The sequence below is a fragment of the Miscanthus floridulus genome, chromosome 19 (genome assembly GCF_019320115.1).
Source record: "Miscanthus floridulus cultivar M001 chromosome 19, ASM1932011v1, whole genome shotgun sequence".
Classification (NCBI taxonomy): Eukaryota; Viridiplantae; Streptophyta; class Magnoliopsida; order Poales; family Poaceae; genus Miscanthus; species Miscanthus floridulus.
The window spans coordinates 79,824,684-79,968,862 of NC_089598.1; the positions used below are offsets into that span (position 1 = coordinate 79,824,684).

Consider the following 144,179-nt stretch of genomic DNA (forward strand, 5'->3'; position numbering starts at 1 on the left):
GGATCCTCGGCCCCAAAATACTCGAAGCCAAGGTGCTCCCGCTCTTTCAAAGGCTGAACTCGGCGACGAAGAAAACTCAAGACAATACCGAAACCGGTTAAACCCTGCTGTTTTAGCATGCTAATCCTATCAAGGAGTGGCTGGATCACTTGAATCTCAGCGGGTGACTCAAGTTTCTTGTCCCATCGGTCATTCACCACAGGACCAGATCCAGAGTGGACAATAAGGGAAGGGATCAAATTGGCAGCATAAAACCAGTCGGCATGCCAATCTTTTATAGAATCGACCAGGTCATAGTCAAAGAACTTGATCTTAAGACCCTGGCAAAACTGAATCCCACAACCACCAAGAACGCTGGTTTCTTCGTGGCGGGGTTGAGGTTTCAGACGAAAGAAGTAGCGAAAAAGAGATAGAGAAGGAGGGATTCTGAGGAAAGCTTCACAGAGATGAACGAAAACGAAAAGATGGAGAACGGCATTAGGGGTTAGATGGTTCAGACTAACCCCGAAATAACCAAGAAACTGATGAAGGAAGGCGAAAGTAGGAAGGCAAAGTCTGGCGCGGACAAAGGAAACGAAGAGGACAATCACACTAGGACCTAGAGCAGGAACCCGATGCTCGCCCGGAACTCTCCATTCAGCGATGACTTTGCTTTGGATCAAGCCGTCGCCGATGAGCTCGCGCAGCTGATCTTCGCTGGTTGTTGGAGCCGGCCAAACCTTCTGAGCAGCCCTCATGGCCACGAACTCTTGGTTCTCGATCAAAGAAAGGGATGACTCCTCGTCCACGAAGGTCGCCTAGGACTTGCTTGCGGTTTTCTTCTTACCCATGAACTAGCGAAAGCAAAAAGGTACAGGGGAAGATGAAGCTAGATGGCGGCGGCAATGGCGATGGCGGATGATTAGGAGCTAGGGTTTGAAGGCAAAAGAAAGGCAGTAAAGAAAAAGAGGACGAAGGGTCTATAAATAAATTTTACAGCGTTAGAAATGGCCCACCAGGCCCGTTAAAACACCGTGTGAGAACGCAACGGTCCATTTACCGACGCAGCTAAAACGACGGAGGGCACAAATCCACACAACGGTACAAACCAACGGGCAGATTTTAGACTTATCCATCCAGCACTACTGCGGAGCCATCAGATAACTGCAAGAACAACCCATCCTCGAAGAAGAAAGGAAGGGTAACTTCTGAACAACAAAAGAACCTAGTTCTTGACAAAAAGAACTCGGAAATTCCATAAGCAATACAGCAGAAAAAAGCATGGCAACTAAGAAGGCAAGAATCTTTTTTATTACAAATGAAATCAAGAAGTACAAGATTACACATCTTACAAGACCCGACGAACTCGGTACTACAACAAGTAAGGTAGCAAAGAGAAACCCAGACATGGCTAGGCTCTGGAATGACTACGTGTTCCAATTTGCTACCAGGTAGAATAAACCGCCCTCGGTTACACTGTTTTCTTCAAAGGACAAACACAGTGCATCCAAGATGAAAATTAGCAGCACAGCAGGAAAGCATGGACCAAAGGAGGCTGGCAGACATCTGTCTACCCAAGCCCAACATGATGCAGGATCAGGTGTTGATCTGCACCGGACAGCCGCAGGGCAGACAAAGAGCGCTAGCCAGGAACTGTCGGATGAAGGAACGAAGCCCACATCACAAGACTTCCTCCAACTACCACCACCAACTTCCTGGTGCAACGCCACTGTGGGATTAGTCTACCTCTAACCCCTATCACAAGACTTCCTCCAGCTACGACGAGATACACAACAACTATAAGATACGCCCGGGGGCTGCTCAACTTCACAAACTACCATATCCATGACTACAAAGACTTTAGGCCACACAACAGAATGCTCAATGATTCAAAAAACAAGCACCACAGGAGGGTATTTATAGACCAAAAGAGCGGTGCACATGAACCGGGAGCACCAAAGGTAGAGACCTGACAAAGGAAACAGTGAAAAGATAGAACTCAATGAAAAAGGACTCAGGCATGAAGGAACAGTGACCAAGGACAAGCATATTTGGAAGGATATACCACCATGGTACAACCCATCAACAAACAGCATTTACACCCAACCAACTCCATACAACTACATCTAACAACAGCAGACTATCAAAGAATACGCCAAGACCTCGCATCCGAGTTCTTCCTGAACAAAACAACACGGATATACGCTCGGAGGCTGCATGCCGCAAAACTACTCAGATGATGGTTTAATCCAAGACTAAAGGGCTGCTTCAGAAAGATGCCGCAAAACTACTCGGATGATGACATAATCCAAGTCTCGAGGACTACTTCAGAACACAAATTTTCAAACAACATAAAGATTCAAGACCCTCCAACTTTTTGTTCCAAATAGCAAGAGGCTCGGGGGCTACACTCAGTGAGTGCACTTTTTCTTCAAAAAAGCACACGTCACCAAAAGACTTCCTCAACGCAGACCACCTCAAGACATTACGACAAAAAGAACCCAGAACGAGCCATATTCGAGTTCTTTTTGATAAAACTTCAACGAACAATCAGAGCAACTTCAAGACAAGATCCTCCAGCTCCTTGTTCCAAATAGCAAGAGGCTCGGGGGCTACAACCAGATGGATGTACTTTTTCTTCAAAAAGCACTCACCACTCGAAGATCCCAAGAAGCGCTACAAGGTTTCACTCTAGAAAGCACTCGGATGACGTTTGTTCCTACTCAACAAGACCTGAAGGAGCAAAACAAGACTTTCAGAGCTCAACCATGAAGTGCTTGGGGGCTTGTCGATGCGGGACCCACAAGATACCCCGCAAGGGAAAGAGAAGATCTAGTCCAACTAGAATTCTTCCCATGTGATCTTAGTAGTAGTACTATTCAGTAATCGTACTAGGATCTCTCATTGTAAACTGACTAGGACTCTGGCCTCCTGACTATATAAAGGAGGGCAGGGCTCTTGGGGAAAAGGGAGAAGAACGATTGTACAACACAACACTTCATAATCAATCCAACACAAAGGCTAAACGCTAACTGGACGTAGGGTTATTACTCGATCCACGATCGAGGGCCTGAACTAGGATAAATCATTTGTCTCTTGCGTTAACCATCGAGTTCTGCATACGCCGAAACCCGAACATACTACCCCGGGTACCCCCATGGCAGGCTATCGGTGGTAAAACATCGACAATCACCATGTGTATGTGTGTTAGCATTTTCACAATCATTTCCCAAAGGCTTAGCCACTCAACTTGCCACGCCACTCGATCCTAGCGATGATGCAAAGTTAGATCACACAAGTGGCACTAGATGACCAATATACAAACAAGTTTGTCACTCTTGATAGTACGGCCTAAAAGGATCAAGATGCCCAAGAGGGGGGGGTGAATTGGGCTAATTCTAAAATTTTTTGCAATAATTAAACCCTACACTTAGCCCACTTCACCCCTTGTGCCTAGAGAGTGATTCTATTGATCTACCGCACAAAAATTTAGCACCCTAAGTTCCAATCCTACTCTAGCATGGCAATTCTAAAAATGTAAAGACAAGAATTGAATTGCTCAAATGTAAATGCTCAAAGTAAAGAGAGGAGAAGAAATGCGGCGATGTTTTGCCGAGGTATCGGAGAGTTGCCACTCCCAACTAGTCCTTGTTGGAGCACCCACGCAAGACTGTAGCTCCCCCTTGATCCGCGCAAGGATCAAGTGCTCTCTATGGGCTGATTCTTTGACACTCCATCATGGTGAATCACCCTTGCTCACAACTTGAGTTGGGTCATCCACAAGCTCTGCCGGATGATCACCAAACTCCCGATCACCACCAAGCCATCTAGGTGATGGCGATCACCAAGAGTAACAAGCATGAACTCTCACTTGACCACAACAAGCCTAATGAGAAGGGTGGATGCACACTTTGCTACTCTCCTTGCACTAATGAGGCCTTAATCTTGGATTCTCAAATCTCAATCACCTCACTAGGCTCTTGCTCTCCAAAGCACTCTCAAGGGTGTTTCTCAGCTAATCAAATGGGCAAGAGAGCTCCCTTGGATGAATAGAGGAAGTTTTTATACCCCCTCATTCAAAACGAACCGTTAGGAGGTTGCATCAGTGTTCTGCGGGGTGACCGGACGCTCCGGTCAAGGTGACCGGATGCTTCGATCAATTCTCCCCACCATAGAGCCGTTAAGTTGTGACCGGACTCTGACCTATGTCTGGTCAGCACTGACCGGACGCGTCCTATCATGAAAACTGCTCTCTAGACCCTTACTGATGTTGATCGGATGTTGGAGCCTAGAGTCCGGTCGCTTCGCTATTCAGCATTCGGTCAGTAACCGAAACCTGACCAGCGTCTGGTTAGCACTGACCGAACGCGTCCAATTAGGATTGTCCCTCTCTAGAACCTTACTGGAGTTGACTGAACTCTAGCATCCAGCGTCCAGTCACTTTTTACTCAGCATCTGGTCGCAACCAGACGACTTCTGCTTGATCAAATGAACTAACCGGACTCTATGCCAGCGTTCGATCACACTGGAACCAGCGTCCGGTCAGCATTTGACCCTCCATTCACTTCCAACTCTCAATCATATGTGAATGAAGTTTGCTCCAATTGATCTAAGGGCTACTCCGGAGCTACCTAGTGCTAGATTTGACAAGTGTACACCACACCTAACCCACTAGACTCACCTAGGTCAAGCTACTAGTCCATACCCCCCTTAATAGCATGGCTAAAGGAAAAACAAAGTCATAAACTACTCTAAGTGTCTGTAGCCCCAAATATAACGCTCCCCCTAGATCTAATCATACTCGATCCCTCTCCCCCTTTAGCGTCAAGCACCAAAACCTAAGGGTCGGTCGGCGAGGCTGGAGCAGACGAGTCAGACGCTGAGGTGCGGTGAGCGATCTAAAACTAGGTAGCAACATCATCTGATCCGAAGCTCTGAGCAATCTAACCCTCTGTCACTGGAAGTGAAGCTAAAGCAGGCTGGGTCGAATCTGGGACTGGTACAGCCTGTGACTCTATAGGTATCACTGAAGCAGGTGGCTCTAATGATGCAACAGATGAAGGGAGCGTCTCTATAGTCCCAGTGACTAGAGCAACGGTGGTAGGTATAGGACATGTAACTCTGGCGGTGTAGGCTACCATGTAAGCTCGCTGAATGTCACACCAAGGCTCCTAGAAATTAGGGTGTCAGTCACAAGCACTAGGAGCTCTAAGCTAGAGTGAAGCCTGTAATGATAGGTGTGAAGTGCGGGGCTATCACTGGTGAAGCAAACCACTAGGACACCTACTCTGTAGGTGAAGCAAACTGTGTAGCTGGCTGTCCCTGACTCTAAAGCCCATTGGGCTATAAAGTTGGAGTCACTAAAGTGGTGACAGGCTGGCCAAGCTGAGGTGTAAGCTGTGGTGGTGTAGACCCAATAGCAGTAACGACATGCTGCATGAACCCGAGTAACTACTACTAGATAAGGAGTTGCTGCTACTGCAAGGCCTGCTGCTACTGCTGTATAGCCTGTTGCTATTGCTAGAACTCGTCCTACCTGGCATGAACCTGTGCAAGGGCAGTTGCGGTCTCCTAGGCCTAGCGAGCCTGACCCTGCCTCATCTGCTCCAACTCAGCTCCACCACAGCCACCACAAACAGACACCACTTTTGGATACCACTTGTAACTTGTATCACTTGTATCTTGTGTAGGGCTTCTTGAGATACCACACATAGGATCTTTGATCTTGATATCAATTTATGGGACACCTCCCCCTATGTGATAGCATGGGTCATCCATTTGATACACTTTAGTGCTTGTAGGTGAGGGATGTATTCTTCATTTGATGATCACTTAAAGTTGAGGATCACTTGTGGAACCATCGTCTTGCATGATTAATACCATGTGTAGATGTGATACCACTTGAAAGAATTTTCGAGTATGGAACCACTTGTTGGATTTATCAATAAAAACCATTTCTTGAACATTTGCTATCTTCATGAGTACCACTTATAGGATATCACTTGTGAGTTGATCTAGACATCACTTGTAGATTCTTGATGAAATACTTGAGTCTAGATACCACTTGTAACAAACAAACTAGATATCTATTTGCATTGTTGTCTTGTGCTTGTACTCTTATCACCATCATGAGCTTCTTGAACGAAAATGATTTGCCTAACCTTCCAAGTCCGGTTTGAACCAATGACAAGCTTCTTCACTCCTCTTGCAAGAGTTATCTTGCCAATGTTGTACTTGTTACTTGTTGGCAACCCAAATTAAATCAAATACTTGGGTTTACTTAGCTCATGAATAAATTCATATACTAACCACTAGATCAATTAATCATTCAAGCAATAGTGGTAGGCTATGAATGTAAACATTTCATTTGTTATGCATGATCTTATGAAGTATGTACTATATGCACTAACCACATACTAGTAAGGGATGAAATGATTATGCACATTACAATGATACCTTTGCTATATTAGAGTAGAGGATAGTCATATAGATTTTAATTCATTACTCCAATAGCAATGTGAAGTTCAATTATAAGCTTGGTGAAGACCAATAGATACCATTTTGAATCACATTCTTCACCCATATAAAATGAATACCACTTATGATCAAGTGCACTTTCTTGTTGTGGTTGGCTTGCTTCATCTTTTGATCAATGCTTGCATGAGAGCATCAATGTGAGAATACCACTTGAAATATTATGATTAGCTCTCTTTTGGGTGTTGCTTGCTTTTCTTGGTCAACCCTTTTGATTGCTTTAACTAAGCATCTCAAATATTTCTTGGATCACCTCTTTCATGTTAGCCTTCCAAGTACCACACTTGGTTTACCTACTCATAGGCAGCAAGCCCCTACAATAGAGAGAAGTGACCTCTCTCCAAGAACCATTCTTGATACTCACTTGAAACAACTTGATTGATTGATCCAAGTGATGGACTTAACTTGATGAGTAACCTTGATTCCTTTAAATAATTTTCTTTTTACTTATTTAAGTCATTTTCTTTCTATCAAATGATTTCCAATAGTCACTAGAACTTAAACTTCATCTTTATCTTGAGTTTGATCTTGATCTTCCAATTTGAGTACCGAATGTGTGCAAAGTACACTCCACAATTAAATGGCCTTATACTATTTACTTGTCATGCTTAAAGATCATCTTAATACCAAACTTAGGTGCCTCAATTTCTTATAAACATGTTTCCAACTTGAGGACCTTTCAATCAAAGTGACTCTAGATCAATCCAACATTTGTCACTTTTCTGACAGATTTTATACTCTTCAAAGAAAAATGCATATCTCCCAAAATACAAATGCCATCAAATTTGGTGAAGATGTGCTTAACTAAGTTATCTAGAAGCTGTAAAAATTTAAGCTTTATTTGACTTCTAGATTTCCACCAGATTTCAATTCTTCCATCACTGCTATATGCTGAAAACTGTTGCACTATAGCTGACAAGATTCACGCCAAAACTGAAGCATCTCTTATCCAATTCTCATGAAATTTGTACAGCATATTATACCATAAGTCTAGAGCATGTACACAAATTTTTATATCAATCAAATAAGTTTTGATCACTCAAACATGGCTAAGATCACAGCTAGCTCAGATTTTGCAATATAGGACAGATTTCAATAATTAAGCTATACTTCATCAAATATGAATCAAACTTGAAACTTACTTGTTGAATACTTTCACAAGACATAAGTCCATTCAATCTATTTACTAAATATCATCTTATGAACTTATCCAACACAAATTAATACAAACTTGACTACTAATTAATTATCCATTCAATCATCTTATAGCAAGCAACATTGCACATTTATCCAATTCAATTAACTCATATGCACCCAAATGAAATGATTAACAAGAGATATACCTTGGTTAGCTTATGATCATCCCACTAGCAAGCTTCAACTCAAATATTTGCAAACCATCTAATATCTCCAATGGATCATCAACAACTTAAATATGACACTTGTATGTTGTAGCACTTTTGGACTTCACTAATTGTTGGCTTGGCATTGGAATAGGAATGCACTAAGCTTCATAACTTGACTCAATATGTGATAATCAATGTGAAATCAATTGAATTAAGTCTCCAATGCCGATGGTATCTATAATCAACCATCCACCTTTTGATGGTACCTAAACAAGTTTGGGTCCTCTCAAGTTAGGAGCAACATACTTAGGCAATGCCTTAGTATGAGTAGCGGGATGTTTTGCAATAGCAATAATAAGGTACAATTATCATCCTTTCTAAGCACATCATTATCAACAATTGAAATAGGCTAAGAAATGTTACCTAGAGGACATGAATGTGCCATGTGTCTCCTTTTCCAGCATGAGTAGCACTTTCTCTTTGATTGAGCCTTCTCTTCCTTGCTCATGTGGTGCTTCTCATTGCCTTGCCTCTTATGGATTACTTGAGCCTTCTTCTCAAGCTTGGTAGGACACTTAGAGGCAAAGTGTCCTGTACTTTCACACTTGAAGCACTTGATATGAGCAAAATCTTTCTTCTTTATTTTCTCTTCTTTGTTCTTGCTCATTGCTTTGCATCTTGATTCATCCTTGGACGCATTGCTCTTTCTCTTGCATTTTCACCCTTCTAGTTTTCTTCTTCTTTGTCACCAAATCACTACCATCATGTTGATCTTGATTTATTTTTGGGTGTCTTTCTTGCTCAACTTGTGGCTTTGGTTGAGGCTCTTCTAGTTGCTTCACCAGTTGCTTGGTTGGGCACATTGAGGAAATATGACGCCAAGTGCGGCACTTGAAGCACTTCACATGCTTGAGCCTCTCTTCTTCTTTTATCTTCTTGAGCTTCTCAATGTTAGGGCAACCATTTGCAAGGTGTCCCGCTTCATGACACTGGTAGCACATGGTATGAGAGAGCTTTTTTTGTTGTAGCTTCTTCATCTTTCTTTCTCTCTTCTTTCACCCTTTGTCATCTCCTTCTTGAAGCCAAGGCCACACTTGTTATAATAGTTTCTTTGAGTCTTAACATGTGCTCTAAGGTGACTTTTGAGTTGTAGCATCTCTCTAACTTATTGCTCAAATTCTTCACTTCATTTTGAGCTCATTGTTCTCCTTCAAAAGGTTAGTCTCATAAGACATAGAAGTAGAACAAGCATCTATATGCGAAGAACATAGCATAGCTAATAAATCATCACAAGAGGTGGATACATGCTTCTTGCCTACATCACAAGGTTAGCAATGATATATGATTGATCAATTGACCCATGTGATGAGCTCTCACTAGTTTTAGATTTTTCATTTAAAAGTTCTTTAGTGAGAAAAGCATGGTCTTGTACCAAGTAATCATGAGTAACACTAAGTTCCTCATGAGCCAATTTTAGCTCCTCATGTGAACAAGTAGTAACATAGAGTAGATGCTTTTGTTGTTCACATGTGTTCTTTAGAAAAGAGTTTTCAATTCTTAATTTCTCGGTTTTAGCCATCTCTTTTTCTAAAGCTTTTATCATGCCACCATATCTATCTAGTAGCTCCTCATATGAATCAAGATCAATCACATTTGCATTAGATACCTTAGTGTCACCTTGTGACATGAAGCAATGTGATGTAGTTGGAGAGCTTGAAGAAACATCACTCTCATAGCTCGACCATGATATATCATTATCACCATCAAGTGTGCATGTAGTAGCATCATCATTGGCATCACTTGAGGCATCACCATCAATCTTGTCATCAGCTCCACGCCTGATCAACTTAGCAAGTGCAAGTTCTTCTTTAGCATGAGTAATTACCTCCTCGGCCTTGTTATGACTTGTATGAACAAGGGTTTGTCATTTCATCAATGCCTCCAAGAGCTTTTTTCCTTCAACTCGGAGAGCTGAACAGACACCAAACAACAAGTCAGCAGGAGGGAAAGGTTTGAATACTAAAAGGAACAAAGAGAACCCGAATACCTTTACATTCTTTCTTCACAGCTTCCAAACTCTTCATGGCCTCCGAGTTCTTTGAAGCCTCCCGGATAACAGCATTCTTCTGTTTCTTCCAACTCCGGGCAACATTGTCTCTCTGTTTCTCTACCTCTACCACCCGGCATGGAGAGCCTTTTCCTCTTTTTGATGCGACTTATGCTTCAGTCTCCAACTTGGCCAGGAGGAGGTCAAGGTCAGTCTTCAGAGAGCTTACCTCGGAGGACAACTTCTTCTCAGTTTCAGATGAAAAGAAGAAGCCGGTATGGTCACGAGAGAAAGTCTAAACAATTAAAGATAGAGAAAAATAAGGCGTAAGGATGAAGGCAAAACAAATAGCCTAAGAAAGAATCTCAGAAAGACTTACTTGAACTTCTCCCCGAAGGAAGTCGCTGAGGAACGCCAAGCTCCCCCAGGCTATGGTCAGCTCCGATAGCCGATGGGTGGCATCGAACTGTTGCACCACATCACCGGTAAAAGAGGGACTGCTGGAAGCAAGAAAAGGGGAAGGAGATGCCACTGGTGCGAGGAAGGAACGACCAAAGCAACCTCCCAGGAAGCCAAAGCCAATCCTCAGAAGGACCCGACGCGACGGCCACAGTCACCTCCGGGGCAGCCAAGTTTCGCAACTTCGCCAGGTAGCTTCGAAGCCCCCGTAGCAACTTCACCAACAGTATGTTGCGAGTCCTGAGGCTCAGAAACTCAATGGCATGGTGGAAGGCTGAGAAGAAGTCGATGAAGAAACAAGAAAAGACGAAAGACTGTAAGATTGATAAAAGAAATCACCGATGAGAACCAGAAGAAGGAAGACAGAAGCAAAAGGATGAAGCCAGAATCTACTCACCCCAGCCAATTTCTTCTTTGTGAAGCCAAAAGAAGGCCTCACAGGGGGACCATGATGGCGAAGACGTCCCCGCCACCCGACGACGGGAGCGGGATAGCAAATACCAGAGCCATGGAAGAAGCCAGGGCTAGAGCCGTGGAAGAACTCTGCACTGGAGGAGCGGTAGAGCTCGGTACCGAGGCTACCAAAGAACTCGACACTAGAGCTTCAAAAGAAGTTGGCGCGGGAGCCTCAGAAGAACTCCTACCCGACGTCCAGTTACTTCAAAAAATTCAAGACTAAAAGTCAAGACAAAGAAGAGAAATTCAATGCAACAGGAATATGAAAACAACTCACCGCCGCATGATGAGGGGTACTTCATCATCCTCCTCTCCCTCAGCCAAGGAAACCAGAGCACCTGCTAAAAAAAGAATAAAAAGTACTCGGTTCAAGAGAGAAATAGGAAAACAAAGGAACAAAGAGTATTAAATGTGCTCACCTAAGAGCATGCTAGCAACAACTGGAGTACCTGAGAGAGTACTTGGTTTGCGAGGCTTCTTGGAGACAGGCAGACTAGATGAAGACCCATCCGTTCGCCCCCTATTCGGGACACTATGAGGACCATGAGGGACTAGACGAGGAACATATTCTTCATATACATCAACAAATCTGGAAGAAACTCCAGGAAGCGCTGTGGAGGTTGGGGACTTACTAGTTGCAGAAGTTCCAGTAAATTTATCCCCAGTCTCCGCCACGGCAGGGAGAACATCAAGAGGGATCGGGTCAATAAAGTTCCACCCAAGCTCCTGCAAAAAAGGATAAAATAGCAAGACAAGGAAAAGCTAAGCAAAAATGGATGCAGCAAGAGTACATAAAGTACCCAAACAAAGAGATAAACAACTCACAGCTTGGGGCGGGTTGTTGGCAGAGAACTCGGAGATAGCAGGAGGAATAATGCTCACTCCTTTCAGCATCTTCTGGAGACACTCGAGTACCTCCTCATCGGTCAGCTCAAGAGCTGGGACCATATGTGAAGGATCCTCGGCCCCAAAATACTCGAAGCCAAGGTGCTCCCGCTCTTTCAAAGGCTGAACTCGGCGACGAAGAAACTCAAGACAATACCGAAACCGGTTAAACCCTGCTGTTTTAGCATGCTAATCCTATCAAGGAGTGGCTGGATCACTTGAATCTCAGCGGGTGACTCAAGTTTCTTGTCCCATCGGTCATTCACCACAGGACCAGATCCAGAGTGGACAATAAGGGAAGGGATCAAATTGGCAGCATAAAACCAGTCGGCATGCCAATCTTTATAGAATCGACCAGGTCATAGTCAAAGAACTTGATCTTAAGACCCTGGCAAACTGAATCCCACAACCACCAAGAACGCTGGTTTCTTCGTGGCGGGGTTGAGGTTTCAGACGAAAGAAGTAGCGAAAAAGAGATAGAGAAGGAGGGATTCTGAGGAAAGCTTCACAGAGATGAACGAAAACGAAAAGATGGAGAACGGCATTAGGGGTTAGATGGTTCAGACTAACCCCGAAATAACCAAGAAACTGATGAAGGAAGGCGAAAGTAGGAAGGCAAAGTCTGGCGCGGACAAAGGAAACGAAGAGGACAATCACACTAGGACCTAGAGCAGGAACCCGATGCTCGCCCGGAACTCTCCATTCAGCGATGACTTTGCTTTGGATCAAGCCGTCGCCGATGAGCTCGCGCAGCTGATCTTCGCTGGTTGTTGGAGCCGGCCAAACCTTCTGAGCAGCCCTCATGGCCACGAACTCTTGGTTCTCGATCAAAGAAAGGGATGACTCCTCGTCCACGAAGGTCGCCTAGGACTTGCTTGCGGTTTTCTTCTTACCCATGAACTAGCGAAAGCAAAAAGGTACAGGGGAAGATGAAGCTAGATGGCGGCGGCAATGGCGATGGCGGATGATTAGGAGCTAGGGTTTGAAGGCAAAAGAAAGGCAGTAAAGAAAAAGAGGACGAAGGGTCTATAATAAATTTTACAGCGTTAGAAATGGCCCACCAGGCCCGTTAAAACACCGTGTGAGAACGCAACGGTCCATTTACCGACGCAGCTAAAACGACGGAGGGCACAAATCCACACAACGGTACAAACCAACGGGCAGATTTTAGACTTATCCATCCAGCACTACTGCGGAGCCATCAGATAACTGCAAGAACAACCCATCCTCGAAGAAGAAAGGAAGGGTAACTTCTGAACAACAAAAGAACCTAGTTCTTGACAAAAGAACTCGGAAATTCCATAAGCAATACAGCAGAAAAAAGCATGGCAACTAAGAAGGCAAGAATCTTTTTTATTACAAATGAAATCAAGAAGTACAAGATTACACATCTTACAAGACCCGACGAACTCGGTACTACAACAAGTAAGGTAGCAAAGAGAAACCCAGACATGGCTAGGCTCTGGAATGACTACGTGTTCCAATTTGCTACCAGGTAGAATAAACCGCCCTCGGTTACACTGTTTTCTTCAAAGGACAAACACAGTGCATCCAAGATGAAAATTAGCAGCACAGCAGGAAAGCATGGACCAAAGGAGGCTGGCAGACATCTGTCTACCCAAGCCCAACATGATGCAGGATCAGGTGTTGATCTGCACCGGACAGCCGCAGGGCAGACAAAGAGCGCTAGCCAGGAACTGTCGGATGAAGGAACGAAGCCCACATCACAAGACTTCCTCCAACTACCACCACCAACTTCCTGGTGCAACGCCACTGTGGGATTAGTCTACCTCTAACCCCTATCACAAGACTTCCTCCAGCTACGACGAGATACACAACAACTATAAGATACGCCCGGGGGCTGCTCAACTTCACAAACTACCATATCCATGACTACAAAGACTTTAGGCCACACAACAGAATGCTCAATGATTCAAAAAACAAGCACCACAGGAGGGTATTTATAGACCAAAAGAGCGGTGCACATGAACCGGGAGCACCAAAGGTAGAGACCTGACAAAGGAAACAGTGAAAAGATAGAACTCAATGAAAAAGGACTCAGGCATGAAGGAACAGTGACCAAGGACAAGCATATTTGGAAGGATATACCACCATGGTACAACCCATCAACAAACAGCATTTACACCCAACCAACTCCATACAACTACATCTAACAACAGCAGACTATCAAAGAATACGCCAAGACCTCGCATCCGAGTTCTTCCTGAACAAAACAACACGGATATACGCTCGGAGGCTGCATGCCGCAAAACTACTCAGATGATGGTTTAATCCAAGACTAAAGGGCTGCTTCAGAAAGATGCCGCAAAACTACTCGGATGATGACATAATCCAAGTCTCGAGGACTACTTCAGAACACAAATTTTCAAACAACATAAAGATTCAAGACCCTCCAACTTTTTGTTCCAAATAGCAAGAGGCTCGGGGGCTACACTCAGTGAGTGCACTTTTTCTTCAAAAAAGCACACGTCACCAAAAGACTTCCTCAACGCAGACCACCTCAAGACATTACGACAAAAAGAACCCAGAACGAGCCATATTCGAGTTCTTTTTGATAAAACTTCAACGAACAATCAGAGCAACTTCAAGACAAGATCCTCCAGCTCCTTGTTCCAAATAGCAAGAGGCTCGGGGGCTACAACCAGATGGATGTACTTTTTCTTCAAAAAGCACTCACCACTCGAAGATCCCAAGAAGCGCTACAAGGTTTCACTCTAGAAAGCACTCGGATGACGTTTGTTCCTACTCAACAAGACCTGAAGGAGCAAAACAAGACTTTCAGAGCTCAACCATGAAGTGCTTGGGGGCTTGTCGATGCGGGACCCACAAGATACCCCGCAAGGGAAAGAGAAGATCTAGTCCAACTAGAATTCTTCCCATGTGATCTTAGTAGTAGTACTATTCAGTAATCGTACTAGGATCTCTCATTGTAAACTGACTAGGACTCTGGCCTCCTGACTATATAAAGGAGGGCAGGGCTCTTGGGGAAAAGGGAGAAGAACGATTGTACAACACAACACTTCATAATCAATCCAACACAAAGGCTAAACGCTAACTGGACGTAGGGTTATTACTCGATCCACGATCGAGGGCCTGAACTAGGATAAATCATTTGTCTCTTGCGTTAACCATCGAGTTCTGCATACGCCGAAACCCGAACATACTACCCCGGGTACCCCCATGGCAGGCTATCGGTGGTAAAACATCGACAATCACCATGTGTATGTGTGTTAGCATTTTCACAATCATTTCCCAAAGGCTTAGCCACTCAACTTGCCACGCCACTCGATCCTAGCGATGATGCAAAGTTAGATCACACAAGTGGCACTAGATGACCAATATACAAACAAGTTTGTCACTCTTGATAGTACGGCCTAAAAGGATCAAGATGCCCAAGAGGGGGGGGTGAATTGGGCTAATTCTAAAATTTTTTGCAATAATTAAACCCTACACTTAGCCCACTTCACCCCTTGTGCCTAGAGAGTGATTCTATTGATCTACCGCACAAAAATTTAGCACCCTAAGTTCCAATCCTACTCTAGCATGGCAATTCTAAAAATGTAAAGACAAGAATTGAATTGCTCAAATGTAAATGCTCAAAGTAAAGAGAGGAGAAGAAATGCGGCGATGTTTTGCCGAGGTATCGGAGAGTTGCCACTCCCAACTAGTCCTTGTTGGAGCACCCACGCAAGACTGTAGCTCCCCCTTGATCCGCGCAAGGATCAAGTGCTCTCTATGGGCTGATTCTTTGACACTCCATCATGGTGAATCACCCTTGCTCACAACTTGAGTTGGGTCATCCACAAGCTCTGCCGGATGATCACCAAACTCCCGATCACCACCAAGCCATCTAGGTGATGGCGATCACCAAGAGTAACAAGCATGAACTCTCACTTGACCACAACAAGCCTAATGAGAAGGGTGGATGCACACTTTGCTACTCTCCTTGCACTAATGAGGCCTTAATCTTGGATTCTCAAATCTCAATCACCTCACTAGGCTCTTGCTCTCCAAAGCACTCTCAAGGGTGTTTCTCAGCTAATCAAATGGGCAAGAGAGCTCCCTTGGATGAATAGAGGAAGTTTTTATACCCCCTCATTCAAAACGAACCGTTAGGAGGTTGCATCAGTGTTCTGCGGGGTGACCGGACGCTCCGGTCAAGGTGACCGGATGCTTCGATCAATTCTCCCCACCATAGAGCCGTTAAGTTGTGACCGGACTCTGACCTATGTCTGGTCAGCACTGACCGGACGCGTCCTATCATGAAAACTGCTCTCTAGACCCTTACTGATGTTGATCGGATGTTGGAGCCTAGAGTCCGGTCGCTTCGCTATTCAGCATTCGGTCAGTAACCGAAACCTGACCAGCGTCTGGTTAGCACTGACCGAACGCGTCCAATTAGGATTGTCCCTCTCTAGAACCTTACTGGAGTTGACTGAACTCTAGCATCCAGCGTCCAGTCACTTTTTACTCAGCATCTGGTCGCAACCAGACGACTTCTGCTTGATCAAATGAACTAACCGGACTCTATGCCAGCGTTCGATCACACTGGAACCAGCGTCCGGTCAGCATTTGACCCTCCATTCACTTCCAACTCTCAATCATATGTGAATGAAGTTTGCTCCAATTGATCTAAGGGCTACTCCGGAGCTACCTAGTGCTAGATTTGACAAGTGTACACCACACCTAACCCACTAGACTCACCTAGGTCAAGCTACTAGTCCATACCCCCCTTAATAGCATGGCTAAAGGAAAAACAAAGTCATAAACTACTCTAAGTGTCTGTAGCCCCAAATATAACGCTCCCCCTAGATCTAATCATACTCGATCCCTCTCCCCCTTTAGCGTCAAGCACCAAAACCTAAGGGTCGGTCGGCGAGGCTGGAGCAGACGAGTCAGACGCTGAGGTGCGGTGAGCGATCTAAAACTAGGTAGCAACATCATCTGATCCGAAGCTCTGAGCAATCTAACCCTCTGTCACTGGAAGTGAAGCTAAAGCAGGCTGGGTCGAATCTGGGACTGGTACAGCCTGTGACTCTATAGGTATCACTGAAGCAGGTGGCTCTAATGATGCAACAGATGAAGGGAGCGTCTCTATAGTCCCAGTGACTAGAGCAACGGTGGTAGGTATAGGGACATGTAACTCTGGCGGTGTAGGCTACCATGTAAGCTCGCTGAATGTCACACCAAGGCTCCTAGAAATTAGGGTGTCAGTCACAAGCACTAGGAGCTCTAAGCTAGAGTGAAGCCTGTAATGATAGGTGTGAAGTGCGGGGCTATCACTGGTGAAGCAAACCACTAGGGACACCTACTCTGTAGGTGAAGCAAACTGTGTAGCTGGCTGTCCCTGACTCTAAAGCCCATTGGGCTATAAAGTTGGAGTCACTAAAGTGGTGACAGGCTGGCCAAGCTGAGGTGTAAGCTGTGGTGGTGTAGACCCAATAGCAGTAACGACATGCTGCATGAACCCGAGTAACTACTACTAGATAAGGAGTTGCTGCTACTGCAAGGCCTGCTGCTACTGCTGTATAGCCTGTTGCTATTGCTAGAACTCGTCCTACCTGGCATGAACCTGTGCAAGGGCAGTTGCGGTCTCCTAGGCCTAGCGAGCCTGACCCTGCCTCATCTGCTCCAACTCAGCTCCACCACAGCCACCACAAACAGACACCACTTTTGGATACCACTTGTAACTTGTATCACTTGTATCTTGTGTAGGGCTTCTTGAGATACCACACATAGGATCTTTGATCTTGATATCAATTTATGGGACACCTCCCCCTATGTGATAGCATGGGTCATCCATTTGATACACTTTAGTGCTTGTAGGTGAGGGATGTATTCTTCATTTGATGATCACTTAAAGTTGAGGATCACTTGTGGAACCATCGTCTTGCATGATTAATACCATGTGTAGATGTGATACCACTTGAAAGAATTTTCGAGTATGGAACCACTTGTTGGATTTATCAATAAAAACCATTTCTTGAACATTTGCTATCTTCATGAGTACCACTTATAGGATATCACTTGTGAGTTGATCTAGACATCACTTGTAGATTCTTGATGAAATACTTGAGTCTAGATACCACTTGTAACAAACAAACTAGATATCTATTTGCATTGTTGTCTTGTGCTTGTACTCTTATCACCATCATGAGCTTCTTGAACGAAATGATTTGCCTAACCTTCCAAGTCCGGTTTGAACCAATGACAAGCTTCTTCACTCCTCTTGCAAGAGTTATCTTGCCAATGTTGTACTTGTTACTTGTTGGCAACCCAAATTAAATCAAATACTTGGGTTTACTTAGCTCATGAATAAATTCATATACTAACCACTAGATCAATTAATCATTCAAGCAATAGTGGTAGGCTATGAATGTAAACATTTCATTTGTTATGCATGATCTTATGAAGTATGTACTATATGCACTAACCACATACTAGTAAGGGATGAAATGATTATGCACATTACAATGATACCTTTGCTATATTAGAGTAGAGGATAGTCATATAGATTTTAATTCATTACTCCAATAGCAATGTGAAGTTCAATTATAAGCTTGGTGAAGACCAATAGATACCATTTTGAATCACATTCTTCACCCATATAAAATGAATACCACTTATGATCAAGTGCACTTTCTTGTTGTGGTTGGCTTGCTTCATCTTTTGATCAATGCTTGCATGAGAGCATCAATGTGAGAATACCACTTGAAATATTATGATTAGCTCTCTTTTGGGTGTTGCTTGCTTTTCTTGGTCAACCCTTTTGATTGCTTTAACTAAGCATCTCAAATATTTCTTGGATCACCTCTTTCTATGTTAGCCTTCCAAGTACCACACTTGGTTTACCTACTCATAGGCAGCAAGCCCCTACAATAGAGAGAAGTGACCTCTCTCCTAAGAACCATTCTTGATACTCACTTGAAACAACTTGATTGATTGATCCAAGTGATGGACTTAACTTGATGAGTAACCTTGATTCCTTTAAATAATTTTCTTTTTACTTATTTAAGTCATTTTCTTTCTATCAAATGATTTCCAATAGTCACTAGAACTTAAACTTCATCTCATCTTATCTTGAGTTTGATCTTGATCTTCCAATTTGAGTACCGAATGTGTGCAAAGTACACTCCACAATTAAATGGCCTTATACTATTTACTTGTCATGCTTAAAGATCATCTTAATACCAAACTTAGGTGCCTCAATTTCTTATAAACATGTTTTCCAACTTGAGGACCTTTCAATCAAAGTGACTCTAGATCAATCCAACATTTGTCACTTTTCTGACAGATTTTATACTCTTCAAAGAAAAATGGCATATCTCCCAAATAAATACAAATGCCATCAAATTTGGTGAAGATGTGCTTAACTAAGTTATCTAGAAGCTGTAAAAATTTAAGCTTATTTGACTTCTAGATTTCCTACCAGATTTCAATTCTTCCATCACTGCTATATGCTGAAAACTGTTGCACTATAGCTGACAAGATTCACGCCAAAACTGAAGCATCTCTTATCCAATTCTCATGAAATTTGTACAGCATATTATACCATAAGTCTAGAGCATGTACACAAATTTTTATATCAATCAAATAAGTTTTGATCACTCAAACATGGCTAAGATCACAGCTAGCTCAGATTTTGCAATATAGGACAGATTTCAATAATTAAGCTATACTTCATCAAATATGAATCAAACTTGAAACTTACTTGTTTGAATACTTTCACAAGACATAAGTCCATTCAATCTATTTACTAAATATCATCTTATGAACTTATCCAACACAAATTAATACAAACTTGACTACTAATTAATTATCCATTCAATCATCTTATAGCAAGCAACATTGCACATTTATCCAATTCAATTAACTCATATGCACCCAAATGAAATGATTAACAAGAGATATACCTTGGTTAGCTTATGATCATCCCACTAGCAAGCTTCAACTCAAATATTTGCAAACCATCTAATATCTCCAATGGATCATCAACAACTTAAATATGACACTTGTATGTTGTAGCACTTTTGGACTTCACTAATTGTTGGCATTGGCATTGGAATAGGAATGCACTAAGCTTCATAACTTGACTCAATATGTGATAATCAATGTGAAATCAATTGAATTAAGTCTCCAATGCCGATGGTATCTATAATCAACCATCCACCTTTTGATGGTACCTAAACAAGTTTGGGTCCTCTCAAGTTAGGAGCAACATACTTAGGCAATGCCTTAGTATGAGTAGCGGGATGTTTTGCAATAGCAATAATAAAGGTACAATTATCATCCTTTCTAAGCACATCATTATCAACAATTGAAATAGGCTAAGAAATGTTACCTAGAGGACATGAATGTGCCATGTGTCTCCTTTTCCAGCATGAGTAGCACTTTCTCTTTGATTGAGCCTTCTCTTCCTTGCTCATGTGGTGCTTCTCATTGCCTTGCCTCTTATGGATTACTTGAGCCTTCTTCTCAAGCTTGGTAGGACACTTAGAGGCAAAGTGTCCCTGTACTTTCACACTTGAAGCACTTGATATGAGCAAAATCTTTCTTCTTTATTTTCTCTTCTTTGTTCTTGCTCATTTGCTTTGCATCTTGATTCATCCTTGGACGCATTGCTCTTTCTCTTGCATTTTTCACCCCTTCTAGTTTTCTTCTTCTTTGTCACCAAATCACTACCATCATAGGTTGATCTTGATTTATTTTTGGGTGTCTTTTCTTGCTCAACTTGTGGCTTTGGTTGAGGCTCTTCTAGTTGCTTCACCAGTTGCTTGGTTGGGCACATTGAGGAAATATGACGCCAAGTGCGGCACTTGAAGCACTTCACATGCTTGAGCCTCTCTTCTTCTTTTATCTTCTTGAGCTTCTCAATGTTAGGGCAACCATTTGCAAGGTGTCCCGCTTCATGACACTGGTAGCACATGGTATGAGAGAGCTTTCTTTGTTGTAGCTTCTTCATCTTTCTTTCTCTCTTTCTTTCACCCTTTGTCATCTCCTTCTTGAAGCCAAGGCCACACTTGTATACATAGTTTCTTTGAGTCTTTAACATGTGCTCTAAGGTGACTTTTGAGTTGTAGCATCCTCTCTAACTTATTGCTCAAATTCTTCACTTCATTTTTGAGCTCATTGTTCTCCTTCAAAAGGATTAGTCTCATAAGACATAGAAGTAGAACAAGCATCTATATGTGAAGAACATAGCATAGCTAATAAATCATCACAAGAGGTGGATACATGCTTCTTGCCTACATCACAAGGGTTAGCAACTGATATATGATTGATCAATTGACCCATGTGATGAGCTCTCACTAGTTTTAGATTTTTCATTTAAAGTTCTTTAGTGAGAAAAGCATGGTCTTGTACCAAGTAATCATGAGTAACACTAAGTTCCTCATGAGCCAATTTTAGCTCCTCATGTGAACAAGTAGTAATATAGAGTAGATGCTTTTGTTGTTCACATGTGTTCTTTAGAAAAGAGTTTTCAATTCTTAATTTCTCGGTTTTAGCCATCTCTTTTTCTAAAGCTTTTATCATGCCACCATATCTATCTAGTAGCTCCTCATATGAATCAAGATCAATCACATTTGCATTAGATACCTTAGTGTCACCTTGTGACATGAAGCAATGTGATGTAGTTGGAGAGCTTGAAGAAACATCACTCTCATAGCTCGACCATGATATATCATTATCACCATCAAGTGTGCATGTAGTAGCATCATCATTGGCATCACTTGAGGCATCACCATCAATCTTGTCAAGTGATTTTGGTAGCATCATCATCATCACTTGACTATGAGGTGGAGCAATCTTCCACAATCACCAAGTTGTGGTCATGTTGAACATCCTCATGTGTCTCCTTCTTGGGCTCATTATCATCATCGGAGACCGTCCCATACTTCTCATTGAGATAACTCCAAATCTCATGGGCGGTCTTCATGTCAATGATCTCTCTAAATATGCTATCATCCAAAGATCTATACATGATGTCAATAGCTTGGGTGTGCAAGATCTAGGCATTTCTCTTGTGCTTGAGTTAGATTATCTTCATCCAACACATGAGAAAAAGCCTACATCTACCATCCACCACATTTGAGGGCAAATAAACTTGAAATTGCATATCATCCTAATTTTTCCATCGTGCAAAGTGTGTGCCATCAAAAAATGTGTGGACACTCAACATCTAGCCCATAAGCCGCCATCCTCTCAGGTTCGGTTAAGACCACAAATGAGAGACCTTGCTCTGATACCACTTAGTAAGGTCAAGATGGCGACTAGAGGGGAGTGAATAGTCATTTCTAAATTTAATCGTATCAGCAAACTGAAACAAATGCAGGAATTAAAACAATTCGGTCTAGCCAAGACTTACACAGCTTCTATCAAAGTTCACAAGCACCTTATAAAGACCCTAGTTAGGCAACAAAGATGTCCGGGCTAGCTAGAGCTCACCTATCTAATTCAATGAGCAAGGTCACACAAACCTATGCCACTAGTATTTTACACACCGGGGAGCTTCCTACACAATTCTAGTAAGCAAAAGCACAAAGCTCCTAAGCTTACTAGCAATGCTCAATAACAAGGCAACTAATGCCAAATTAGAGAGCACAAATACTCAGCTACACAAACTAAGCAATATGACTAACAAGGTTACACAAACCAAATTAGCCACACAAAGGAGCTACTTCTATGCTACACAAGCAAGAAGGTAACTAGTGAGCTACACAAGCTAACTAATTACAAGAGCAACTATACAAGCACAATATAATTAAAGTAACCACAAGCTTGTGTAAGAGGATTGTAAACCAATGGAAAGAACAATGTTGACACGATGATTTTCTCCTGAGGTTCACGTACTTGCCAACACGCTACGTCCCCATTGTGTCGACCACTCACTTGGTGGTTCGGTGGCTAATTGGCATCACCCGCCAAGCCCGCACATCGTGGCACCATAAGAACCTACCCCAAAAGTGAGGGTAGCTCAATGGCACGCTCAACTAGAGTTGCTTTCACGGCTCCTGCGGGGCAAGCATAATGCCCCTCACAAAGCTCTTCTTCAGAGCGCCGCACAAGCTTCTTGTGGGCTTCGACGAAGACCACCACCAAGCCGTCTAGGAGGTGGCAACCTTCAAGAGGAACAAGCACCACCAGCTTGCAAGACAACCACCTAGTGCCACTCGATGCAACCTCACGATACAATCGCACTAGAATCGCTCTCTCACATAATCAGATGATCACTATCAAGCATATGTGAGATAGAGGGCTCCCAAACACTCACAAGCATGGACACAAAGTCCCCTGAGGTGCTCAACACAAGCCATGGCTGAGACTCCCTTCTATTTATAGCCCCATGGGCTAAACTAGCTGTTACCCCTTTATTGGGCAAAACTTGGGGTGACCGGACGCTCCGGTCAGATCGACCGGACGCACCCTGCCAGTGTCCAGTCAATGGATGGCTGCCACATCATCCCTGCCTTCAAATACTGAGTGCCCAATCTCAACGGTTAAGTTGCGACCGGACGCAGCATAGTGTAAAAACCGAACACAGGACCCCAACGTCCGGTCACTTCCAGTAAGGTTCCGCCCGACCAGACTCACCCAGCGTCCGGTCACTCACCTGTCTCCTTTGTGAACCGCCACATTAGCATACGTCAGCACTGACTGGACATAGGCCCTGAGCGTCTGGTCACACTTTGCGCCCGTGTCCGATAAAAAGACCGAGACTGCGTGCTCACTGCTGCTACTGACCAGACATGCTGGTCCTACCGAGGCCAGCGTCCGATCAGTTCTACAAAACCCTATCTTTTCTGTACAAGGCACTCGTGGCACCGTAGGAGTATCCGCACTCTACTTGTCGGTGAAGTTTCAAACCCTTCTCGCATCCGTTTCATCACTGAGTTGATCCACATCAACTCCAACTTCATCTCCTTTGTAAATGTGCCAACACCACCAAGTGTACATCATCATGTGTATGTGTGTTAGCATTTTCACAATCATTTCCCAAAGGATTAGCCACTCAACTTGCCACACCACTCGATCCTAGTGACGATGCAAAGTTAGATCACACAAGTGACACTAGATGACCGATATACAAATAAGTTTGCCCCTCTTGATAGTACGACCATCTATCCTAAATCTAGTCACCAACTTCTCTACACACCTATGACCGATAAAATGAACTACCCTAGGTTATACCTTTGCCTTGCGTATTCCATTCCATCTCCTCCAATGTCGATGCAACACATGCACCAACATGATCAACAATGGTATGATCCACTTCATATCATCACGTGATCATATTGGTTCATCGATCTTGACTTCACTTGTTTTTCACTATTGCCTTCGTCCATCGGCACCAAGTCTTGCTCAAGCTTCACCGCCACGCGGTCCATCGCTCCAAAGCCTCTGACTTGCCCTTCACGCTTGCAACTGGTCCATCAAGCCAAGTCTTATCTTGATCTTCTCCACCTTGATCACATGACTCAATGTCATGTCTCATGTGCAATAAGCTCCTTCATCATCACATGTGTGAGCTTTGCAACATCTCCGAGCCATTTCCACCTCCATAGCATATCTTGCTCACACATATGTACCTGTGGACTAATTACCTGTGTATCTCATATAAACACAATTAGTCCACCTAGGTTGTCACTCAATTACCAAAACCATACAAGGACCTTTCAGTAGTGTCGCCTCAGACCGCTCCCCAATAGCCATAGGCGCCACCCTACACACAATAGGAGGTGGCTATCGCATCTTCCATGCGGCGTGAGGAGATATCCCTAACGACCTACAAGGAGACCATGGCAGCAAGATTTGGTCCTACATCCGCGACGTATCTTGGAGATCCCGCACTGCTACTTCCTTGGACGGATCCCATACCATTTGTATAGCCTACCCCCATATATATAAGGCAGGGACATGGATGCCATTAGGGAAGAATGGAGAACTCGAATAGTGTCTCGAGTGTTACACCATTGAAACCCATGAATTGACATTCTGATTACTAGTCGTAGTAACGAACCCAAGACACATGTATATTTCAATTAACATCATATAATCTTGCTCTTGCATTGCATCTCACCAAGCAGGTATGTACTTTTTGGCATTAGTTATTGCTTGCTTTGGTTATGTTGCATCAATTGCCAAACAAGGAGAAATTGTAAAGGAAAATGGCACCTAGCTAGGGCCATTAAGTGATTTTGGTGATTGAATTGCATTATGATCTTTGAGACTAACATTGTTTGCTAGTATACAAGGTTTAGTCCTATGGATGCAAGGGTGGACTTGAAAGAGGCTATGGTGGTGATCAAGTGATCAACACATCAAGCAAAAGAGGAGACCCTAGAAGACAAGCAAGAAGTATAAGACATCTAATGGAATAAGCTCGAACGAAAAGACATGGAGAAATGGAGCTCAGAGTGCACTGTAATGCACCACCGGAGCTAGACATCGAGTGGAATAAGCTCGAACGAAAACACATGGAGAAATGGAGCTTAGAGTGCACCGTAGTGCACCACTGGAGCTCTCTGATGGTAGCGAAGCTACTTAATGAATGCACCATAGCTTCCCAGTCAAGTTAGAGTCTGAGGGAAAACTATAGGGCGTGCTCCCGAACCCTCCGATGTGGCACTTGAGCTCAGGCAGTATAGAGAGTACTGCACAGAGGGCTTGTAGTCTTGTGATACCCTCTGATGTGTGGACCAGTCGCTTAGGTTGTACTAAGGGAACGACTTGTGGTATTTTGGCTAGAAACTCAATAGTGAAGGCGGTGGGACGCGGTATGGGAGAAGGACACATGGAGATCTATTTGCGTGTGGGGAAGGCTCGTGGGCGATCCGTTGAGTTACCCGACCAGGAGCTTGGCTCTTGTGAAGGCATCTTTGCGAGGCACTCCAATGGGGACTAGAGGAAGCATGAGCTTCTTGATGCCTCTGAAAGATTCGACACAAGAGTTTACATTCTCTAACGCGTTTATATTTCTGCATTTGCTTGCATTACATGGTGCGTGCTTTTATCTTTTCTAGTCTAGCTTGCTAGGTTAGTTGCTAGGGATAAAATCTAGGATGCAAAACTCTTTTACATTACAGATAGCAATACTTAGCAAAACTACATTACACGTCTAGATAGTATCTTGCGTAGATTTTGATAACTATGTTATTTAGATGGGTTCAATACTTTAAAAGTAGAATACCTTATTTTATAGGTGGTGAGCTGAAGTAGACATCCGCCAATCGTTAGAGCATCTTCAAGAGTTTTTCTTAAACTCACTCTCTAAATCATCATCCTAGAGAGTCATTTAAATAAAAATCACTCTATATATATCTTTACCCTCCAATAACTTTTCTAGAGTGCTAGTTCTGTTCTCCACCCTTGGCTTAGCGAGAAATCCGGAAGGAGATGACTAACTCTATTTTTGTCAATTAGAAATGATATATAAACATGTTCTTCGAGTTTCTCTTAGGAGTTAAATAGATTTTTTCCTTATTTGTTTATACCTTATAGGCATCTAACAATAAATTAACATAATAAATGCAAAATATTAAAAATAATGATAAAAAATCATTGCATTTTCCTAATATAATTTATGATATTTTCTATTACTATGTAAAATTAGTGAAGAAATAGAAAATTTAAATTTTATTATAAGGTAAATTGGACTAATTTAAAGATCGGGAGGGGTAAATTGAATAAAAAATTAAGGGTATTTGGATATCTTTTAGGACCTATTTTAGATTAGCTAGGGTGTATTAGTTGAGCCCAAAAAATAACCTAAATTAGCTAGTGTTAGCTCCAGCCGTTCCCAAAACCCACTTCCAAGCTTGATTTTATTTTTGGCAAGATTGAAAAAAACTGCTCTCCAGCAACTCCCTATCTCAACAACCAAACTTTCTGCACTTGGAAAGAGTAATGTGATTGCACGAGAATATATACATGCGCGTATCCATCGGCCAATCCGAAGGTGAAAGAATATGGGAAAGAATAAGGAGGAGGACAATGTTTCTGTTGCAAATGTACGAGAGAGAAAGAAAGCATAAAAGTAGTTTGGGTGATTCAAAAATAGTTTGTGATTCCTAATATAAAATTACCTTCTATCTTTTAAGAGCGAGATTTTAGAAATGATTGGAGAAAGCCAATAAATATGCTTCTAACTTTTTTTAGTCACTTGAAAGACTTATTAATTTGCCAAGTGATTTTTCAGAAACTACTGGAGATGCTCTTAGCTAGCTAGTTGGCTAGTAACAATAACTAGTTGTAAGCTTGGCTAATTAACAAATTAGCCTATCTACTAACCCCCTATTTGAATGGGCTAGAGCTAAATTAGCCTTATGTATTATACATGCCTTTATCATATGCGTGGCAGCGATTTGGACTTTCTCCAATATATATAAGAGCATCTCCAATCATTCCTAAAAATTAGTTCTCATAATCTATAATTTTTCAAGGTGCACAAAAGTTTTTTTTAAACAAAGTTGCAAAAAAGTAGAAGCGCCTTTGTTGGGATTCTTCAACCATTTTCAAAATCTCACTTTAAAAAATAAAATATCCACTAGAACATGTGATGCCAGTTCGTCGCCGTAGCCGCCCTAGCCCTGGGATGAAAGGAACAGAAACGGGCAGCCTGTTTTCATTTCTACATTTTTTTTGCGGAAATGGAATCGAGTTCAGAAACAAAATCAGGATATGTGGGTGTACGGAAACGAACGAATTCAGACAAAAATTCAACGAAAATGGTCAGGATAGGAACTTAAGACAAAATACCACACATCTTTATATTCACAAATCACAATCACACACAAAAACTCAAAAGTTCACAGGTTAAACCTTTTACAATGAAAAATAGGTAAACCATGAATTTAGAGATTCAAATGCGAATGAAAGATGACAAACTGAAGTTCACGGCTCACACTCACGACTCAAAGTAACTATGCGCAATTCAAACTAACTATGGGCAATTCACACTTTGATGGGCCATAGTGGGTCTGGACTGCTTTACAAATCCGGGTACGAGTCTATTCGGAAAAGAAAAAAGTCCACGTTATCTCCTTCAAACTTTGTGAAAGTCTACTTTTCCTCTCTGAACATCAAAACCGGGTAAACCATCTCCCTCAACTTTTAAAACCGTTCATTTTACCTTCCTGACCCGGTTACAGGTAGTTTTCAAAGTTGGCTTTGTCTTTTTCTTTTTTATTTATTTTGGCTGAATATTTGAAAAATCATAGTAAATAACATAAAAATAATAAAATAGAAAATATAATTTTGTTGGACTCCACATGAGTAGATCTACATAGTAAACATATAATATGGTATGTTTTAGTTCAAAGTTTTTGCTGCAGCTTTAGATTTATGTTTTTCTGTAATTAATTCATAGCTGTAGTTTCTATGGTTCAATTGTGGTAAAATTTTTATGTTGGTATAATTATTGTATGTTTTAACTGTAGTAAAAATTTCATACTCATTTCTATTTTTACACACTTTTAACTGTTTTAAAACTATTTAACAAGCATAAAACTAAATAAATCTATAACTCAGTTATACATGATCCACTAATCATAAAATTTTTACTACAATTCAATAATGTAATAATTAGCCCACCATAAAAAATTCACCACAATTAGACTATAGTAACTGCAACTTTGAATTAATTATAGAAAATCATAGATCTAAAGCTGCTGCAAAAACTTTATACTAAAGCATAACATATTATATGTTTATTGTGTAGATCTACTCATGTGGAGTCTAACAAAATTAGATTTTCTATTTTATGATTTTTTTCTGTAATTTACTATGATTTTTCAAATATGTAGCTAAAATAAATAAAAAAGAAAAAGATAAAATCACATTTGAAAACCACCTGTAACCGGGTCAGGAGGTAAAATAAACTATTTTAAAAGTTGAGGGAGGTGATTTACCTGGTTTTAGAGTTTAGGTAGGAAAAATAGACTTTGAAAAAATTCAGGAGGTAAAATAGACTTTTTCCTTTGAAAAAATACGGAATTCTGCAAATACAGGTGAAAAAGCACTCCTTCTGTTTCGTTTTAACAAATATGGAATTCCGTGAACTTTCATTCAGTTTCTAGATTTTTCCGAAAACATAGAAATGGGCAGGTCAAATGTAAAAAAAAATAGACGGGCGCGAGCAAGAGCGCCTATATTTTTGGGTCTCAATCAATTTTCTCAAGTGCGGAAAGACGGAGAGTTGAGAAGGCGTTGGAGAGAGTTTTTTTTTCTTCAATTTTTATTAAAAAAAACAAGAGTTGAGATGCTCTCATAAAGGTTTGACCGTGCTCCCAATTCCTGTGTGACGTCACCCATGTCTTGTCTCTGGCCGGTTCGCGTCGCCGTTGCCATCTTCCCTTTCCCCGACGGCGCCGATTGCCACGGCGCGGAGCAGCGGCGGCGGCTGCGGTAGCGAAAGTGTCTTCCAATGCCGCGGCGCATACCGTGCCACCTCACGGGGGCGCGCACAGATTCGTGCAGCGTTGTCGACCCAGCGCGCTGCGGGGGCTGGGCTCGGCTTCCACAGCTACAGAGGTACGCGCGCTACGCCTGACAGTTTACATTTGGTCGGTGACACTGCGGATTTTGGGGAGGGGACTCCTGTCCTCCGAGTGCACCGCAGCCAAATGTTGTTTTAGAGCCTTTTAGGGCTCCGTACGCTTTCTAGTTAAATGGTTTCTGAAAACATCGGGATCAGTTGTACTCTAAATTTGTACTGGTATGTGATTACTCGGCGAGTTGAGCTGCTACAAATACTCAGGCATTCAAAACAAGCTACATGACGTGAACCTCAAATGCCAACAGTGGTAAATTTACTGCAGACTTGGACAAATTTTGAACAAAACAGACCGTAATAAGTAGCAGAAGAAAAGCATGAGGCTTCTCTTATTACATCAGTACCCAAATGGTCTCCATCATGAGCTGCCATCTTATCAATTCATTTCATTTACCAATCATGTTTGAGATTTTGCTTGACCATAAGGATCTCAATTAAACTTCTTAGCTGATACCTCTTTGTTCATGCCATGTGTTGCTTTATTTAAGATAAAAAAGTTATTACAAGGCTTATAATTCTATAAAGAAAAATGAGAAACAAAATTGACAATTTATAAAGAGTACTCATTTATAAATAAGCAGAGCTTACCTCACCTGGTGTAATGTACCCAATAAATCCTTTGAGGCCATCCAAACTTGCTGTAGAATCTTGATGTGTATTTCTGGTCTATGGGAATCTAAAGTGGCATATGCAGTCTGTCAGGCGCTTGATCACCTCGGCGACTGACGGGATCTGTTGGGGCCGATCAGCAGGCTGGGCGGCCGGTTAGGGCAGCCGTGTGGCTGCCTAGCGGCGGCGGCGGCTGGCTAGGCGGCAGGCTGGCTGGCAGCGGCTGGCCAGGGTGGCGCAGCTAGCGGCTGGAGCTGGCTGTGCGGCAGAGGGGAGCGGCACAGGAGAGCAGGGAGGAGCGGTGGCGGCAGATAGAGAGAGGAGAAGAGGTGGCGGCAGATAGAGAAGAGAGGGAGAGGAGATAGAAGGGATTAACCCTAAACTTGCTTGCCTTCTCATTGTCTCCCTCATATATATAAGGGGGGTTACAATTGCTAATGGGCTTGGCCCAAGAGCCTTGATCTATAACAGCTGGGCCTATTGCCCCTCACAACTTTAACTAGCCTGTTGCCTTGTTCCGTTGCCTTCTCCTAGTATAGGTCTTGCCTACCATGACATCTCTCCCCGCCTAAAGAATCAGCTCGTCCTCGAGCTGAAATTTGGGATAAAGCTTCTGGAAGAGTTCCACGTCTTCCCAGGATGATTCTGCAGCTGGTTGGTTCTTCCACTTGATTAATACCTGCAGCTGTCCCCTATATAGCCGTGATTTAACCATGAGGTCTGGTTCTGGAACTGCAGCGCCCTCGTGCATTGTTGGCATCTGGCCTGGTTCTGAAGGTGGCGTTCCCTTACGCTTCTTAAGCATACTCACATGGAAGGCATTATGAATGCGGGTGTCCGAAGGTAGATTCAGGCGGTAAGCAACTGAGCCGATGCATTCGCTTATCTGGAAGGGACCGAAGTATTTCGGTCTGGAGGTCGGAGATCCCTACTGCCGATCGAGCCATTAGTTTAAGGCAGACCCAATCTCCAATCTGGAATGTTCTATCTGTGTGTTTGCTGTCATAGTATTTGTTGTAGTAATCCTGGGACTGCTGAAGCCGAACCTTTGTTTGTTCCAAAAATTGATCACGTTCTGTGAGTAAGTCATCCACTGATGGAACTGCAGCATCACCTGGGCTGTATGATTTCAATTGTGGGGGTCTCATCCGTAGACTAGTTTGAACGGTGTGGTTCGGATGGATTTGTGATATGCGGTGTTGTAACAGAATTCTGCCCAAGGTAGCCATGTGATCCATTCTTTTGGTCTGTCACCTGTCAAGCATCGTAGATACATTGTGATGATTTTGTTGACGACCTCTGATTATCCATCTGATTGTGGGTGGTAAGCTGATGTCATCTGAAGTTTCACTGCTGATAATCTACATAATTCCTGCCAAAATCTGCTTGTGAAGACGACATCCCTGTCACTGACGATGGATTTAGGCAATGCAGCATGGATACGGATACGTGTATCGGTATCGGAAGGATACGGATACGCGGATACGGCAATTTCCTAGAAAACATGATACGTGGATACGTTTTACAAATTTTTTAATAAATAAGTAATAATGTAAATTAAAATTCTGAAAGTCTATAACTTGAGTAATCACTAATCAATTAATCATTAGTTCAGTACTCTACATGCAATCATACGTGATCTATACATCACCATATTACCTTGTAGGTTTCTTGTTTTCACAGATGATCCAAATCCAACCATACTGGATGAATCCCCAATTACTAAAATTCTAGAACATGAGAAGTCAGGAACAGAGAGCCCCCCTATCGTATGTTGTGGTTGTGGCCGGTGGCCACAGACCCGATGCTAGGACCCAAATTTGGAGAGGTCATCTACTGCATGCAAGCAATCAAGCATGGCCAATACTAATCAGGGAGGGTACAAACAAAACCAAGCAACAAGAACTGCAGCAGAGTAGATCCAGAATGGGGAAGGGGATGTACTCATGGGATGTCACCAGGAGCTTGCTTTGTTGTTGAATCGTCCTCTCCCCTGCATCTCTCCCCTGCATTGCGGGAGCTGGCTGCGGCCATGGCGGACTGGTGGGTGCTCCCCAGTGCGGCAGTTTGGAGGAGGGGAGAAGTCAAATGATGGCTCAGATCTAAATTGGATTGGGGAGGGAGAGGAACTCACCTAAGCAGGGGACTCCTTGTCGCCGGCGAGGGCGAGGGCGGGAGGCTGGTCGCCCGCCCGAACCGTCTTCTCCTGGAACATGCTCGTCGGGGCGTACTCGTCCTGGAGCGCCGGTGAGGCCTTGCGGGTCTACGGTCCCAGGATCGGCGCCCGACGGCCTCTGCCGTGCGTGGCGGAAGGGGACGGCCTCTGCGGGGGCGAGCTGCACGGGCTGGCGGTGAGGGCGGAGGCTGGTCGTTGGCGAGGTCAGGAGGCGGACTGGCGGCCGGCGGGAGGCGGACCTGCGCGAGGCGGAGGCGGAGGCGGCTGCGTGAGGCGGAGGCAAAGGCGGCTGCGCGTGGGAGAGACTGGGAGACGGGAGCAGGGCAAGAGACTGGGAGACGGGGTATTAACCTATTGGGCCGGCTGGGCCGTATCCGATTGGGCCAAAACGTTTCCGATCTTCAGTTTCCGGCCCAACTAAGCTGGGATACGCGGATACGCCGTGGATACGTATCCGGGCCGTATCCTAGGCGTATCCGTATCGGATACGTATCCGATACGGGATACGACCCTTCCCTGCCGTGTCCGTGCTTCTGAGGATTTAGGTAATCCATGTAATCTGACTATCTCTGAAAAGAATTTTTGAGCTACAGTTGTTGCTTAGTACGGATGTGCCAGAGGGATAAAGTGAGCATATTTGGACAGGCGATCCACCACAGTTAGTATAACTGATTTACCTCCCACCTTAGGCAATGCTTCGATAAAGTCCATGGAGATGTCTTCCCAAATTTTTTCTGGAATTGGGAGTGGTTGAAGAAGTCCAGCTGGATGGAGGTTTTATTTCGTTGACAGACTGTGCAGTCACTAACGAACTGCTGAACTGTCTGTTTGGCTTTGGGAGTGTGAAAAGTTTGACGGAATCGATGCAATGTTTTTTCAGATCCCTCATGTGTAGCATTATGGATGGCGTGCAGTACTTCTTGTAAGATAGGTGAAGATGAGGGAATGTGTACCCGTCGTTTGTAGAGGATGAGACCATCTTCAAATGTCCAAGCTGGTGAGAGTTGCCCTGTCCTGATAGACTGTACAAGTTTGCCCGCCTCGTCATTATTTACAATCTCAGCCTTGAGGTGGTCGAAAATTGGGAATGTAATTCCTGAGAGAGCCAGCAATGAGGGTTCTGTAACATCTCGCCGGGATAAGTCCGGCGTCGGCCACTATATTTTGTTTGCCTGGTTTATATTCAACTGTGAAGTCATATCCTAGTAGTTTACTGACCCATTGATGCTTGTGGGATTGTTGAAAGGCGCTGGTCCAGGATGTATTTGAGGCTGTAGTGGTCGGACCAGATTAGAAAGGTGCGCCCCCAGAGATAGGGCCACCAGTGCTTGACTGCCATGACCAGACCAATTAATTCCCTTTCGTAAGCCGCTAGTTTGGCATGTCGTGGAGCAATCATGCGGCTGAAGAAAGCTATTGGGCCTGCTCCCTGATGCAAGACAGCGCCAAAACCTGTAGAAGAAGCATCACATTCCACTAAGAATGGTTTGTTGAAGTCCAGTAACTGTAAAACTGGTGCTGTGGATAGGACCTGCTTCAGTTGCTGAAATGATGCCCGTTCTAGTTCTGTCTAGTGGAAGTTATCCTTTTTTCAGGAGGTCTGTGAGAGGCTTGGCTATGGCACCATAATTTTTTATGAATTTCCTGTAGTAACCAGCAAGGCCGAGAAACCCTTTCAATTGCTTAACTGTCACAGGTTGAGGCCAAGAGGTGATGGCCTTGATTTTTTCTAGGTCCACTGCAACCCTATGTCCCAGATAGCCCACTGTAGTCTGTCCAAAAGAGCATTTCGATTTTTTGAGGAAGACTGAATTAAGTTGTAGGAGAGCTAGTACTTGCCGAATGTGCTGCAGATGTTCTTCCCAGGTTTTGCTGTAGATCAATATGTCGTCGAAGAACACCAAAACAAAGTTCCGAAGGTATCGGCCAAGTATATCATTCATAAGAGCTTGGAAAGTAGAGGGAGCATTGCACAGACCGAATGGCATGACCAAGAATTCAAAATGACCGTGGTGAGTTCGGAATGCCGTTTTTTCAATGTCGTCTGGATGCATGCGTACCTGATGATATCCCTATCGCAAATCCAGTTTGGTGAAGTATTTGGTTCCTTCCAATTCGTCGAGGAGTTCATCAATAACTGGGATGGGGAATTTATCTTTTAGTGTGTTGTCATTGAGAGCTCGGTAGTCAGCACAGAAGCGCTATGACCCATCCTGTTTTTTGACAAGCAATACTGGAGATGAGAATGGGGAAGTGATGTATCTGATGAATCCCTGAGTCAGCATACTGTGGCATTGTTTTTCCAATTCGTCTTTCTGGATCTGTGGGTAGCGATAGGGTCGAACAACTATTGGTTTATTTGGATCCTTGAGATGAATCCGGTGGTCATATCGCCTCTTAGGTGGTAATCCCTGAGGATCCTGGAAGAGAGCTGAAAAGGTTTCCAAGAGGCTGTCCATTGTTTCTGAGGGGCTAAGCGTGTGTAGACACGGTTGCTGCAGGGGCGGTTTGCTCAAGCTGGTCCATATGATGCGGCGCCCGTTGCGCCAGAATTTCATTGTGAGGTTATTGAAGTCCCAGATAATTGGTCCAAGCGAGCTTAACCAATTGACACCGAGTACAAAGTCATATCCGCCGAGTTTAATGCTGTAGCAATCAATTATAAATGATTCTGTATCAATTTGTACTGCCAGGTCATTATATATACCCACATTAGAAATTTGGTCTCCATTTGCAATTGCCACTTTGAGGGAATTTGGGGCAGAGACGCGCTGGAGATTGAGGTCGACTGCTGTGTCTGAGTCTGTCATGTGGGGGAAGACCTACACCAGGAGACGCCGAGCCAGAGACGTGCGCCGGGCAGCAGAACGTGCGGGCGCACGCATGGACGCAGAACACGCGGTGGTCGCGGGCACGGTGCATGCAACCGAGGATGAAGCGATCAGCGCAAGTGGCTGAAGTTGGAAAGCTATTTTTAGTTGTTAAGATATTATTTGCTATCTTTGATTAGTTCCTTGAATTGAGGAGTTTGTTTCCTCCGTTGGTTAGGGCCGATGGCTATATATTCCCTGTAAACCGAAAGATTGAATCAAGCAAGATCAATTACCTGCTCTCCTACCTCTCGCTCTCAAGCCCGATCGGCAGTGAGGGGAATAACCTCCGCATCGGAAGATCACGGCCGGAGATTACGAACTCCGTAGTCGAGGGCCGCCTACCCTAGATCATAAGGCCCTTGACAACCTGGTATCGCGATCCACTCGATCCTCAGCCCCAGCAGCCGCCGCACCTTCATCTTCCACACCAGCCGCTGCCCCTAGCCCACCACCAGCGCCGCCATCCCTAGCCCCATCACCCGCCTCTGCAGCCAACCCAGCCGCCGACATGGCCGAGCCCACCATCACCGACCTCTTGCAGGCGATCAAGCACATGTCCGCCGAACTCACCTCCCTGAAGGCCGATATGGCGACCATGAAGGACAAGGCCTCGACGGCCGACAGCAGCGAGACTCGCCACCCTGATGGGCCGCGCGACCTCGACCTGCCCCCCGGCCCAAGAAGTGGGATTTTCCCCGCTACGACGGCACCACGGATCCGCTGCTCTTCCTCAACAAATTCGAGGCGTACTTCCGTCACCACCGTACCATGGCCGAAGAGCGCGTTGGCATGGCGTCCTACCACCTGGACGACATCGCGCAGATTTGGTACACCCAGCTGCTCGAGGATGAGGGAGCCCCGACGTGGGGGCGCTTCAAGGAACTCGTGAACCTGCGTTTCGGGCCACCCCTGCGTTCGGCCCCGCTCTTCGAACTCTCCGAGTGCCGGCGCACGGGAACAGTGGAGGAATACTCCAACCGCTTCCAGGCGCTCCTGCCGCGCGCGGGTCGGCTCGACGAGTCCCAGCGCGTCCAGCTCTTCACCGGCGGTCTTCTGCCGCCTCTCAGCCACGCCGTCCACATCCACCATCCGGAGACGCTCGCCGCCGCCATGAGCCTGGCACGCCAGGTGGAGTTGATGGAGCACGATCGGCCGGCGCCACCTCCACCACGAGCCCCGCCGCGTGGGCTGCTACCTGCGCCTGCGCCACGGCTCGTGCTACCCACGCCCGCGCAGCAGTTGGCGCTGCCTGCCCCACCAGCGGCCGCCCCACAGGGTCACGACGCGGCCAACCCACGGCGCCTGACGCCGGAAGCGATGGCCGAACGCCGCCGCCAAGGTTTGTGCTTCAATTGCGACGAGAAATTCACCCGTGGCCACAACAGGTTCTGCCGTCGCCTCTTCTTCATCGACGGGGTGGAGATCGACGACATCGCGGTTGAGGGTGACGCGGCGGCCGCCGCCGGGGATACGGAGGCGCCCGTGTTCTCCCTGCATGCCGTCGCCGGCGTGCCCATCGCGAACACGATCCAGCTCCAGGTGACCGTCAGTGACGCCTCCCTCCTCGCCTTGCTGGATGGAGGCTCGACGCACAGCTTCATCAGTGAGGAGGCGGCGAGGCGCGCCGGCCTCCCGATCCAGTCCAGCCCGCGCATGACGGCCATCGTCGCCAACGGCGAACGCGTGGCCTGCCCTGGTGTCATCCGGGACGCGGCGTTCACCATCAACGGCTCCACATTCCACACCGATCTCTTTGTGATGCCCCTCGCAGGTTTCGACGTAGTGCTTGGCACTCGGTGGCTCGGCACGTTGGGTCCCATCGTGTGGGATTTCGCCTCCCGGTCGATGGCGTTCCAGCGAGACGGGCAACGCTTCGCCTGGACGGGAGTGGCCTCAACCGCGACAGCGCAACTGCGCACCCTCGCCGCGGCCAGTGGGACGCTCCTGGATGAGCTCCTGGTCGCATATGAGGACGTCTTCGGTGAACCGACGGGCCTCCCACCTCCACGTGGCCGCGACCACGCCATCGTCCTCAAGCCTAGCTCCGCTCCCGTGGCGGTCCATCCGTACCGCTACCCAGCGGCGCACAAGGACGAGCTGGAACGCTAGTGCGCCGCAATGATCGAGCAGGGCATCGTCCGCTGCAACGACTCGCCCTTCTCCTCGCCGGTCCTGCTCGTTAAGAAGGCCGACGGCTCGTGGCGTTTCTGCATCGATTACCGTGCCCTCAACGCCCTCACCGTCAAGGACGCGTTCCCGATTCCCGTCGTCGATGAGCTCCTCGACGAGCTCCACGGCGCCCGCTTCTTCACCAAACTCGATCTGCGGTCGGGGTATCACCAAGTGCGGATGCGGCCCGAGGACGTCCACAAGACCGCCTTCCGTACACACGACGGCCTCTACGAGTTCCTCGTCATGCCGTTCGGGCTGTGCAACGCCCCGGCAATGTTCCAGGCGCTGATGAACGACGTGCTTCGACCGTTTCTACGACGCTTTGTGCTTGTCTTCTTTGATGACATTTTGATTTACAGTGAGACTTGGACCGACCACCTGCGGCACCTGTGTACCGTCCTCTCCATGCTCCGTCAGCACCGGCTCTTCGTCAAGCGCAGCAAGTGCACCTTCGGCTCCCCCTCGGTGTCCTACCTCGGCCATGTCATATCCGAGGCGGGCGTCGCCATGGATCCGGCCAAGGTTCAGGCTATCCATGAGTGGCCGGTTCCCCGTTCGGCACGGGCGGTGCGCAGCTTCCTCGGCCTCGCCGGTTACTACTGGAAGTTCGTCCATAACTACGGCATCATCGCCACCCCGCTGACGGCCCTCACCAAGAAAGACGGGTTCTCCTGGACAGAGGACACCGCCGCTGCCTTCGACGCCCTTAAGGCAGCAGTGACATCGGCGCCCGTTCTCGCCATGCCGGACTTCGCCAAGCCGTTCACCGTCGAGTGCGACGCGTCCACCCACGGGTTCGGCGCTGTGCTGGTCCAGGACGGCCACCCCGTGGCGTTCTTCAGCCGGCCCGTCGCGCCGCATCATCGTGCCCTCGCTGCCTACGAAAGGGAGCTGATCGGCCTGGTGCACGCCGTCCGTCACTGGCGGCCGTACCTCTGGGGCCGGCGCTTCGTCGTCAAGACCGACCACTACTCCCTCAAGTACCTGCTGGACCAGCGCCTCGCCACCATCCCTCAGCATCATTGGGTGGGCAAGCTGCTGGGGTTCGACTTCGCCGTGGAATACAAGCCGGGCGCGGCGAACGCTGTTGCGGACGCCCTATCACGGCGCGACACGGAGGAGGGCGCCATCTTGGCACTGTCTGCGCCTCGCTTTGACTTCATCGGCAAGCTGCTTACGCGCAGCGCCAGGACCCGACGCTCACTGCCCTCCACGACGAGGTCACCGCCGGCACGCGCACAGGCCCCTGGGCGCTCGTCGACGACCTGCTGCAGTACAACAGCCGACTGTACATTCCCCCGGCATCGCCCTTAGCTCGGGAGATCATCGAGGCTACACATGGGGACAGGCACGAGGGTGTCCAGCGTACCCTGCACCGCCTCCGGCGTGACTTCCACATCCCCAACATGAAGCAGCTCGTCCAGGACTGGGTGCGCTCCTGCGCAGTGTGCCAACGTTACAAGTCCAAGCACTTGAGCCCGGCCGGCCTCCTGCTGCCCCTGCCGGTGCCCCAGGGCGTCTGGACTGACATCGCTCTAGATTTTGTCGAGGCGCTGCCACGAGTGAGCGGCAAGTCAGTCATCCTGACGGTGGTGGACAGGTTCAGCAAATACTGCCACTTCATCCCGCTGGCGCACCCGTACTCCACCGAGTCCGTCGCGCAAGCCTTCTTCGTCGAGATCGTTCATCTCCAAGGCGTTCCGCAGTCCATGGTGTCGGACCGCGACCCCATCTTCACCTCGACGTTTTGGCGCGAACTCATGCGGCTGATGGGCACCAAGCTGCACATGACGACGGCATTCCACCCGCAGTCGGATGGGCAGTCCGAGGCGGCTAACCGGGTGATTATTATGTACTTGCGTTGCTTGACAGGGGACCGTCCACGGCAATGGCTGCGCTGGCTCCCATGGGCGGAGTTCATCTTCAACACGGCGTACCAGTCCTCACTTCGAGACACCCCGTTTCGGGTCGTCTATGGCAGGGATCCACCCTCCATCCGCTCCTACGAACCGGGGGACACGCGGGTCGCCGTCGTCGCCAAGAGCATGGAGGAGCGGGCGGAGTTCCTCTCCGACATCCGCTACCGGCTCGAGCAAGCTCAGGCGGTCCAGAAGCTGCACTATGACAGGCACCACCGCCACGTTGCATACCAGGTGGGCGATTGGGCGCTCCTCCGTCTGAGCCAGCGGCCCGCCGCGTCGCTCCCTCAGTCCGGCACGGGCAAGCTGAAGCCCCGCTTCTATGGGCCGTACCGCGTCACCGAGCTCATCAACGATGTGGCCGTCCGCCTGGAGCTACCGGCCGGCGCTCGTCTCCATGACGTGTTCCACATTGGCCTGCTCAAGATGTTCCACGGGCCGCCACCAGGTGCACCACCGGCGCTGCCTCCTCTCCATCACGGCGCCATCGCCCCGGAACCGGAACGTGCTGTTCGGTTTCGCTTGGCGCGAGGCGTGCGCCAGGCCCTTGTTCAGTGGAAGGGCGAGTCTCCGGCTTCGGCAACTTGGGAGGACATCGACGTTCTCCGTGCCAAGTACCCTGCCCTTCAGCTCGAGGACGAGCTGAGTCTCGAGGGGGGGGGGGGAGATGTCATGTGGGGGAAGACCTACACCAGGAGACGCCGAGCCAGAGACATGCGCCGGGCAGCAGAACGTGCGGGCGCATGCATGGACGCAGAACGCGCGGTGGTCGCGAGCACGGTGCATGCAACCGAGGATGAAGCGATCAGCGCAAGTGGCTGAAGTTGGAAAGCTATTTTTAGTTGTTAAGATATTATTTGCTATCTTTGATTAGTTCCTTGAATTGAGGAGTTTGTTTCCTCCGTTGGTTAGGGCCGATGGCTATATATTCCCTGTAAACCGAAAGATTGAATCAAGCAAGATCAATTACCTGCTCTCCTACCTCTCGCTCTCAAGCCCGATCGGCAGTGAGGGGAATAACCTCCGCATCGGAAGATCACGGCCGGAGATTACGAACTCCGTAGTCGAGGGCCGCCTACCCTAGATCATAAGGCCCTTGACAGAGTCTATGAAATTGTGGGTAGAGCCGGAGTCCAACAGTGCTAGGAAGTCGTGGCCGTTGATGGAAAGTTGTACCTGCATTGTCTGGCTCGTGGTGATTCCCGTAACTGCACTCAGTGAAATTTGGATGTCCAGCTCGTCCTGATGGTGCTGGTCGGACTTCTGTAGGGTGCTGGAAGTCTTAAATTTGCGAGCCAGTGCAATTGCTATTTCCAAGTCGGGGGGTCGTTGAAGTTGGATGTCTATTTCCAATGTTGATGCTAATCCTGCAGTGTATAGCATTCCTTGTTGAGCAATTGAGAGGCCTGTTACCTTGGTTAACGTCAGGAGGAACTGATTTGTATAATTGTCCAGTGCTCCTGTCTGACGGGTGTTGGTGAGGTCCCCTAGATGATTGTGGTGGAGTGGTGGCCTGAAGCGTCTGTCAATTGCTTCAGAAAATTGGGGCCAACTTGGGTGGCCAATTTCCTGCTCCCATCTGATGAACCAGGTGAGGGCGTCCCCATGTAGATGGAATGCCGCTAGGTGCATCTATTCTTCCTCTTTGGTATTTTGGGCGACAAAAAATTTGTTGCATTTGTACAGCCACTGGGACGGCTCCTCTGTTCCATTATATTCAGGGAACGACAATTTGTGGGAATTTAGCGGTCGTCGGATCTGGTGGTGTTCGCCCTTCTACATATCCTTGTTGTTCTGTTGATCGGTCAGTATCTCCAGGGAAACTGGCTGAACCGGCGTGATTGGCTCTGGGGGAGGGAGCTTGATGTGTTCTATGGAGGGGGTTGGGAGTAGTGCTCGTTCGGATGGTGGCACGTACTTCTGTTCTTCCTCCTGGTTGGTGGTAAAATTTTTTTTGAACATCTTTGCCCAACGATCGGTGACGTCGCGAATGTCCTCCATGGAGTTGTTCACAACGTGGCTCCGATACCAGTTGTCAGGCGCTTGATCACCTCGGCGACTGACGGGATCGGCTGGGGCCGATCAGCAGGCTGGGCGGCCAGTTAGGGCAGCCGTGTGGCTGCCTAGCGGCGGCGGCGGCTGGCTAGGCGGCAGGCTGGCCGGCAGCGGCTGGCCAGGGTGGCGCAGCTAGCGGTTGGAGCTGGCTGTGCGGCAGAGGGGAGTGGCGCAGGAGAGCAGGGAGGAGCGGCGGCGGCAGATAGAGAGAGGAGAAGAGGCGGCGGCAGATAGAGAAGAGAGGGAGAGGAGATAGAAGGGATTAACCCTAAACTTGCTTGCCTTCTCATTGTCTCCCTCATATATATAAGGGGGGTTACAATTGCTAATGGGCTTGGCCCAAGAGCCTTGATCTATAACAGCTGGGCCTATTGCCCCTCGTTACTTTAACTAGCCTGTTGCCTTGTTCCGTTGCCTTCTCCTAGTATAGGTCTTGCCGACCATGACACAGTCACGCTCTTGTCCAAAAGAATATTGTTTGGCTTCAAGTCACAGTGTGAGTTATGAAGACAATCCAAAGCAGATGCTACATGCAAAGGCTATATTGATTCTTTGACTTCGTAGTGCCTCTTTGACTACGATAGTGGGCCATTGGATGTAGCCACAAATCCACTTAACCATTTGGCATGTATCGGAATACCAAGGGCCTAGGGCCTTGAAGGTTGCCACTGTATAATCCCTCTAAGAGTATAAAAGGAAGTCTACCACTATCAAATGTGATGGGTTTTGTTAAATAATCCAGATCTACTTGGTTTCTTTCTTGAAAGCGAGATCTATTTGGTTGGGACAGACCGGGAACAATCAAAGGAACAATTTTTTTCCCCTTCAGGTCGGTCCTAATCAACTCACAATTACATCCATCATACACAGAAAAGAAGGATTGTACTTAATTGTAGTAATGAAATGGTAATCTCTAAACTGGAAGCTCACTTTTCACCCCAAAACATTTATGTTTGAAATGGAATTATTGATTGCATGGATTTCATCTGTCACATGCCCCATTCCTAGTCGATCTTTTGGAAATTCCATGGAGCATGAAAGGCCTAGCTTCATCAGAGGAATGATGCAGCTATTCATGATTAGGACTGCTTGATTTTTATTTTCAGCTATCTCGTGCATTATGTTAGGATCCAAGATCTCTTCAATCCTATCCGGAAATGCTGAGTTCACAAAGTTATGAAGGTTCGTGCCATTCCTGAATGCCTCATCAATAGGTTGCTTCCCCGTGAACATTTCCAAGAGAAGCACTCCAAAGCTGTAAACGTCTCCCTCAGTAGAGATCTCACTACCCATGCCATACTCTGCAGATTAATTTAACATTTGAACATGAGTAATTTTCATTTCCATAGTAAGAGTTCACTAGTTCAGTACTATCTTCAAAGATGAATAAAACCATAACAACTTGCATCACCTGGTGCAATATATCCAATTGATCCTTTAAGTCCGGACAAGCTGGTAGAACTATTAGTTGCACAAGAGGGATCATTGCACAAAAATCTTGCGAGCCCAAAGTCACCGACATGAGCAATCATGTCATGGTCCAATAGAACATTCTGTGGCTTCAAGTCACAGTGCACCAATGGACACACACATTGATTATGAAGATAATCAAGAGCAAATGCTACATGCTGGGCAATGCTTATTCTTTGAGCCAAAGTTAAAACTTTGATATTATTGTATCCGTAAGCCTTTGGATGTAGCCACATGTCTAGGCTCCCATTGGGCATATATTGAAATATGAGGGCTTTGAACTCTGCCCCAGAAGGATCTATAGTGGAGCATGAAGTAATGATTTTGACAAGATTTCGATGACGTATGCTTCTCAGAGCTTCACACTCTGCAGAAAAACTTCTTGATGCTCCATGGAAATTGAGGTTGAACACCTTGATTGCAATTGGGTTTGTATCAAATGCCATTGTGCCCTTATACACTGTCCCAAATGATCCTGAGCCAACCAAGTTGGTAGAGGAGAACCAGTTTGTGGCTTTAACAATGTCTTCATATGATACCTTTCCTTGTTCTCTGAAATCCTGTGCAGATGGTTGTGCTCTTCTTCGCTTTAAAAGGACAACGAAGAAACAAGACAGCAATATTGCAGAGACAGCACATAGTGGGATCAGTATCTTCAGTAGTAAGGATTTGGAAGTTATTTTGGAATTATCAGAGCAAAGAGGCAGACCTAGCATAGGTGCCCCAACACATAACCTCTTGTTTCCTTGGACAGACACTTTACTGGCATTTGCAAAGACACCGGTAGATGGTACTCCTCCACTGAAATCATTGAAGGATAAGTTTAAGTACTGTAAAGCATTGAGTGATGTCAGTATCTGTGGTATTTCTCCAGAAAGGTTGTTTCGAGAAAGATCTATCTCTCTAATGCCTTTCAAGTTCTTGAAAGATTGTGGAATGCTTCCTTCAAGAAGATTGTCCTCCAGACGAAGGGACTCCAACACAATACACTGACCAAATGCGGAAGGAATTTGGCCAGAGAGGCGGTTATTGGAGATATTAAGAACACCAAGATTGATTAGCACACCAATTTCTTGTGGTATGACCCCACTAAGTTTGTTGTGTGACAAATCCAGACCTTCAGAAAGTGAATCAATTTTTAATAGCTCGGTTGGTATACTTCCATCCAGTGAGTTGTGGGAAAAGTTTAGCAGCTGTAAATTCTTGCAATTTCCTAAACTTTTAGGTATGCTTCCATTCAGATCGTTCTCTCTCATATACAGCTCGGTCAGCTGTTCAAGATTTCCTAGTGAATCTGGAATGGGACCAGAGAGTCTGTTTCCTGATAAACTTAAGACTGACAAATTACTCATTGTTCCAATAACTGAAGGTATGCTTCCAACAAACTGGTTATCGTGCATCATAAGAACTGTGAGTCCTTTTAGGTACCCTATCTCTTGTGGTATGGTTCCAGATATCCGGTTCAAGCTTAGCCAGAGGGTGTCAAGTTGGGAAGACAGGCTACCTATTGAGCTTGGCAACTTCCCACTGATGTTATTTGACATAAGGCCTAAACTTGTCAACTGGGTGCAATTACTCAAGGAGGATAAGAAGGACCAATCCGGATCTTCAAGGTGGTTAAGGCTGAAATCCAAGTACGTCAAATTCTGCAAAGATCCTAAGGGTGGTATTGCTCTGGAGAACGAGTTGTTAGCAAGATCTAGAACTTGTAGGCTTGTGCAATTAGAAAGTGAAGCTGGAATCTTCCCTTCGAATTTGTTATCTTCCAAAATTAATGTCTGAATGTTTTGAAGCAAGTTGCCAATGTTATCAGGCAATCTTCCAACGAGTAAGTTATGGCGAAGATCAAGATAAATCAGGGCTGAGGTATTATAAAGGGAAAGGGGCACTTGCCCTGACAACCTGTTAGTCGTCAGTGTTAATGCTCTTAGGCCTGGTATATGGCCTAAGCTCTCTGGGATGCCCCCAATCAAGTTGTTCCCTTCAAGGTATAGGTACAGTAGGGAAGAAATGTTTGCTAGAGAGGGTGGTACAGTCCCTGAGAGTCTGTTTGACATGAAATTGAGATACTGCAGAGTCGACATAATCTTTGGAACTGTTGGTATGTGTCCAGTAAAATTGTTTTGTTGAAGATCTATACGGACTAGTGACGAGGAATTGAAAAGAACAGGCGGGATTTCCCCATCAAAGTTGTTTTTCCCAAGTTTAAGCACTTGAAGTGATGAACTTCTAGCCAATGATTCAGGAAGCTGACCTGTGAGACCATTGCTGGATAGATCGATGTACACAATGGAAGGACTACTGCCTAATAGACTGGGTATGTCTCCATTGAGTGAATTGGAGCTGAGATTGAGGTAACGAAGCATTTGTAAATCACCCAGCTCAGGTGGAATTTGTCCAGTGAGATGGTTGTCTGCAAGGTGTATCCTCTCAAGAAAAGTCAGGTTTGCAATGCAAGGAGAAATGATACCTGTGAGCTTCAAGCTCTCCAGGTCCAGCTCAGTGACACGATATGGTTGTCTCGTGTTATTACAGGTAACACCATACCAGCTGCAGATGTCGATGGAGGTGTTGCTGCTCCATGATGCCAAGGCTCCGGTGGTGTCAGAGAGCTGGGACTTGAAGCACAGGAGAGCAAGGCGGTCATCATGGGCCTCAGCATGTAGCCGGATCGTGGTGCCTTCACTGGAAACAGCTTCAGCAGGGTGCCTTGATGTTGCAAGAGCAAGGAGGCATGCGAGGAAGAAGCTAGAATGGAGTAGAGAAGGAACCATGTTGCTGCTTGCCATCTTCTGTGTTTGCCACCTTTGCTTTACTAGGAGTGCAGAAATGCTTCTTATTAGCTCTCTACACTATATGTAATCCTGTGAAGAGCACTATAAGGACATAAGTGTGAACTTGTAGCAGGCCAGGCCGGCAAATATGGAGGATTCACTACGACAAACTAAAGTAACATTAAGTTGTTGCACTAGAGCATGACAAGAAGAAACGCTTGATTATCCTATCTCTTGGCCACTGCTTTGTTCAGACATGCATGATTGAATCTGGATTGTTGGTCTTCTCCTCATTGTAGTCAAAATGTGGAAACTGTCAACACAAAGAAACTCATGGCATAATATATATATGCTCACTCCAGATACTAGAGGACATTGATTTTGTCCAGTCAAACTTTTGAAAGATTGGTTGTTAATAACATTTAAAAATTTTAGTTCGGAAACATAAGGATGATGTGTGTAAATTTGTCTTGTAAAGTACTAATAGTATCTTATAATTTATTAGATTTATAGATATATTCCATATTCTAATAGAAATAGTGTTCAAAGTTATTCTTTGACCATGTCTGGATATTTTTAGCATAGTATAGGTGCCTTCTCCATTAAACTTGTTGAATCTTGACACACAGTGATTTTTTCAAGTCCACGTGTCCACATCTTTGCGAAGTTTCTTTTCATGGACCCATCAGCCGTGCCTGTTCCAGCTACCAACATCTTCCAAGAGCAGTTTAGTCTGATGCCATAATTGCAAGAGTAGACCTGTGACCCATGGATTTGACACGTATTGCTTTTCAGCGTGGACATTTCTCGCTGCTTTACTAGACTCGAAAAGAAACATCAATTCATCAGAATCACCCATACCTTAGGTACACGTTGCTATAATGCTATGACTAGGATATTTTCTATACCATGGGATTAGTTATTCATCAGGCGCCTTTTTTTTTCCCTTTTTTCTCAGGCGACGACGGACATGAGCCATTCGATGATGATCTAACGGCTAAAGATTATGGTGCATTGTTCATCTTCCTTTTCTCGCCACTGCACCAGCCCGACCCACCACCAGCATCCACGGCTCCACTGCCGCCCTGGCCAGCGGCTCCCTAGCCGCCGGCCACGCCGCCCACTAACCACCGCCGATCGCACTGCCCACCAACCATTGCCGCCGCGCCGACCCCCCTCCCCTAATCCCAATCCCACGACCTCGTCGTCGACCCCTCGCCCCTGCCACTAGCACTTGCCATTCGGTTGTCCTACCCTGCCCCCTCGGCGGCTCCCCCTCCGCCTCGCTCGCCGCCGGCCAACCCACCACCACCGCCTGTCCAGCGGCCACCCTCGGGCCCGTCCCTTTCTAAGGATGCCGGATTCCAGTCGCCTGAACGTCACCCAAAATTCAGGGGACTGGATTGTAGGAAGCATGCCCTTTAATATGGTGCCATATAGATTGATATGTCAAAGGCTTATTGGAGCAAAATCCACAATCTCTTGTAGAAAGGTGATCGGAGCAGTTTATTTATAGCCACAAGTAGACATTGCGTATTATCAGTTATACTGTAGTTTGTTTAACGGGTGTCTACATGACATGGTATTGTCATAAAAACTACTAAGAAGTAGACCCGATCAAATATCGGGTTTGGGTCGGGCTGGAAAAAAATGATTGGGTCAAATCTTTCACCCAAGCCTGACCCGACACCCTGGCGGGCCAGTCGGGTTGGGCTATTTCTTGGGTTTGGTTTTTGCACTTTGGGTCTGGCCACGGGTCGAAAATTCTGGCCGGTCAGATGGCCCATGAACATGTCTACTAAGAAGTGTCTGGGTTGGGACTGCCCTGCTTTCACTGTTCAGAGTACATCAATCCTGAAATAGGGCATCACAAATGCTCTCTGTTTCTTCAAGTTAAGCCTATCAGGACTTAGTTGATCATTTGATCGGAAATAGAAATGCTTGCTTGAACTGAGATTCTTCAAATCCGCAACACGATAAATACAGGAAAAAATAGATGTGAACTGCTCAACTGCAAATGCCAAACATTGGGTAAATTAATGCCAAGGATTAAACATCATGATTTCATCTAGTACGTGAGCAATTTCTGCAGCCATCACTATGACTGATATACGCTAATTGCTATGATGAAGAATGCATTTTTGAGAATATATGCTTGACGGTAAGGATCTTGTTACAAACTTCATCCATTCCTGGTCGTTCTTTTGGTGATGCCATGGAGCAGGACAATCCTATTTTAACCAATGGAAGGATGCAGTTCTGCATCACTTTGGCTGCATTGATGCTGTCTTGTACCATGACGGGACTGACAATCTCGTAGATATTATTTGGAAATGATTGACCGACAAAATCTTGCAGGCTTATACCATCCTTTAATTTCTCGTCGGTCGGACGATACCCTGTTATCATTTCTAGCAGAAGCACTCCAAAACTATAAACGTCACCCTTGGTTGATATCTCTTTGCTCATGCCATACTCTGCATGAATGTTTGCAGATATAGTAAAGTTTGAATAATTCACTTTTTTACGATCCTATAAAGAACAAACAGAATAAACTACTTAGAAATAAGCTCATCTTACCTGGTGGGATGTATCCAATGGATCCTTTCAGGCAAGCCAAACTTGTTGAACTATGTTGAAATTCTTCTGATCTGGCATATAATATCCTTGCTAAGCCTCTCTCGCTTGACCAAACCGAACGCGTGGATCGCTACCTGGTTTCAGCCGCTTGGCATAATTAGTGATATAATAATAGTACTAGGATCGTGCGTGCGTTGCTACAGGCAAAACAAACACCGATAATGGCATACACTGTCTAACGCAGAAGTCAAATCATCATCAATAAAAAGAAATTGTTTATATTTCATTTCTAATTAATCCATCCCATCAAATTTTTTATTTGACCTAGATCCATTTGCAAAGGAAAATAAACATAACATATGCAGATAAGATGTCCTCGAAAAAATCTCTTGTATATTAATCAACATGTCAATTGTCTTGCATAGCCATTTTCACGCTTGGCAGGGACATCAGACTCCATGGGGTGTAAGAAGACTATGCATAGCTTGTCTGCACCAGAACATGCACGCTATTCAAATTTTTTACAAAGCCAACTGCGCGCAGACCTCGAGTGAAAGAAACAAAACACATAAAAGTGCTTCTACAAAAAAGGGTGAATCAAGCGCTGCCTATTATTATTTTTTCCAAATGTAGACTTCATGTAAATATGGTGAAACGAAACACAACACATGTAAGTGCTACTGCTACTAAAGTATGATGATCAATAAATTACAATATCTGAAAAACCATTCTAGGTTTCTAGCAGTGTTAGTGTCTACTGCATCAAAAGTCAAAGCTGTCTTCTGCTTCAAGACAATTTTCAGATAAGTTCACCAAGTCATGATAGCACATCGACTTGCCTCAATGCCTCCTCATCGTTGCACACATCCAGCGCATGCCCTGTCCTCGTCACACATCTATATATGCATGCAGTTCAGCATGGCACCCTTGTGGCCTAGCATCCAAAGGCGCCATTGCCTCGCCACTCCCATGCCCATGGCCATCCAGCATACCAAGCAGTACACACCACCGGCTGGTGGTCACTATCCCCATTGCCCATTGCCATCCAGATCCAGCACGCTGAGCAACATGATGGATGCCCATTTGTGGGTATCTTTAGCTTCAGGGCATTCCTTTGACCGGCGTACCTGCAAAGGTCAAGTGCATCAATTCAAGCCCAGGGATACAAGAACGAGACAAAGGAAAATGTCTAGTTATGCTTAAAGCCCAGATTTCCTAAACAGTTACATACACTAAACTGAAGGATCAGTCATTTTCTCAGAGAAATTGTGATTCAGCTTTGATAATAGACTTCATAACTACAATTGTGCAAAATATAGATGTCACCTCATTTGTCGATCAGACATGTACCAAATTCAAAGTCTCTCTAAGAAAGATTAAGTCCACCCAACTCTCTTTCAAACAGACTTTGCCAATAAAGAATAATGTCTGCAACACCGCTGAACCTCAGCAAAAGAGACTTTGCTATCATCTTCGATGCAGTCTACCTACCTACTACCTACTCTAATGGTACTCATTTGTCAATGCTCAATATAAAATGGTTTATTTAACTTGAAGGGGAAGGTGTCCGAGAGTAGCTAAGAAAGTTCAGAGTTCTGAAACTCTGCATCCAAACATTCTGCAGGCACCTAGGATGATTTGAACTCACCCAGGTAAGCATTCTTGATCTCTACTTGTTGTTGACTGTAAACTAAAAATTATAGTTTAGAAGGAAAAAGGCGTGCATGGTATGAGACGTTGTAGCATCATACTGAATATAATCCAAGGCTCAGCATTAATTAAAGGAAATAGCAACCAAAAGAAACTACTTCTGGTTAATAAAAAAGTAGAAAAAAGAAACTTGCCAGTGCTGGTTATATCTCTAAATGCACTGCACCCAATGGGAGCTGCCATCATACTACTGGAGGATTGTTGTTAACCAGAGGCAACCCCTAAAACCAGCATGTCATAGTTCAGGCATATTCCAGTATTGTAGATTTGTGGTCAGACATGTTTTTTCCAGAAAAAGAACATTGCATTACAGTGATTGAATTTTGCGAAGGAGGGTTGTCTTCCAAACATGACTCAGATCCTTCAACATCATATGGGAAGAATTAGGTGAAGGATATGCTAAAAGATAACTACCTCAAATATAGGACTCAGACTATATCTTCAATCACTAACAGATGAAAAATTTTAAGGAAAGTTCCAAATGACCAAATGAGAATTGTATAAACATAAAGGCATGACAAAATAAAAACGCGCTACAAGTATATATCGACTAATGAATGAAAGGATAAATATTTTAGAAGCTAAATACCACTGTAAAAGTTGGTGGCCTACTGATCTGTAATGCTTGCAAGTTACAGATTATGTGCACTGACCTGATACTTGCCTATGAAATAGTTCTATTCTAGATTGAGCTGCCCAATGTTCTATAGAAAAAAAAAAACTTAAATATTCTATTCCAATCAAATTGAACATTCTAGTGATCCATGAATAAACATTTTTATATGTAGGAAAGTAAGTGATAAGCCTAGCCTAAGAAAATGTATAACATTGGGGAACAAAAGCAATCTAGGAGAGGCATGAGTTCAGCGGTACAAATCCTCAGTGTGAATAGAGAAAGCTGTAAGAAAGCAATGGGTACAATTCAGAAAGAAAGCAATGGATCCTTGATGTTTTCAGTCATTGCAGCAAAATGATGTCACTATGAACAGGATAAAGTTAAATCCCATCGGCAACAAAGCTCAGCAATGTATGTCCTAGCCATGTCCTCGTCGAGGCAGCCGAGGTTCCTGAGGAGGGAGTAGAGATCTCCGCCATTGATGTACTCCATGAAGTCGTCTGCAGAAGCGGAGGGGGATCATCACGAGGATGAGATGAGGTTGGTTCGCGATGGCCTTGTCCTCCATCGCAGATCCCAGTCACATCTCTGCCTGGTCCGGGGCAGAGGAGGGAGGCGGCAGCGCGAAGGGAGAGTCGCCGCAGCTTGATCCAATCGGCGGAGAGGGAGGGAGGCCCACGCTGGTGCGGTGGACGCCCTCGAGGCCCACGTCCTCAGGAAATCACTGCGGAGGAGGCGGCGTCATGGCGATGGGCGAGGCGCAGCCGATAGTTGGAGGCGGCGTCGGCGCGTCGCGACGGCGCGGGTGTGACGGGGAGGGAGAGGAGGAGGCGGCACGGCGGCGTGGGCGAGCACAGCGCAGGTGCGACGGGGAGGGACAGGAGGCGGCGGCGTGGCCGAGCGCGGCGCGGGTGCGACCGGAGAAAGAGGAGGCGGCAGCGAGGGCAAGCTCGGGGAGAGGGATCTCGTGAGGGGAGTGGCGCACGCGATGTAGCCAGGCGGGCGGGTGAGCGAGCGAGCGAAGCGCCGGTTAGGCGTGCGAGCGACGTGGGAGCGAGCGGCTTTCGTGTAGCACTTTTCACTTTCGGGAATAGTTACGAATGTTTTAGTCATAAATTAACGAGTACAGTCTTACGGTACTTCGGTAGGAAAGGACTGTATAACAGAGGTGTACTAAAAGACCTCCGCGTTATTATAACATATCTACTCCAGATTTGTCCAGTCAAGCTTTTGAAAGTTTGGTTGCCAATAACTTTTAAAATATTTAGTTCGCAAACATTAAGAATGATGTTTAAAAATTTGTCTCATAGAGTACTTATATTATCTTATAATTTATTAGATTTATAGATATATTCCATATTTTAATAGAAATATTGTTCAAATTTATTCTTTGACCATGTCTAGATATTTTTAGCATAGTGGATTAGTTTATAGGTGTCTTCTCCATTAAACTTTTTTGAGTTGTTTCCATACAGTCATCCTGTTCACGTGTTGGTTTTAGCTAGACTTATTTAATCAGTCAACAGTATTTTTCTCTCATAAAAAACCAGCATCAGCTAGCCCAAACCAGCACCAGCACCGACTAGCGAACAAAGTGAGTGATTTTGTCAAGTCCACGTGTCCACATCTTTGTGGAGTTTCTTTTCATGGACCGATCAGCAGTGCCTGTTCCAGCTACCGACACCTCAGACTTCCAAGAGCAGTTTAGGCCCTGTTTAGATTTCATCCAAAATCCAAAATTTTTCAAAATTCCCCGTCACATTAAATCTTGCGGTACATATATAGAGCATTAAATGTAGGTAAAAAGAATAACTAATTGCACAGTTTACCTGTAATTGACGAGACGAATCTTTTAAGTCTAAATAGTCCATAATTGAACAATTTTTACCAAATACAAACAAAAGTGCTACAGTAGCCAAAAACCAAAAATTTTCGCATCTAAACAGACCTTTAGTTTGATGCCATTATTGCAAGAGTAGACCTGTGACCCATGGATTTGTCCCGTATTGCTTTTCAACGTGGACATTTCTCGAAAAGAAACATCAGTTAAGTAAGGCTAATAATACAGCTGGCTTGCTGGCTGTAAGGTTTATTGTAGCCTTCTCTCAGCCTACTCATATAATAGTTAGCTCTTTACAGTTAATACATGGCCCACTTGTCTCTCTCACAGACTTTCTTGGTTCTAGTGCCCAAGCCGGCTGTAAGCTTACAGTCCGCTTCTCCTCTCTCTCCTCCTCTCCCTTCTCCACCTCAGCATTTAGTTGGCTTACAGCCTGTTATTATACTTGCTCTAATGAGAATCACCCATACCTTAGGTAGTCTGTAGTCACGTTGCTATGACTAGGATATTTTCTATACCATTTGATATGGTGCCATATAGAACAATTTGCTGATTTGGCAATAGTATTAAGGAGGAGAGAAGAAAAATACAAGGAACAGATCTTGCACAAAAGCTAAAGTTTAAGAAACCACATAAAATCCATTGGGATGGATATCACAAATATCAAGACAAGATTTTTTTTTCTTGAGTACACAAGAGAACTATATATCATTACATTAAGGAAGTAAAATATTTATACGAAAGGCACACAAACTCACACCACACCTTACTTGTTCAAGGAATGCACGCGCTTCAAACTCAAAAAACACTCAACCGGAACAACTAAAACAACATTTAGGAGGTCTCATTTTCTTTGGTGAATTTTAGGAAAAGTTCCGGTGTTTCGTCATCGTGGATCACAGAGCGCTTTGATTACTTGGACCCACAGACTGATGAGGCTCAGATCGACAGGTTCGTTAGAGTGTGGCTCTGGCACTTCCTTGGTGCTTTCCTATTCCCAGATGCCTCGGGCAACACCATCAACTGGATCTTTCTTGACATACTACGCCAGCCGTGGGATAACATAGCGGCGTACAGCTGGAGCGGCGCAGTCCTAGCATGGACGTATCGACAGCTATGCGTTGTCTGCCGTCGCACCTCAGGGTATGCGAACCTTAGGGGTTGCTCCTACCTACTTTAGGTTTGGTGTTGGGAACGATGGCCCGTTGGGAGACCCCTTGTTACTGGTTTCCCTGTAAGTACTTCGGTTCACTATATTCTTCGAGGCAGTTACATATGATGAAATTATTAATGGCTAATTCATTATTGTATTCAATGCAGCATTAGAATGGGCTTGATACATTGCCTACAACTCTGTATATCTAGACGCAAGCAGAGTTAGTTAGAGGGAATGCAAGATGCAAGCACAGGGAGTACACAGACCGTCTCGATGTCCTGACATAGCACCAGGTTACGCTCTCTTTACTATCATACATGTGTCTTGTTCGATGTACACTATATCACAACCTAACTCAATTATAAAATGTTCAGGTGCATTGGTGTCCTTGGGATGCTCCGGAGCTCTAGGACTATCTGAGTCCTGTCACTAGGAATCCTATACTATTTCTAAATTATCCTAACCACTTTTATATATTCTTTCTCTCTTATACATTTGCATCCGGAACCCTTTTCTATTCTTTATTCTTTCCACGCCCTTCCGTCTTTAGATTGGCCGACAAACACGCTCGGGAGAGAGAAGATATGCACAACTCCGAAGCGCGTAACTTTACATGGAACATGTGACTTTTTCCAAGTTCTAAAAGATTAGGAGCATGAATTAGGAGTTGTTGGAGAGGAGTTTTTTCTCATCTTGCTAAAAACCAAGGATTTAGGAAGGGATTTAGAAAACTCTTGAAGATGCTATTACTTGTTCAAGGAATGCACGCGCTTCAAACTTAGAAAACACTCAACCAGAATGTCGATGTTTCACCACCGATAGCCTGCCACGAGGGTACCCGGGATAGTATGTTCGGGCTTCGACGTATGCTGAACTCGATGGTTAACGCAAGAGACAGTCGATTTATCCTAGTTCAGGCCCGCGATCGTAGATCGAGTAATAACCTTACGTCCAGTCGGCGTTAGCCTTTGCGTTGGATTGATTGTGATATGTTGTGTTGTACAATTATCGTCCTCTTCTCTCAGGAGCCCTGCCCTCCTTTATATAGCCAGGAGGCCAGAGTCCTAGTCGGTTTACAATGAGATTTTCTAGTAGGATTACTTAATAGTTCTACTACTAAGATTACATGGGAAGAATCCTAATTGGACTAGATCTTCTCTCTCCCTTGCAGGGTATCCTGTGGGTCCCGCATCGATAAGCCCCCGAGCACTTCATGGTTGAGCTCTGAAAGTCTCGCTTTGCTCCTTCAAGTCTTGTTGAGTAGGAACAAAATGTCATCCGAGTGCTTTTTGGAGTGAAACCTTGTAGCGCTTCTTGGAATCTTCGAGTGGTGAGTGCTTTTTGAAGAAAAAGTACATCTATCTGGTTGTAGCCCCCGAGCCTCTTGCTATTTGGAACAAGGAGCTGGAGGATCTTGTCTTGAAGTTGCTCTGATTGTTCGTTGAAGTTTTATAAAAAAGAACTCGAATATGGCTCGTTCCGGGTTCTTTTTGTCGTAATGTCTTGAAGTGGTCTGCGTTGAGGAAGTCTTTTGGTGACGTGCGTTTTTTCGAAGAAAAAGTGCACTCACTGAGTGTAGCCCTCGAGCCTCTTGCTATTTGGAACAAAAAGTTGGAGGGTCTTGATCCTTTATGTTGTTTGAAAATTTGTGTTCTGAAGTAGTCCCTGAGACTTGGATTATGTCATCATCCGAGTAGTTTTGCGGCATCTTTCCGAAGCGGTCCTTTAGTCTTGGATTAAACCATCATCCGAGTAGTTTCGCGGCATGCAGCCTCCGAGCTTATGTCCAGGTTCTTTTTAGGTGGGTGCAATTTTTTGTAAAAATTGCACTCACTGAGTGTAGCCCCCGAGCCTCTTGCTTTTGCTTGCAAAAGTTGGAGGGTCCAGATTCTTGTCTTCAAAAAATTCTGGGGCTATGTATCCCGCAGCCCCGTGCTTTCTCCGAGTTCTTCTCTTTAGAAAAGAAGTCGGATGAAGAGTCTTGATGTGTCGTCGTCGTTGTAGTCTTGAGTTTCTTGTATTATTGGTCCTTTGTCTTTGGTTCCGAGCCTCCGGGAGTAGTTGAAATGAAGGCCGAGCTCCCTAGCTTAGTGTTGATTAAGCTATGATGCTGGCCGAGCCCCCGAGCGTATATCCGTGTTGTTTTGTTCAGGAAGAACTCGGATGTGAGGTCTTGGCGTATTCTTTGATAGTCTGCTGTTGTCAGATGTAGTTGTATGGTGGTGGTTGAGTGTAAATGCCTTTTGTTCATGGGTTGTACTGTGCTGGTATATTCTTTCGAATATGCCCGTCTTCGAGTACTATTTCTTCTCGCCTGAGTCATCCATTATTGAGTCCTGTCTTTTCACTATATCCTTTGTTAGGCTTATTTCGTTGGTACTCCTAGTCCATGTGCGCCGCTCCTTTGGTCTATAAATACTGTCCTGGAGTGCTTGTTTTCATCCATTGGACATTCTGTTGAAACCTTCGTGGTCATGAACATGGTAGTTTGTGAAGTAGAGCAGCCCCCGGGCATATTTTGTAGTTCCTGTGTGTCTTGTCGTAGCTGGAGGAAGTCTTGTGATAGGGATTAGAGGTAGGCTAATCCCACGACAGCATTGTGCCAGGATGTACGTGGCGGTAGTTGGAGGAAGTCTTGTGATGTGGGCTTCGTTTCTTCATCGGGCAGTTCTGGGTTGATCCTCGTCGCCTGTCCTGAGACTGTCCGGTGCAGATCAACATCATATCCAGCATCACATCAGTCTTGGGTAGATAGATGCCCGCCGGCCTTCTCTGCTCCATGTTGTCTTGTCGTGCTGCCAATTTCTGCCTTGGATGCACTGTGTCCGTCCTTTGAAGAAAACAATGTAGCTGATGGCGGTTTGTCCTTCCGAGTAGCAATTTGGGACACGTAGTCATTCCAGAGCCTAGCCGTGTCTGTGTTCCTCTTTGCTACTTTGCTTTTCATGATGCCGAGTTCGTTGGGTCTTGTAAGATTTGTAATCTTCTATTTTTGAAGTCGCTTGTAATGTAATGAATCTTGTCTTCTGAGTTGTCTTTTACTTTTCTGCTGTGATCCCTGTCGTTCATGAGATTACCGAGTTCTTTCTTAAATAACCGGGTTCTTTTGTTCCTTGTGAGGTAGCCCTTTCTTTCTTCTTTCTTTCTTCTTGGTTTGACGGGTTGTTCTTGTAGCGATCTGATAACCCTACCGTGGTGCTAGACGGATAAGTCTGAAATCTGCCCGTTGGTTTGTACCGTTGTGTGGATTTGTGCCCTCTGTCGTTTTAGCTGCGTCAATAAATGGACCGTTGCGTTCTCACACGGTGTTTTAACGGGCCTCGTGGGCCGTTTTTATCACTAAAAATCTATTTAAAGACCTTTTATCTTACTTTCCTTTGCGGCCCAGCTCTTGCCTTTAAACCCTAGCTTTCAGAAATCCACCGCCGTCATTATCGCCGTCACCCGAGCACCACCATCCTAGCTTCATCTTTCCCAGTGCCTTTTTGCTTCCGCTAGTTCATGGGAAAGAAGAAAACCGCAAGCAAGTCTCAGGCGACCTTCGTGGACGAGGAGTCATCCCTTTCTTTGATCGAAAACCAGGAGTTCGTGGCCATGAGGGCTGCTCAGAAGGTTTGGTCGGCTCCAACAACAAGCGAAGACCAGCTGCACGAGCTCGTTAGCGACGGCTTGATCCAAAGCAAAGTCATCGCTGAATGGAGAGTTCCGGGCAAGCATCGGATTCCAGCTCTGGGTCCTGGTGAGATTGTCCTCTTCATTTTCTTTGTCCGCGCTGGACTTTGCCTTCCTGCTTCCGCCTTCCTTCATCAGTTTCTTGGTTATTTTGGGGTTAGTCTGAACCATCTAACTCCCAATGCCATTCTCCATCTTTTTGTTTTCGTTCATCTTTATGAAGCTTTCCTTGGAATCCCTCCATCTCTATCTCTTTTGCTTTTTCTTTCGTCTGAAACCTCAACCCCGCCGTGAAGAAACCAACGTTCTTGGTGGTTGCGGGATTCAGTCTCGCCAGGGTCTCAAGATTAAGTTTTTTGACTATGACCTGGTCGATTCTGTAAAAGATTGGCATGCCGAGTGGTTTTACGCTGCCAATTTGATCCCTTCCCTCATCGTCCACTCTGGATCTGGTCCTGTGGTGAATGACCGATGGGACAAGAAGCTTGAGTCACCTGCTAAGATTCAAGTGATCCAGCCACTCCTTGATAGGATTAGCATGCTAAAACAGTAGGGTTTGACCGGCTTCGGTATTGTTTCGAGCTTTCTTCGTCGTCGGGTTTAGCCTTTGAAAGAGCGGGAGCATCTTGGCTTTGAGTATTCTAGGGCTGAGGATCCTTCACGCATGGTCCCAGCTCTTGAGCTGACTGGTGAGGAGGTACTCGAGCATCTCCAGAAGATGCTGAAAGGAGTGAGCGTCATTCCTCCTGCTGTCTCCGAGTTCTCAGCCAACAACCCACCCCCAGCTGTGAGTTGTCTATCTTTTTATTTGAGTACTTTATATACTCTTGCTACATCCGTTCTTGCTTAGCTTTTCTTTGTCTCGGTGTTTTATCCTTTTTCGTAGGAGCTTGGGCGGAACTTTGTTGACCCGATCCCTCTTGATGTTCTCCCCGCTATGGCGGAGACTGGGGATAAACTTGCTGGAACTTCTACAATTAGTAAGTCCCAAACCTCTACCACCCTTCCTGGGGTTTCTTCTAGATTTGTTGATGTATATGAAGAATATGTTCCTCATCTAGTCCCTCGCGGTCCTCGTAGTGTCCCGAAGAGGGGGCGAACGGATGGGTCTTCATCTGGCCTGCCTATCTCCAAGAAGCCTCGCAAACCAAGTACTCCCTCAGGTACTCCAGTTGTTGCTAGCATGCTCTTAGGTGAGCACATTTAATACTCTTTGTTTCTTTATTTTCCTATTTCTCTCTTGAACCGAGTACTTTTTATCCTCTTTTCAGTAGGTGCTCTGGTTTCCTTGGCTGAGGAAGAAGAGGATGATGAAGTACCCCTCATCATGCGGCAGTGAGTTGTTTTTCATATTCCTGTTGCATTGAATTTCTCTTCTTTGTCTTGACTTTTAGTCTTAAACTTTTTGAAGTAATCGGAGGTCGGGTGTGAGTTCTTCCGAGGCTCCCGTGCCGACTTCTTCTGAAACTCCGGTGTCGAGTTCTTTGGTAGCCTCGGTACCGAGCTCTACCGCTCCTCCAGTGCGGAGTTCTTCCATGGCTCCAGCCCTGACTTCTTCCGTGGCTCTATTGTCAGCTATCCCGCTCCCGTCGCCGGGTGGCGGGGACATTTTTGCCATCGTGGTTCCCCCTGCGAGGCCTTCTTTTGGCTTCGCAAAGAAGAAAGTGGTCGGGTGAGTAAATTCTGGCTTTTATCTTTTTGGCTTCTATCTTCCTTCTTCTGGTTCTTATCGGTGCTTCCTTTTATCACTTTTTAGTGTTTCGTTTTCTCTTGTTTCTTCATTGACTTCTTCTCTGCCTCCCGCCGTGCCAACGAGTTCTGAGCCTCAGGACTCACAACATTCTGTTGATGAAGTTGCTGCGGGGGCTTCGGAGCTACCTGGCGAAGTTGCGGACTTGGCCGCTCCGGAGGTGACTATGGCCGTCGTGCCGAGTCCTTCTGAGGGTTTGGCTCCGGCTTCCCTGGAGGTTGCTTTGGTTGCTCCTTCTTCGCCCCAGCCGGCCTCTCCTTCCCCTTCTCTTGCTTCCGGTGGTCCCTCTTTTTCCGGTGACGTGGTGCAATAGTTCAATGCCACCCATCGGTTATCGGAGCTGACCATAGCCTGGGGGAGCTTGTTGACCCTCACGACTTCTTTTGGTGAAAAGCTCCAGGTAGGTTTTACTGCCACTCCTTTTTTACATGCTTGTTTTTCTTCTGTCCTTACGTCTTGTTTCTCTTTGCCTCTTTTTGCTCAGTCTTTCTCTCGTGATCATTCTGGCTTCTTTTTCTCATCTGAAAATGAGAGAAAGTTGTCTTCTGAGGTGGACGCTCTGAAAGCCGATCTCGACCTTCTCCGGGCTGAGTTGGAGACAGAGCGTCAAATGCACCAAAAGGAGGAGAAGACCCTTCATGCCCAGGTAGTGGAGACGGAGAAGCAGAGAGATGCCGCGGTGGAGTCTGCGAAGAATGAATGCAAAGGTGCTGTGGGTTCTGCCTATTTCTTCTTATATTTTGACTTCTTTTTTCGCTGACTTGTTCTTGGGTGTCTTGTCTAGTTCTCCGAGTTGAGAAGCAGAAGCTCTCGGAGAGTATCGATGAAATGAAGGCTCTTGTCCGCTCTAGTCATAATAAGGCTGAGGAGGTAATTACTCAGCTGAGGAAGAACTCGCCTTTGCTAAGCTGATTAGGCGTGGAGCTGACAGAGATCTTGTGCAGGCCCAAAAAACTATTGAAGGCTTGTTTGGGAAACTAGCGACGGCTACTGAAAATTAGAATGTTTTGTGGAAATCTTTTCATTCAGTAGCTGATGTTCTCCGAACTCCAGCGGATGACGGGCAATCTTGGGCTCAGTTCATTCCTCGGATTCCGACTCATTTCCAAGAGTTTGCGAAGAAGTGCGCTCAAGTATGTACCAAGAATGTGCTGGCCTAGGTCCGGGTCCTTGCTCCAGAGGCGCCTCTGTCTAAGATAGCGGAGGAAGCTGATAGCCAAGAATACCTTGATGCTGTTGAGAGGATGGAGTCTGAGGTTGAAGGTTTAGCCAGTAGGGTTGTAGATAGTCTTAACATTGATATTTCCCTTCCTGATGACAATGCCTGATCCAATTGATCAGCCTCTTGTAATATTACACTCCTCTTAAAATAAAGATTCTTTATTTTCGTTGATGTATTCTTTGCCCGGGTGTGGTCGGATTTACTTGACTTGCTGAGTACTTTGTCCTGTTTTCGTCTTTGCTCAACTCTGTGTGTTATCCTGACGAAATCCCTCGATTTGTCGAGTACTTTTCTCTTCTTCCTCTTTTGTGATCCGCCGAGTACCTTGTCTGCGCTTGGCAAACTTCGACAGACTTGTTAGGTGTAGATCTTTGCGTTGACAACCTTTCGTCTGCGCTATGTAAAACGACTCGGCATTGAATGTTGCCTTGACAAACTTCGGCATCCGAGTGCTTTCTTGAGTGGCGCTTGTGCTTTTCTGAGGAAAAGAGTATTCCTATCTGGATGTAGAGTATTCCTATCTGGATGTAGCCCCCGAGCGTCTTGCTTTTCGAAACGAAGAGCTAGAGGGTCTTTTTAAGCTTAATTTCGGTCGACTAGTTTTGAGTGTTAGTTTTTAGCTACCCTCATCGGCGGGTTCAAGCGTCTTTTCAGCTATTTTGCTCTCGGCCGGGATGCTCAGGCATGTTTTCAGCCATCTTGCTTCTTGTTTTGGGTGTTAGCTTTTAGCTACCCTCATCGACGGGCTCAAGTGTCTTTTCAGCTATTTTGCTCTCGGCCGGGATGCTCAGGCATGTTTTCAGCCATTTTGCTTTTTGTTTCGGGTGTTAGCTTTTAGCTACCCTCATCGGCGGGCTCAAGCGTCTTTTCAGCTATTTTGCTCTCAGCCGGGATGCTCAGGCATGTTTTCAGCCATTTTGCTTTTGTTTCGGGTGTTAGCTTTTAGCTACCCTCATCGGTGGGCTCAAGCGTCTTTTCAGCTATTTTGCTCTCAGCCGGGATGCTCAGGCATGTTTTCAGCCATTTTGCTTTTTGTTTCGAGTGTTAGCTTTTAGCTACCCTCATCGGCGGGCTCAAGCGTCTTTTCAGCTATTTTGCTCTCGGCCAGGATGCTCAGGCATGTTTTCAGCCATTTTGCTTTTTGTTTCGGGTGTTAGCTTTTAGCTACCCTCATCGGCGGGCTCAGGCGTCTTTTCAGCTATTTTGCTCTCGGCCGGGATGCTCAGGCATGTTTTCAGCCATTTTGCTTTTTGTTTCGTTACAACAACTCGTTGAAAGTCATGACAAAAGATGCTGTGGATGAATATCATCTTTATTGATCATGAATATAAACTAATACATATGTTGTCGAAGAATATTGTCCTTCGTCGATTGTGAACGTTGGTCCCTTATGACTTGCATATCCGTTTTCTCTTGAGTTGTTTTTACACGTAGAATCTTCTTAGCTGGCTGATGTGCCATGTATTGCTGATTTCTCTTCCATCTTCGGTTATTAACTTGTATGTGCCTGGTCCGGTGACTTTTGTGACAATGAATGGACCTTCCCATGGACTGAGTAGCTTATGTCGTCCATCAGTCTTTTGTATCCTTCTTAGCACTAAGTCTCCGACTTGTAATGATCGAGGATGGGTACTCTTGTTGTAGTGTCGTCTTAAACCTTATAGGTATCTGGCTGATTGGAGGGTAGCATTTATTCTGACTTCTTCTGAGCTATTGAGTTCTAATCTTCTTGTGTGTTCTGCTTCTCCTTCATCGTATTGTTCTATCTTTGGTGATGTCTAGATCAAGTCAGCAGGTAGTACGACCTCTGTCCTGTAAACTAGGAAGAAGGGTGAGTAGCCTGTTGCTCTGCTCATTTGAGTTCGTAGCCCCCATACTGCTTTAGGCAATTCTTCAATCCACTTGGCTCCATAGTCCACTAGTTCTTCGTATAATTTTGGTTTTAATCTGGCTAGTATGAGTCCATTAGCCCTTTCTACTTGTCCGTTGGCTTCTGGATGTGTGACAGACGCATAGTCTATACTGAAACCACAGTCTTGTGCCCAGCTTTTGAATTCTGTAGCCGTGAAGGGGGAACCTAGATCTGTGATGATTCGATTGGGCATCCCGAAGCGATGTATAATGTCTTGGATGAACTCGACTACTTTTGCTGTGCTGTATTTTGCGAGTGGTTTGTATTCAATCCACTTGGTGAACTTGTCGATTGCTACAAAGATGTACTCAAAGCCGCCTTTTGCTTTCTTCAGAGGTCCTACTTGATCCAGCCCCCAGCAGGAAAAAGGCCAAGCGGGTGGGATGCAGATAAGATTGTGAGCTGGCACATGGGCTTGTCTTGCAAACATTTAGCAACCTTTGCATTTTCTGACAAGTTCTTCTACGTCTTTCAAAGCGGTTGGCCAGTAGAATCCGGTGCGAAATGCTTTGCCAGCTAGTGTTCTTGAAGCGGCATGATTTCCACAGCAACCTGAGTGTATTTCGTCTAGGATCTCTTTTCCTTCTTCAAATGAGACATATTTTAGGAGTACTCCTGATGATGTTGCTCTTCTGTAAAGTCTATCTCCTACTAGAACATAGTTTTTGCTTTTGCGAACAACTTGGGTGGCTTCTGCTTTATCTGCTGGCAATTTATTTTCTTTGATGTAGTCGATGAAAACTTGGCTCCATGAAGTGTTGATTACCAAGATCTGAATGCCTTTAGCCTGAATTTTATGGGTTGTTTCACTGGGTTGTTTGATAGAGGGAACTGATAGCTCTTTTATGAATACACCGGGTGGAACCTTTGCTCTATCTGATCTGAGCTTGGCGAGGACGTCTGTTGCAATGTTGGAATCGCGCAGGATGTGTAGAATTTCTAATCCTTGAAAATGTTTTTCAAGTTTCCGTATTTCAGCACAGTAAGCACTCATGTTTTCTTTGGTGCAATCCCAATCTTTGTTGACTTGGTTGATGACTACTGCTGAATCGCCGTATACGAGTAATCTCTTTATTCCGAGAGTAATTGCCACTCATAACCCATGGATGAGGGCTTCATATTCTGCTTCGTTATTTGTAGCTTGCCATAATATCTGAAGGACGTACTTGAGTTGTTTTCCTTCTGGAGAAATGAGGAGAACGCCTACACCGGCCCCGCCTAGTTTGAGTGATCCGTCAAAGTACATCTTCTAGTGGTCAAGGATTGTATCTGATAAAGGCTGTTGAATCTCTGTCCACTCGGCCACAAAATCGGCAAGGGCTTGAGATTTGATTGCTTTCCGCGGGGTGAAATCGATGTTAAGAGCTCCGATTTCAACTGCCCACTTGGATATGCGCCCCGTGGCATCTTTATTGTGTAGGATGTCTCTGAGTGGAAAATCTGTCACCACGGTAATCTTGTGGCTTTCGAAATAGTGGCGAAGCTTGCGTGAGGTGATGAGTAGAGCGTAGAGTAGTTTTTGTACATGCAGGTACCGGATTTTGGATTCTGACAGTACTTCGCTGATGTAGTATACGGGACGTTGCACTTTATACATGCACCCTTGTTCTTCTTTTTCTATGACTATTGCCGTGCTGATTATGGTAGAAGTCGCCGCAATATATAGCATCATATCTTCGTCTTTCTTTAGAGGTGTCAGGACAGGCGGCGAGGTGAGGTATTCTTTAAGTTTTTTGAAAGCTTCGTCGGCCTCTATTGTCCACTCAAACTTGTCTGTCTTCTTTAGTAGTTTAAAGAAAGGTAACCCCTTTTCGCCGAGTCTTGATATGAAACGGTTGAGGACCGCCATGCATCCTGTTAGTTTCTGCACATCTTTGATACTTCTAGGTGGACCCATTTCTGTTATAGCTCGAATTTGCTTGGTGCTAGCTTCGATCCCGCACTGACTAACCAAAAATCCGAGTAGTTGTCCTGAGGGAACTCCAAATACACATTTGTTTGGGTTCAATTTCCATCTCCATCTCTTCAAGTTTTCGAAGGTTTGCTTTAAATCTTCAATTAGAGTGTTTGGGTTCTTTGTTTTCACTACTACATCATCCATGTATGCCTCCACATTTCAACCATTTGATTCCTAAGGCAAGTTTGGATAGCTCTTTGGTACGTGGCGCTAGCGTTCTTTAGTCCAAACGACATGGTCTTGTAGCAGTAGGCACCAAATGGGGTGATGAAAGATGTCTTGCTCTGGTCTTGTTCTTTTAGTGCGATCTGGTGATACCCTGAATAGCAATCGAGAAAAGATAATAGAGCAGATCCTGCTGTTGAGTCAACTATCTGGTCAATGCGTGGTAGCCCAAATGGATCTTTTGGGCAATGTTTGTTGAGATCTGTGTAGTCGATGCACATGCGCCACTCGTCCGTGTTTTTCTTCTACACAAGGACCGGGTTTGCTAACCAGTCTGGATGAAGGATTTCCCTGATGAATCCGGCTGCCATTAGTTTTGTTATTTCCTTTTTAATTGCTGCCTTTTTGTCGGGTGAGAATCATCGTAGACGTTGCTTTACAGGCTTGGAGCTTTCATTAACATCAATTATGTGCTCAGCCAACTCCCTTGGGACTCCTGGCATGTCAGCTGGCTTCCAAGCGAAGATATCTTTGTTATCCCGAAGAAAGTTGGTGAGCGCGAGTTCCTATTTTGCCGAGAGGTGAGCACTGATGGTTGCTGTCTTGGAGGTATCGCCTGTGCCTAAGTCGATTTGCTTGACGTCGGCTTCTTTTGGTGGTGCGATGATGCTGGGCTTTTTAGCCGGTATTTCTAATTCTTCTTGGCTTGTCTCTGCAGCGATTGCGGCTATTTCTTTTCTTCCATTGTCGGCTTATGCTTTAGCTGCAATTTGGATCGCCTGAATGTCGCAGTCAAAAGCACGCTTCAAATCGCTTCGAAGAGAAAGGATACCGTTGGGTCCTAGCATCTTAAGCAGTAAGTACGGATAATGTGGTATTGCCATGAATTTGGCCAGTGCTGGGCATCCAAGGATTGCATGATATGACGAATCAAAGTCAGCGACCTCAAATTTGATAAACTCTGTTCGATAGTTTGAAGGAGTTCCAAAAGTAACGGGTAAAGTAATTTGTCCGAGTGGCATGGCTGCTTTGCCGGGTACTATTCCATAAAAAGGTGTGCTTGTTGGCGTGATCATCCCAGCGAGTTGTAGTCCCATTTTCCTTAGAGTTTCTGAAAAGATGATGTTGAGTCCAGCTCCCCCATCGATTAGTACTTTGGTGATGGTCATACTAGCAATAGTTGGATCTAGAACCAGTGGATAATGGCCTGTGTTTCTCATGCTAGTCCATTGATCTTCTCTGGTAAATTAGATAGGATACTGTGACCAATTGAGATATCTTGGTGTAGCTGGTTCTGCTGTCATAATGGTCCGTAGTGCTAGTTTTTCTTGATGTTTGCTTCTGCAATCCGGAGCCCCTGAGAAGATCACTGCTACCGTTCCCCTAGGTTTTTGGAATCCTTTGTCCTCGTGGTTGTCTTCATCTCTTTTTTGATTGTCCTCTTTGGTGTTTTCCTTACTATCTTTTCTTGTGTATCGATCATTGAAAGTGTAGCAATTTCCGATGGTGTGCCTCCCATTAGGGTGCAATGGGCAACGTATGTTTTCAATGTCATCATATCTTCTGGGTTTGGAAAACTTCTTTGATTTGTCGGCCATTGCCACAGTATTGTCTGGTCTACGTTTTCTTTCTTGATGTCTGCTATTTTGGTGATTTTGCTTGTCCGAGTTGTCCTGGTTGCTTCTGTCCAGGAACCTCTCTCGTATTTTTTTCTTCTGCAGTAATCATCTTTTCTACTGTTCATCTGAATTCTTCGTTGTTTCTCGGATTTTCTTTGCAGAAGTCTTGAAATTGCCACCTAGCCATGATTCCGTGAGAGAAAGCTTCAATTACTTCTCGTTCGGTTATGTCATGCACTTGAGCTCATAGTTTGCCGAATCATCGATAGTAATTTCTGAGACTTTCACCTCCCTTTTGCTTGAGTCCTTTTAGTTCTGCATGAGTGATTGGGTGTGTAATGATTCCTGCGAAATTCTCACAAAAAGCTCTTTGCAAATCCTCCCAATTTCTGATAGATCCTGGATTCAGTTTGTCGAACCATTGGAGGGGCATGGCTTCTAGTGCCATAGGAAAGAACAGGGTTTTGATATCGTCATCTCCTCTGGCTAGTTTAATTGATTGTGAATATATTCTGAGCCATTACCTTGGTTCAGTTTTGCCATCATACTTGGAGTGGTTAGACGGTTTGAATTTATGAGGTAATCGTACCAATGCAAGCCTGTTCGCGAAACAGGGGAATCTGTCGTGTGTCCTAATTTCTTTGAATTCGGATTCGGCACCTTCTTCTGGCCAACTATCGTTTTGATGGGAATAATCTTGCGAGGTTGTCCGGGTAGGCACCCTACTCCTGGTCTTCCTTGGTTGTTCAAATCGGTGGCCTTGATTATGTTCCTTCCTACTTCCTCCGTCATGGCTTCCACCCGGCCCAAGTCTTTCGAAAGCAGATTTCCTTTGATTTTGATCTTCTTGCCTGTGGGTTGTTGATCTGGCAGGTAGTCTTGATCAAGCTCTCTCTTCATGCGTTCTCGAGATCATCGATCAGAGCAAGTCCTAGAGCTGTTCATACTTTTCACCGGGATGTGAAGTTGCTCCGAGTTCTTCTAATGCTTCTCGAATCTTATCGTAAGGCGTATTTGCCGTGCGTCTTCCTTCGACTTCTCATTGCGATTTTCTTTTGTCGTACTCAACCAACTCTAACTCATATCTGATCCAAGCTTCCCTGCGCTGCCTAGTACGGTGTTGGTGCCCTTGCTTCAACTTGTTTTTTCTTTCTCTAGCTTGTTTCTGACTCTCGGTTTCTCCATCGTAGCCCTGGGCAAAGGGTGATATGTTGGATTCTGATTCATCTGATGACCTGACATCGGGTGCTTCTAGGGGTTTAATGGTGACCAAGGACATCGAACCATGAGCACTTCCCATGCGTGAGCCGTTCTGTTATTGGTGTTAGTTTTCATACTATCGGAGTCGCTGATAACTTTAGTAGATGCCTCGATGTCGTAGATCGAGTCTCCTTCTTGGTAAGGTAGAATAGCTGTTGTTGTTGTGCCGACTAGTTGGGTTCTGCTATCTTCAGGAACGGAACCTGGCCAGTGGATGATACAGTCTTGCGATGTTATTGTTAGCACGAGACCCTCCTGGGCTCCTATCAGTGGTATCCCAAGCATTGGTTTGAAAGACCTTTCGATCCGTCCCTGATAGGATTTTGCCATGTTGTCGAGCCCAAATGGAAAAGAACTCGACTTTTTGAAAGAACTAGGTAATTCGAGTTGTTTTGGGTTGTGCTCTAGAATCCTGCCAAAAAAGAACTCGGTTTCTTGAAAGCACTCGAATAAGACTTCATCTTGGACACGGAGCTTGAATTCGAGTCGGATGTGCGTAGCCGTGAAATCTTATTTGAATCGGATATTATGAGCTACGCGAATCTTCTGGTGAGCTGATCCATCGTAGTTGTCGAAATAGGAAATTCTTCATGCTGATCCGGATCTTTGAGGAGATGGCTTTGGAGCCTGCCGTAGTTGTCTGCCTCGCAGATCCATGAGCCAAAGATGAAAGTTGATCCCGTCGGGAAGATCATGTTATCGAGGTCCATCGAGCTTTCGGATGCAAAGTCACCGAAAGCCCTACCTGGCGCGCCAGCTGTCGATGTTTCACCACCGATAGCCTGCCACGGGGGTACTCAGGACAGTATGTTCGGGCTTCAGCGTATGCTGAACTTGATGGTTAACGCAAGAGACAATCGATTTATCCTGGTTTAGGCCCGTTATCGTAGATCGAGTAATAACCTTACGTCCAGTCGGCGTTAGCCTTTGCGTTGGATTAATTGTGATATGTTGTGTTGTACAATTGTCGTCCTCTTCTCTCAGGAGCCCTGCCCTCCTTTATATAGTTAGGAGGCCAGAGTCCTAGTCGGTTTACAATGAGATTTCCTAGTAGGATTACTTAATAGTTCTACTACTAAGATTACATGGGAAGAATCCTAATTAGACTAGATCTTCTCTCTCCCTTGCGGGGTATCCTGTGGGTCCCGCATCGACACAGAACAACTAAAACAACCTTTAGGTGGCAGCAGCCAAAAGCTACACCAAACCTTTTGCACTTAGACCAAATGTTCCCTTCAAAAATTCTTATAAGAACAACCTAGACACTTGGTACAGCATCATAAAACATACTCATTTCTGTGTCGGCCTCGGGACCCGCCTAGCGCCGCCGCCCGCCGCCCACCGCCTTCCACCACCACAGGTCCCACTCCCTTCTCCTTCGGCAGCCAGAGAAAGTGGGAGATTCATCATTTTTAATAAGTTTTTTAGTAGATCGAGACCTTAGGCTTAGGGTCTCTCCATGCCAAGTTGGTTGGTATTGGAGATTTATCTCCTCCTCTCCGGCAACGGCGCGGGGTAGGGTGGAATCGTTTTCTCCATGACAGCGCTTTTGAAGATGAGGGCGACAACTACGGCGTCAACAACTTCATCGCTACGACAATATGGAGACTTTTCTTTTCGGACGACGACACCAAGGCAGAGATGATGTCGCCGCTATAGAATAATTTTCTCCGGTTTCTTCTTTGTTTTGTTGTGGTTACATCTGGTCACGATGAAGGACTAGGGAGAATAAATTTCAGATCAGGCTTCCTCATTCTTCGGTGGTAGAAAGAAGAAGGAAGACATAAGAAAGAAGTTTCTCAACTCTGCTTGCAGGAATGTTGGTCGTTGTTCATTGGGCATTTGCCCTCAGGCCATTGCCGAGTGTTTGCCTGTGCGGTCATCTATATGAAGCATCATACAGGTTTTGGTTTGAGATCTTGAGCTATTCACAACGTGTGTACAATTTAGATGAAAATAGTTTCTGAGTGCTTGTAATGTGTTGATGTAGCCAGCTTTTATCTAATACAATTCTTCTTTCAGTCTAAAAAAAATCATCCATGCTCCCAGAGAGATCAACAAGTTTACTCTACTTTTCCAATGTCATGGAATTAGAGTATTAATATGAAGCAACCAATCACAGAATATCTCATCCTCAACTCATGGTGCGAGGTCCGGTAGACCAGATCGGCGTAAGAATAAATACCAAACTAATTATCCAGGGATGAAACCGTCTTGTTTTCTATTTTATCCTGTCCATTTCCGCGGGATATGCTTAACAATTATGGGATGTAGCCAGACAACATGTTTTTTTTATGAATACGGGAGGGGTTTCCCTCTACTGGCTTTTATTAATTTTAGAACAATGTTTTTTGACATGCGAAGTCTTTTTAGATTAATGTGATTGCCAACTTCCTCCAGTATTCCTCCAATCAAGTAATTATGTGACAAGTCAAGTTCTTCAGAAAGCAAAGAAATTTTTGAAGATTTTACTTGGTATAGTCCCATTTAGCGAGTTGTATGCAAGATTGAGTACTTGAAGTTCAGTGCAGCTTCCTATACTTGTAGGTATTCTTCCACTCAAGTTGTTTCTATCCAATTTAATATCAGTCAGCTGAACAAGATTACCTATAATATCAGGGATTAGGCCTGAGAGTCTATTTTGTGCAAATGCTAGAACAACGAAGTCGTGCAAGTTTCCAATTGTTGGTGGTATACTTCCAGTGAGCATATTGTAATCCATGAATAGAACACTGAGGCTCCTCAGATTACCTATCTCTGGTGGTATAGGCCTAGAAATGATGTTGTTCCATAGCCACAGTAACTGGAGATTATTGGAAAGGTTTCCAATGGAACTTTGCAGGTTCCCTTGCAGGTTGTTGCCATCAAGCATCAGTTGCGTCAGTTTGGAGCAATTTGAGAGTGAAGAGATCAATTCCCAGTCACCTGCTTCTAACATGTTGTATGACAAATCTAGTATCTCCAAATTTGGCAATGACCCTAGGTATGGCATGAGCCCAGTTAGCCTATATTGTCTGCTAGGTAAAGCCATTGTAGTTGGTATGCAGCAAGGAGAGAAGATGGGATTGGGCCAGCAAACTTGTTTGCCGAGAGGATTAATCCCTGAATGTTTGGGAGCGTGTAGCCAATGTTGGAGGGCAATCTTCCAACAAGCAAGTTATTTGCCACAGTGAGATCTGTTAGGGAGGACATGTTGAAGAGAGATTGTGGAAATGGACCCGACACGTTGTTCACATTCAAGTTCAGTATTTCTAGTGTTGAAATATAACCTAGGCTCTCCGGTATGCTACCAACTAAATTGTTATACTGAATATGTTGAGTAAGTAGGGAGGAAAGGTTCCCTAGTGAGGGATGGATTGTTCCCGAAAGATAGTTCTCCCCTAAATGGAGGTGTTCAACAGGGGGAGAGTTGGCAGTGATAGGTGGTATAGAGCCAGAAAAGCTATTCCTTTGGAGGCAAATGGCAATAAGTGATGAGGTATTGAAGAGAGCCTTAGGGAGCTCTCCACTAAGATTGTTGCTCATGAGGCGAAGAACTTGTATTGTTGAACTACTCGCTAAGAGCTCTGGGATCTCCCCAGCGAGCATTTCTCCAAAGATCAACATATCTGAAAGAAAGGTTGGTGCCCAAAGATGGCGGTATGTTGCCACTAAGCCTATTGCTAGCAAGATTTAGCATTCGCAGCTCTATAAGAGCTCCAAAAGCAGAGGGAATGCTCCCTTGGAGCTAATTATTGCTGAGGTTAATCTCCTAAAGATGCATGCACTGACTAAGGCTAGGTGGGATCTCACCATGGAGGGAATTGTTCCACAATCCTAGGAATTGAAGTTGGTCACACAAAGAGAGTTCAGATGGGATAGTACCTTCTAAAGAGTTAATGCTGAGGTTCAGGTTTGTAGCACCCGGTTTTAAGAACAAAATCAGATACACACCATATATGAGCCTAGGAAGTCAAATCTCACATATAGCTACAAATAAGGGTAATTTCAATAGACAATGCTCAGTATATAACGTTCTTAGTATAAAGAATATAATCTTAGATAGCAAACAGTGGAAAGACAACTCTGATCTTCGGGTGAAGACTCAAATTCCACAGGGACAACCGACTGGTTGATTACAAGCTTAATTCCTCTAAACTCTAGCAATCTAATACCCATCTGGAATTTTTTTCAAAGATTTAAAAAGTAAAGCAAGCGTAAGTACATGTCGTACTCAACAAATATAACATGGGGTTTATGAGGCTCAAAAGGCTGACACTGGTTTAACTACGATTAACTTTTAATGAGTCATCTTTTAGCAATTGGGTGACAACAAGTTAATTCAAAAGCACATATAAACACATGATCAGATAAACATGAATAATGAATAGCATAAACAGTAATCATTAGTGAGCATCTTTATCATTAGTGTTCATCATCTATTCCGTAAGGGTTCCAAGGCCACTCGTGACCGTGAATACAACTGATATACTAGGTTTACACTCTGCAGAGGTTGTACATTTTCACTGTGAGTCGTGATTTACGCTTTCGCCCGAGACGACCAACCTCTTGACCCACTACCAAGGAAGGTCAGCAGGGTTCACTATAAAGCATTTCAAAGGTTCGTCTAACAAATTAGGGCTGCTAGGTTTATGTGGCCTGCGAATGTAGGGCTCCCCTTCCGACAGGCATAATAACGCACAACCTATACACTAACAGACAAAGGCCGCACTATATCCAATCTGGAACACACCCCTCTTGCGCCATAAAGATAACTTCTAACAATCTAGAAAAGGTCCTCATACTGAGCTAAAGCCAAAGCTATTAGCCCTCACAGTTGTACTATAAGTCCCGGATGATCACTTACAGACAATGTTTTCCTAAACGCTAAATGGTAAACAGTCGGTCACCTACCGTTTAGCCATTATTCGAGCAAAACGTCCCATTAAATGGGCTAAACGGCCAATTAAACGGGGTAAATGGGTGATTAAATGGAAACGGTGCACCACTGTGTAGCGTTTACATGGTGTGTAAACGGGCTCAACGACCATTTAGGTGAACAGAGCTTACAGATAAGTCCTTAGGGAGAGGAATCTAGAGCACCATAAAAATAGCTCAATGATCTAGCCCCTGATTCCATGTTGCTAAAAAAATATCTTTTAACGTTTATTGCATATTCCATTAGTCAAGTTACAAGATCATTGTTGTGGTTGAGCAGTAGCATCATACTACCCATTGCAATAACCCATAGGAATTAAAGAATCTAGGATATCAAATAGCTAGAAAAATTACTATGGTTGCCAAGGTAGACACATGCATATGATTAAAATGATATTAAGGTGAATAGGACAACAAGGAAGATTCCATGCTATACATGCCTTAAACTCAGATCATTCTTCTAGTCCAAACCTTCAATAGAACTCCTTGATCAATCACGTAAAGCTCACCGACTGGACATGATCATAAAGCACCACACAAGCATTCATGCAATCATACACGAAGCAAATAATAGATCTAAATTAAAATAGTACATCAATCATAGAAAAAAGTAAAAAAGTTTGAAAGACAATTGTACGTATCGCTACGAACACACAGTCGTGAGAGGCACGCTAATCGGAGCTACGGTTTGAAAAGAAACGACTACCAAAAGATCTACTCATAAGAGAAAATATACAACTATAAGCTTCATGTGTTTTAACTATATAAAAGCTTATATAAGATATTTTATAGATAATATAAATTAAGTCAAACTTAGGTTTGAATTATAATACTAAAGTAAAATAAATCATATTTTATTTATAAAACCCAGTTGCATAATTATTATTCAAGTTAGAGCTTAAACCATAAAATTCCAGAGTAATTAACATAGTAAAAATTATTACTAACGCGTAGATTACGTCGTTATGAATCCAACGTAACTTGAACGGGTCTAAAAGCATCTAGGCCCCTAGTTGGATTTCGGTGATTAATGTCAATACAATATTACTATGACTAACGTATGTTTTGCAGAGGCAATTAAGTTAGGTCATGGTAATGGAGATCGATTGGGCAATCAAGGTGGTTATGCCCCTATGATGGAAATCATTTCGGTTTTCAAAGGATGGACGACAAGGTTAAGGATGACTAGTTCTAAGTGTTGATTGGAGTTGGAGTGACACTTAGAGTAGTTTAGGACTTTGTTTTTCCTTTGGCTGTACTATTAAGGGGGGTATGAACGGGTAGCTTGACCTAGTTGAGTCTAGTGAGTTAGGTGTGGTGCACACTTATTAAAACTAGCTCTAGGTAGCTCCTATGAATGCCTAAGATCCTTTGGAGCAAACTTCATTCACATATGATTGAGAGTTGGAAGTGAATAGAGGGTCAAATGCTGACCGGACGCTGGCTCCAGTGCGACCGAACGCTGGCTCCGGTGCGACCGGACGCTGGCCACAGGGTCCGGTCAGTTTATTTATCAAGAGACTGTGTTCGGTGCGACCGGACGCTGGAGAGGTCAACTGATCGGACGCTGAAGTCCTGTGTCCGGTCGACTCCAGTAAGGTTCCAGAGAAGGGAATCTGTGACTGGACGCGTCCGGTCAGTACTGACCGGACCCTAGGGGTTCAGCGTCCGGTCGAGTACAGTAAGGTTCCAGTAAGGGTTTAATGCAACCGGACGCATCCGGTCAGTGGTGACCGGACCCTGCCAGCGTCCGGTCAACACATTTTCACTAGTTCATGGGTTGAACTGACCGGAGCGTCCGGTCACCCCGTAGAAGCTCATAACGGTTCGTTTTTCAGGCTGCCTTATAAATAGAAGCTCCACTCGTGTGTAGAGTCACTTTTGCTCATTCCAACAGCTGAGAAACATGTTTGTGAGTGCCAATAAGAGCAAGGTCCTAGTGAGGTGATTGAGATTTGAGAATCCAAGAGAGTAGCCTCATTAGTGAATCAAGAGTAGCAAAGTGTGCATCCATCTTCTCATTAGGCTTCGCGTGATCAAGTGAGAGTTCGTGCTTGTTACTCTTGGTGATCGCCATCACCTAGACGGCTTGGTGGTGGTTGGGAGCTTGGTGATCACCCAGTGGAGCTTGTGGGTGACACAACTCAAGTTGTGAGCGGCTTTGGGTGATTCGCCGTGATGGAGTGTCAAAGAATCAACCCGTAGAGAGCACTTGATCCTTGCGTGGATCAAGGGAGAGCTACACCCTTGCGCGGGTGCTCCAATGAGGACTAGTGGGGAGTGGCGACTCTCCGATACCTCGGCAAAACATCGACGCGTTCCTCTCTCTCTATTTACTTTGAGCATTTACTTTGAGTATTTACTTTGAGCAATTCAATACTTGTCTTTACATTCATAGAATTGCCATGCTAGAGTAAGTTTGAAACATAGGTTGCAAGTCCGTTGTGCGTTAGTTTGATAGAAACACTTTTCTAGGCACAAGGGGTTAATTGGGCTATCCTTAGGATTTGATTATTGCAAGAAAATTTAGAATTAGCCCAATTCACCCCCCCTCTTGGGCATCTTGATCCTTTCAATTGGTATCAGAGCCTCGTGCTCACGTTTTAAGCTTAATCGCTTTGAGCAAGATGTCTCATGGGGATGGACCTCCTCCTATCTTTGAGGGAGATGACTTTCCATATTGGAAAATCCACATGGAGGCGTACTTAGAAGCTCTAGACGTTGGTATTCTTAGAGCCGCCTCTCAAGGCTTCCCAAAACCTCGGGATGCTACTAACCTACAAGGCGATGAGGTTAACTATGAAAAATGGAATGCAAAGGCTCAAAACACCATCTTTAGAGGCCTTTGCAAAGATGTGTTTAACCATGTAAGAAACCATAAAGATGCCCATGCACTATGGTCGGACATTTGTGTGCTCCATGAGGGAACCAAGAGTGAGCGTGAGGAACGCTATCATCTTATGATTAAAAAGCTAAATTCTTTTGAGATGCTTCCTAAAGAAAGTGCTAATGAGATGTATTCTCGTTTAAATATTCTTGTAGAGGAAGTCAATGGGCTTGGACTTACTCAAATGTCACCATCCGACATTGTGAGAAAGATCTTGAGTGTCCTCCCTATTGATAAATATGGGCACATTGTGACCGTGCTACATCAAGGTGATCTTTCCACCACGACACCGACACAAATCTTGGGAAAGATCAATGCTCATGAGATGTACATGCACATTATGCCACAAGATGGCTCATCCTCTACAAAGAAGAAAGAGAAGGACTTAGCATTCAAAGCTAGCCAAGATAAGGGCAAAGCAAGACTTGAGTATGAGAGCTCAAGTGATGAAGAAGATGATGAAGAAAGTCTTGCTCTCATGGTGAAGAAGACCGCCAAGATGCTAAAGAAGCTAAACAAGAGTGGCATCAAGTTTGATGGCAAGAAGAAGTTCTTCACTAGCTCAAGAAGAAAGCCAATCTTCGAGATGGATTGCTACAATTGTGGCGAACTTGGCCATCTAGCTCATCAATGCACAAAGCCCAAGAAAGACAAGTTCAAGAACAAGAACAAGGGCAAGAAAGATGACTCAAGCAATGAAGATGAAGATGAGAAGAAAAAGAACAAGCCATACAAGAAGAGAGATGGCAAAAAGAGAGACTTCTACAAGAAGAAGAAGAGTGGAAAGGCCTACATTATCGGTGATTGGCTCACGGACATTGATTCATCAAGTGGATCATCCGATGATGATAGTGACAATGAGAAGGTGTCTGCCATTGCTATTGATCTTACATCTTCACCGCCACCATCGCCATCATCCTCTACATACCTATGCCTTATGGCCAAGGGTGAACGCAAGGTAACTAAGAATAATGATAGTAGTGATGATGAGCAAGCTAGTGATGATGATAGCGATAGCGATGATGATGATTCACCTACATATGATGATCTTGTCAAAATACTAAGAAAATACACTAAGATCATTAGAAAGAGTAGAGCTATAAATGAAAAGCTTGATGCTAAAAATGATTCACTCTTAGCTAAGTGTGATACTTTGGAAAAGGCTAATGATGAGCTTAGAGAAACTATTGATGCTATATCATCCAAACTCAAGGGCTCAAATCTTCTAAGAGAGAGCTTAAGGATAAACATGATAAACTTGAGTGGGTGCACAATGAGCTCATCACTAGTCACAACAAGCTAAAAGATGAGTATACAACTCTTAAGATCAATCATGATACTCTTGTTATTGCTCAAGAATTCTTACCAAATGAGCCACATGATGCTACTAACCATGTTGTTAAGATTGATATAGCTACTTCATGTGATGATTTAATTGATGAGAGCATTGAGCATGGATCTAGTAGCAAAGGCAAGCAAGTGGTTGAGTGCAATGACTATGATGAGTATGTCAAGCTCAAGAGTGATAATGAGAAGCTCATGAAAGATTTTGAAGAGATGAAAAGCCACAACATCATTGTGCTAGAAACTCTTGATCATGACAAAGAGTTGATCCTTGAGAATGAGAAGCTCAAAGAAGAAAACAAGAAGCTCAAGGAAGAGAAGAAAGATGAGGCTCTAAAGGAAGAAAATAAGAAGCTCAAGTTGGAGAAAGAGCATCTTAAGATTGGGTTGAGCAAGTTTGCTAGAGGCAAGCACCTCCAAAGTGAGCTACTTATGAACACCATCATGAAGATGGATAGAAGTGGCATTGGATATGTGGCAAGTGTAGAGAAGAAGAATGCTCAAGCTCAACAACAACAATCAAAGCCAAAGAGATGTTTTGAGTGTGGACAAGAAGGCCACTTTGCTCATGAGTGTCAAACTCCACCGCCACAACCCTTGCCCAAGCATGCTAGACCCTTTGCTTTCAATGCTCACTACATGCTTAGAAAAGATTCTAGTGGAAAGATGAAAGTCATGTTCTTTGGACCCCCCAATAAGAGTAGGCCTAAGAAGATTTGGGTGGCTAAGTCACTTGTTGAGAAGGTGAAGGGCCCTCAACAAGTTTGGATTCCTAAAGCTTGAATCTCTTATGTGTAGGTGAACTACAAAACCGGTGGAAGTCATTGGGTTATTGATAGTGGTTGCACTCAACATATGACCGGTGATCCTCGTATGTTCACCTCACTAGATGAAGAGGTAGATGGACAAGAGAAAATAATATTTGGAGATAATTCAAAGGGCAAGGTTAAAGGATTGGGCAAAGTGGCAATATCAAATGATCATTCCATCTCCAATGTGCTCTATGTTGCTTCATTGAGCTTCAACTTGCTATCCATTGGATAATTGTGTGATCTTGGCTTTCAATGCTTGTTCACCAAGAAGGAGGTTGTTGTATCCAAGGTAGATGACAATCAAGTGATATTCAATGGATTTAGATACAACAACTTATATCTAGTGGACTTCACCTCTGAAGATGCAAATTTGAAGACTTGTCTATTCACCAAAACAACACTTGGGTGGCTATGGCATAGAAGACTTGCTCATGTTGGGATGAGCTCACTCAAGAAGCTAATGAAGAATGATTTGGTGAGAGGGTTGAAGGATGTGAAGTTTGAGAAGGATAAGCTTTGTAGTGCATGTCAAGCCGGTAAGCAAGTTGCAAATACTCATCCAACCAAAGCTTTCATGTCAACCACAAGAGTGCTAGAACTCCTACACATTGACTTATTTGGACCAACAATATACAAGAGTTTGGGAGGGAATCTCTATTGTCTTGTGATTGTAGATGACTATTCAAGGTATATATGGGTATTCTTCATTCATGACAAATCCAAAGTTGTATCTTGCTTCAAGAAGTTTGCCAAGAGAGATCAAAATGAATTTGAAGTGAAGCTCAAAAAGATTAGAAGTGACAATGGGAAAGAATTTGACAACACAAACATTGAAGCCTATTGTGATGAAGTTAGGATCAAGCATGAAGTCTTCGCAACTTATACTCCTTAACAAAATGGTGTAGTTGAGAGGAAGAACCAAACTTTGATCACTCTTGCAAGGACAATGCTAGATGAGTACAACACCCCTGAAGCTCTATGGGCGAAAGCAATCAACACCGCATGCTATGCATCAAACCGCCTATTCCTTCAAAAGTTCCTTGGCAAGACACCTTATGAGTTGCTCAATGAGAAGAAGCCAGATGTCTCCTTCTTTAGGGTGTTTGGTTGCAAATGCTACATGTACAAGAAGCGACAACACCTAGGGAAGTTCCAAAGACATTGTGATATTGGTTTTCTTATTGGCTACTCATCAAAGTCCAAAGCATATAGAGTATTTAATCATGCCACCGGCTTGGTTGAAGAAACATATGATGTAGAATTTGATGAATCTAACGGCTCCCAAGGAGCACATGAGAATCTTGATGATGTAGGTGATGAACCATTGAGGGATGTTATGAAGAATATTCAGGTGGGAGACATCAAGCCAAAAGATGTTGAAGATGATGTACAAATCATTGATCAACCTTCTTCATTAAGTGTACCACAAGAAGGTGAAAAAGATGGGAGAGTAGAAAATGAAGATACTCATATCTCCTATGAGCAAATGGTGGTTCAAGCACAAGATGTTGATGCTCCACAACCTCCTCCCTAAGTGGTCAATAGAAGAAATACACCTCTCCTACAAGATCATCCACAAGATCTCATCATAGGGAGTCCATCAAAGGGTGTAATGACTCGATCTCAAAAACTTACTTCATTTATTGCTCATCACTCTTTTATCTCTTGCTATGAGCCTACCAAGGTAGAAGAAGCTCTTAAAGATCTAGATTGGATCAATGCCATGCATGAAGAGTTGAACAACTTCACTCGCAATGAAGTTTGGACTCTTGAAGAGCGACCAAAAGGTGCAAGAGTCATTGGAACAAAGTGGGTGTTCCGCAACAAGCAAGATGATCAAGGAGTTATTGTGAGGAACAAGGCAAGACTAGTTGCAAAGGGGTTCTCTCAAGTTGAAGGTTTGGATTTTGGAGAGACATTTGCACCGGTTGCAAGATTAGAAGCCATCCACCCTAGATATCCTAATCATGTTTATAGGTTGTCCAAGGCACTATATGGGCTTAAGCAAGCCCCAAGAGCTTGGTATGAGCGCCTTCAGGACTTCCTCATTGAGAAGGGCTTCACCATTGGGAATGTCGACACCACACTATTCACCAAAAAGCTTGATGGGCATATCTTCATTTGTCAAGTATATGTTGGTGATATCATCTTTGGATCATCAAATGAAGACTCATGCAAAGAATTTGGTGAATTGATGTCGAAGGAGTTCGAGATGTCAATGATTGGTGAGCTTACATTCTTTCTTGGTTTTCAAGTCAAGCAAATGAAAGAAGGCATCTTCATCTCAAGAGAAATACATAAAAGATCTTCTCAAGAGATTCAAGATGGATGAATGTAAGCCAATCAAGACACCAATGCCTACCAATGGACATCTCGACCTAGATGAGGGAGGTAACCCGGTTGATCAAACTCTCTACCGTTCTATGATTGGTAGCTTATTATATTTAACCGTATCTAGGCCCAACATCATGTTTAGTGTGTGTATGTGTGCAAGATTTCAAGCTAACCCTAAGGAAACACATTTAATTGCCGTAAAAAGAATCCTTAGGTATCTTAAGCACACACCAAGCATTGGCCTTTGGTATCCCAAAGGAGCTATATTTGAATTAATTGGCTATTCCGATTCGGATTACGCCGGATACAAAGTTGATAGAAAGAGCACATCCGGAGGGTGCCATTTGCTTGGTAGATCACTTGTGTCTTGGTCCTCCAAGAAACAAAATAGTGTGGCTTTGTCCACCGCCGAAGCGGAATACATTGTCGCGGGTGCTTATTGTGCACAAATTTTATACATGAAACAAACTTTGCTAGACTATGGTGTAGTTCTAGAAAAGGTACCTCTTTTGTGCGATAATGAAAGTGCGGTAAAACTTGCAAATAATCCAGTTCAACACTCTCGCACCAAACACATAGATATCCGCCATCACTTTCTAAGTGATCATGTTGCTAAAAATGATATATCACTAGAAGGTGTAAGAACCGAAGATCAATTAGCGAATATCTTCACTAAACCGCTAGATGAGGCTATATTTTGTAGATTGCGGAATGAGCTCAATGTACTTGATTTTAGCAACTTCACTAAAAATTGAGCTTGTGTTGTCCCTTGCATTCATTGTAATATACAACATGTTTAATTTTTGGCAATGCATATAGGGTTTGTCTAACATGGTTAAGATAACCACCAAAAAGCGTGTGAAGAAGCCTAACCTTGGATCAAACTTAACAAGCAACTAGATTTACGTACAAAGTATTCCATTTGCATGGATGTTGTTTTGTCGTTTTGTTCCATTTGCTCTCTTATTGTCTATTTTCTTAAAAAGAATTATAGCCTAAGGCAAAATATTTTGAAAAATATGAGGTTTGAGAGAGGTCACTCACATCAGTCCCAATTGGTGTTTATTTGGATCTTATTCAAGTTGGGACTTGATTAGAAATAGGCAGTGCAAAGGAATTTTGAAGATTTGCTGGGAAAGGACCACCGGACGTTGCACCGGATGCTGTTGTCCAGCGTCCGGTCAGTTCACAGGAGGTGAACTGCTGCTGAAGGAGTGATCGAACGCTGCGTTTGTGTGTCCGGTCAGGAAGGGATCCAGCGTCCGATTATTTGAAGAAGGAACAGGCTGTACTGACCGGACCCTGCCTGCGTCCAGTCATGGACCACCGGACGCGTTTGGTCCCGATTCCAGAAGAATTGGACCTCTCTGGAATCGACCAGACGTTGGGTGGTAGCGTCCGGTCGCTACCACCGGAGCGTCCGGTCAGTGGATCTCGTGCGACTTTAGGACCCTTCTTCCGTTTCCTATTCTGTCGCGTTGGGGTCTTCATTTAACCGTAGCCGTCGCATGGCTTTGCCCTAACCCGTACGCTGCCATAGCTTTCCCAAGCCCTAGCCTGCGCCGCCACAGCTCCTCCGTGCCTCCTGCGACCTCGCGCCACCGTAAGCTCGCTGCAGCAGCTCCTATGCCCACATCGCCGAGCACCTCGTGCCACCGCAACCGCCGTCGTTGTCCCGCGCTGAATCGCCGCCGCCTCCTGCGCCCTTGTTCCTGAGCGCCTCTCACGATCCAGCATCGCTGGAGCCGAGCCCGTGCGCCCAGCGCCTCCAGCCAGTGAGTAGCTCCACCACACCGATCTGCCATGACCTAGCCCTGCCTCCGCACCGTTAAGGCCCTTTTCTGCCAATTCATCTTTTTACCTAGCTTCAGCGCAGCAACCCAATCTTTGTCACATTGTCACTGATCCCCGACCGATTCTTCACAAAGCTTCGAAAACCCTAACCCTAGCTGGTTTAGAGATTCCCCGTGCGACGTCTCATCTTTTCCCAGATCGCTGATCGTCAGGTAGCTTGCTCGTCGTCTCAATTTCGTACCTACATTGCTTGCTTCCTAAGTCTTTCGCATCTATTAGATATATTGTGTTTATTCGTATATCCATCTATTCCATCGTGTAGCAAGTCGGTGCCGTTGAGGTTCTTGTGGCAGTTGTCAGACAACTCGGAGCCAAGCTCGCGAGTAAGGATCGAGGCCAAGCCTCGGGAGTGTCAGTTTGACAGTTGATCTTCATTAACGGCAGTTCATTCTCTTGTCAGATCAGATGGCTCGCACCAAGAACGTTGGTGGTGGTCTAGGTGATGATGATCGGAGGCCCCCGCCTCGCCAGCCTACAGGACCAAAAGGCAAGGCAACGAAGCAAGTGACATCCAAGAAGCGCAAGTACCCTAACACAGAGACAGCGAGAGCAGCTATAGTCGTTGAGGCCATAGAGCGTGCCGAGAGAGGCGGTGCCCGCAGTGGAGTTGTCATAGCAGATCATCTGGCACTAGATGCGCAGGGCAGACTGAGGGAGATTGAGCGACTTCATGGTAGTCCACCTGGGACTGTCATGATGGTAGGACGTCATCTGGCTATTGAGGAGCCTCAACGTCAGGGGGAGTCCCAGCAGGAGCCACAGCAGCAGCCCCCACCAGTAGAGCCTCAGCCAGCTCAGGAGACTCAGGAGGGCTAGCAGGCCAAGGAGACCGGGCCAGCACCCCAGCTACGCCACTCTGGTTGTACCAGTGCTATAGCTCCAGCGAGGCCAGCTACACAGCGTAGGGGTTCACGCCCACCGCCTAGACCACAAGGTCCGCCTCCAGTAGTACATCTTGACTTGAGGGCCGCCACAGCCAGGTAGGTTCACCAGCTACGGTTTGTTGAGTTTGACGTGTGGTTCCCTCCTAGGAGGGATGAGAGAGCAGCAAAGGGGTTCTACACGCCACTATAGGAGGATTTCTATAATGCTTATCTCAACAGTGGGGCAGTGTTCAGATCTCAGAGAGTCTGTAGTATAGAGTCTATTGTGGCAATAGCCGAAGAGCATATCCGCCCTACTTGTCAAATTTGTCGGGGCTAATAGATTTGATTGGCCGGACAGGAGTATATGTACCATCTTGGGTCCGGCAGTTTTATGCTTCGCTCTATGTTGATCCGCATCACAACTTCATACACTTTGCATTCAATGGCAGAGACTACAGGGCGATGAGTTTCAGGGCCCGAGAGATACTGAGGCTATAGGATCAGCCTATCAGATTGCATGAGGTATGCTATGGATAGCAGGAGCCTCCTAGGTGTCCTCATAGAGGGTTGGTGCCCCCTACAAATCTGGTGCGACATTGCTTCATGGAGCCCTTTGGTGAGGGGTCGAGGAGGAACCCTAGTGACCTTACTCCCACTACATGAGTGCTTGAGGCTATCATCAAGAGGACACTACTTCTTAGGTTGGGATACATGGAGGGTCTGACTCGCTTACAACTCTGGCTCCTTAATGCCCTGATGCAGTAGACCGTGTTCGATATTTGGGACCTCCTTCTATTAGAGATGTAGGATACTATAGCTGAGGGCTTCAAGGGTCGTAGACAGCTTCCATATGCACATTGGATTACATTCCTGATGCTCCAGTCTGTGTAGGTTTGGACCCCTGAGATGGTTGCAAAGTACAAGGGTGCCACCACAGAGTTTCTAGCATATAACATGGCATAGAGGATCAGGCACAGCACTCCACAGGCACCCGCTCAGCCCAGTCATCGTCCAGATGTTCCAGAGTCAGCAGCTCAGCAGGACGAGATCATTAGAGGCATAGCCGCTATAGAGGAGGAGCAGCTTGAGGCACAACAGGGGATGACCGAGTCCAGTGATAGTTCGGATGATGACTATCAGCCGATTCCTCAGATGCCTCCACGCAGACATGATGTAGAGGCCGGCAGCTCTAGCTCAGTTCCACCTGCACCACAGATGGACCCCGCATTGATTGCCATTCTTGAGCGGATGCAGCAGGAGCAGGCATGATAGGCTTAGGAGACAGCTGCCAACTTTGCACAGTTTCAGGCTTGTCAGGATGAGTTCCAGCGGCAGCAGCAGCTCCTTTAGCAGCAGTAGTTACTTATGCAGCAGCAGCTCATGGGATTTATGCAGCATGTAGTAACAGCACTTGGGGCCCCATAGCCATAGCCTTCGCCCCAGCTTGCTCAGCCTGCCACCACTTCGATGACTCCAGCAGTACAGCCCAGTGGGCTTCAGAGTCAGGGACAGCCTCCAGCTCCATTTGCTTCACCCACAGTTTAGGTGTCCCAGTGGTTGTCCTCACCAGTGGTTGCCCTGTAGTTCACTCCATATCATATGGGCTTCTCACCGGAGCAGTCACCCTCGCTTTTTGTGCCTAACACATCAGTCTCCAGGAGTCTTGGAGCATCCTTCAGCGAGTTGATCAGCATGCCTACACCGCCTCATATGCATGTCGTCGGTCCTTCTACAGCAGCTCTAGTTGTCATGACTACTCAGAGGCTCCCCTCGTCTATCGCCTCGTCAGATCCTACGATAGATGTACTAGCAGCACCATAGGCAGCACCTGCCCTAGCTCAGACCCAGACTGCTTCAGCGTCACTTCCTACCACAGAGGGTCAGTCAGTTCAGAGCTCAGGGTTAGATGATGATGGCGCCTAGTTTCATCTTGCTCCACGTACTTCAGCGCCCGACTCGTCCGCTGTAGCCCCACCAACCGACCCTTAGGTTTTGGTGTTTGACGCCAAAGGGGGAGAGGGTTCGAGTATGTAGACTCAGGGGGAGCGAGATTTAGGGGGAGCTAGTTATCTAGTATTAGATTATTATATACATTTGGAGTTTTATCTGTGTGTGATACACTATTACTATTATGCATTCGTGTGTTACTTTCATGCATACTATTATATCTATATGATAGTGCTGTCTACGTGATTGTGATATATGACATGTGTGCTCTCTACTTTACATTATTTATATGTCATATCACTTATGTTATGCTCATTTGCTTTTGCTTCCGCGTCTATACTTCGATGCAAATGAGCTTTGTTACTTGTACTCCTGCTTAATTCATATCCTTTGAGTACACAGTGTTGGCTTGGGCATATAAGTTTGCCTAACTCTTTTGTTCTTATCGACAATAGCTTATATGAACCAAACCCATAAAAAACCTCACTCTTTCACATACTCGAGGTAGTATTGTCATCAATCACCAAAAAGGGGGAGATTGAAAGCATCTAGGCCCCTAGTTGGATTTTGGTGATTAATGTCAATACAATATTACTATGACTAACGTGTGTTTTGCAGAGGCAATTAAGTTAGGTCATGGTAATGGAGATCGATTGGGCAATCAAGGTGGTCATGCCCCTACGATGGAAATCGTTTCGGTTTTCAAAGGATGGACGACAAGGTTAAGGATGACTAGTTCTAAGTGTCGATTAGAGTTGGAGTGACACTTAGAGTAGTTTAGGACTTTGTTTTTCCTTTGGCTGTACTATTAAGGGGGGTATGAACGGGTAGCTTGACCTAGTTGAGTCTAGTGAGTTAGGTGTGGTGCACACTTGTTAAAACTAGCTCTAGGTAGCTCCTATGAATGCCTAAGATCCTTTGGAGCAAACTTCATTCACATATGATCGAGAGTTAGAAGTGAATGGAGGGTCAAATGCTGACCGAACGCTAGCTCCGGTGCGACCAGACGCTGGCCACAGGGTCCGGTCAGTTTATTTATCAAGAGACTGTGTTCAGTGCGACCGGACGCTGGAGAGGTCAACTGACTGAACGCTAAAGTCCTGTGTCCAGTCGACTCCAGTAAGGTTTCAGAGAAGGGAATCTGTGATCGGACGCGTCCGATCAGTACTGACCGGACCCTGGGGGTTCAACATCCGGTCGAGTACAGTAAGGTTCCAGTAAGGGTTTAATGCGACCGGACGCGTCCGGTCAGTGGTGACCGGACCCTTCCAGCGTCTGGTCAACACATTTTCACTAGTTCACGGGTTGAACTGACCGGAGCATTCGGTCACCCCGTAGAAGCTCATAACGGTTCATTTTTCAGGCTGCCTTATAAATAGAAGCTCCACTCGTGTGTGGAGTCACTTTTGCTCATTCCAACAGCTGAGAAACACGTTTGTAAGTGCCAAGAAGAGCAAGGTCCTAATGAGGTGATTGAGATTTGAGAATCCAAGAGAGTAGCCTCATTAGTGAATCAAGAGTAGCAAAGTGTGCATCCATCTTCTCATTAGGCTTCACGTGGTCAAGTGAGAGTTTGTGCTTGTTACTCTTGGTGATCGCCATCACCTAGACGGCTTGGTGGTGGTTGGGAGCTTGGTGATCACCCGACGGAGCTTGTGGGTGACCCAACTCAAGTTGTGAGCGGCTTTGGGTGATTTGCCATGACGGAGTGTCGAAGAATCAACCCGTAGAGAGCACTTGATCCTTACGCGGATCAAGGGGGAGCTACACCCTTGCACGGGTGCTCCAACGAGGACTAGTAGGGAGTGGCGACTCTCCAATACCTCGGCAAAACATCGCCGTGTTCCTCTCTCTCTATTTACTTTGAGCATTTACTTTGAGTATTTACTTTGAGCAATTCAATACTTGTCTTTACATTCATAGAATTGCCATGCTAGAGTAAGTTTGGAACATAGGTTGCAAGTCCGTTGTGCGTTAGTTTGATAGAAACACTTTTCTAGGCATAAGGGGTTAATTGGGCTATCCTTAGGATTTGATTATTGCAAGAAAATTTAGAATTAGCCCAATTCATCCCCCCTCTTGGGTATCTTGATCCTTTCATGATCAAAACGGGGCTAAAATGTAGAAGATATGAATTAAACAAGATTTTCTTTAATAAAATAATAGATTAAATCTAACCTCAAATTTTAAAAGTTGAAAACATATATAACAGTAGTATGAACATGTAGATTATAAAATTGCGAACCTAACGCAAGTTGAACGGGTCAAATCGGAGTTAAAACGGAGATTTTATGGCTAAATAAATAGGTGAAAATGTATTTTGGATCTAAACCGAAGAAACTACGCCTTCTAAATAAGAAAACGTATTCTGGGAAGGTGCTATGGATTGCGGGTTCTAAAATCAGAAACCCGAGGTTCTCTTTAGAAAAAAACAGGAACTGCGGGTTAAGACTCAAATAATTAAAATAGTCTTTTTGTAAAAACGTCAATGAAGGGGTATCTTCTATTTGAGATCGTTCGATCCAGATCGGACGACTACGATCAAACGGAAGGGAGATAGAGAGAGAGAGAGAGAGAGAGAGAGAGAGAGAGAGAGAGAGAGAGCTGGCCGGGCTGGCGGCGAGGTCCACGACGGCGCCATGGCTAGAGGTAAGCGGTGCTCGGTGAACTCGGTCTACGGACCACCATTGAACGAAGAAAGAGCACGAGAAGTTAGAGGAGACGACGGTGAACTCGGGGTGAAGCGACGGAGGGCAGCGCAGCGCTTGGCGAGGCGGACGAGAATGGCAGCGGCTAGGGCTAGGCGGCGACTCGGTGTCTCGGCGAGGGCAGCTGCAGTTCCGAAGCGTGGGATGGAGGCAGCGGGCACAGGGCTAGGTATTTATGAGGCGGGGGCGGGTTGGGCAGCAAGGCAACGGACGACGTGGCGCAACGAAGTCGGGGGGGGTGGTGGAGTCCGGTTCGGCGACGGCACGAGGAAGAGGAAGCGGCTAACAGGCGGGGCCGCATCGTCAGCGAGAGAGAGCGGGGCGCTCGGCAGCGCGGTTTTGCTGGTCCGGCCCAAGAGCGGGCGCGTGGCGAAGCGGCCAACTGGGCCGAGTAGAGAAGCGGGGAACAGGATGTGGGCCGCGCGACTGCTGGGCTGCGAAGAGGTAGAGGAGCAGGCCTTCGGGCGGGAAGGAGAGGGGCCAGGCTAGAGCAATCCATGGGCCAGAAGGCAAGGCTTGCTCATTTTTTTTCTAAATTGTTTTTCCTAATACTTTTTCAAATAGGTTTTGAATTCATTTGAACCTTGAATCAAAACCAAATTTAAATATTATTTCAAATATACTTTTCAATTCAAATAAAAATAAGAAATTTTGGTAAGTTTTCAAAAATATTTTTTTACAACTTTTTAAATGCTTTTATTTTCTAATTTCCTTTTCTTTTACTTCAAAGCAATTTCAAAAGCATTTTAAATTCATTTTGAATTTTGGATTTAACCACTCATAACAATAGATCAAATGCACCGGCATGCATGCACATCCATGTTGCTACTCCTTATGATGAATTTTAATTTAATGAAAAATTATTATTTCTCTATGTTTTCATGCACAAAAATTCAAAATTACCTCAGTTTACATCTATTTCAAAAGGAGCAAATTTTAGGGTGTTACAAGGTTGCTGAGCCTGCTGAGGAGACCGAGCTCTGACGGTATGCCACTGTGGAAGCTGTTGTTTGACAGTTGCAGCTTTGCAAGAGAGCTGAGGTTGCCAATACAAGGTGACAAGGAGCCTGTGATGCCTTCTGATGCAAGGTCCAGAGCAATGACACGGAGAGGCGCCGGCTCTGAGCTGCATGTGACCCCATGCCAGTTGCAGAGTTCCATGGATACGTTACTCCATGAAGCTAAAAATCCGGGTGGACCTGAGAGCTGAGACTTGAAGCGGAGAAGAGGTTGTCGATCATCTTCGCTCTCATCACAGATGTCTAGTGGTAGGGAGCAACCGAAAATGAGACAGAGAAGCCAAGCAACGTTGGGTGACAAGACTCCCAAAGAGGCCATTGCTGTTAGTTACAGCTAGGAGATGCAAATACGATGTTTAATATGGCACAAGACTTTCCTAAAAAAAATATGGCACAAGCCTAGATAACCACTCAGGATGAACCACGGTCCTATTTGAAGATATGCTGGGAAGTTGAAAGCTGTATGAATGCTTGCGTTTGGAGTTCAGCTTTGTCGGCGTTGCTTCAGCATACTTGCTACCTTTTCTGCTTGGCCCAATTGAAGCAAGTTGTTGGCTTGGAGTCGACTTGTAGCAATGCAAGTTGTTATCTGGTAGACGTCTTGCAATTGATTTGCTTGGAAGGTTGTGCCAATGAGGCAATGAGGTCGAAAGATGCACTGAAACTGGACTGAAAAGTTGAGGAAGGGACTGAACAGTTCCGGCAAAAAACGGAAGAGTCGGCATATATACGGAGGCGTGAGTACGCGGCGCCTTGCCCTTTTCTGTGGGAAGCCACTCTCTCGCGAGGAATAATAATGAAATAAATTAGGATCCTGTTTAGATTCAAAGAGATAATAGTTAGCTGGATACAAACAGGGCTAATTGTTAGCTTTTTTTTGTGACTTTAGCTAATGGTTAGCTGAGTATCCAACTAAGGCCATGTTTAGATTCCTATATACAGATAGTAGTTATCTGCTAATAATTATCTCTTTTAAATTTAAATAGGTATAGATAATAGACTAGCTAATTATTAGCTGGACCTTTAAATAACAACTATCCCACTAGCTAGACCAAATCATACTCCCTCTATAGCGGTGGAAATTAAAGTCGTGTTAGAGGTAGGAGATTTTTTTGCAAAAATGAAGTCATTTTAGCACTTGTAACCATCGTTTGGACGCGAATGCCCCTCAACTCCTGGTCTCCTGTGTGCGCACGCCTCCCTCATTAATCGTGACAATCCGGCAGCTGATCCCCTCTGCTTCTCCTTCCATGGGACATGCAACGCCAGCGCCAATCGTCTACGAGCGCCAACGCTCACTGCACCAAAGAGGGTTCGAATCTTGATCTCCTGCCTTCGGCGTCGATGCGCTAACCACTCCGACTGTGAACGTTTGTTGTATGTGAGGTACCCACGACCCTATTTAATAAGGATAAATTCAGAAAAACACACACTAATGAATCACTTATTGATATGCTAAATCATGCCCAAAACGAGTAATGAGTTATTAGGGCAGTCCCAACGAAAGAAACTAGTAGTTTATAACATAGGATATCGCACAAAAAAAAAATACTACTTTCCAACCCATGGTTTCTATGAGTAATAATTATTTTCTCTTTTTCTCTCCCAACTCTATTTTCTTCCTCCAATGAAAGTGCGACACGAGCTCCCTAGAAACTCGTGGTTTCTCCCCAATGGCGATTTCATGGTTTCTTGGTGCATTGGGTCAAGAGTAGACCTGATTTCTTTATGAAGAAACCATTTCTATGATTTTTATTCTCTTTTTTCATTAATTACGTTGCCATGTCAGCATTTTGCCTACGTGGCAAGTCATTTAATGAGGATAGAAACCATCTTCAATGCACCATTGGGACTGCCCTTAGCCAGCTAACTATTATAAAAAACATAACCTAATAACTATATCATTAATTGAACCAAACTAGCTAATAGCAGCTAATATTAACTATGACCTATTAGTTAGCTAACTATTATCAGCAAAAGATCCAACAGGCCCTAAAGATAGTCTGGATTATCTAGGAGTAGCTTTGCGCAAACCGTGCTCTTACTAACATCATGAATGACATCCATATCGCCAAAACCTGCATAACACATCATTTTCCACGTAAACCACGCAATAACAAATGCTGGGAGGCACCCAATGTGCGCTGGTAAATATTCATTTCGCTATCATGGATATTGCTACAACTTGCTTACAAAAAAACTTTTGACTTTTCAGGGTTCAGACTGAGAAGTGTCTGAGACCGCGCGAGATGCCTAGCTCCCAGTCGCACCTGGTGGTATGAACGCATACCTTCCTCTGAAGAATAAAATAAAATATGAACGCACGCCGTTCTTCGAGTCGCCGCCTGAATCTCCGACCTCCAAACGCATAAATACCCTTGCCGAGGACTGGTCTGCCACTGCACGCCGGAATCGCCCTCCAACTTGGTGCTCTGCTCTGCCTGGACTCGAGCGAAAGACGATGGCCCTTCGACTGGCCCTGAGGCAGCCACCGCTCTCCTGCAACCTGGTGCTCTGCATAGAGAGAATGGCGTTCGCTAGCAGCTGCAGCTCCCCCACCGCCCCAGGTGTCGATCCCCCGGCGGCTCCATGCAACGACGATCCTCCGGCTGACGCGGCCACTAATCCTCCGGCTCCTCCGCCCGTTGAGGCTCCGGCCACTCCAAGCCCAGGCTATGGTAGTGGTACACATGCTCCAGAAGGTGGGCAGGCCGGAAATGGTGAGTTCAGAGTTCTGCTTACTCGGCAAACGACTGCAGTTTTTGCCATTGTTGCTAGTGTATTCGAAATTGCACGCGCTGTCACCGGACCCGAAATTGCAACGAATAGGTTATTTGGCGAATTCTAAATTGCACTGACCAGCTACTTCTCGTTTCTGCATGCAGTTCCACCAGCTGATCCAAGTCACAAAGGGCAAAGTTTTTACAAGCCGACGCACCAGCCGCCTGATCCTTGACCGTGGGGCTCAAAAGCTCATTATGTGGTGAGGAAGCCACCCCGGGAAGGGAACCCATCGATCTGAACGAGGAGCACAAATCTGGACAGTTAGCTTTATTCATTCGACAAAATAGTTACATCATTTACAAGCAGCTGCCGAGTTGAGGCAGGGGGTTCATCTATCCAAACAAAAGAGCTTTTCCCTACCAAAGCTTGCCTAGCTAGCTCATGAGCCACAGCATTACATTCTCTTATACAATGACTAATGGAGATAGAATGAAAATCGCCTAGGGTGCAATTAGAAGTTCGTTATCCTACAGGAGCGGAGCGGGTGGAAAACGTGGGCCTTTTTTTTTTCTTCGTCCTCTTTTTTTTTCTCTTTATATATAGAGCGCGGCCCAGTAGTAGGGAGTTTCAGCCTATTTGCGTTGAAATGGTTCGTTTCCTTTTCTTTTGTTGAATTGCTTTTTTTCCCCGAATTGTTGAACTGCTTGTTCAATTGAAAGCTCAAAACCGACAACAGACAAATCAAAAGTTTCTTGCAAGCAAGCAAGTTTAAGCCTATTTGAAGATGAGGGCGACAACTACGGCATCAACAACTTCATCGACATGACGATATAGAGATTTTTCTTTCCGGACGGCGACATCAAGGCGGAGATGATGTCGCCGCCATGGAATAATTTTCTCCGGTTTCTTCTCCGTTTTGTTGTGGTTAGATCTGGCCACGATGAAAGACTAGGGAGAATAATCAGATCAGGCTTCCTCATTCTTCGGTGGCAGAAAGAATAAGGAAGACACAAGAAAGAAGTTTCTCAACTCTGCTTGCAGGAATGTGTTGGCCGTCGTTCTTTGGGCATTTGTTCTCAGGCCATTTGCTGAGTGTTTGCCTGTGCGGTCATCTATACGAAGCGTCATACATGTTTGGGTTTGAGATCTAGAGCTATTCACAGTAATGGGTACAATTTAGATGAAAAACAATTTATGAGTGATCGTAATGTGTTGATGTACCCGGCTATCATCTAATACAATTCTTCTTTTAGTCTAAAAAAAAGCATCCATGCTCCCTCAACAAGTTTACTCTACTTTTCCAATGTCATGGAATTAAAGTATTAATATGAAGCAACCAATCACAGAATATCTCATCCTCACCTCACGGTGCGAGGTCCGGTAGACCAGATCGGCGTAAGAATAAATACTAAACTAATTATCCAGGGATGAAACCGTCCTGTTTTCTATTTTGTCCTCTCCATTTCCGTGGGATATGCTTAACAATTAAGGGATGTAGCCAGACAACATGTTTGTTTTTTTAATGAATACGGGAAGGGTTTCCCTCTACTGGCTTTTATTAAGTTTAGAACAATGTTTTTTGAGATGCGAAGTCTTTTCAGATTAATGAGATTGCCAACTTCCTCCAGTATTCCTCCAGTCAAGTAATTATGTGACAAGTCAAGTTCTTCAGAAAGCGAATAAATTTTGAAGATTTTACTTGGTATAGTCCCATTTAGCGAGTTGTATGCAAGATTGAGTACTTGAAGTTCAGTGCAGCTTCCTATACTTGCAGGTATTCTTCCACTCAAGTTGTTTCTATCCAGTTTAATATCAGTCAGCTGAACAAGACACTACTGGAGACGGCCTCTTTGCCGAGGGCCTGAGGCCCTCGGCAAAGGCCCATTAACCCTCGGCAAAGGTTTTGCCGAGGGCGACCCTCGGCAAAGAGCTCTCGGAGAATTTTGAGTCGGCGAAGAGGGTCTTTGCTGAGGGCCCTTTATCGGGCACTCGGCAAAGCCTTTGCCGAGGGCTGGAGCGGCACTCGGCAAAGAAAAGCAGCCGTCACGGCGCCGGCGCCTAGGACAGAGTCTTTGCCGAGGGCCGTCTCAGAGGGCCCTCGGCAAAGAATTATTCTTTTTTTTTTTGAAAAATCTTTGCCGAGGGCAATGGGACGGCCCTCGGCAAAGAATTATTCTTTTTTTTTGAAAAATCTTTGCCGAGGGCCTCCAACCATGACCCTCGGCAAAGAAATATTGCAGAAATTTTATTTTTTTTAAAAAAAATCTTTACCGAGGGCAATGGGACGGCCCTCGGCAAAGGACCAAGGGCCTTGGTCATTGCCCTCAGCAAAGAGGCAGAAATTTAATTTTTTTTTTGTTTTTTGCATTCCATCGACACAAGCATTTCATATATATATACATATATATATATATATCAACCATCACATATATATATATCACACAGAACACATTTTCTCATAATATATCACAACCATAATTGTGAACCACAGATCACAATATATTACAACGACAAGTCACATGTTCATCATCATTCACATGTTTATTACGATAAGTTCATGAAATCCAAGCACAAGTCAGAACCATAAACCACAAATATTACAATAAAGTCCAACCACATCACCTAGCACTAGTCCTGATCAAGGTAGCCTATGAGACGGTGGTGAAGGAAAGGCGGGATCACCCAATGACGCACTACCAAATTGATTAGAACCCGCGGACGGAGGCTGCACAAAGGAGCAGAGATTGCATGTGTGAGTAATCCGGGAAAACAAATTTGGAACTTAGAGATTGCATATAGTAATCGAGGAATACAAAAAGATTAGACTCAATTGAAAATTTCGGCAGCACCTCCTCTGCACGGGGAGGTTTCCAAAACCTGGAAGAAACAACGGCACGAACGCCGACATCCACAACGGCACGAAGGCCGACATACATGCAAAACACAAGCAAAAAGTGAACTTTCATACTTACAGGAGTAGCTGCAGGAGTAGGAGGAGGAGGAGCTGAAAACTGCACAGGTACACCCGATGCTTGCCCAAGACTTTACATGATCACCATCATCTCCGCCATCTGCTTCTACGCGGCCTCGAACGTGACCTGCTGGGCCTGTAGCTGTGCGGTCAGTTCCACGTTCTGCTCTTGACTTTGCCTTTTTGTTTCTTGCAGCTCGGCCTGTAATATTTCACTCCAATGTATCAGTAATGCAAATCTAATTTAGGTGTGTAAATATCAACGTACGACGAGTAAAACAGAAATTACCTGGAGTGCCTGGACCTGCTGCAGTGCTAGAGAAGGCCGTGAGCGTATGGGCTGGTTGGAGCTCGTGCTCCGTGCTCGGATAGCGTCGAGGGAGGGAACAGTGGTGGAGTCGATGGCGCCGTCTGCAATCCACAGCCGCCCGTGCTTCTTGCCTCCTCCGAGCCTCATGATCGTCTCTATATCAATGGGCTCAGTGCGCACATTGTAATCTTCCCCATAGATCTCTCTTACCGAGGACGTGTACTTTTGGACTTTAGTGTATACGTTCGGGTCGGAGTACACCTGGGGCGGGGCAGCCGGGTCGAAGGAGACAGAGGACGACAACCTGCCCATGTGGGACATAGCCCACGCAGAGAACTCCGAGACCTCCTCGCCCGGGTGCGCAGCCTCCTGCGAGAAAGACGGCAAGATGGTGAGAAATCAAGCAGAATTGAGCATCAAAATAAATAAAAGAAATCACTTACGTATGTTTGTTTGTATCTGGGGAGGCTGCGACTGCCTTGATGGTGAGTTGGACCTTGCCTCATCAGACGCTATTCCCGCAGCCTCTCGTGCGTGCCAACAAAGTCCTGTGATAACCACTTGTCCACGATCATGGCCCAGCACTCGAGATACGATCGGCACCACCAAGGAATCACCTACAAGTCATCGAGTATTTGACCACAACGACCACATATCAAGGGAACAAATACGGCACGATGGACGATAGCCAGATATATATTAATCCACCACCAACACACCACCACCTCCACCATCACGACCACACCACCACCACCACGACCACGACCACACCACGACATCCACCACAACGACCATGACCACACCACCATATCCACCACAACGACCACACCACCACATCCACCACAACGACCACACCACCACCACCTCAACGAACACACTACCCTCCTTCTCCACCTCCACCTCCACCTCCACCATTGCACGCCACCACCACCTCGACCTCCACCTAGACCTCCTCCTTCACCAGCATTGTAAACCATGAAGCGAGGGAAGGGCATACCTGGACATCGGAGGGACGTCGGAGGCCGCGGACGGGGCGAGGGTCGTGGACGGGGCGACGTCAAGGGGCCGGGGCGGGGCACCTTGGGATGGGGGCGGGCACGACGGATAGTGTGGACGGGGTTGGCGGGTGGCGTGGGGTCCTCCTCCTTCTCCGGTGGCCGACGGATGGCGCGGAGGTTCTCCTCCTCCTCGAGGCGGGCCGGCCAGCGGGCGTGGGCGGGCGGCGCGGCTGGGGTGGGGCACCTCTGGCGGGTTGAGGCGAGCGGTGGGGTGGGGCTCCTCCGGTGGCCTGCTCCTCCTCCCTCCTCTGGCGGCCGGGGGCCAGGGCGCGCGGGGTGGCGGTGGCGGCCAGGCGCGGGGCGCACGGTGGTGGGCGCGGGGTAGCCGGGCGCGCTGCGGCGGGCCGGGAGCGCGGCGGGGCGCGCGGGGTGGTGGTGGCGGCCGCGCGAGGGGCGGCACGGTGGTGGGCGTCGGGGCGCGCGGGGCGGCCGGCCGCGGTACGACGGGGGGCGCGGGGCAGCCGGGCGCGCTGCGGCTGGCCGGGAGGGCGGCGGGGCGCGGGGCAGCGGCGGGGCAAAGCAGCGGCGGCGTCAACCGTTCTGTGGGCGGGGTGGGCTCTGGCCGATTTTACAGTTGGGCCCTTTGCCGAGGGCCCAGATCCAGGGCCCTCGGCAAAGATTTTTTATTTTTTTTAATATTCTTTGCCGAGGGCCATTGGCTGGGCCCTCGGCAAAGACCCCCTTTGCCGAGGGCCAGGCTAGGCCCTCGGCAAAGATTTTTCTGTGGGCGGGGAATTTGGGCGGCTGGCCGATTTAGGGTTGGCCCTTTGCCGAGGGCTCAGATCCAGGGCCCTCGACAAAGATTTTTTTTATTTTTTTTAAATATTCTTTGCCGAGGGCCATTGGCCAGGCCCTCGGCAAATACCCCCTTTGCCGAGGGCCAGGTTAGACCCTCGGCAAAGAGTTTTTTTTTTGGTTTTTTGAACCCAGTTTTTTTGTGGTGCTATAATACATTATTTAAATTTCAATTTTAAATTTTGGCCAAATTGGACTTTTTTTGATATATTTCCCTAATTTATTTCTTTTCGTTGGTTTTTTTGAATATTTCAAATTTGAACTGCAGGTGGATGGAATAATGCAATTTAGTGATTCGAAAAATGTTATTCATGGTATTTGGTGTATGTTGAGTCCCTATCCACGAACTCGCATCAAATTTCGGACATCTTCTTCACGTAACATGACGAGGAACTTGTCGGAAAAGTGTTTTTAAATTATATAAAATTCATACGAAGTCCAAAAATCATGAAACTTGTCGAGGTGTCATGCTATCGCATGTGTAGGCTGTGGTAAAAATTTGAGAAGGTTTCGAGCAAGCTGTGACGTCGGATGCCTGATGTCTGGGTTTTAGATCCCGACCACTTCGTCGTCCACTGCCCCAAGAAGAACAAGCCCCTCTAGTCGTCATTTTCGGTCCTTCATTGTCGATCATTTTGATTCTCATCAGAGATTGCTAGCAGTGGGCAGCAAAAGAATATGAATATGATGGCACAGAGAAGCCGAGCACACCACCAGGTGACATGACTCCCAAAGAGGCCATTCCTCTTAGTACAGCCAGGAGATCACCAACACTGGGCGCAAGACCAGATAACCACTCTGAATGACAGTGCTATATACTCCCTCCGTCCCAGTTTATCTGTCGTCGTAGCGACAGTAGAGTGTCCCAATTTATCTGTCGTTGGCTACTCGTGTCGTACTGGTAGTAGCTGTACTGCAGCGCACCACGCGTTGTCGACCAAGGCAAGCCTTATCCCTTCCCTCCCCCTCCCAGCCTCACACAGCAGCTTCACACACCACGAAAAAAAGCATCCTCATCCCCATCCTCATCGGCCTCATCCCCAATCTCGGCGGATCCGCAAGCTTGCCGTCGCGGCCGCCCTCCGGCGACTCCCCTCCGCCTACATGGTCTAGCGCCGGGTCACGCGAGCAGGGAGCGCGGGCTGCTACTCCGCGCGACGCCGCCAAGGCTCTACGGCAGCGCACTGCGCCTGCCTCCTCCGACCACGCCTCGCCCTTGCATCCTGCATCAGCTCACGGGAGCTGGGAGCACCGGCCCCTCCTCCACGCGACACCGCTGAGGCGCCGACGACCATCCAAAAGCGTAGGGCCCGAGCACAGTGGTCGATCCGACACGCAGAGGCACGCCGCTCGTGCTATCCGCAAACGTAGCGGATTATATTGGGTGCGTACTCCGTACTTGCTACTAGTATACCATGAACGCATGAATTGTTTAGTATTCTGGTGAAATCCTCGGGGTTACCATACTGAGATCTAGAATCTAGGATTGACTAGTACTAGGCATGGCCGCTTTTTCCCAGATCTTTGCTCTTTGCATTGCGTATACTAGTAGATGCCTTTTGGAATAGTCTAGCTGCAGCTATGCTCGTTGGATGCAAAATCAAGCTAAGGTGCCAGCTTAATACTACTGCGTGCTTGCTAGTAGTAGATGCATGCTAGCATAAGAGCAACTCAAGAGTTTGTCTAAAACTAATAGCCAAATTCCTTATTTTAGCCATTGTGTAAAATAAAAAAGTCTAAAAAAAGGACTCTACAACAGTCTAGCTATTTTGTGTCTTGTATATTTGAAAACATGCTATTTCTGGATAGGGCCAAAAGAAATTCATGAGGGGGAGGGGAGCGCCAAACAGAAATTCATGCAGGGAAGAGGGATAGCTAGTGGCTGCTGTGTCCTGTGTGCTATTTGTAGCTAGAGAGAAATAAGGGATACATGACTTCTTATTTTAGATTACCGGATACAATATCTGTTGGAGTCCTGTTCTTCCACAAAAAAAGTCTAAATGTAGACTCCAAAACAAATATACACCATCTGTTGGAGTTGCTCTAACACTTTATTCATTTTTGTGTGGGCGGATTGCTTAGTACTACTAGTTCGTATTAGAGTGATATCTGCATCTAACATTTAGGAAAATGGTCGCTCAGCTGCTATCATGCTCATAAACCTATTGCTGAACTGGTGCTGCTTTGATTAACAAGACTGCCTTCTTGTGCTACAGGCGATCCTTCGATGGCAGGCGGCAAGGGAGCACATGGGGGTAGCCGGTTCATTCGTCACTTGCGGATGAAGCGCGCCTTGGGCATCCCATTGAGCCATAGGATGTGGCCCACCAGGCAGATGCGTGGCCGGGATCGTCGTCGTGGAACTTGGTTTGACCGGGAGCTAAACTGCATCGCCATCGAAGGAGTGGATTTTGCTCAAGATACAGAAGAAGGGGGTGCAGATCGATTTGGCGGATGAAGATGGAGTTGCTAAGGGTTCATCTTTGCTTGGTGATGACGATGAGTATGTGCCTGAGACAGAGCCACAGGATGTTACTACGGCAAGCAAAATTACTGGGCCGTGCGCCAACCATGGTCGTCTGCATTTGGGGTCAGCCATCTAAACGTTGTCTTGCAATTTGGTTGTCATACTGGTACCTTACTAATTTTGTGTACAAATTCTGTGTGCAGTACTGCGCTTCACGAGTGGCGACGGCTTATTTCTGATGTGGAGAATGAGAGCGCCAAGGTGCAGATGGACACCGCCAAGTTGGAGAAGGAGAGTGCCAAGATGGAGATGGAGAGTGACAACTTCGTGATGAGTGCCAAGGTGCAAATGGACACTGTCAAGTTGGAGAAGGAGAGTGTGAAGGTGCAGATGGGCAGTGTCAAGTTGGAGAAGGAGAGTGCCGAAGTGTTGATGGGCAGTGTCAAGTTGGAGAAGCAGGGTGCCAAGGTGGAGATGGACAGTGTGAAATTGGAGAAGGAGAGTGCCAAGGTGGAGATGGACATGAGTATTAGATACGAACAAAAGCAACTTAAACCTTGTTTATATATACAACAGCAGTATTTGCTGAACAATGCAAAAGCATCATTGTAGTGTGAGGAATACCCTATTCAAAACGACGGGGTTGTAGTTTTCATATTCCATTACCACATTCTGGATAAGTTCATCCACGTTTCTATTCTATCCGTTATCGACTGAAGAGAAGCAAAAAAACCAAGGTCAAGGCAGTTCATATCAGGTAAATTAGCAGGCTGGTTAGTTAGGCGTATATCTAGGCCTGTTTGGGCTACTGCTAGCTTGAAATCTGCATCATCTGCTCGTACATGAGAAGGGGCATTATCCTGTTGTATCCATATTGTCTCATGTCTTGATTCTGTAGGCCAACATTCTTGTATAGCTGGTATTAGTTTTGTGATCATATAAGATCTCATAGTTTGTCTATCAACCTTCATGGTCTTTGTGATAGGTGTGCCCCTCGGTCTGTTGTCACTTATTCTTTTTGCTGGTTCCTGTAATTATAAAAATTGTTGAGCCAAATAGCTTAAAATGGATTGCAAGTACTATGTAGAGAATGACTAGTACCTCACGCGCAAATGGCCATATGCCTATAAGTCCATTAAAATAGCATCTCCCTTCACCATCAAACCTAGGCCTTCCAACAGCAGAATAAAACATGATTTTGTGAATGGCATTCTTGTTTTGCACTGTCCTATGTGGATCTTCTTCATTTGGATGCAAGTACATGGTCTTATTCTTCTATGTACCATTGAACCACTTCTCATCTGAGTGAATAATATTTTTCATATTCTCGAACTTTGGATTGTTTGGCAGAGTACTTGCATCTAGCTTAGAGAGAATCCACCACAACCTTGCCTGTTTGTTTTCTTCCTTCAAATAAGGCCTCAATGCATTTGAGTGTCGTCGTAGCATGCCTTCTTTGAACAACCTATGTATAGTGCTTTTACTGCTTTGAAGACCATATGCTAATGACCTTATGGTTCCCCTTCTGTTTAAGGGAATATCAGCAACCCTAGTGAGGTCCACTTGAATTTTTTTACGACCACAATTCTTAGGTCTCAAAGAATTGACATCTACTGGTATGCCTTGTGCCAAACAATTTTGTGCTCTCTGCCACACTCGTTGTATTGTGCACACATGGACATTGTACTTTGCAGCAATAAGTGTTGTGCTGTTTCGCTGTAATATGCCATTAGTGCTTAACTGAAGCAAATCTTGATATATGTCTTGCCTTTGTCTTTGTGTCAAATTCTTGAGCATATTTGCTGCTTCTTCTTGTAGGGGTTCCTGATAGTCTTCGTCATCCGAGTCGGACAACCCATCTTCGTCAAATAGGATGTGAACACCATCTGTGTACACACCAAAATCATGTATGACATCGTCCAAGGTATCTTCTTGCAAGGCCATGTTGTCATCTGCTACAAAAAATATAGATTGTGTGCTGATTGTCGTAAATAGATTATGGAACTTTTTTGACATGGAGAATTATTGTTGCAATCATGACTGTAAACTGAGGGAAATAATCACCTATATGTAGGTTATCTTGTTCTTCCTATGGGTCATTTAAATCAAATGCATAGCCGGCAGTGTCACCTGGTACAGAAGCAAGCTGATCAATTAAGAGTGCATTGTCACCCACACATGTGAGTTATTCTCCCTCTCTCGATACAACAGTTAGTATTAGTTTAGAACAGAGAGAATAGACACCAAAATTTCTTAGATGTTGCTACACATTTTAGTAGTAGGGAGGAAATAAATTAGAACATAAAAATTGAGGAGATAGAGTGAGGCTAGAGAGAACTGCTTCACAAAAGATTATGAAACTTTTTGATATGGACAATTATTGTTGCAAACATGACTTGAACATGAGTATTGAATAATCACCTGCATGCAGATTTTATTCTTCTTCTTCATGTGGATCATTTAAATCAAATGGATGGCCAGCATTGTCACCTGGTACAGAAGCAAGCTGTTGATTAGAAAATTGCATTGTGACCCACACATGTGAGTTATTGTCCCCTCTCATTCCAAATTAATTTTGAACTTAAGCAAATATGAGCTGCATGCCTTACACAAAAAAATTAACTAATGTTGCTTGCAATTTTATGAGACAGAGACTACACCAGTTGATACTGAACAGAGAGAGGATATAAAGGAGCCCTGCTGCAAAAAGTTTCAGGTGACAGGTATACACTAAAAATTCCCAGATGATCATAGTGATTTTAGCAAAGAGGAACTAAAGCACCATTTACTAATTTAGGAGAGAGAGAGACTATAGAGAACACCTGGTACACAAGAGTTTCTGGTGAGAAAATAGTAGCAATAACTAAGTAACATGATGTTGCTTCTGATTTTAGAACCGAAAAATAAACAAGAGCATAGAGAGAGAGAGAGAGAGAGAGAGAGGGAGGGAGAAAAATAAACAAGAGCAGAGAGAGAGAGGGCGAGGGAGGGAGGGAGGGAGCGAGCGAGGGAGGGAGGGAGAGGGAGAGGGAGAGGGAGAGGGAGAGGGAGAGAGAGATAAACTAGTTCAAATTTTGGGTACAAACAAATGTGCTTACCTTGATGAATTTCTGCTTGTTCATCATTTTGATCAGGATGGAGACCAAAGTGGTCAGCTCCCCAAACTTCATCTACAGCCACTACATCTTGATCCTCTTCATGTCCGGCAAGAATCTTGTTGAGATCAGGCACCTTCTCTCCTCCCTCATCTGGTAGTGTGTTTAAGTCTAGCATGGAAGATGGATGAGAGGTGAAGGTTCAAATGAAGGCAACGAGAGGGTCACCAGGCTTTTATTTCCTAGTATATGGTCAAGAAATGGCGCTGGTGGCAATAGTTTGAAGTTTTAGATTGCTTTGGCTGTGTAAAATTAGCGCTAAGTGGTTTTTGCGGCAATAGTTTGAAGTTTCAATTTGTTTTGGCTATAAATTTGACGCTAAGTGGTGTTTGCCGCCGAGCAAAATGTATTTTTTCGTTGTCAGCATTGATTTTTTAAGAGAAAAACAATGTACTGCATGTTTAAGTGTGAAAAGGTGGATGCCAATGCTGATTTGTTTATTTTAAAAAATGATGCGGTGGATGGCATTTCGGGCTAAGTTCAAATAAAGAAGGGCCATGAAAGAAAACGGGACTTTTTTTAGGGCCTTATAGATAATTCTCTCTCTTGTTTTTAGGGAAATTGATGATAAACCATTCATCGCTATGTTGATTTTGAGAAGACTCGGCTTAAGCCATAACCATCCGACAGAATGTAGGTCTCAATTGTAGAATTTGCCCTAGCACAAGGGGGAAAACGTGGCATCCTAGCAATAAGCAGAACAAATGTGTGTCACTACAACAAATAGTAATAGAGACTTTTCCCTGTGTGCCATTATAAAATATCGTAATCCCTTGTGTGCCCTTGAAAAAATTCAGCGGTCTTCAGCGCTACTACTCTAACTTTTTCGTGTCATCCATGCCACTTCCGTCAGTTTGGCCACCAACGTCGTTAAACTGCAGGTGTGAAAAGACGAAAATGCCCATAAGTTAAATATGTTATTAATTTTTTTGAGCATCTTAACGACTTCAAATGAAAAAACTCAAAACTAGAAAGTTGTAGATCTCGTCGAGATCTATAATTTTCATATAATTTTTTTTTCATTTAATTTCGCAAAAAAAATATGATTTGATATGATTAATATATCTTAGAAAAATCATATTATTTTTTTTGCGAAATTAAATGAAAAAAAAAATTATATGAAAATTATAGATCTCGACGAGATCTACAACTTTCTAGTTTTGAGTTTTTTCATTGGAAGTCGTTAAGATGCTCAAAAAAAATTAATAACATATTTGAACTTAAGGGCATTTTCGTCTTTTCACACCTACAGTTTAACGGCGTTCGAGCCCAAACTGACGGAAGTGGCATGGATGACACGAAAAAGTTGAAGTAGTGGCGCTGAAGACCGCTGAATTTTTCAGAGGCACACAGAGAATTACGATCTTTTATAATGGCACCCAGGGAAAAGTCTCATAGTAATAACGGATAACAATACACCGCTACACAAATCCCAGCATCACAACGGCTTCATGACCTTTGAATTCTTTGATGCAGTTGCTACAGCAACGGCAAAGGGGCTCCAAAGCAATGCCAACATGTAGGACGAGAAGTCGGAGACTTCGCCATCGTCCATTCGGTAAAACCAAATCTGGGATTTCACCCAGAGGTACGGTACCAAATGGCTGCTTTATTTGACTCCTGCTACCTTTTCCTGTCACTTCACGTACTATTACTGCTTATAACAGTTAACATACAAGAACCCTTGTGTACGATATAAAACACTTCACAACGCACGAAACAAACTCCACGAGATAAACACCGGGATGTCACACGAGATGAAGTGATATATATGAGATGACTGGTTTCAAAGGAAGGCGTAGGCGATCCGGGAGTTGCTTGAGCCTTTGAGCCCCCGGTCAAGGATTACGAATCGGATGTTGAGGATCGTGCTGGCTCGGTTCAGGAGGGTGACCTGAAATCAAAACGGCATGAAGTAGCTAATCAGCAGAAATTGTTATTGGATTCCTTAGGATTTGTGTAGCAACTAAGTATCTCCTTCCTGCGAAATTTACACATTCCCAACGTAGGAGAATTGCTCAAATAGCTTATAATCTTTAATTCGCAAAAAAAAAAGCTTAATCTTTGGGCTAGCCTTGGATGAGAGACATGTAGTCTTGTACTCCTAGCTTGGTGCTTCATAAGCATACATACATCATATAGCCGTGGGAAAAAAATGTAGTGCTGCTGCTCAAGAACAGAGTAAAAAACAAAGTTTCAACCCTACCTTTTCGAGTATGTTGATCATCGTCTTTGGCTGGAGCAGCTGGGGGCTCGATGGCCGGACCCCGACGAACCGCAGATTCGCTGCCTGGGGCGGCTGGAGGCTTAGTGGCCGGAACTGCCGGAGGAACGTCACCGGTGGCAGGGCTCATCGCCGAAGTGCAAAGAAGATTTCTCTTTGTCGCGAGAGGTAAACATGGTGTTTTTCTTGGTAAATACTTCTCTGTAGCGAGGATCGCCCAGGACTGAAAAAATTTCTGGATCCGCGACTGCCTAGCAGTAGCAGCAAGCGCCATTTGCTAGGCTGAGCAAGAGATTAGAGGCGATAAGACTGCCTGTACACCAGGGGAAAAAATTATCTGTAGCAGTGCTGCACGATGTCACTTGTAAAGGTGAAATTTTTGTATTTTGGTCCCTTTTAAAAACATTTTTTATAAAAAGATTTACGCCAAAACGTTTGCTAAAAATAAACCATTTTTAGACGTCTTAGAACATGACGCCGAGGTATGAGGGTCGGCGTCGACTGACACGACGCCGAGGTCTTGCCACGTCACGGACGACCCCGGTCGACGGCAACACGGTGGCACGTGGGGTCCGATACGTCGGCGTCGTGTCAGCCAACGCCACGGGTCCAACCTCGGCACGGCGGGACTACGCGCCGAGCTATTGGAACCATCCGGCGCGCGGCCCAGGCGGCCCAACAACACATCGTGGCCCAATAGCTCGGCGCGGGGTCACTTAACGCCGAGACACCAGACTCGGCGCGGCCCGACTCAACGCCGAGGTCTGGGCTCTTGAAGCCGCGCCGAGGCCCCCTTCTTCTTCCTCCCTCCATTCTGAAGACCGCCGGCTCTCTGTCTCCCAAATCCCCCCACGGTCCCCACGAAACTCTAACCCCCAAATGCGACCCTAGGTGCCCGGATCTCGTCTCCCGAAGTTTCCTCGAGGTAATGGTCCCTCCCCTCCTCCAATCTATCCGCGTAGATATGCTTGCATTATCTCTAATCATGTGGAATCATGGGTGTATGGTGTTTTGGTATATGTGTGTTTGCATTTACAAAATATATGGCTTAGGATGATTGAGTGCATTGTTGTTTAACTGTTTTATGTGCTGAACATGTTAGGTTAGTTTGGTTTCTAGTTATTTTGGTCATTAGGGTTCTTTGTTTATTGTAGGTGTCATTAGGGTTAGTTATTTGTTGGTCATTAGGGTTAGTATGTATTTTAGTTATTTGTTAGTCATTACATTTCAATTTTTTATGACCAAGGCATTTTGCCAAGGTACTCCTCTTTCCCCTCTTTCATTTCATCCATTTAGATTCGGTTGTTTTTTAACTTGGCATTATAGGTTTGGTTCATGTTCATGTCATTCGTGCAATGTTTTGTGGTTCAAATGATTGAATGACCTAAATGTATGATTGTTGTTGTTGTTGTATATGTTCTGCTTTATAATCATTGAGTTAAATTTTGTGTTTGTTGGGATTCAAATTTGCTTAGGGTTTGTAATGAAAAGCTTATTTGGGAGGTATGGTGATTTAGTGTTATTAGCTTTACATTCGTTACAAGGTACTTTGGATTGATTTTTTTTTCTACGTAATGTTAGGATGCCAAGGCGTGGTAAAGCTCGTATTCCAAGGTAATTCCAATGTTTATTCATTATTTGTGCAACAAATAGAAAACCATAGGTTTAGGTTTGGTTCTCCGTTAATATGACTAAATTCTTTCAATTGTAGCTATGGTCGCCAGAGGGCAAATCCCTACAACCTAAAGCCTCTCCCTGAAGGTGTTCCTCGACCAATATGCTTTTGTGGTGATCCTTGCAAGGTAGACATCTCTGAAGATGAGGAAACATATAGACAGAGGTACTGGATGTGTCCCAATTATGCATGGGAACCTACAAAGCAACAGCGTTGTGCATCGTTTGTGAGCAATTTTTATTGTGTGTTAATTAATTTTCTTGTGATATTAAGTATTGCTTCTTTATTTGTTTTCTAACAATTTATTTTTCTTGCAGACCGTTCCACCACTGTGTGACTTTAAGCAGTGGATTGACACTGAGATCAAGGAGTCGGACAAGCAGCATCTAAAAGGCCTGAAGGAGTGGGATGCGGAGGTTAAGGAGAGGTTTGAGCAGAGACGCAGACAGGAGGCTATAGAAAAGGAGCATAAGGAAGAGGAGGAAAGGAGGCGTGTTGCTGCGTACAGGGTGGAGAGGGAGAAGAAGCTTGAGCGTGTGCGCCGAGCGAAGGCAGCGATGGAGGAGAATTCCGATGCCCAGAGGAAGGGAAAGTGGCCTCGTTGCACTCAGTAGGTATTTGGTTTATTCATGAGCGATGTCGTGTAGCCCTGGACTTTTTTTACTATGTTGTAATGCACTTTACTTTTATTTCAGATGAACTTATTCCCTGGACTTTTTTATTATGTTGTAATGTACTATGCTTTTATTTCAGATGGTCTTATGCCCTGTACTTCGTTAACTATCCTAGGACTGTAGTGCTACTGTTTGTATCACTGAAAAGGCTACTTGTGCTGTTGCAGTCACTGAAAGGGCTACAAGTACTGTTGCAGTCAATAAAAAGTCTATTTGAAAACTCACTAAAAAGCCTAGATTCGTTTACTGTTGTATCCGTATACGCAATGAATTTATATCAGAGTGATGTACTGCATTTAGATGAAGTGACAAAACACAGGTGTAGCCTTTTCAGATGAAATGACCAGTTATGATTGTAGGCTTTTCAGATGAAGCATCTAGCCTTTGCAGATTCAATAAATGAGTACGCACACAAGTTTTTTGTCAAGTAGCATTCATGGTGAACCTACCTTCATCTCTATATATAGTGCTCCATGTCTTGCTCCACATCCACATAACTTGTTTTCTGGTTTAGTTTTAGCAAATGTCGAGCGGAGGTTCCTCGAGTGGAAAAGGTTTCGGCGGAGGGAGAGAAAAGGGGGTGAGGAAGGGACCTCCAATTCTGTGGGAGGGTTCTCTAGGTCCTGATTCTTTTGAAGAACCAATAGAGGAATTTCCTTTGGAGAGGAAGAGTGACTTCACCCATGAGAGACCTCTTAGATCATACGACAAGCGCATTGAAGATTGGCCAAAATGCCACCACGGTTTGGATTGCGTTGTGCAGATGTACAACGACTGTGACGGTGGAGGCCGTCGTTTCTTCATATGCCTGCGAGGATTTGTATTTCCTTTGAACTCTCTCCTTTTTTAGATTTGCATTTGGTTTGTAGTAGTACTTATTGGTAGATGGGTTTTCAGGATTCAAGCTGTCCAGATAACTGTGGCTTCACTAGATGGGTCGACCCTCCTCCTATCTATCCCCATCAACAGTACATCACATATCTATAGGGACGCATCTTTGACCTAGAGTATGGCCCTAGAAGTGGTAATAGGGATAAGTCGGACGACGACAACAGCAATGATACAGAGGAGGCACTATGCAATAATCCGTACTGCGAGTGCCCGTACCATAAGAAGGATGGGCCTCCTTCTCCACCGCCACCGCCGCCGTCAACTGGAGGATACTATGGGGAAGGCGCAACTCAGTTCAATATGTAGGAGCATTATTAGGACCAACCTTTGTTAGTGAATCCGAATGTGAAATGCTTGTATGAGTTGTTCTTTTCAATCTCCTAAGGCATGCTAGGTTTAGTTTGCAACATGCCATTGTTAGTTTTCATGTGAGTGTATAATCGTAGTACCTTTGCAACGTCTGTATCACTTGTTTCTTTCAATCCCCTAAGGCATGCTAGGTTTAGTTTGTGACATGCCATTGTTAGTTTTGATGTGAGTGTAATCGTTGTGCATTCGCTATTTCATAAATTGCAGTTTACCTATCTCTAAGTTTCATGTACTATGGTTGATTCCCAAACTGAAAAAAAAGATTTGACTCTCTCTAAAAATAGGGGATTGAAATCGAACCAACCTTCGGTTTTTCCTGCAGGAACAAACATACAAACATAAATATAGCATGTCTACTCTTATTAGTATAACTCGTGTTAGTAGAAGAGGAATCGTTGAGAAAGATTTTTCATTTGAATCATGCAAATAGGATTTCAACCTATACCAAAGGTTTAGAAGACCTCTGTCTTTAATACTTTATTCTTTCTTTTTTATGATTTATAGGATCGGCGTCAAGTCGGACGACGCCGAGGTAGATGACCAAGGCGTTGATTCGGACCACGCCAACCCTAGGGTTTGGCTCGGCCGTGTACGTGAAGTGTTGGGCTGAGGCTCGGCGTCGAGTCGGCCCACGCCAACCCTAGGGATCACCACGGCCCGCACCAGGTTTGGGCCGAACCTCGGCGCTGAGTCGGCCCACGCCGAGATTAAAGGCTCGACGTCAATTTACGGAACACCGAGCTTGGGCACCTCGTCGCTTTGAGGCAAAGGATTCCAGTATGCACCAGGGATCGGCGTCAATTGACTAAACACCGAGGTGCCCACACTCGGCGTGTGTTCAATTGACGCCGAGCTCCTAGGTTCACCAAAAAATAGTTAACTGAGCATACACATAACACATAATATACAGAATACATGAGCATACAGACATACATACACATTCATTCATTCAACATCCATACAAACATAAGGTCCAACACATTTAACATCCAACATAGTCCAATACATTCAACAAATGACCACACCGACATACACATTCATTCAACATCCATACATACATAAGGTCCAACACATTCAACATCCAACATAGTCCAACACATTCAACATCCAACATAGTCCATACATATGCTTCATCAATCATCCAACATAGTCCAAACATAGTACAAGGTCCATACATAGTGCATTACATAAGGTCCAATGCATACATAGTCCATGCACAAAATATAGCATATGAAGTCTTTGGATCTTTTAGCTCGCTCCTTGTACCTTAACGTGGATGGCGAGCGTAACGCTTTCTCCTCCCAAACAGATAGGTACCTAGAGTGTACCTGTCCACTGGTCTGAGCGTCCTCTGTGGATGTCCAGAACTGGAGGGGCCTTGAGTTCCTTGGGGTGCATCTCCAAGCTAGGACATGCCAATCTCATCATACTCATGATCATAGTACTCTCCCTGTCCTTCATCATCTTCATCATCATAAGGACCATGTCCTTGACCACCCTCTGCACTAGTTGCTGCACCATGTGAAGAAGAAGTCCTGCCACCATGTGCACCATGTGAAGATGAAGTCCCTCCAACATGTGCAGTAGAAGGTCCAGCACCAAGCTGTTGTGGGACTGCCACATCTGGGGAACGTCTACATCCAAGGCGTGCAGCTACCTTTCGGAGGCGATGCATGGAACGCTGCATTTTGAAAGCACTATTAGTAAGTGGGGTTGGTCGCAAAACTATATAAAGGTGTAACATCAACTGAATGAGAGGAGACTACCTGAATGTGTTGTCGTAACATGGAGGCCTCATCAGGATCGCCCACAGGAATCATCAATGCCCTTCCTTGCTCGGCCACTGTCCTCATTATCTCCGTGCTCTATGCAACAAAAACAAGAATTTAAGTCTCCATCACAGTAAAGACCTCAGAGATGGAAATAGTTGTATCACTTACAGCTCTGGCTAACGCAGGGGCGATCTCAACTTGCCTGCCTTCTTGGGTAGCTTGGTCATATGGATTGTTGCCCTCATCCTCGCTCGCAATGTCAACAATGTCTTGCTCCGTCCAAGCGGGCCTCAATTGAAGCCTTGTTCGTTGACCAAACCAAACAAGGTAATCATCGAATGCCTTGTCACGATGGATGGTGTGGATGCCCATGTTGTTCTACTCCATCAACATCCACTCATCAATGTAGCGCTGGTGCTCCAGCTGCCAGTTGGTGATCTTCTTATTTTTGTCTGCTGAACCTGCAAATTTTACACCATAGCGGCAATATGAAGGCCTACTCAATGATTCATTCATGTGAAACAAACAAAATATTGCATGTTACGTACTTGTGGAGCTGCCAACTGGTGGAGAAATCCTCAGGCGGAGAAGGCTGCAGCCTACCAAACTGTCGTGCTACACGGTGAGGGAGATGGTACTCCACTGCATAGAAACAAATAAGGGGGGTCCTCATCGTCCAGACGTCCTCGTCTGCCATGCACAAGGAGCTCAAGTTGAGATCCGTGACTTGCCTCCGCCGATATGGGCGCCATTGAACCTGTACACAACGTCGTCATCAACCTCTTAGAAGGCTGTTGAACATCTCTGCTATGTTACTAGTCATGAAGCCCCATCTCCAACCACCGGTGTCATATGCAAGTGACCACTTATCCTTCGACGCCATCAACTCGCTCAAGAATTGCCTGCCATCAACATTTGTGGCTAACTTCAGGGCATCTAGCTTGTCTTTGAATAATTGAACCTCTTGCTGCCTGCAAACCTCCTCAAATAATTTGAAGTTGTCCTTTATGTGATCACGCCTTATAAGATTCTGAGCAAGGTGTCTAGTGCACCACCGGTGATGTATTTGACCGTAACCAGGAATCTCTTGTTCTACGGCATTCAGAATGCCAGCATGCCTATCGGATATCACACAAACATCACGTCCTAGACCAATTACCACTTGTCTTACTGGCCTGAGAAACCAACACCAACTATCCGTGTCCTCCTTCCGAACAATCGCAAAGGCCAATGGCACAAGCTGGTCTTCTGCATCTGTCCCAATACAAATAAGCATTGTGCCTTCAAATTTCTCTATAAGAAAGGTCCCGTCAATTGAGATGACGGGCCTGTAATGCTTGAATGCTTCGATGCTCTGCCCGAACGCCCAAAAGGCCCTTCCAAATACCTGGCTACCATTCCTTGTTTCACCCTCCTTAGGTAAATACTCGAAGTGCATCCCAGGATTTACAGCCCTCATTGCGTTCAACATTACAGGGAGGCGCTCATAAGCTTCTTCCTAATTTCCAAATATTATTTCCAGTGCACGTTGCTTTGCCCTCCATACTTTTCCATACTTGTAATGATTGTACCGTTGGAAGATGATCTCAACCAACGCGGACACCGTAATGGTTGGCATATGCTTCACCACGGGGCATAACTGCCTTGCAATGAACCTAGAATTGAGCTACAGATGGTTCTCTTCTGCCTCAGCAGTGGCACAAACATGTGGTTGCTTCACTGAGGTAATCTTCCATTTGCCTGCCTTTGTCTTCCTAGCACATACTCTCCAACCACACTGTTGTTCTTCACATGCAACAGTGTACCTCTTCTCCTTGAATGAATTGATGACCCTAAAAGGTCGGTTGTGTACAATGGAGTACTCTTGCAACCATGATTTCAACTCATCCATGGTAGCAAACAATATGCCCTTCCGTATGATGAGGCAACCGCTAACATCAGGCACTGTTGTATCACTTGGCCCACCATCAGCTACTGCCCTGTGACCATGGCTAAGGTCCTTGAAATCACCAACTAGTGGATCTCTCCAAGGCAAGACCCTAGACAATATCTCTATTTCCCTAAAATTGAGACGACCAACAGGGCGATCGTCATCAGAGTCTTCGGCTATCTCCCCTACGAAGGATTCATCATCTCCAGCTATCTCCATGTCAAAACGGTTCGTAGCCCTAGCATCACCAAAGTCTTCTTCACCACTGAGATCATCTTCGTCGCTAAGCTCATCCTCAATAGAAAAGTCTCCGCTAGCGTCGTCCAAACCTTCTTCTACATCACCAATTACATAATCATTATCCTCTTCATAACTATCATGATTGCCCTCACCATCGGCTACCGGATTCTCCTCCTCATCTCCACCGTAGCCTAGTTGTGTGACAAGTATTTCTTCTTTAGACAAAGGACCATAACCTATGTGAGCGGGGGAAGATGGGCATGCTTCGAAGCTATCATTTCCTAAGCCGGACTCCTTACTTACTACTAAATCCAAAGATCGCACTTCTGAGGCCAATACAACTGCCTTGTAATCATTCCATTCAGACTCGCTTGTAATTTTGAGCAACCGCTTGATCCGAGGACCCTTCGACGACCCAACATCTATGACACCTTCAAACTGAACATGCACGTCTCCTTCATTCCAGCCTAACTTAACCTTCACTCGCTCCACTAACTGGGTCAAAGATGGTGTTTCAGAAAAAATCAACAACTCCTCATACATGTCCAGAAATTCTAAACTATCATCTCTTGTCATAACAATACGGCCTTCATGATGCAACCTCACTAATTTATCCATCTACAGCCATCACACAACAAGTAGTGTCACATATCAATATATCTTGCGAGTTTCAATCCAATAAGTAGAAACTAAAATATATTATTTCATCTTTTTCAACCCTAACAACATAATCATTTCTAGTCATAAAAATTTGAAATGTAATGACCAACAAATAACTAAAATACATACTAACCCTAATGACCAACAAATAACTAACCCTAATGACACCTACAATAAACAAAGAACCCTAATGATCAAAATAACTAGAAACCAAACTAACCTAATATGTTCAGCACATAAAACAGTTAAACAACAATGCACTCAATCATCCTAAGCCATACATTTTGCAAATGCAAACACACATATACCAAAACACCATACACCCATGATTCCACATGATTAGAGACAATGCAAGCACATCTACGCGGATAGATTGGAGGAGGGGAGGGACCATTACCTCGAGGAAGCTTCAGAAGACGAGATCCTGGCACCTAGGGTCGATTTTGGGGGCTAGGGTTTCGTGGCGGCGTGGAGGAGAAGAACAGAGAGGAAAGCCGGCGGTTTCAGAATGGAGGGAGGAAGAAGAAGGGGGCCGCGGCGCGGCTTCAAGGGACCAGACCTCGGCGTTGAGTCGGGCCGCGCCGAGTCTGGTGGCTCGGCGTTAAGTGACCCCGCGCCGAGCTATTGGGCCACGATGCGTTGTTGGGCCGCCTGGGCCGCGCGCCTGATGGTGCCAATAGCTCGGCGTATAGTCCCGCCGCGCCGAGGTTGGGCCCGTGGCGTTGGCTGACACGACGCCGACGTGTCGGACCCCACGCGCCACGTGTCGCCGTCGACCGGGGTCGTCCGTGACGTGGCAAGACCTCGGCGTCGTGTCAGTCGACGCCGACCCTCATACCTCGGCGTCATGTTCTAAGACGCCTAAAAATGGTCTATTTTCAGCAAACGTTTTGGCGTAGATCTTTTTATAAAAAAATGTTTTCAAAAGGGACCAAAATACAAAAATTTCACCTTTACAAGTGACATCGTGCAGCACTGCTACAGATAATTTTTTCCCCTGGTGTACAGGCAGTCTTATCGCCTCTAATCTCTTGCTCAGCCTAGCAAATGGCGCTTGCTGCTACTGCTAGGCAGTCGCGGATCCAGAAATTTTTTCAGTCCTGGGCGATCCTCGCTACAGAGAAGTATTTACCAAGAAAAACACCATGTTTACCTCTCGCGACAAAGAGAAATCTTCTTTGCACTTCGGCGATGAGCCCTGCCACCGGTGACGTTCCTCCGGCAGTTCCGGCCACTAAGCCTCCAGCCGCCCCAGGCAGCGAATCTGCGGTTCGTCGGGGTCCGGCCATCGAGCCCCCAGCTGCTCCAGCCAAAGACGATGATCAACATACTCGAAAAGGTAGGGTTGAAACTTTGTTTTTTACTCTGTTCTTGAGCAGCAGCACTACATTTTTTTCCCACGGCTATATGATGTATGTATGCTTATGAAGCACCAAGCTAGGAGTACAAGACTACATGTCTCTCATCCAAGGCTAGCCCAAAGATTAAGCTTTTTTTTTTTTGCGAATTAAAGATTATAAGCTATTTGAGCAATTCTCCTACGTTGGGAATGTGTAAATTTCGCAGGATGGAGATACTTAGTTGCTACACAAATCCTAAGGAATCCAATAACAATTTCTGCTGATTAGCTACTTCATGCCGTTTTGATTTCAGGTCACCCTCCTGAACCGAGCCAGCACGATCCTCAACCTCCGATTCGTAATCCTTGACCGGGGGCTCAAAGGCTCAAGCAACTCCCGGATCGCCTACGCCTTCCTTTGAAACCAGTCATCTCATATATATCACTTCATCTCGTGTGACATCCCGGTGTTTATCTCGTGGAGTTTGTTTCGTGCGTTGTGGAGTGTTTTATATCGTACACAAGGGTTCTTGTATGTTAACTGTTATAAGCAGGAAAAGGTATCAGGAGTCAAATAAAGCAGCCATTTGGTACCGTACCTCTGGGTGAAATCCCAGATTTGGTTTTACCGAATGGACGATGGCGAAGCCTCTGACTTCTCGTCCTACATGTTGGCATTGCTTTGGAGCCCCTTTGCCGTTGCTGTAGCAACTGCATCAAAGAATTCAAACGTCATGAAGCCGTTGTGATTCTGGGATTTGTGTAGCGGTGTATTGTTATCCGTTATTACTATTTGTTGTAGTGACACACATTTGTTCTGCTTATTGCTAGGATGCCACATTTCCCCCCTTGTGCTAGGGCAAATTCTACAGTTGAGACCTACATTCTGTCGGATGGTTATGGCTTAAGCCGAGTCTTCTCAAAATCAACATAGCGATGAATGGTTTATCATCATTTTCCCTAAAAACAAGAGAGAGAATTATCTATAAGGCCCTAAAAAAGTCCCGTTTTCTTTCATGGCCCTTCTTTATTTGAACTTAGCCCGAAAACAAAATTTAGTTACCTATATGCCTGGTTCCGCTGCGTTCCCCTGCTCCTGTGACGCCAGGGGGCGGATCCTTCACCCGTGCTGGGTGCCTCCATGCTGTGGATAGAATCACTAACATACTATTTGGAGCTTTGCATGTTCCAGACGCGAGTCCACTGAGAACTTGCACTTTCAGCATGATTCGGGGATCAACCATTTCTCCCAGCTCTCTGGTCAAGCACTTTGTAGTTGTACCTCCAATTGCTGTACAAACACATGAGATGCACATAATTTTGCTATTTCCAAGAGCGAACAAAATTGTTAAGGATGTCCAGTGAAGTACACTCAACGATGCAATGAGCAAAACCGAACCAATATACATTCACAAAATCACATGCTTCCTACTACCCTTGCAAGTGGTAAAGACTGAAAACAACAAAAGATGATGCAATTCTACACGAAAAAAACTGATCTTTTAGTATGGGTTCCTAATGCTCATTCGGAATTCCAATTAATTTGTTGCCCGACAAGAGAAGGAAGCAATTAATTTCTTGGGAAATCGTTCTCGACAGGATAGGAGGTCAAGCGCAGACCCGCCTGACCAACGTAAGACAAGGCCTTCGGTGGTGGCCGAAGGCAACCAGACAGAATATGATTATCAAGGCAATCAGACTCTAGGGTTTTGTACCAACATATGGTCTATTTTTATTTGGGATCGAGTCCTCCTTATATAGGATGGTAATACAAGAAAGTTCATTTACAATACTACACGTATGCTAGCTAAGGAATATTCCTTTTACATCTCTTCCCCTCTAAGGGTAATCAGGACCTCCTCCGTGGCCACTGCCTTACTTCATGGGCCCTTGTCGAGCCAGACCCAAGCCCGGTAGGGTCTTCCATGGGGGTCCTGATTCCTGGCCTCCAGGCTCCTGACCTGGTTGCCCTTCGAAAGCTTGATGAGGCATTTGGACGCTCTTGCTCCCGTCGGCCTTTGCCATTCGTCCCGAGCCTTCGTCGTGACGGAAGTCCGCCTTGGGCACAAGCCTTCGCCGAAGGCTTGGTTCGAGCCCCGTTCCTATTAGCAAAGATAATTGTGATCATTTGAGGTCAGTGTTAGCAGGGAGGACCTTCGGGACCAAACCCTCGTTCCCCAATAGTATTACAGTGCAGGTGGTTAGGAGAGGATAACGTCGATGCTGTAGGAGCCACCGACCGCAAGTGGTAGATGCATGGTGAGGTTGAAGGGGATGATGGAATGGCCGGCACCTGTGGGACCCTTGGAGCCACTGGCTGTGGACGACCGGATGGCATGATGGTGGAAGAGTGGCGCAAGAGCAAGATGGCAATGGAGGGAGGTCGTGCACAAGGGTTTTCAATTTTGGTATTAGAATTTTTTTCAGCCACCCTAAAATTTTTTAGATTTGCAAAATTTCAGCTAAAATTTTATAGTTTTTTTGGAGATTTAAAAACATGAAGTATGATTTTTCTAAAAATTTTAGATCTAAACAAAATATTAGAACAATTTATAAAAGAATATGCAACATAAATAATAGAAAATATGAGTCTAGAGTTATATAGCACATGTATTAGTGTAATATGAAATTTTGGAGTGAACCACCCGCTACCTATATGTTTAGAAAGCCTTTTTTTTCTCTAGATATTGGTACTGAACTGCTTTGACATCTCTTCGAATAGGAAATGAATGGATGAAGGTCCCAAATTAATTGGTTATTAAAAAAAGGCTTATTTTTTAAAGATATATCTCATGCTTGGTACTGTATTGTTTCATTCTTCAAAAAGTTTGAATCAGTCGCTTGCACCTCCTCTTTTATGATTTGCTTCGCTTAGACAATCGCTACGGAGGGAGTTAGTTCAGGGCGCCGCTCCCTTCCGTAAAATAACCATTACGAAAGAAAATGCTTCTTTCGGCCACTCCCGAAGTTATAGAAATTCATAAAATTTTGACTGAAATTTCGTTGAAATTTTAAACCCTGTCGTGAACGAAGACTTAAATAAAGGAGATCGGCCAGAGCTTTGGCCAATGGTGCGCCACGGTGGGATGGATTACTGTTCTGGATGGGACGCAAAGTTGTCAAAGAAAGCAGGTTCGTTTGGCTATGGCTTGTTGTAAACGATCGTAAATTTCCAGCTAGAACAGTATTTTTCTCTCATACAAATCAGCCAGCAGTACTTCTTCACGAACCAGCAACGATACGAACCAGCCAACCAAACAGGCTTGAAAAGTGAAATAGCAGTGCTATCAAAAGAGTCATCATTCTCAGTTGCCTGGAAACTACTGCAGACGACGAATGTTATATTCAAACTCAAGAGTAGCTAGCTACTACCCTCCATTCTAAATTACGAGATTATTTGACTTTTCTAGATTTATAGCTTTTATTATGTACCTTGATATATGCTATGTCTAGATATATAATAATTGCTATGAATATAGAAATGCTAAAATATCTTATAATTTAGAGTAGATGAAGTAGCATATAAGACATGCAGGCAATACATATTTTCAGAATCGTGTGTAACAAAAGGCCAGGACAACTGGGAGATAAATGTTGGTTTCAGTTTTATTCTTTTGAACCTACTTGTTGTTGCTATAAGATATTTTTCAGACGCGGCCGGCAGCACTCTCTGCGTGACGGTTGATAACTTGATACGAGGCCACAGTGGATAGTTTTATAGCGTTGTTTCTAAGACAATGAGACTTACATGAAATATCCATTCTCAATGTATAGTTTTATTCTATAGTTTTATAGGAATTTAATTCCATAACTCATAGATAATTGGTAATCGTGTCAAGAGAGTTTCATCTAGATGAAACTCATTTCTTCTCTCTTTTTAAATACACTACCATGTTATCAAAAATATCTATGTCACAATATTTTTAATACAAATAAAACTCACATGAAACTCCCACTGAAACTAGCCTGAACGCATGCCTTGGCTGCCGCAGAAGTTCTTGGAATAGCTGGAGACAGAGACAAGATCGCAATCCTTAAACATTTTTGAGTAACTGACACTTGAGAGTTTAGACTTTTATAGACAGAGACTGCAGCAACCTCTGTCTGCATACGTCGTCTCCTCCGATTTTACTGAAAAAGTCACTCTCTACATGCATAACGATTGAAATGCAGCCTGTTCGGTTGGCTGGTTCGTATCGTTGCTGGTTCGTGAAGAAGTACTGCTGGCTGATTTGTGTGAAAGAAAAATACTGTTCCAACTAAAAATTTACGATCATTTACGACAAACCACAGCCAACCAAACAGGCTGACGAATGCACGCATTCCTCTCAGCGAAAATTCTTCGAGTCGCCGGAGCAGGTAGTCTAGTAGCCTGCCGGCTTGCTGACGATTTTTTTTAAGTCAACGGGAGGGGAGAGGGTCCTCAACCTGATTTCATTTCATTGCGGCTCTTTTCATAACCACATGTTAAGATACATTGGTTTAGACTGAATCGCACAAAACCTAATAAACCCTAAACCCAACCGATACTGGTATCCAAACATACGCATAAATACCCCTTGCAGGCAACCAGTCTTGTCCAACACGGAAGACGGATCGGAGGAACACCTGTCAGCTAGCGTTGCGCAACATGCATTGCACCTCAAAATGCCAAATTTTTCAAGATTTTTCGTCACATCGAATCTTTAGACGCATGCATAAAGCATTAAATATAAATAAAAAAATAAACTAATTACACAGTTTAGACGAAATCCACGAGACGAATCTTTTAAGCCTAATTAGACTATGATTGGACACTAATTGTCAAATAACAACAAAAACGCTACGGTAGCGTTTTGCCAGAAAATTTCGCATCCAAACTGGCCCCAAGGCACTTGCTCTCTTGAGGAAACCATAGCAGGGTTTGCGCACCGTCAAGACGGCACTTGTTAATAACCATACCGTCATTTTGATGGCTACTTCTGCATGCGATCCTTCGGCCATACTAGTAGAGAAACGACTTTTGATCCACTTTAAAATTTGGCTTTAGTCCTGGTATTTTTTGTGCTCGGGACTAGAGAGACCTTTAGTCCCGGTTTGTAGCTCCAACCGGGACTAAAGGTCCCTGTCCAACGGCTACTGCGGCAGACTTTTGCTGCAGGGGACCTTTAGTCCCGGTTGGAGCTATCAATCAAGACTAAAGGTTAACTTTTACTCTCGGTTGGTCCCTCCAACAGGGAGTAAAAGTCTACTCCCGGCTGGAGGCTCCGTCCGAGACTAGAAATGGACCTTTAGTCCCGGTTGGTGTCTCTAACCGGGACTAAAGGTCCCCTCCTATATACCCTTTCTTCCTCCCCGAGCCCGAGCCACTTCGACTTCAGTGTTCTTGCTTCATCGCCGGCCTCTCTTCTTCCTCATCGCCGGTAATCACAAGATTTCTTCGATTCCTCCATCGATTCTTCGGTTCTAAAGGTTACCAACTTTATACTCTCATGTTTCATCAGTAGCATATCTCATTTTATGGACTAGATATATGTGGTTTTTTATGGTGGATTTTTTTATTTGTAAGCCATTTAAGCTCAAAATCACTTTAAAGTTTGCATATTTGGATGAACAAAGGTTAAAGTAGTTATTCAAAACTAGTATTCAACTTTCATTTCTAGCATGCATAGCACACTTCATGGTTTAGAGATATAGAGAATTTTAGAGTTTTTTTAAATTTTATTTGTTTATAAAATGAGAAATTTTATTATATTAAAATGACCATGGTGATGTTGAGGACGAACGTCCCACAAAGAAAATCTCAACCAAGATTATGTGATATGCTCCTATAATACCACGCTTGAAACGTTTGTTCAGAAATAAAGACCATGCAAAGTTGTTGCGATGGCACAAAGAAGACCGTAAGGTAGACAATATGTTGAGACACCCTGCTGATGGGTCCCAGTGGAGAGCAATCGATAGAGAATTCCCGTAGTTTGCAAATGACGCAAGAAACTTAAGGTTTGTTTTAAGTACGGATGATATGAATCCTTTCGGGGAGCAGAGTAGTAGTCATAGCACTTGGCCTGTTACTCTATGTATCTACAACCTTTCTCCCTGGTTATGCATGAAGCATAAGTTTATTATGATGCCAGTGCTCATCCAAGGCCTAAGGCAACCTGGCAACGATATCGATGTGAGTTGAAGAACTTCTACTTTTGTGGAACAGACTAGGTGTACGTGTGTGGGATGAGCACAAACAGGAGCACTTTGACCTGCGAGCATTGTTGTTCGTAACAATCAATGATTGGCCTGCTCTAAGTAATCTTTCAGGACAATCAAACAATGGATATAATGCATGCATGCACTGTTTCGATGACATTAAAGGTATATTCTTGAAAAAATGTCGAAAGGTCGTGTACATTGGCCATCGTCGATTTCTTCCTACGAATCACCCCCTAAGAAAGAAAGGCAAGTATTTTAAAGGTAATGAAGATCACCAGACCAAGCCGGGCAACCGAACTAGTGAGGATGTACTCAATATGGTTGTGGATGTGAAAGTAGTATTTGGAAAGGCACATGGCAGCGAACCTATTCTGAATGACACCGACGGTCACACACCCATGTGGAAGAAGAAGTCCATATTTTATGAGCTACCCTATTGGCAAGTTCTAGAGGTCCGTAGCGCGATCGATGTGATGCACCTGACGAAGAATCTTTGTGTGAACCTGCTAGGCTTCATGGGTATGTATAGGAAGCCTAAGGACACACTTGAAGCACGCCAGGACCTATGGTGTTTGAAAGAATGAGACAACCTACATCCAGAGAAGACAGATGATGGACACCATTACTTAAGTCCTGCCAGTTACACTCTTAGCAAAGAAGAGAAGGAAAGCATGTTTGAATGCCTAGCAAGCATCAAGGTACCATCTGGATTCTCCTCAAATATAAAGGGTATAATAAATGTGCCAGAGAAGAAATTCCTAAACTTAAAGTCCCATGACTACCATATGCTCATAATGCAATTGCTTCCAGTTGCATTAAGAGGAATTCTACCTCTAAATATACGTCTAGCCACCGTGAAGCTATGTGTATTCCTCAATGCAATTTCTCAGAAGACAATTGATCCAATGGATCTAGCTAAACTACAGAATGATGTGGTTCAATGTCTTGTTAGCTTTGAGTTGGTGTTCCCTCCTTCCTTCTTTAATATCATGACACACCTCCTAGTTCACCTGGTTAAGGAGATTAGCATTCTCGGTCCTATGTTCCTGCACAACATGTTCCCCTTTGAGAGGTTCATGGGAGTCCTAAAGAAATATGTTCACAACCGTGCTTGGCCAGAAGGAAGTATCGCCAAGGGCTATGGAACAAAGGAGGTCATTGAGTTTTGTGTTGACTTTATTCCTGACCTTGACCCGATTGTTGTTCCTGAATCGCGACACGAGAGGAGACTAAGTGGAAAGGGGACACTAGGGAAGAAACCATATATTGGTATACAGGACAATTATTTTAATAAAGCACACTACACAGTTCTGCAAAACTCCTTGGTGGATCCGTATATCGAGACACATAAAGAGTTGCTCCGATCCGAGTTTTTAGCGAAGTCTAAAGCTTGGATTACGCGTCAGCACATGGAAACTTTCAGCGTCTGGTTGCGAAAAGAATGTAAGGGTGATGAGAGTATTGATGAGCAATTGTATTTGTTGGCTAGGCAACCATCGTGGCATATCCTCACAAACAAAGGGTACGAGATAAATAAGAATACATTTTACACAGTAGCCCAAGATAAAAGGAGCACCAACCAAAACAGTAATTTCTGCATAGATGTCACTAACCCTAATGGAAATAAGCAAACATATTATGGCGGCATAGAGGAGATATGAGAACTAAACTATGCACCTACTTTTAAGGTACCTTTGTTCAAGTGCCAATGGGTAAAGGCGACTGGAGGCGGGGTAGCAGTCGACAACTAGTATGAAATGACAACCGTGGACCTCAATAATATTGGGTATAAAGACAAACCGTTCATTCTTGCCAAGGATGTGAATCAGGTGTTCTATGTCAAGGACATGTCTACAAAACCGAAGAGAGGAAAAAACAACAATGACCCAATCAATGAGCCAAAACGCCACATAGTTCTTTTAGGGAAAAGAAACATCGTCGAAATTGAAGACAAGTCAGACATATTAGAAGATTATGAAAAGAATGACCGAATTCCACCCTTCATAGTGAACAAAGACCCAAGCATCCAGCTAAATGATGAGGACACTCCATGGTTACGGCACGATCATAACCAAGGGATATATGTTAAGAAGAAGTTCACTACTGTGTCCGCTTGATATATATAGTGATGTTTAATAGTGTGTATTAGAGGTATTATGTAATAATTGTGAATTTAGAGATGTTTATTAGGTGTTTCCTTTTTTCTATGTTCAGATTAAATTTGTGTTTGATGGTGGGATTTCCATGTCGCACAAAGCAAAAAGCAAAAGCAATGCATCTGATGTGAAAAAATTAGTGAAAATTTTGTTTTAGTCCCGGCTTGATTGGTGATGTATTAGACCTATTATGTAATAATTGTGACTTTAAATTTTTTATCGTGTTTTCATATTTTCTACGGTTTAAATGAATTTTCTGCTTGATGGTGGATTTCCCGTGGAGAATGTGTGATGAAAAACCAAATGATCAACGTTAATAAGATGTGAAGACTAATTTCCTATTGAAAAGCAATAGTTTTAATAATTTTAATCAAGTAGTATATTTTTGCATGGTGCAAATTGTAATTATTATTTACACTATGTTAAATATTTATACAGTAAAACAAAAGAGTTTAGGTTACACATTTTTGTTGTGTATAATAATGCAAAACCAAGTCCAGCAATTTTTTTTATAATTTTTTTGATAATATTTTATTTATTAGACAATTAATAACTCTCTACATATTTATATAAAAGAAATATATAAAAAAGGAAAAACTTCTGGAAACTACCAGAAAGCCAACTACAGCCCACCTTTACTCCCGGGTGGATCAACCACCCGAGACTAAAGGTGGGCTACGTTTTCGCGGCCTGCCAACAAATAACTTTATTCCTAGGTCATGGCTGCACCCGGGACTAAAGGTCAGACCTTTAGTCCTGGTTCTTACCATCACCCGGGACTAAAGGTCCTTTAGTCCCGGGCCATGGCTTCACCCAGGACTAAAGATCCCACCTAGGACTAAAGATCCCCTAAATATATATCGCCTCGTCTTCTTCTCTGCCCCCATCATCTTCATCCATCGCCCAAGAGCCACCACACCGTCGTCGCTCCTCATCGGCTCCAACTGCCTCCACACGCCTCTCCCATCTCTCGCCGTCTCCGTTGGCGGCCCAGCTTGCGCCTCTCCTGTTCGTGCACGGCGCCCAGACCCGGATCCATCGCCATCATCCTAGCCCTCACCCAGATCTGATTTGGATCTGCCACACCCTCATCGCCGTCATCGATCCTCGTCCTCGTCATCGCCAGCTTTGTCCTGGGCTCCATGCGCTCGCACGCCTCGCCGTGCACTCGTCGTCCCCTTCACCGGAGCGCTCGTCGTCGTCCCCTTTGTCAGAGCGCTCATCGTCGTCCCCATCGCCGCGCGCTCATCCTCGTCGTTGAGAGATCACCTCCGGCCAGCACCGCGCCTTGAGCTCGTCCTTCGTCCCCGATGGCTGGCTCTACGCGCACGCTCGCCTCATCTTGACCGGCTCCATGCGCTCGTCATCCTCCACTCTCGTCGTCCTCGATCTCCTCACCATGCGCGCTTGTGCTCGTGCTCATCCTCGCCATCGTGCTTGTGCTCGCTGTGCTATATGTGAGCAACAGTGTGTGTATGAGTGTGTTCAGGGGTGGCCCTGAGGCACCTCCATTCTGCTTGTTTTGCGCCGCTGTCCTCAGCTCCATCAAAATCTATTTGATGATAGATTGTTTTTTTTTCATCGTAGCCTCGCTCGATCCTAAGGGATCGAAACAAGTAGCTCGTTGTCTAGATAGACAAGAGGTCAAGAGCCATTTTAATTAGCTCTCTCACGAAAGCAAGCGAAATCATCTTGTCTCAATGAATCTGAAGACACTCCGATTTGGTAAAGGAACCAAACACCGAGATTTGCTTGGAATCCTCGTTCACCAACACAAATATATATGGTGTCGAGCAATAATGAAACCGAATACATATACCTACACTACACCCTTAGGGTCTGCTTGGTGTACGTGTAAGCACGATGAATGTTTTAATTAGAGCTGGCAACCTCTTTTTTTGGCGTGAATTAATCCTTTTTTTTACCTAGACCTGTCAAGTCACACATCAAAATCGTGTTACTCGATTCAGCGTTAGTTCTTGTTATTTGTTAACTAAACTGAAGTAAACACGCTACTATACACCGCTTCATCCCACCTTACATAAAAACATCAAATCATGTGGGAGCACGTATGCGAATCTTACACCACGGCTTCGCCACCACGCCACCGCAGCATGCAGATGCAGGCGATGACAATTGACAATGATGGACATCGAGCACAAGCACTAATAAAATTCATGTCACCCTAATTATTATTTGCATGGTACAATATATAGTTATAGAAATATATTAGAATCTTCGTCACAATTGAAAAGATTGTTTTTATTAGTGCTATGAATTATTTGGTATATATATCTGATTTTTGATATATTGACATTAATGTTGATATATATCCTAATATCCTAAGCTCCGCTCCAAACCCTAACCCGGTCGAGCTCCGCTCTAAACCCTAACAAAGGCATAAATAATAACCTTGAATTCTATAGTTATATATATTTGATTCTTCATAATTAGGGTGACATGAATTTTGATATATTTATATACACCAATGTAGATTAGGATATATATAACCTAATATCCTGAACTCGCTCCTAATCCTAACTCGGCCGAGCTCCACTCCAAACTCTTATATATATCCTAATCAAGTTCCGCACATGCAAACCCTAACCAGAGCTCGGCGTAAATAATAACCCTAAATTCTATAATTATTTAAGTTTAATCCCCTAGCTCTATCCATTAAATAGCATATGCATGACTAGTGTATGGTTTTCGTTGTTATATATATATATATTTGTTATACATATTAGAGAGTTTTAAATTTATATTGTTATATATATAAATTTGTTATATATATCACTTACCAATAAATATTTCTAGAAAATAAGAAATCAAAGTTATGCTTTGGAGACTTGAATTTCGAGTGTAGTTATTTAATTAATTTTAAGCACATGACTTGATCCATTTTAAAGATATATGGTTTTTATTTTTTATAAATATATCTAGTGGTGTAAAAGCTAGATGGCTGCCCCGAGAGACAACATGGATGAAGAAATGATGGATATTATCAACACCGGTACTCAATTTGCCGATGGTGACCAGCAGGATGTAGATGACGGGAGTCAATACCTGGCTCTTGAAAATAATCAAGAAAATATTGTGCAAGAAAATACTGGTGAGGTATATATAATTATATATTTATATATATATTTGAATATCTATCATCTATTATGTGTACACATGATATTTATTTATTCTTTTTATACGTAGCCCTCTGGATCGACGACCACAATGGCGAAAAGCAAAAATATTTGAGGCCCGAAAAAGTCATTGGAGGGTCGCTACATAATATAGAATTCAATACCGAGACAGGCGAACCACTTGGTCCACATGCAAGGAAATTCGTGCAACACTGTGGGTACCTTATAAGGGATAGACTTCCGATCAGTGCCCGTGAATGGAAGCAAAAGATCAACAAGCCTCATGTTAGTTTTGTCTCTGATCTTGATAAGAATTTAATTTGGGATGATATCCTTCAACATTTCATGTTGCAAGCGGATGATTATGATATCAACGATGATGAATTGAAGGAGCTAGTTCGAAAGTGGGCTATGAAGAAGATGGCCACACAATTCCAGACTTGAAAGAAATTCCTATACACGAAATACGTCAAGAAGAACCTAACGCTCAATTTCAATACTAGGGCCCGCTCAAGAAGTTGAGGCCCTACTAGAATGATTTTGTACAGTACAAGACATCGGAAGAGAGTGAGGAACGGGTGAGAAGGAACCAAGAGAATGCCCGACAGAAGATATACCACCATGGCATGGGATCAGGTGGCTACGCGACTGCCATTCCCAAGTGGGAAAAAATGGAAGCGAACATTCTTGCCAAGGGTATCACACCAGAATCACTCAATTGGCCCAAACGCGCAAAGAATTGGTTTTTCGCTCATAGGGAAGACTAGACCTAGAGACCGGGAAGCTGGTTCATGACCCAAAACCCGAAAGAGCAACACAAATATTTTCTTATGCTCTACAAGCTAAAGCTATTGGTGCATTCAGGCCCAATAGAGAGAAGGATGAACTGATGTATGCCATCGGGACTGCTGAACATAGTGGCCGAACAAGAGGTTTAGGACGAAACATTTGTTGGAAGCATGGTTTCCCTAACGACAGAGATACCTACAGAATCCGGTAGAGAAGGAAGGATGAGAAAGCAGCGCGGATCAGCAGGTTGGAGGAATATGTTCGTGAGTCACGGGAGGCGTTGCTTCAAGCATAGGAGCGCAAAAAAGACATGCAAGCTAGAATGCAGGATGAAATCATAAAGCAAGTGCAAATAGCAATGAGTGCCCAAAGGCAGGCATCAGATCTAGGAATCAACATTAATATTAGCCCCCCTAATCAGTTAAAAAGCAGCTGCGCTTCCACGGAGTTGCCAAATCAAGATGACGTAATGCTACGTTTCCCCGTGGATGACATCACTGCACCGTTTACATCATGTGAGCTACATATTTCAAAAGGGAATGCCACAATCATGGTGGCTCTCGATGTTTTTTCTCCTCCAGATCCTACCAAGACACCAAGAATCCATGGGGCAATAATACCACCTAGATATGTTAGCATCTCAGTGGATAGAGTTAACAAAGGTTTTAATGATCTGGCTCTTGACATTTCAGAAGGTGATGGGGAGAAGACTCTAGGAGAAGCAGATAAGACATTCATACTATGGCGTAAGCGCTACATCATTATTCTCGGGGTCTCTAGTCCACCGCCGCTTCCTCAACTGCCAGACAATAGGTGTGGACAAAAGTGAACAAAACAATTTTTTCACTAATTTTCTATTGACATGCATGATTAATAATAACAATTTCTTATATCTAATTATTCTTTTTTGTACTCACACAGCAGGGCCTTCGCCAATGTAAGTCCAATTATTCAATCTCCAGATCATCATAGTGCTTCAGGCAATGATTATGCAACGCCGCCACCGTAGCCACCTCCAAGGAGGTCTCCAACGGCTGCCCCGCCTCCCTTGATGACCAAGAAGCAGCTAGCTCCTAAGAGGTCTGCCCCGCAAACAAAGCCGTTGGCCCACCAGTCGGCAAAGAAGAAAGTCTCCTCTAATCCAGTTATTCCCCAAAAATTGTCTTACGAGAAAAGTGAAAGAAATTAAATGCTGCAGTACAAAAAGATGTGAACAGTTTCTTCAAAAAAGTAAGAAAGCAACGAGAAGCGAGGGAGAACCCGGAGAAACCGTACTTCTACCTACCTCCAGATCTTCTAAGAAAGAAGGTGGACCAAAAAAAGCAGAAATCTCAAAAGACCCTACCAAAATCGGACTACGACCGCTCTCTCACCAAGTCATTTGAGGCGGTACAGAAAAAGACTAGAGCAGGGAAAGATGTTGCACAACTCAGACAACAATCGCAACAATCAGTCCCCCCTCTTGTCATTCGTAATGAATATGGTTCAAACTTAGACTTACTGAATGTCGATTTTGAGGACCTAGTTTGGTTTTACGAGGATACTGGTTTGGACCTTGCCCAAGTGCTCGTTGAAGGACCATCTGCTCCGAAAGTGGATCCTTGGAAGAAATTTAAACATGGAAAGAGTCTATACAATCCTGAGGCCTTAGGTGAACTGGGTACGCAAATGTACCTGCTAAACAAGTGGTACATGGCGGCGTGTGAACGGGGAGAGACCTTTGTTTCTGTCAGAGTTAGAAACCAACATTACTTCTGTGGCGATGACGTTATATATGTCGAGTTTTCAGAATTACACAACCTATGCCACCTGGACTCTCTCGACAAAAGTCTCATTAGCTGCTATTGTCTGTAAGTGTGATTATTTTCTACTATTAAAGTGTATATATATAAAGCTACATGTATATATATAAATTATATATCCTCACACTATATTTTTATATATGCAGATATGAGATGACATAACTCAGAAAGAGAAAGGATAATGATGTTGGTTTCGTTGATCCAAATGTCGTATCCAAATACCCTAATCTCCCGCCTCAATGGAAAGCTGAACTCGAGAAAAATCTCATGAGGTTCTTAGTGAACCTACAAAACAAGGACATACTCTTCCCCTACAACTTCAAGTAAGTGTTAAATAATTAATGTCGATCATATGGATATTTGTTTAATTATTTGCTTACTAGCTAAGCTATCTCCCATATATATATGTTGACTCTAGTTAATGTCGATCATATTTGTGTATAAAAACATATGCAACAATTACTGGATATTGATGGTCATCGATATGGCCAATAGTCGGTTGAGCATCTTAGACTCGTTACGAAAAGAGCAAACAGAGTACCAAGACATGATAGATATTATCCAAGGGTAATTTGGTATCTCTAGCAACTATATATACCCGAATCTCTTAACTGCAATAATTATTAAAGGCCAAATTAATTTTTTATTTTATTGGGCGCAGTGTTTGGAAAAGTTTCATTGAGGAACACCACATGAAACATTGCAAAGCGCCACCGGATGTAATCGCACATAAAGTAGGTACTAGCTACATTTATATATATATATATATATATATATATATATATATATATATATATATATATAATTCAATTAACACCATGCATGCTTTCAATTCACCGGATCTTTTTTCTCGTAAAAGTGGGTTCTGAGGCAAGAACAGGGGACCAACTACTGCGGATACTATGTTTGCGAGTTCATCATGGCATACGCAAAAAGAACTCCTGAAGAGATCCTCAAAGTACGTTATATAAATATATTCATATATTCACAATTTCTTTTATTGCTCATATATATAAGTAATCACGTGACCAACATATATATATATATATATATTAATACTTTTTCTTTAACTTTTATTGAAGGCTCTATGGTTGAAGGAAAAAGTCATACGACGTGACCAGCTAAAAGCAATTCAAGAGACCATAGTAGGATTTCTTAATGACCAGGTCTTAAACCCCGCCGGCGAGTTCTACAATGACGTGAACGAAACATGAAAGCCAAATCAGATAGAGTGAATTTATTATCCCAAGGATATGATAGAATATACAATGCAAGCTTTATTTGTAATATATATATATATATATATATATATACATATATATACATATTATATGTACATAAAATAATGTGCAATATATGTATATGCATGTAATATATACGGTAGTTTCATGCTTTAGTTTGTATAAAATGTTCGAACATTATAAGCGTGTAGAATACATATATTATTAGCAACGTAGAATGCGTATTTGAAAACCTATTCGAAAACCAAAATGAATCATCAATTGAAAATAGAAACAAAAAAAAAAAGAAAAAAAAAATCATTAGAGCCGGCCCACGTGGCCAGGCCGAGAGGCCTCTTTAGCCCCGGTTGATATTAACAACCGGGATTAAAGGTGGACCTTTAGTCCCGGACGAGAAACCGGGACTAAAGGAGGGGCCCTTTAGTCCCGTATTCGTGCTCCCGGTTGAAAAACTGGGACTGAAGGGATTTCCTAACCGGAAGTACAGCTCGTTTCTGTACTAGTGCCATGACTGCCGCTTAGGCCATGTACAATGCAGAGGCTCATGTAAAACGCTTGGAAAAGGAGAGAGAGAGAGAGAGGAGAGAGAGAGAGATCAGCAAGCGTCTCTTCAGGTGTATGATCCATTTTTGAGTGCTAGTGTGATTTACCTATAGGCTAAATGATGTATATATAGAGCAGAGGAGTAGAGCATATGAAGCAAACGCTATCCGGTAATCATTATATCCTAGAACTGAATCAACTACCGTCTGTTGAGGTAGTTCCGTCGCTCGTTGAGTGTCGAGCGCTCGGCTCCTGCGGATCGTGCAAGAGTCGGTCCTGGCGCCGCTGCCTCATGAAGCGGCGATTCCGGCAGCGAGCGCCCCAGACTGGCCAAGCTGGAGTTCACCGATAAAACGGAATAACAGCCCAAAACGGCCCATAGGCGCCCTGCATTGTACGGCCTAAGCCCCCGGTGGATCCAGGCACAGGCAGCGATGCTCCGACCGTTAAGCCACCGGAATCTGCAACCCCAGCCAATGGTTCACAGGCACCAAAAGGTTATTGGCACGTTAACCTCACGGCTTTACCCTTTTGTTGATTATTCTGTTCATCTAATTGGTTGCTCTGTGGCATCGCAGTTAATCCAAAGAAACTTAAAACCCTTCACGATCCTAGCGTACCACTCCGTGATCCATGAAGCTGTGAACAGGGACAAAATCTCCGGAGGTAGTTTGGAATGAGAAAGGTGCCGATGGCCAGAGGAGGGTCAATAGTCTATAAAATTTTCTACAACGACACTAAGAAAAGTGGTTATACAAAAATTTCTACAACCTCTCACAATTACCACGATCGGAGCTAGAGAGAAGCACCTTCCTTCGCTCGACGATGCTTGCTGCACCAAGCCGTCTAAGTGGCGGCAACCACCAAGAGAAACAAGCGAAATCCGCAGCGAAACTGTAACACCCTAAAATTTGCATCATTTTGAAATCAAATATAAGGTCTACATACATGTTTGTGCATTCATGCTGATGCATATTTATTTTTATGATACTTGGGTTTGATCAAAATTGCAAACGGATTTCAATTTGAATTGAATTCGAATTTGAAAATGTGTTTAAGAACAAAATTCTTTCTCTCTCTCCTTGGCTTTCGGCCCACTCTTTCTTTTCCCTCCTGCGTGGCCTAGCTTCCCTTCTCCTTCTCGGCCTATTGGCTCAGCTGGCCGTTTCCCGCAGCTCGGCTCCGCTCTTTCTCTCTTGCGGCCCATTCCAGCAGGCCGCGTCGCAGCAGGCTGGCCCAGTCGAGCTGCGTCGCCCACGCTCTCCTCTCTCCCGCTTGTTTTCGCTGACGAGCCGGCCCCACATGTCAGTCGCGTCGTCTTCTACCTCGCGATCGTCTCCTTCACGGACTCTCTCCGCGCCGGGAGTCCGCAACTGACCCGACGCCGCCCCGACTCCGCCTTGGCATGCGTTCCAAGCTGTTTCGCTCCCATAAATACCGAGCCCAGTGTCCCGCCGCCTCCATCAAGTCGCCAAAGCCACCTCGCCTCATCCTGAGCTCGCAGCGCCGCCGCTAGCCCTAGCCGCCGCCGCCGAGTTCAATCCGCCGAAGCCACGCGCCGCTTCCATACGCTCCACGCCGCTGTTTTTCGCCATGGTAAGTTCGCCTTGGCCTCCTTTTGCTCTCTGTATCTTTCCCGAGTCGAACCATGGCCCGTAGGCTATTTTCCACGTGCACCGCTCGCCGCCGGCCATGGCGCCGCCGGCAGCCTCTCTCCCTCGTTCTCTCTCTATTGTAATCTAGACCGTCCATATCAGATCCAACGGTCGAGATTGGCCGATACCCTTTCGCCGAGGCCTTTTTGTAAAAGAGTCCTTTAGTTTCTCAGAATTCGAAGCTGCTGTCCCTGCATTTTTTAAAGAGCCCCTGTACTTCATCTTTATCATGCCCGCCATCTCTGGCTCAGTTTAAAATCCGATTTTATTAATTTAAATTCTAAATTTAAGTTCCAGCTATTTACAGAAGTGCCATTGATCTTTTTCTAGTCATTAAATCTCCGTTTTAGCTCCGATCTGATCCGTTCAAGTTGCGTTAGATTCGTAATTGCGTAATCTACATGTTCATCCAACTGTTAAACATGTTTTCAACTTTTGAGATTCGAGATTAGATTTAATCTATTATTTTATTAAAGGAAATCTTATTTAATTTATAACTTCTTCGTTATAGCTTTGATTTTCGTGATCTTCATGTCTGTGTGTTCGTAGCAAGACGTAGATTTGTTTTACAAACTTTCATCTTGATTTTATGCTGGTTGGTGTACTGTTATAATCTATAGCTTTTGTTGCTCTGCATGATTGCTTCTGGATGCTTGTATGTTGCTGTGATTATCGAGTATAGACGGTGAGCAATTCGTGGGAATACTACTTTGACTTGCAGGATCAGTAGGAACACTTTGTTCAAGGCAAGTACAATATGGGATCATCCTTGTTTCCTATGAACTTTAGTACATTTAATTCATATTGTATACATCACCTTGATAGGGATACCCTAGAATTGAACTTATACCTTGTCTCCTATGGGATATGCATTGGGTAGCCTTACTAGCGCTCAATTAAACCATGATCTTATAACTTGACTAATGGTATATGCAATAAACATTAAAACATGACTTCTTAGCAACTTGGAACAGGGGGCTGGAGTGTTTAGCTACTTCCTAAATGCTTCGGATTCCTCTCTCTAAGGACTTATCTGTAAGTGAACATCCGGGACTTACAGAACAGCTATGAGGGCTATATGGCTCTGGCTTTACCTCAATATGAGAACATTTTCTAGCTTGTTAGAGGTTACCTTTATGGCGTAAGAATGGCTTGCCGAATCGGGTATAGGACAGCCTCTACTCTTATGTGTATAGCCATGATGGAATGGTGCCATTCGACAGGGGGGGTTCCTATATCTGTTTGCCGAGTGAATCTAATGGCCCTAACTTGTTAGACGAACCTTTGAAAGGCTTCATAGTGAACCCTGCCTACTCACCTTTGAAGTGTTTTGGTAGTAATTAACCCGGGCATGTGGGTATCACGACTCATAGTGAAAGTGTACAACCTCTGCAGAGTGTAAAATTGGTATATCAATTGTGCTCACGATCACGAGCGGCCTTGAACCCTTGTGGAATAGATGATCACTAAGAATTATCCGTTTATGCTATTCATTATTCTTGTGTACATTGATCATGTGTTTACTATGGTATTAAAACAACTTGTTGCTACTCTTATGCTAAAATTGTGACAACTAAAAGCTGAATACTGTTAAACCTGTGTAAAGCCTTTTGAGCCTCATGAACCCCATGTTACACTTGTTGAGTACGACACGTACTTCCGCTTGTTTATTTTCATTATTTGGATAAAAATCCTGGATGGATAACAGATGGCTATGTTAATAACGACTTTCCTGAGGATTACTAGACTTGTGGTCAACCAGTTGACGTCCCTGTGATATGGAGCTTCCACGAGAGATTTTTCTTTATTCTTCCGCTATATTTATGTGAAGACTCTGTCTTATTATACGTAATGTAATAAACACTTGTGATGGTACTATCTATAATTTGTTGGCTTATATGTGTGACTGATCTCTGGGCGCACATAAGATTATGCATCCCATTTTATCTTTAAAATCGGGTGTGACAGATTTGGTATCAGAGCTGTGTTGACTATAGGACGTCAGCCTAGTTAGCAATGATCATTCTAGCCTCTTTTGCTTCACTCATTTCATGCTTCCCATCTCACTCTTGTTATTTGCTAAATTTTATGCTTCTTTCGTCTCACTCTGTTATGAAAATTATTGCTTCTAATTTGACTAAATCTAATTATGTAGATGCCTCGTGCCAATAAGACCGCTCGCTTCAGCACCGGAGGCTACTACCCGCCTCGTGGCTTGTATGAGTCCATGGAACAACATGAGGAGGAGGAACCCTAGGAGCAAGAAGTTGACTCACCCGCACCTGCACCTACACCTGAGCCATTCCAGGAAGAGCCCGAAGAAGAACTCAAAAAAGTGGAGGTCATTGTATTATCTGATTATGATGAAGAGGAGGACGTCGTTCAAGAAGATCAGCCTACCCCTACCATGGGATGGACTACAAAGACCTAGTACAATCCAAGGTGTGAATCCTCCATTTCACACCACCGACTTATGAGGATTCTTCAGACCTACTACGCTGATTGGGACGCAGCTGTGGAGTATGTCTGCGAAGAACATACGCACCCTCTAGAGGACACTTACTGAGCTGTTGATGTTGGAACTCGTCCAGAAAATTTTCAAAATGTATTCTATATCCCTATAAGTGTCTATAACATGGAAATCTCTAAATTTTGAATATTTGTGTTGGATGTCAGATATCTAGAAGAGGAAGAGGCCGAGGTCGTGGAGGTGTTCCCCCACATCAACCACCGCCACCTACTATTTAGCAGCTTCTGGCAGTGCAGACATAGCTTATGCAAGCTCTGGTGTAGAATTAGTAGAATCAACCAACTGGTGGAGCACCGGTGAAAAGCATGGTGAATTCTTGAAGGGCCGCCCCCTGATGTTTTCTCATGCCACTGATCCACTGGAAGCAGATGATAGGCTTCGTGTAGTGGAAAAGCAACTCAACATAGCATAGTGCAACGACCAGCATAAGGTGTTGTACGTGTTAGGACAACTCCAGGGAGAAGCTCAAGACTAGTGGGAGGCATTTGAGTATGGACGTCCCACTAATGCTCCTCCTATCACCTGACAAGAGTTTAGAGAGAATTTTAGATCCTACCACATACCTGAAGGATTGATAGAGCTGAAGCAGGAGGAATTCAGGGCTCTGAAACATGGATCTATGTCTGTGGTTGAGTATTGTGACAAATTCGCTCAGTTGTCACGTTACGCTTCGAATGAGGTGGTTGATGATGTTGATAAGCAACGCCGCTTTCTCAAGGGTTTGTATGATGGTCTGCAACTCTAGCTTATGTCCAATACATACCCCAATTTCCAGACGCTGGTAAATCACGCTATTGTTATTGACAAAAAGTGCAAAGAGATGGAGGCCAAGAAGAGGAGGCTTTAGGGACAAGCCTCTGCAAGCAATACTCGTCTGTGCACCAATCCTCAACAAAGCTTCCAGTAGAGGTACCAGGGACCACCTAATCAATGGAATCATAACCCAAACCAGCAGCGTCTATCGAACCAGCAGCAGAGTGGCCAGCGGACACCACGACAGGGACCGCCTAACAACACTCCCATGAAGACCAATGCACCTAGCACCCCCAATGTATGCTATTGTTATGGAGAAGTTGGGCATTATGCTAACCATTGTCCTAGGAAGCAGAATCAGCTAACACCCCAGGGTCAGCACAGTAATCTAAAAGGAACACCTTAGAAGCCAGCGCCCAACATGAGAAAGGTGAATCATGTGTCTATAGAGACGGTGCTTGTGGAACCAAAAGTCATGCTCGGTACGTTTGATGTTAATTCCACACCTGCCACTGTTCTTTTTGATTCTATAGCTTCACATTCTTTTATATCATAAGCATTTGTTAAAACGCATAGCATACCCTTATGTGCCATGAAAAATCTTATACTAGTAAACTCACCAGGAGGTAGTATGCAAGCTTCTTATCGTTGGCTCCCAACTAGTCTATCCTTAAGGGGGGTAGAGTTCAAAGTGAGCCCATTGTGTTGAGAACATCTGGTATTGATGTGATTCTGGGTATGGATTGGATGAAGCAAAACTAGGCAGTAATTCAGTGTCAGGAGAAGATAGTTGTTGTGACCGCATCGAATGGGGACAGAATTAGTGTTGATGTTGTAGTACAAGCACAGTCGACAGCCACAGTGAACCAGCTTGATGATAGCGTCAATAAGGAGGACCTAGTAGTGGATGAGTTTCTAGATGTGTTTCCCGATGACTTGCTATATATGCCACCTGACTGTGACATTGAGTTTATTATTGAATTATTATCTGAAACTGCACCTATAGCTAAGCGTCCATATAGAATGGGGGTTAATGAACTAGAGGAACTTAAGAAAACAAATAAAGGAGTTATAGGAGAAAGGTTTCATTCATCCTAGTTCGTCATCTTGGGGAGCACCGGTTATATTTGTTGACAAGAAGGATGGTACCCAGAGGATGTGTGTTGATTATCGGTCACTAAATGAGGTTACTATCAAGAACAAGTACCCGCTACCTAGAATTGATGACCTATTTGATCAGTTGAGAGGTGCTTGTGTTTTCTCTAAGATTGATCTTCGTTCTGTTTATCATCAGCTGAAGATTTGTGCAACTGACATACCCAAGATAGCTTTTACTATGAGGTATGGTTTGTATGAGTACACTGTTATGTCCTTTGGTTTGACCAAGCACCTGCATACTTTTATGTACTTAATGAATAAGGTGTTCATAGAGTTTTTGGATAAGTTTTGTGGTGGTATTTATCGATGATATATTGGTATTCTCCAAAATGGAAGAAGAGCATGTTGAACATCTAAGGTTGGTCTTGCAAAAGCCCAGGGAACAAAAGTTATATGCTAAGCGAAGCAAGTGTAAGTTTTAGTTGAAGGAAGTTTCTTTCCTAGGCCATGTTGTCTCTAATGGTGGAATAGCAGTAGATCCAAGCAAGGTAAGATATGTGTTGAATTGGAAACCACCAACCGATGTGGGAGAGATTCAAAGTTTCTTGGGATTGGTTGGATACTACAAAAGATTCATAGAAGGGTTTTCTAAACTTGCCAAGCCTATGACAGCTCTATTGGAGAAGAATGCTAAGTTTGTGTGATCTGAAAAGTGCCTGGCTAACTGTGAAGAATTGAAGAAGAGGTTGACTACTGCCCCAGTATTGGTTTTGCCAGATTTGAGCAAGAACTTTTCTATCTATTGTGATGCATCTCGTTAGGGTCTCGGATGTGTTCTTAAGCAAGAAGGAGTAGTGGCCTATATATCCCGACAGTTGAGAAAGCATGAGCTAAACTATCCTACTCATGATTTGGAGTTAGCAGCAGTGGTTCATCCTCTGATAATATGGAGGCACTATCTTATCAGACATAAGAGTGATATCTATACTGATCACAAGAGTCTGAAGTACATTTTCACTTAGACAGATCTGAATATGAGATAGCGTTGATGGTTGGAGTTGATTAAGGATTATGATCTGGAAGTACACTATCATCCTGGAAAGGCGAATGTTGTTGCCGATGCTCTTAGCAGGAAGAGTTATGCCAATGAGGTGCAAGTGGCATCTATGTCAAGTGAGCTATGTGCTAAACTTAAGCAACTATGTTGGGGGAGCCCATACGGAGTATGGGCCAACTCCCCCTTGAAGAGGCCTGATGAAGGAATAATGGCGGAGGCTGTCCCTAAAATGGCGGAGGCTCTATCCAAAACGGTGGAGGCTCTCCCCAAGACGGCGGAGGCCTAGCGCAAGGATAATGGTGGAGGTTCTCCCTGAGATGGCAGAGGCCCTCCCCAAGATGGCGGAGGACTAGTACAAGGATGACGATGAGTTTCTCCCTGGGACGGCGGAGGCTCTCCCCGGGACAGCGGATGCCTAGTGCAGTGATCATGGCAAAAGTGTTCCCTGAGGCATCGGAGGCCCACCAAGGTGCGGGACGATCAAGTCAGCAAGGCATATGTGAGGACAGTTGATGGGCCTCCAGTGGGCGTCGGCCTAGGTCCAAGGTGAAGACATCATGAGACGGTGTGATGAGAACACCCCTGAGGTTAGATACTAGGGCTAGAATATTCCTGGAATGTACCGTAGCAGTTGAGGGGCACTGTTGTAAACTCTGTAAAGTGGTAGTTGAGCCCTATAAATAGGGAACACTTATAACTATACAGGGGGCCTGGAAAATGAATGAATGAAACCCTAAGTCTCGTGAGTCTGTATTGGATCCTCATTCTCTCTTTCAGGCAGTGCCTCCGCCAAAGCTAGAGTCCAGAGCCTCGACCAAAGTCGAAGGCCTCCGCCCCTTTCTTACTCCCACTTTGCCAAAGCCTACTGAATCCCTCGTTTAGCGACCTTCTACCCGGAGCCTCTGACGGACGATCTTGTCCAACAGAAGTGCGCCGCATTCAGGGACCTTCGCCCGTCTTAGGCGGAGGCCGGACTCCGCCCATCTATGGTGGAGACCCCAACCTAAGATGAAGGCCTCCGCCCACTTCTCACTCTTGTTAGAAACCGATGTTTCAATAGTGGCACCCACCATGCTCGGCATGAATTTTTTTTGAGAGTTGAGAGTTGGAACCTTCACGTCAGATTCATAAAAAAAATCCCAAAGACCTCCAGGTGCCCAACCTTGGCACCAAGCTTTCGGCCTCCATGCAATGGAAATTCAACTACGCGGGACGTCATTCTGACAGCCTTCGCACCTCAACTACGGTTCAGATAAGTCAGCTTTAATTCATCAAAAACCCAAAAATAGTGCCATGACTAAGTTTTGAGCCCATGACTTTCATATTTGTCATGGAAGTCGAGCATATTTGTTATAGCAATCGCAGATCTGAGCCACTCACCTGCTACCATGCTACCTCCGACAATCCAATAAGCCACGTCCTGGTTTATAGGACCTCCGGGTCTCTGAGCTCCGGAGTCTAGTTTGCACCATTGCATGCAACATCAACTTCTTAGTGTTAGCCTCCTCTCATTTTCTTAACAAATGCATTGCTACTTTCATTTCTAGTGTTTGTTGCTAACAGCAAATGTGCAGAAACAAAGTCACAAGCTAACAGGCCAGGTCTAGGCAACCTCCGCCATAGGAAACGTCCTACGTGCGAGCGCACGATACTCAGTTTCTGCAAGCCGCGGCATCCACTCCACTGTCTCCACACTTGCCTTCGACGCCCGGGCGCCCGTGTCCTAGAATACCTGGACGCCCACGACGATGGCGTCCCCAACCTCGACGACGCCAATGGTTCTGCGGTGCTCATGACCTTTTGCATGCCACACCGCCGTGCTCGTTGTGCACCCATCAAGCAGCATTGCACTCGCCGTAGGCCATGGCCTAGGCTCACCAACGCTCAACCTCCTTCAAGATGCGTGACGTCGACTGCTAAAGTCGGACAGCCCAAATGCCAAAGCAAAGGCTCTACCTGCTACGACAGTTCACCTCTGGGCTCTAGCCAGCAAACACATACTGTACCATCGTACGAAGGCCAGATAAGTAACGTATACTCATATACTCTCTTTCCAATTCAGCAGTAATTATTGCCTCACCATTAATCCCACACGATACCAATTCGTACACCTAGTTTGCTTACAGTCATGATGCACCTATATGCAGTAACTGTGCAATGCTTCACTAAGCTTTGTCTACAGTACAAAGATGTGCAGAGTCTATATAAGCCTTCAGAGATTTGGATCACACAGGGCAGTCCAGCACATACATCCATGAGTTTTCTTTGTTACAAAACATACATCATCTACGAGTCCTAGACCTTTTGACAAAAATATATAGCCTCCGGCTAACCAATAGAGCACGCATAGCGTTCCCATTGTTTGCCTGCAGGTAATCAAGTGACCACTTCATCACCATAGCAAGCACTGCCAGCGACCTAACGTGGTTGTCGTCCCCAGCATCTACGCCGGCTAGAATGCAAGCCCAAAGGAGCCTCTGACTAGAGTGGAGGAGGTCCGGGCCAAGCTTCGAATTCCTATAACCTCCGACCAAAGATTTGAGAGTTGAAACCTTTCGGACGTTAAGTAAAAAAAACACAAAACAACAACAACAAACAGAAGATATTCAGCCTTCGCCAGAATTCGCACATCTTCATACAAGGGACCTTCGCGTCTCCGGGCTCCGAGTGTGGAGTAAACCATTTCAATATCAACTTCTTAGTATCAGCATCCCCTCACCTTACATGTCAAACATGCATGTTCTATTTTTTTTCTTGCTTCTTCTATTTTTGCTTAACAACCAGCGAAGGTGCCAGGAGAAACTCCAACAAGCAACGTACAAAACTCAAGGCCTCTGGCTAGAACACAAGCACGTACCTGGTCCAACCTCCGACGACCGTGCAGGCCAGCAAGCCATGCAGAACACCATTGGCTGGTTGCAGATTCAGATGCACAACGTGGACCGAACCACCGACTTGAGGCATCATTCAGACCACCGCCTCGGCCAGGCATTGTCCTCCAGCGTTCGGCCTCCGCCTCGGACAACACTCAGGATCTGGATGCCAAAGACCTCCGCCCTCTATGGTCAGAGGCCCACAGAATGCATCGGTGACAAGAGCCGCATCGTGGCATGGCTGTAGTTTGATTGACTGCTAACGACTAATCCGGAGAAGGCTCTAACTGCTGCAAGATACCACTGCTATCTAACTTAGCATGACACGAAGGCCCAGATAAGTTATCAGTTCAGTTTTCAAAAATTGCCAACTGATTTTATCTGCAGCTGCCGGCCCAGCATGATGGCAACGAAGGATGACCTCCGACGCAAACCGCAGCTAAGTAACTCGGCCACCCATCTAAAAATTTCTGCAAAAGTTGTACGTTACATTTACGTGGGACTCAAGCCCTTTACCTTCCAATCTCATAACATAATCTAGTATGCATGCAAATGTAAATAAAATTATCATTATTGCTGTTTATCGAAACCACCTGGCGAAGGCCAAAGAATTTTTCAAACACCTGTACCTTCGTATATAATATATTTCATCCATTTATCTATACGCTAACCTCCGGCATGGTTTAGGTTGCTTATCTTTTCACAACTTCGGATTCTTGAACTACAACACCACAGGTATCAAAATAGCATAAGAGAATACTTTTCATCAGCTTATAATCCTAACAAATTTCGCCCTTGTCATTTATTTTTACACATTCTTGTCTAACCTTTGCCTTTCAAGGCAAATTTCGTAAACCAACCTTGGTGTACAACTTGTCACCAATGTGACCAAAAAACTTGTTGTGGCCTTCACTGCATCAAAAGCATGGCCTGAGTGGCTATACATGTCTGGCCTTGACCCGGCTAACTTAAAATAATTTTAAACTTTTGTCGAATCTTTTTTTTACTAACATGCAGGTCACCAGCACTGTAAGTATCTCTTATCCTCCCAAGCTAACCCCCTTAGAATATATTTCATTTGTTATATGCGTGTTTGCACCTCCTCAAGACAAATCAGTCAGTACTCCTCATCAGGCAATTCTTCTCGTTAAGTGATCAGCCTTCGTCACATATCTGTCCAACAAATCTTTGAATCAGTCAGTCAGTGGTTCTCATGGAATATTCAACACTTATCAGAAAACTCAGTGATCCTCTATGAGTCAGTGAATATTCATCTATAAATGGCCTTCTCCAGTAAGTGGTATTCGACAGCCAACAACCTCCACCGATTATTGGTCTTCGCTTATATGTCAATGCACCTTATCATTGGTTCTCCATAGCCTTCGACACGTATTGGCCTTCACCAGTCAATAACCTTCGTCAGCCTTTGGCCTTCATTAGTTTGAGCCTCCGTTAGTCATGGTCTTCATTCATCAATCAGTGGACTTCACATATTATTGGTTTTAGGCAGCCTACATCAGTCATAGGCCTTTGATAGTGAGCTAACTGTATCAGTCAGTGGCCTTCATTAGTTAGTTGGTTTCCATCAGCATTACACCTTCGGCAGTGACTAAACCTTTGAGCCCTCTAAAGCTAACACTTTCCCTCATTTTTGCAGGTGGCGTTGTTCAATTTCTTCCTTAAAGTATTTATAATATATTAATATGCATCAACCCAATGTTATTCTGTCTAACCTTCGTAGGGAACTGATTACTTATATATTCAATACTAGTTACATCCATACCCGTGCAGGTACACAAATGGCAGCCTTCGATGCATAATAACTTTACACCTTTTAAATATTTTTGCGCAAATGCTATCATTCTCATCATCGCATACATATATTGCGTAAGTACATTGCAATGCATGGCCCGGGCCAACCAGAAGAAGTCCCAAAACAACACGGGCACCAGGTCACGAAGCCAAGGCTGTCGTGCTGAGAATACATGGGCGCCATGACTCTATGCATCAAAATCCTAGAAGAAGTCCCAAAACAACATGGGCACCAGGTCACGAAGCTAAGGCTGTCGTGCCGAGAATGCACGGGTGCCATGACTCTATGCATCAAATCCTAGAAGAAGTCCTGAACCCACACGGGTACCAGGTCACGAAGCTAAGGCTCTCGTGTTACCTTCACGTATCATATAAATGACTAACCATCTTTTGCAGCTAGTGGGAAAGCCAGTGCCTTTCTGGGTGTTGAAAGACTTGCAAAGCAAGCCGATATTCGACGAAGCTATAATGCCCAACCTAAGTCCCTAAAAATGCAGGAGATCAACTCAGTTGCATTTTTACGACTTCTTCGGCCTTCGACACGCGGCGTCGGTGTCTATATCGGCAGCGCCTTCGCCAAGCTCTTCGGCATGAGGGGCTCCGCTACCATCTTCGATAACTTCACCAACATCACCTCCGCCAAAACACCTTTTTCTTTGGAGGGCCTTCGCCAAGCAGCTTTGCAGGAGGACCTTTGGCAAAACCATGATAACTAGCCTCCACCAACGCAATGGCATGTGGGGCTTCATCGACACCTTCATTGCATACAACAACATCGCCTCTGTCAAACAACTTTTGCAATATGGCTCAAGAACCTCCGTCGACACCAAGTTCTACAACACCTTCGTCGATGTCTACATCGGCAAACTTGCTTCTGAACACCTAATTCCACTACTACAACTACGTCGCCTACACCAAGCGTCACTAAGGACCTAATCACGAGCACTAGCCAAGAGGGGCTAGGGAAGCACGCAGAGGACCAGCTTCTCCAGGGCATCAAGTCTTTTTGCCTGGTGCTCATGAGCGAAGATTTATTTGAAGACCTCCACCCAAAGAAGGATCGGAGACGAAGACCTCCGCCCAAAGAAAAGACGAAGACCTCTGCCCAAAGAAGGACCGGAGATGAAGACCTCCGCCCGAAGAAAATTCGAAGGCCTACGGAGGCCAGCACGCCAAGATGATACCAGACTCAGAGGTGAAGACCTCGGAGATGAACACCTGCGAAGGCCTTGGAAGCAAAGACCCGCGCATCATGAAGGCACTAGAGGTGAAGACCCCAGAGATGAAGACCTAGGAAGGCCTCGGAGGTGGAGACCCGCACGCCGAGGTGACACCAGAGGCGAAAGACCCAAAGGCGATCGAAGACCCCTGCACCGAGAAGACATGGAGATGAAGGCCCATACATCAGGCCTTGGAGACACACCTGCATGCCAAAAAGACATCAGAAGCAAAGGCCTCAAGGATACAGACCTACGCATCATGAAGGTCCCAGAAATGAAGACCAGAGCACTGAGCGAAGCCAATGAACCATGCTATAGAAGCAGCAGAAGGAGCCGAAGGCCATAGATGAAGAAATCTAGAAGATAAAGGCACCCAGAGCTAAAAGCCTAAGGAATTAGTGCATGTATAGGTTAGAGTCATGTGCGTGCTCTTTTCTCCATGCCCTTTTTTTCCCACAGGGTTTTTGGGATGGAGTTTTTAGCGAGGCGTGCATGAACGGGTTGTGGAGGGCAATCCCCGCAACCAAGATATGGGTTGTATAGTGCCTCTTCTTGTATGAACATCTACTAGGTCATGTAGTACCATCCATAACCTAGTAGCTGAGGGGCTACTGTTGGGGGAGCCCATACGAAGTATGGGCCAACTCCCCCTCGAAGAGGCCTGATGAAGGAATAATGGCGGAGGCTATCCCTAAAATGACGGAGGCTCTATCCAAAATGGTGGAGGCTCTCCCCAAGACGGCGGAGGCCTAGCGCAAGGATAATGGCGGAGGTTCTCCCCGAGATGGCAGAGGCCCTCCCCAAGATGGCGGAGGACTAGTACAAGGATGATGATGAGTTTCTCCTTGGGACGGCGGAGGCTCTCCTCGGGACAGTGGATGCCTAGTGCAGTGATCATGGCAAAGGTGTTCCCCGAGGCGTCGGAGGCCCACCAAGGTGCGAGACGATCAAGTCAGCGAGGCATACGTGAGGACAGTTGATGGGCCTCCAGTGGGCGTCGGCTTAGGCCCAAGGTGAAGACATCACGAGACGGTGTGATGAGAACACCCCTGAGGTTAGATACTAGGGCTGGAATATTCCTAGAATGTACCGTAGTAGTTGAGGGGCACTGTTGTAAACTCTATAAAGTGGTAGTTGAGCCCTATAAATAGGGAACACTTGTAACTGTACAGGGGGCCCGGAAAATGAATGAATGAAACCCTAAGTCTCATGAGTCTGCATTGGATCCTCATTCTCTCTTTCAGGCAGTGCCTCCGCCGAAGCTAGAGTCCGGAGCCTCAGCCAAAGTCGAAGGCCTCCGCCCCTTTCTTACTCCCACTTTGCCAAAGCCTACTGAATCCCTCGTTTAGCGACCTTCTACCTGGAGCCTCTGATGGATGATCTTGTCCGACAGGAGTGCGCCACGTTCAGGGACCTCCGCCCGTCTTAGGCGGAGACCCCAACCTGAGACGAAGGCCTCCGCCCACTTCTCACTCTTGTTAGAAACCGATGTTTCAACAAACTAAACTTGGGTTTCATCACTAATGTAGTAGAGTTAGTGATAGAGCCTACCTTGGAGCTAGAGATACGCTAGGGTCAGTTATAGGATAAGAGGTTAAAGGAAATCACAGAGGACATAGTGATTGGTAAGGCATCAGGTTTCTGTATGGATGATAATGGAACTCTATGATTTGGGAAAAGACTATGTGTGCCTGAGAATAAGGCTATACGAGATGCAATTCTTCGTGAGGCACATGAGTTTACTTACTCTATACATCCCAGGAGTACTAAGATGTACTTGGGTCTGAAGGAGAAGTATTGATGGTATGGACTTAAGATGGATGTGGCTGAATGTGTTGCTTTATGTGATACATGTCAGAGAGTCAAAGCTGAACATCAAAGACCTATAGGACTATTACAACCAATGAAGATACCAGAATGGAAGTGGGAAAGTTGGTATGAATTTTATTGTTGGGTTGCCACGCACTCAGAGAGGTTATGATTCAATATGGATGATAGTGGATCGGTTAACTAAGGTTGCTCACTTTATACCGGTCAAGACTCATTATAATGGACCGAAGTTGGCCTAATTATATATGGAGAAGATAGTGTGTCTACATGGAGTTCCCATGAAAATTGTGTCTGATCGAGGTACTCAATTTATGTCTCATTTTTGGCAACAAGTACATAGTTCATTGGGAACAAAGTTGAATTTTAGTACAACATATCACCCTCAGACAGATGGACAAACTGAGAGAACTAATCAGATTTTAGAGGACATATTGAGAGCTTGTGCTTGCAGTATGGTACAGGTTGGGACAAGAGTTTGCCTTATGTAGAGTTCTCGTATAACAACAGTTATCAGAAGAGTCTCAATATGACACCTTTCGAAGCTTTGTATGGACGAAAGTGTAGAACCCCGTTGTTTTGGAATCAAACAGGAGAAACTCAAGTGTTTAGACTGGATGTTTTAAGAGACGTAGAGGAGCAAGTAAGGATGATTGGGGATAACTTGAGAGTGGCATAGTCTCGACAGAAGAGTTATGGTGACACTCGGAGAAGAGAATTGGTTTTCAAAATAGGGGATTATGTTTACCTAAAAGTATCACCAATGAAAAGTG

General features: G+C 44.9%; 4 protein-coding genes, 2 long non-coding RNA genes and 1 pseudogene across 8 annotated transcripts; 2 read left to right on the plus strand and 5 right to left on the minus strand.

Annotated features, from left to right (window-relative positions):
• Window positions 1-35,704: 35,704 nt before the first annotated feature.
• LOC136526227 (uncharacterized) lies at window positions 35,705-37,045 on the plus strand. Its single transcript, XM_066518967.1, has one exon. It carries the CDS (start codon window positions 35,705-35,707, stop codon window positions 37,043-37,045), a length of 1,341 nt encoding a protein of 446 aa, XP_066375064.1.
• A 3,062-nt stretch (window positions 37,046-40,107) lies between these two features.
• LOC136526228 (uncharacterized) lies at window positions 40,108-40,659 on the minus strand. The gene has a single exon (XM_066518968.1). The coding sequence runs from the start codon at window positions 40,657-40,659 to the stop codon at window positions 40,108-40,110; it is 552 nt and encodes a 183-aa protein (XP_066375065.1).
• A 1,086-nt stretch (window positions 40,660-41,745) lies between these two features.
• LOC136529840 (receptor kinase-like protein Xa21) lies at window positions 41,746-45,458 on the minus strand. Its single transcript, XM_066522896.1, has 2 exons — window positions 42,494-45,458; window positions 41,746-42,383 (listed from the first exon to the last, which is right to left on the minus strand). The coding sequence occupies exons 1-2, from the start codon at window positions 45,339-45,341 to the stop codon at window positions 42,016-42,018; spliced, it is 3,216 nt and encodes a 1,071-aa protein (XP_066378993.1). The 5' UTR covers window positions 45,342-45,458; the 3' UTR covers window positions 41,746-42,015.
• A 1,905-nt stretch (window positions 45,459-47,363) lies between these two features.
• On the minus strand, window positions 47,364-51,223 carry LOC136527955 (uncharacterized). The gene is made up of 3 exons (XR_010776954.1): window positions 48,746-51,223; window positions 47,907-48,040; window positions 47,364-47,803 (listed from the first exon to the last, which is right to left on the minus strand). It is a non-coding gene; the product is annotated as an uncharacterized lncRNA (long non-coding RNA).
• An 18,002-nt stretch (window positions 51,224-69,225) lies between these two features.
• LOC136526229 (probable LRR receptor-like serine/threonine-protein kinase At3g47570) lies at window positions 69,226-87,792 on the minus strand (annotated as a pseudogene).
• Window positions 87,793-94,435: 6,643 nt separating this feature from the next.
• On the minus strand, window positions 94,436-96,073 carry LOC136526230 (uncharacterized). Its single transcript, XM_066518970.1, has 2 exons — window positions 96,043-96,073; window positions 94,436-95,076 (listed from the first exon to the last, which is right to left on the minus strand). The coding sequence occupies exons 1-2, from the start codon at window positions 96,071-96,073 to the stop codon at window positions 94,436-94,438; spliced, it is 672 nt and encodes a 223-aa protein (XP_066375067.1).
• Window positions 96,074-97,788: 1,715 nt separating this feature from the next.
• LOC136529845 (uncharacterized) lies at window positions 97,789-101,314 on the plus strand. Of its 3 annotated transcripts, none has more exons than XR_010777435.1 (5): window positions 97,789-97,921; window positions 99,873-99,978; window positions 100,230-100,339; window positions 100,450-100,521; window positions 100,933-101,313. It is a non-coding gene; the product is annotated as an uncharacterized lncRNA (long non-coding RNA). The 3 variants fall into 3 exon arrangements; XR_010777434.1 differs by lacking the exon at window positions 97,789-97,921 and adding an exon at window positions 99,635-99,722; XR_010777436.1 differs by lacking the exon at window positions 97,789-97,921 and adding an exon at window positions 99,649-99,705 and having other exon boundaries at window positions 100,933-101,314.
• The last annotated feature ends 42,865 nt before the right edge of the window (window positions 101,315-144,179 follow it).

Excerpts from the sequence above, each read along its gene's own strand:
- LOC136526228 (XM_066518968.1), bottom strand. The coding sequence starts at position 40,659 with ATGCACCTAGCGGCATTCCATCTACATGGGGACGCCCTCACCTGGTTC.
- LOC136529840 (XM_066522896.1), bottom strand. The coding sequence starts at position 45,341 with ATGGCAAGCAGCAACATGGTTCCTTCTCTACTCCATTCTAGCTTCTTC. Across the intron at positions 42,384-42,493 it reads AATTGGATATATTGCACCAG|AGTATGGCATGGGTAGTGAG; the intron begins GTGATGCAAGTT and ends ATTAATCTGCAG.
- LOC136526230 (XM_066518970.1), bottom strand. The coding sequence starts at position 96,073 with ATGGCCTCTTTGGGAGTCATGTCACCTGGTG. Across the intron at positions 95,077-96,042 it reads GGGAGTCATGTCACCTGGTG|AACGGTTGACGCCGCCGCTG; the intron begins GTGTGCTCGGCT and ends CCCCGCCCACAG.
- LOC136526227 (XM_066518967.1), top strand. The coding sequence starts at position 35,705 with ATGGCCGAAGAGCGCGTTGGCATGGCGTCCTACCACCTGGACGACATC.